The sequence below is a fragment of the Oncorhynchus masou genome, chromosome 33 (genome assembly GCF_036934945.1).
Source record: "Oncorhynchus masou masou isolate Uvic2021 chromosome 33, UVic_Omas_1.1, whole genome shotgun sequence".
NCBI classification, from domain to species: domain Eukaryota; kingdom Metazoa; phylum Chordata; class Actinopteri; order Salmoniformes; family Salmonidae; genus Oncorhynchus; species Oncorhynchus masou.
In genome coordinates, this window is record NC_088244.1 from 25,836,769 (window position 1) to 25,965,131 (window position 128,363).

Sequence of the window (128,363 nt, forward strand, 5' to 3'; positions counted from 1 at the left end):
CAGCAAGGGGGCCTCTGAGATCCTGCTCAAGAAGTGAGTCTGACTTTCAGGCTGGAGATGGCCTGCCTTGTCTGCCTGCCTTGTCTGCCTGCCTTGTCTGCCTGCCTTGTCTGCCTGCCTGCCTTGTCATGACAAGTAGGAAAATTAGTTTCCCTGTGAATCACGCATACAAATAAAGGGCTCTATTCAATCCCCATTGCTGAAGCTTGATAGAATTGTAAAGGTAGATTCCGATTGAGCCCAACATATGCAGCATTTACCGTGAATGCAGTCTCTAACGTGAGAACATTGCCTTTAAATTTAAATCACGCTGTAATGCGGAAACTCCGCAATACGGATTGAATAAAGCCCAAAGTTGGATTTGATAGAGGCTACAGCTTTGATAGAGAAAGGGGTGGAAGGGGCCTCAAGATCAAGTGGGCCTTGAATGAGAATTGATGATCAAAACAAAATGACAAACATTAATATTGTGTCCTAACATACAGAGCATCTGTGTCCTGACTCTCTGTCTGTCAGATGCTCCTCTATCATGGCTGGTGGTGGCGATCCAAGGGGTTTCCGCCCGCGGGACAGGGACGAGATGGTGAAGAAGGTGATCGAGCCCATGGCCTGCGACGGCCTGCGCACCATCTGCGTGGCCTACAAGGACCTGCCGGCCAGCCCTGAGCCCGACTGGGAGAACGAGGCTGGCATCGTCAGTGACCTCATCTGTATCACAGTGGTGGGCATCGAGGACCCTGTCCGCCCAGAGGTAACCAAGTACTTACGCAGAGGGATTCTCTATTGGGGTGCATTTGTTTTCACAGATGTAGGTAGATTTGGAGTGGAGTTTTTCCACAGGGATTACAATTGCCTGTTAATTGCTCTTCATTTCAAGTGGATAATTCTGTTGAAAAATGTCTAAATAAGAACTTGTAAAAACCTAGGATTAGAGTGAGGAGAAGCTTGCCCTTATGGAAGGGTTGGCACAGTAGGATGACACAACAGGTTTTGTTATACTGTAGGTATATAGTTATAGGTATTGTAATCTCTCATGGACAGATGCACATAACATAATTGGCACCGTAGCGTCTGTCAACAGACTGGAATGCGACAACTAACAAGGAACGTTGTTCCAGTACCTTGATTTTTTGTCACTGATCATTTTGACAAATCATAATGTTGCAAGATTTTAATTCTGGGTTTCCAAATGATAGGTTTTGTTATAGTTGTAGGTTTAGTAAATATTCAATCATTTCTCTGTAGTATCATGTACATCAGCAAGTAAGAGGGTGTGCCAAGGCTTTAGCAAAACTCTGGTGTCTTTTCTAACCAGGTCCCAGATGCTATCAAGAAATGCCAGCGGGCAGGTATCACCGTGCGTATGGTGACAGGTGACAACATCAACACAGCACGCGCCATCGCTGCCAAGTGTGGCATCATCCAGCCTGGGGATGACTTCCTGTGTATAGACGGGAAGGAATTCAACCGACGAATCAGAAATGAGAAAGGAGAGGTAGAATTCATCATTCATGTGTTGTTTGATACTCTTTTACTGACAAAAAATGCAAGTGCCCTGACTCAATTCATTAGCTTCAATAACTCAGTGTTACAAGACTCAACAGTTTCTGTGGAGACCCCTATAATACAATCTTTATTTCTTACAGGTTGAGCAGGAGCGCATTGATAAGGTTTGGCCCAAACTAAGAGTTCTGGCTAGGTCTTCACCTACAGACAAACATACACTGGTCAAAGGTGGGTCAGACACACTCCACTCAAAGCTACAGTACGATTTTTGTAAACAGATGGTAAACCATGCAGCTGTATAATTTCCAATGATAACTTTCTCTTCCTACAGGCATCATAGACAGCACTGTACTGGAGCAGAGGCAGGTAGTGGCAGTGACAGGGGACGGGACAAACGACGGACCTGCCCTGAAGAAGGCCGATGTTGGCTTTGCCATGGTGAGTCATGTAAATGATGATGATGATGATGATGATGATGACACACATCTTTAGTAATTTTAGTACATTTGGGGAGATATTAAATCCCATACTTAACGTTACATTTCACTAAATGTACCCTATGTATTTACAATATAGTTACATAGGCATGGTATGTACTTTAGTATTGTTACATTAGTACTTACAGTACATTACTACTATGTAACTATCATACACATAAGTAGGTATTACTGACATGTATTGTTGTCTTAATGTGAGACCTGTGAATACTTTTCAAAGCAGTGTACATTTAAAGTGGCTCTTTTTTGTGGCTCTGTGTAGGGCATCGCTGGTACGGACGTAGCCAAGGAAGCCTCTGACATCATCCTGACTGATGACAACTTCTCTAGCATTGTGAAGGCGGTCATGTGGGGCCGCAACGTCTATGACAGCATCTCCAAGTTCCTCCAGTTCCAGCTCACTGTCAACGTGGTGGCTGTCATCGTGGCCTTCACCGGCGCCTGTATCACACAGGTACTCACTCCATCTCTGACTCTCGCACTCCACACCACACCACAATTCACTGTTGTGTAAATTCCAAATGGACCACTTACTGTAAGTAACTCACTAGGAAATGGTCAAAGATATACACTACTGTTCAAAAGTTTGGGGTCACTTATACATTTCCTTGTTTTTGAAAGAAAAGCTAATTTTTTTGTCCATTAAAATAACATCAAATTGATCCAAAATACAGTGTAATGTTGTAAATTACTATTGTAGCTGGAAACGGCAGATTTTTTGATCATTAGAAAACCCTTTTGCAATTATGTTAGCACAGCTGAAAACTGTTGTTCTGATTAAATATGCAATACAACTGGCCTTTTTTAAACTAGTTGAGTATCTGGAGCATCCGCATTTGTGGGTTTGATTACAGGCTCAAAATGAAGAGAAACAAAGACCTTTCTTCTGAAACTCGTCAGTCTATTCTTGTTCTGAGAAAAGAAGGCTATTCCAATGCGAGAAATTGCCAAGGAACTGAAGATCTCGTACAACACTGTGTACTACTTCTTTCAAAGGATAGCGCAAACTGGCGCTAACTAGAATAGAAAGAGGAGTGGGAGGCCCCGGTGCACAACTGAGCAAGAGGAAAAGTATATTAGAGTGTCTAATTTAAGAAACAGATGCCTCCCAAGTGCTCAACTGGCAGCTTCAATAAATAGTACCCGCAAAACACCAGTCTCAACGTCAACAGTGAAGAGGCGACTCCAGGATGCTGGCCTTCTAGGCAGAGTTGCAACGAAAAATCCATATCTCAGGCTGGCCAATAAAAATAAAATATTAAGATGGGCAAAATAACACAGACACTGGACAGAGGAACTCTGCCTAGAAGGCCAGCATCCTCTTCACTGTTGACGTTGAGAGTGGTGTTTTGCGATGACCCCAAACTTTTGAACGGTAGTGTAGGTAACGGTCTACAGACATCCCAAACAAGCTTTAAAGCTAAATGATCTCTCCCTACCTCTCTCCATCTTTACCTCTCTGCCTCTCTCCTTGTTACCTCCCTCTCTCTGCCTGCCTCCTCCCTCTCTCTGCCTCTTTCTCTCCCTCTACCTCCCTCTCTTCTCCATACCCCCTCCCTCTCTCTCCCCCCTCCAGGACTCTCCCTTGAAGGCTGTCCAGATGTTATGGGTGAACCTGATCATGGACACCTTTGCATCCCTGGCCCTAGCCACTGAACCACCCACTGAGTCCCTGCTCCTGAGGAAGCCTTACGGCCGCAACAACCCCCTCATCTCCCGGACCATGATGAAGAACATCCTTGGCCACGCCATCTACCAGCTCACCATCATCTTCACCCTGCTGTTCGCAGGTACGCACAGGGGAAGAGGAGGTGGGAGACTGGAAACTAGGGGGAGGGTAGGTGGAGATGGGAGGAGGGATGGAGACTGGAGATGGGAGAAGGGATGAGACTGGAGATGGGAGGAGGGATGGAGGATGAAGATGGGAGGAGGTATGGAGACTGGAGATGGGAGGAGGGATGAGATGGGAGGAGGGATGGAGACTGGAGATGGGAGGAGGGATGGAGGCTGGAGATGGGAGGAGGGATGAGACTGGAGATGGGAGAATGGGTGAGACTAGAGATGGGAGGAGAGACAGAGGCTGGAGATGGGAGGAGGGACGGAGACTGGACATGGGAGGAGGGATGAGGGATGAGACTGGAGATGGGAGGAGAGACAGAGGCTGGAGATGGGAGGAAGGACGGAGACTGGAGGAGGAACGGAGACTGGAGATGAGAGGAGGGACGGAGACTGGAGATGGGAGGAGGGATGGAGACTGGAGATGGGAGGAGGGACAGAGACTGGAGATGGGAGGAGGGACAGAGACTGGAGATGGGAGGGACGGAGACTGGAGATGGGAGGAGGGACAGAGACTTGAGATGGGAGGAGGGATGGAGACTGGACATGGGAGGAGGGATGAGGGATGAGACTGGAGATGGGAGGAGAGACAGAGGCTGGAGATGGGAGGAGGGACAGAGACTGGAGGAGGAACGGAGACTGGAGATGAGAGGAGGGACGGAGACTGGAGATGGGAGGAGGGATGGAGACTGGAGATGGGAGGAGGGACAGAGACTGGAGATGGGAGGAGGGACAGAGACTGGAGATGGGAGGGACGGAGACTGGAGATGGGAGGAGGGACAGAGGTTGGAGATGGGAGAAGGGACGGAGACTGGAGATGGGAGGAGGGATGGAGACTGGAGATGGGAGGAGGGATGGAGACTGGAGATGGGAGGAGGGACAGAGACTGGAGATGGGAGGAGGGACAAAGACCTGGAGATGGGAGGGACGGAGACTGGAGATGGGAGGAGGGACAGAGGCTGGAGATGGGAGAAGGGACGGAGACTGGAGATGGGAGGAGGAATGGAGACTGGAGATGGGAGGAGGGACAGAGACTGGAGATGGGAGGAGGGACAGAGACTGGAGATGGGAGGGACGGAGACTGGAGATGGGAGGAGGGACAGAGGCTGGAGATGGGAGAAGGGACGGAGACTGGAGATGGGAGGAGGGACGGAGACTGGAGATGGGACGGGGACTGGAGATGGGAGGAGGGACAGAGACTGGAGATGGGTGGAGGGATGGTGACTGGAGATGGGAGGAGGGATAGAGGCTGGAGATGGGAGGGGGGATGGAGACTGGAAATGGGAGGAGGGATGGAGGCAGGAAATGGGAGGAGAGACGGAGACTGGAGATGGGAGGAGGGATGGAGACTGGAGATGGGAGGAGAGACGGAGACTGGAGATGGGAGGAAGGACTGAGACTGGAGATGGGAGATGGGAGGAGGGATGGAGACTGGAGATGGGAGGAGGGATGGAGACTGGAGATGGGAGGAGGGATGGAGACTGGAGATGGGAGGAGAGACGGAGACTGGAGATGGGAGGAGGGACGGAGACTGGAGATGGGAGATGGGAGGAGGGATGGAGTCTGGAGATGGGAGGAGGGATGGAGACTGGAGATGGGAGGAGGGATGGAGACTGGAGATGGGAGGAGAGACGGAGACTGGAGATGGGAGGAGGGATGGAGGCTGGAGATGGGAGGGACAGAGGCTGGAGATGGGAGTAGGGACGGAGACTGGAGATGGGAGGAGGGACGGAGGCTGGAGATGGGAGGAGGGACGGAGGCTGGAGATGGGAGGAGGGACGGAGGCTGGAGATGGGAGGAGGGACGGAGGCTGGAGATGGGAGGAGGGACGGAGGCTGGAGATGGGAGGAGGGACGGAGGCTGGAGGTGGGAGGAGGGACGGAGGCTGGAGGTGGGGGAAGAGGAAGGGAGGGTGTAAGAAAAGGCAATACTGAGGGACAAAAAGGTTGAGGAAAAGCAGTCATGGAACTGTAGTGCTCTATTTAGCTTGTAGCATTTTACATGATCATTTAGTATACCTTTGCTTGGAAGTAGGAAGTATATCTTTAACTACATGTGACTCTATTGTCCACTTATCTTTTTTGTGTTCCTCTCCATCTCAGGAGAGAAGATCTTCAACATTGATAGTGGACGCAACGCCCCTCTGCACTCTCCCCCCTCCGAGCACTACACGATCATCTTCAACACCTTTGTGCTCATGCAACTGTTCAACGAGATCAATGCCCGTAAGATCCACGGTGAAAGGAACGTTTTTGACGGCATATTCCACAACCCTATTTTCTGCAGTATTGTGCTGGGGACTTTTTTAATGCAGGTAAGATGACCATAAGCGTTTCCTTCTTATACGTTCAGGGATGGGCAACTTTGATGGGGGTGAGGACCACAAAAAATCTGAACTCATCATGAGGGGCTGTAGTTGCTCACAGGTCTACGTGCCCACATCCATACCCCTCTGCTATTCTAACTCGCAACAGTAAATTCAGACCACGCATGAGTTCCGAGGGCTTTCAAAAGGGGAGCATACGGCCCACTAGTTGCCCATCCTTGCTTTACATTATAGCAATGCTAGTAATGTTATTCAACCATGTCATATACTGTACCTAATAATCATTACTACTTAATTATTGTCGCACAGGATATGTTGTGCTAACCAATGGCAACCACTTTTTGGGATCAAATCTTTCTCATCCTGTGTCTTGTTCTGTACAGTTTGTGATTGTGCAGTTTGGGGGGAAACCTTTCAGCTGCACACCGCTCAATGTGGAGCAGTGGCTGTGGTGTCTGCTCGTGGGAGTAGGAGAGCTGCTGTGGGGACAGGTACTTATGCTGGAGTTCATGTGTAAATGTGTTTCCCAAACTGTGGTTCTACAGTGGTTTTGTGTCAAGAACTAATTAAGGTCTTTGACACAGACAAACCCACATATCCATAACCTAGTCTTTAGTTGGCTTTTACACAAGAAGGACTGCCTAACATGCTGACCAGACTGCACGCATGTCGATTTTGTCCACCCACACCAGACGCGATCAGGACACGCAAGTCCTGCCTCTCCCGTCTCCTAATTGGTTTTTAGGAGCCTATACCCATGTGGGTGATTGAAAGACGAACTGAGGTTCCCACTCCAGTCCAGTTGGTGTGGGTAATGCACCTTACATTTGGTTGCCAACCGCCATATAAAGTCCAAAGAATAAGAAGAAGCCTGAAGGAGGAGAGATTCCTAGAAATGAACTCGGTTTACCCTTTCATCTTTAGATTAATTTTTGGAGTAGAGGACCTTGTGCATTTCAGGTAAAATAACAACCCAATGTTTATATCCCAGGACAAATTAGCTAGCAAAAGCAAGCTAGCTAGCTAAATTGCCATAAATGTTTAATGCTTTTCAACCTGTCTCCAAATTAATATAGTTTGTTCAGAGTTCGTTTTGACATTTCAACCTGCGTGTCCTGATCATGTCTGGTGTGGGTGGACAAAATCAACATGCGCACGATGGTGTACGCAGACGTTTGGTCAGCATGTAAGACCCACCAGACCGAAACCCTTTGTTTTACAAGTTGTGTTCTTCTCCTTGTCAACTAACACTGACCCTGGCCCAAACAGCTCATCACCACGGTACCCACCAGCCGCCTGCCCTGTCTGAAGGAGGCTGGTCATGCGCTCGGTAAGGAGGAGATGATTGATGATGACATGGCAGATGATGAGCAAGAGATTGACCATGCCGAGAGGGAGCTGCGTCGAGGGCAGATCCTCTGGTTCAGGGGCCTCAATCGCATTCAAACTCAGGTACAGTGCATTGGGCTCCACAATTCCCTGTCCCTTGTCTTTCTCCAACAAGGGCTGTACTGTAGTATGTACTGTACTGTCCTATGAAGAGGAGGCTTTTTTGCTTGCTCGACTCATCTCTGTTGATTTGTGTCTCTCTTTATTCACCTTTTGATGCCTTAATTCATTTCACCACAATTAATTCCTTGTTTTTTTATATGATATGAACACAGTGATGTGAACAGAGTAAAACATGCACGTAATATTCTCATTCAAAAAAGTTGTATTTTATGAAATCTTATTTAAAATACAATGGGTTTGGATCATTCTGCCAGATACCAAAGACGTTTTCCTATACAGAGCCTTCAGAAAATATTCACACCCCTTTACTTTTTCCACGTTTTGCTGTGTTACAGCTTGAATTTTGTGTATCTGCCCTACACACATAAAGTCAAAGGGGAATTTTTGTTTTATATACATTTTTGTATTAATTAAAAATGAAAAGCTGAAATATCTTGAGTCAATAAGTATTCAACCCCTTTATTGTGGAAGCCTAAATAAATTCAACAGTAACATTGTACTTAACAAATCACATAAGTTGCATGGACTCAATTATGTTCAATAATAGTGGTTAACATGATTTTTTATGACTACCCCCAGCTGTACAATTATCTGTAAGGTCCCTCAAATCAAGTAATGATTTTTCAAGAACAGATTCAACCACAAAGACTAGGGAGGTTTTCCAATGCCTTGCAAAGAAGGGCACCCAGTCACTACAAAGATACAGGCATCCTTCCTAACCTTCCTTCCAGTTGCAGGAGAGGAAGAAAACCGCTCAGGAATTTCACCATAAGGCCAGTGGTGATTTAAAAACACGTACAGAGTTTAATGGTTGTGATATGAGAAAACTGAGGATGGATCAACAACATTGTAGTTACACCACAATATTAACCTAATTGACAGAGGGAAAACGAGGAAGAAATAAACTTTTAGTTCTGAAACTAAAAATAGCTAACAGCTAAGCACAGGCAAAATCCTATAGGAAAACCTGGTTCAGTCTGCTTTCCAATGGACACGATGGACACTGGGAGACAAATTCACCTTTCAACAGGACAATAACCTAAATCACAAGGCCAAATCTAACCAAGAGACTTGCTAACCAAGATGGCATTGAATGTTGAGTGGCCAAGTTACTGTTTTGACTTAAATCGGCTTGAAAATCTATGGCAAGACTTAAAATGTCTGTCTAGCAATTATCAACAGCCAACTTAAGATAGCTTGAAGAATTTGGAAAAGAATAATGGGCAAATATTGTACAATCCCGGTGTGCAATGCTCTTTGAAGACTTACCCAAAAAGACTCACAGCTGTAGTTGCTGCCAAAGTTGTTTCTAACATGTCTTGACTCAGTGTTTTATTTAGTATAAATGTTCACATTTTTCTTCCTCTTTTAACATTACAGAGTATTTTGTGTAGATTGAAGACAAAACATTACAATCAAATTCATTTTAATCCCACTTTGTAACACGACAGAATGTGTTGTGTTACAAAGTTTCAAGGGGTGTGAATACTTACTGAAGGCACTGTATTTATCGATAGGAAAAACATAATTATGTATATTGTTGTAACCTATGAGTCATTTTGATTCCATTGCATGTTCAGATTTCTCACTAAAATACTTTTTCTCCTTCCTCATGTCATTGCTATTATTACAGATTCTGTCATTATTTTTTATGTACCCTTTGTTCATTGTTAATCAATCCTAAAAACAAGTATATGAAATATTTTACAAGTGTTGTAATTGTTGTCTTTCTTGTACACACACCAACATCTGAATGAGACATAGAAAACAATTACCGGTCCATATTTTGAGGGCAACATCATTGATTAAAAACAGAGGTCTAAATTGGATTAGGTTTGTCTATTAAAATGCATTTTTGTATCTAATACATGCTTTTAATACCTCCATGATGGAACATGACCTCTACAAAACTACAAGTTCCACTATACCATCCCTTTAAACGTGATTCATTATGTGTGCTGGTTCCCTCCGATATGCATCACAGGGCCCCCTACCAACTGACATGAGTTACTGCACGACTGTCATGTCCTCTCTTTAATATCCTCTCTCTCTTCTCCAACAGATGGAGGTAGTGAGTACCTTCAAGAGAAGTGGTTCCTTTCAGGGTGCTGCGCGACGTCGCTCCTCAGTTCTCAGCCAACTCCATGACGTAACCAATATTTCTACTCCCACTCACGTAGTTCTCTCCACTGCCAATGCAACTGGTGCGCCTGGGAGTGAGTTTCTGCCATCCATTAACGGCACACAACAAAAAACAGTCCACTCACCATCATCAAAATGAGCATGTTGAAATGCACCTTTGCCTGCCCAGAAATACAATTAAGCATCAAAGATACTTGTGTTTGTCTATGTGCGTATTTGTGTGTTGGGGAGTGGGGGGGCCAACACTGAGGCGCCTGACCCACTGACCTTTTCATTTGACTTTTTGTTGTTGTATTAGTTGTTAATTTAATATTTCTTTACATCCTTTTCACTACTACCTCATGATCTTAGTCCAGGATTCAATCAGAACTGTGCTAGCCGACAACCGCATGACTCTTGTTCTAGTGTCAGGCTGCATACTCGTTTGTCTTCGTAATTCAGTATAGACTACTTCACTTCTTCAAACATGATCATTAGCTGGCCAGCAGTATTTAATGAATGCATAAAGAATATAATTGTTTTTTGTTATATTTTTTATGTGTGAAGATTTTATAGTCCTGAATGTTTTCTAATTTATGCTTTTCTAATACACAAATAAGGAGAATGTAGGCTATGAATTTCTTTGAATGATTTTACATTTGAGTGTCATTCTTTTTATCATTGATATAGTCGACACATGAAATCACCATTTTGAACTACTAATGTGGTAGGGAAAGAAGGGGTGGTTTTTGATAATGACCATCCCTAACTTGACAGCTCATACCCCCGTTATACCTCCAACACCGCCTGAACAAGAGCCATGCGTTTGTCGGCTAACACGGGTTACCCTTAATCTGATTTAATCCTGGCCGTAATCTATTTCTTTATCTTGCTGCTTTGTTTGGCTTGACACAGTCTGTGATCAATTGTGTTTCAAACTGCCCAGAGAAGACTGTCTGTCTGCTCCTTATTTTCAATGAGATCGACATTTTATTCAGAGCATTACAATGACGCAGCCAATTTCTGAGATGACAAATCAAGGTCAAAAGGGACACACAAAAGAAAAATAGTTACATTTATTTTCCAGTGTGTGCGCTTCTGGAAAGTTGTAAACCTTCGAGTATAACCTGCAACAGTGACATTTCTGAGATATCCGTTTTTAGTCACCTTACCAATAAAACAATTTCTCTGTCCCTAGGTTCGATCAGACTGCCAAATAAGGATCTGCAGTGTTGCATTGTACAAATAACTACCCTCATTTTACTTGGTGTCTTTTGTTCTCTCTTGTTGTAGGTTCTGCATCTCATGAAGGGAGACGTTTTTATTTCCTTTCTATTTCCTAACATATGCCTACTTTTTTGTGTGTTTTTTTGTCAGGTGCAGATGATTAAAAGACTAATTGTGATTTGATTGTGATTAGATCTCCCTGACCACCTCCGGTGGTTGTCAAGGTCCCATTGTATCTGGATATCAATCAAGTGTAAACAGATCTGGATGGTCAAATCATTTAAATCATCATTATATTGGCCACTAAAATCATTGACCGCTAGCACCATTGACTTATAGCATCAGTAATCATCTTAAAAAATACATTAATTCATATTATTGTGAAAGAATGTTTGTCAAATAATTAGCATACAGGGAGGCACCAGGAAATCTGGTCAAATTGTGGACACAGTTGATGGATAAGAGACACATTTTTCACCATGTATAGACACGACAAACATTGATCAGATAGTGATTGGATCCTATTGATCAGGTCACAAAACCCACATGTTAGTGCAGGGTGTAAACCATGCAAGAGACAGGATTACACATCAGACTAGATTGTATTTGGGTGTAAAAGGTGTGATCTGGATGTTTTTCTTTCCTTTGATCTGTTGACTTTGAAGGAGGTTAATTTGGATGTTTGTGGTGTAATTGGTATAATGCAATATCCATGCATTCATCCAACCAACCCACATAAAAAAACAGTCCCTCAAGTGTTGTGCATTTTGCCTAATTTCCATTAAGGACTTCTTTATTTATTCGTCTAATTTATAAACAGCTCCAGATTACCTTGTCTATAAGGAAGATTAGTAGACATCTGAATGTAGGAACTCTAACTTCTAACTCTTAACTATAGAAGGAATTTGCGTTGATCCAAGCAAGGTCTTTTACTTATTATTTTGCTCTTCAGCTTTATAGGTACTTATCGTTTCCCCTTAATGCTCTTTACTTTCTAGAGAGTGTGGTTGTCAGTTCAGTGATCATAGGTAGCTCTCTATGGGCTGAATCCTAACTTGAGATCCATACGTGTGCAACACTCCAAACACACTTCCCAAATTAGGAGTCTGACCTATATGTTTATTACCACAATGTCTGTTTTCCTTGTCCTATGTTTCTGTTTCTATGTTTTTACCCCTGTCCTAAGTTTCTCATGGTTTTATGAAAACTATGAATCACACTCACCTGTCCTAAGTTTCTCATGGCTTTATGAAGACTATGAATCACACTCACCTGTCCTAAGTTTCTCATGGCTTTATGAAGACTATGAATCACACTCACCTGTCCTAAGTTTCTCATGGCTTTATGAAGACTATGAATCACACTCACCTGTCCTAAGTTTCTCATGGCTTTATGAAGACTATGAATCACATTCACCTGTCCTATGTTTCTCATGGCTTTATGAAGACTATGAATCACACTCACCTGTCCTATGTTTCTCATGGCTTTATGAAGACTATGAATCACACTCAAATTAATCTGATCACTAGCGAAGTGTCTTGGTTTAGAAAAAGGACTCGTGAAGAAATTCCTAGATTTTGTGTCAGGGTTGGGAGCATTTCAACTGAATTCAATTCAGGAATGGAATGTACATTGATGTACATTGATGGATGGTCCATTATCTTCACTGAGAATTGTTTTACCAATTCATGAATTTAATTTCCTCTTTGTTCCCTGAATTGACCGAGTGGAAATTAATTGAGCACAACCTTGACTATCATTAATACCCGTCTGTCCTCCCCTCCAACATCCTCTCTTCCTTTGTCTAGTGTCATTCAATACGTCTGGAGCGTCCATGAGATTCAACCTCCACCGCAAAAAAAACAGGCATTTTCATTTTCTTCTCAAAGTTAGGTGGCCCATTTCAAAGAAACCAAGTGAATACATTGACTTGAATAATATTTAATTTTCAACAGCTGTTTGCTATTGACCATTGTGGGACCTATACTCGAAAGTTTACAACTTCCGCAAGGGGACATTCATTCAGAGGGTACCTAAGAATTATGTATTTTTCTAAATAATTTACTTAATGGAAACAAACAGCTCTTAGGAGAGAAAAAGAATTAGCACAAGTCAACCTTAACATTGTCTCTGTGTTGCCTCACTCCCTCTTCACAACATGGTTATTGGGTCATGTCGCTTCTTGTCCAAGATCTTTGTGGTCATTTTCAGAGGTAGAATGGGTATTTTTTTGGTTGTGCTTGCTACAAAAGTTGGCCTTTTTGGATGTGCTTGCTGAAGAAATGTTTTTTTTATGGGTATGCTTGCTGGGGGAATAAACAAACAAATCTTATTGTTTGTGCATGCTGAAGTACAGTACACTGAGCACACAGAATTCCTAATGCTCATCCATAACTCTGACTTCCGCGCGAATCCCTCTTTTTAAATCAGCGTATGATTTAAACAAGGGTACTTGCATGTACACTATATATACAAAAATATGTGGACACCCCTTCAAATTAGTGGATTTGGCTATTTCAGCCACACCCGTTGCTGACATGTGTATAACAGCAAGCACACAGCCATGCAATCTCCATAGACAAACATTGGCAGTAGAATGGCCTTACTGAAGAGCTTAGTGACTTTCAAAGTAGCACCGTCATAGGATGCCACTTTTCCAGCAAGTCAGTTCGTCCCATTTCTGCCCTGCTGGAGCTGCCCCGGTCACCTGTAAGTGCTGTTATTGTGAAGTGGAAATGTCTAGGAGCAACAACGGCTCAGCGAAATTGTAGGCCACGCAAACTCACAGAACGTCACTTCCAAGTGCTGAATCGCGTAGCGCATAAAAATTGTCTGTCCTTGGTTGAAATAGTCAGTACCGAGTTCCAAACTTCCTCTGGAAGCAAATTCAACACAAGAACTGTTCATCGGGAGCTTCATAAAATGGGTTTCCATGGCCGACCAGCCGCATGCAAGCCTAAGATCATCATGCGCAATGCCAAGCGTCGGCTGGAGTGGTATAAAGTTTGCCGCCATTGGACTCTGGAGCACTAGAAACACATTCTCTGGAGTGATGAATCACACCTTCACCATCTGTCAGTCCGATGGACTAATTTGTGTTTGGCATATGCCAGGAGAATGCTACCCAACCCAATGCATAGTACCAGCTGTAAAGTTTGGAACAATGGTCTGGGCTGTTTTTCATGGTTCAGGCCCCTTAGTTCTAGTGAAGGGAAATCTTTACACTACAGCATACAATGACATTCTAGATGATTCTGTGGTTTCAACTTTGTGGCAACAGTTTGAGGAAGGCTCTTTCCTGTTTCAGCATGACAATGCCCCCATGCCCAAAGCAAGGTCCATACAGAAATAGTTTGTTGAGATCGGTGTGGAAGAACTTGACTGGCCTGCACAGAGCCTTAACCTCAACCCCATCGAACACCTTTGGAATGAATTGGACTGCAAGCCAGACTTAATCGCTCAACATCAGTGCCCGACCTCACTGATGCTCTTCTGGCTGAATGGAAGCAAGTCACTGCAGCAATGTTCCAACATCTAATGGAAAGCTTTTCCAGAAGAGTGGAGGCTGTTATAGTAGCAAAGGGGTGTCAACTCCATATTAATGCCCATGATTTTGGAATGAGATGTTCGACGAGCAGGTGTCCACATACTTTTGGTTATGTAGTGTATCAAGTTAGGATTCAGCCCGAAGTATCCATCGCAACATAATATGATCACATTCATGTTCACATACTTATTTGCTCTACATCAAATTCTCAGTGGGAATGAATGTATTATTATGATTTGATTATACTTCACAATATGCACATCTCTTTACAATTTAGGACCAGTCATAGCAATTGCAGGAACACCTTATTTATGTTTTCCTCATTAACAATATTAAAGCCAACTTCACCATAATGCCTTTAAGACCTATGTTGAGTTCTGTGTCAATGGGTCCTGACTTTGAGTGGATGATTAACCCGTCATTTGTTATTATTTTTGTACAGGGACAGGGGTACACTCTTAGAAACAAGGGTTCCAAACGAGTTCTTTGGCTGTCCCCATAGGAGAACCCTTTTTGGTTCCAGTTCAAACTCTTTTGGGTTCCTTGTAGAGCCCTCCGTGGAAAGGGTTCTACTTGGAACTAAAAGGGTTCTACCTGGAACCAAAATGGGTTATTCAAAGGGTTCTCCTATGAGGACAGCCAAAGAACCCTTTCAGGTTCTAGATAGCAATTTGTTAAGTTGTGGCTGGACACAGAAAAACTGGTGGTATATCATATATGTTTCACATGCTTATTATGTGACTATAAGGAAAAGTGTTGATACATTTGTTCTGACATTGGAGGTCATGGTTTGTTGTACAACACTTGCAATTCCAGTGTGGTGACTATTGTGCCTTATGAAATACAACCATTGTCTACTATATTGACATGTTTGTACTGATCTGGTTGACTGTATTAATGTCCTTAAATCTAAAACACACGACTTGAGATATACCCAAAACAACTTACAAAGTACATGTCCAAGATATTCAATAGAAAGGTACAATTCACTTACAATAATTATTTAAAAAAAGTTGAACTGATTAATTCACATACACTGTTATTACTGTGGCTGGTCTGTATTGTGGATGATTTTCCCTTTGATTTACTGGTAGCAAGCAGCATTATGGCTCATTGGACATTGCAACAGTCAGTAGATACAGTAGCTCATCCAACTGCGCCCATAAGCATTTCCTTCTGCATCAAGACAATCTCATGCACGACCACATTGAATGTGTTTTTTTTACAGCATGGCAGTAAATGAGGCTCTCACATGATCAGCCTGTCAGCATGTCAGTGGTTGTTCGGTTTGCAAACTGATCTCAATCCCATGCTCTGTGTTCTAGTTGTTTCACCTGTCCCGTATGTACGTTTTATAGCTCTGTACAAAAAAGTTTCTATATGTGTGTGCGCGTGTGTGTGTGTGTGTGCGTGCGTCAGATAATGTTGTACATCCATCAATGAGTATTTGATACATTTAAAATGTCTTATATTGAACTGACAACAGCAACTTTGATCTTTCATTATTTAAGTTACCTTTTCATTTGTTTTACTTCCCCTAAATTGCTTTAAAGTTACAGAGTATTCCCAGACGGACATGTACATATTGTACAAGTACAGTAGGCTTAATCCGGTCAGTGAGGCATTTCAATTCATTGTTAATTGATTGTCTTTAAAGAGACTGTACAGAAATGTTGCCTCTGGGCATGCTCCTGAACAAAAGGGGTTCCATAAATCAGGGTTTCCCAAACTCGGTCCTGGGGGGAGGGTCCTGGGGAGAGGGACAGAGTTTTGCCCTAAATGGACAAAAATAATATCTAGGAATTACCTCAATGGACAGAAAGAAGCACACCTGCCCACACCCAGGCAAACCTACAACAACAAAACTTTTGACTAAGAATTTAACTAACATTAAGTGGAATTTTCAGAAGAATCAAAAAGTTGTATCTTTTCATAACAACTTTTTCAGGTAAGTTTAGTCAGATAAATCTGCCACTGTGACGCTTTTTAAATACTAAATCTCTCTCCACTTGTTTGTCCCATCTATTCCCTTTTCCGTTCCGCATTTTCCCCCTTGTATGACCATTATTATACCAAACTCAACATAGATCCAAGTGGTGAAAGCATTCCGTAGTCCACTTTATGATGGCATTGAGAAGCCGGAATCCAAGAACTCCATCCACGACTTCATGGCACACCCGGAATTTCTCATCAATGACTCGGTCCACAACATCCCCTTGATTGACGAGACAGACATTGAAACCGAAGAATCAGAGCGCTCAGACTGCAACAACGTTCGCCTGGCTCTTCGCCAAGCTCCTCCCCTTGCCAAGCCCCCTCAGCCACCCTCTCGCCACCGCTCTGCCTCCCGCCCTGCCCCCTACCGCCAGCAGAGCCTCCCTGTTACACTCAACTGCAACAACAACGCCACTGCTGCTGCTGAGAATGGAGATCATCTGACCCCAAAAAATGCAAAACTACCAGCTGCTTCTCTCCGCTGCCCCGCCAGCCCATTGCACAACGTGGAGACCTGTTTATAACTACGATCTGGGGACATGGTTGATAAGAAGGGAGAGGAAACACCAATGACTTTGATGGACATGGATGTAACCCAACAAAGAGGGAATGAAGATGAACTGGACACGGAGAGAGAAAGTATGACCTGGAAATGACATTGTATAGACCAATGGTTTTATGGATTGTTTCATTGCCCGACCTTTCCCCCCACAGCCACTGCTTTTAGCCTCACTCTCAAGCCCTCTCAAAAAGCTCCACAGTCCAACGATGCTAACCCCACCAGACTCTGATAAAGACACTTTTGAAATGTATATCTAGGCACGCAATAGAGGAGTGATTGGTGTAGTAGAGACAAGAATGAACTGGAATTGATTATTTTCCTTTTGGTTGAAATGATGAAAGACTCAATGGAAAGTGGAATGGGGTTAATTCATTCGGCTTTTTAAAAATATTACTGTCCAAATTATTACTGTTGTTATTACTACTGCAATTACTACTACAATTATTATATTCCAGTTAATGACGCTTCATTGATTAGCTTTATCTATCCATGTATGTATGTATGATGTATGTTTGTATGTATTGTTTGTTTGCTTAACTGCTGTATTTGTTTCCTTGTATTTCTGTTTTTATATACTCCTTCTGGTCATGTCCTTCTTTTCCTTTTCTGTGTTTACATGTGTTGTGTATGTCTTGAAAAAGAAAAAAAGAAATATAACTATAGAAATAAATTTATAAACACATACAACAACTTCAAAACACAAAAAGGTAACAATATAGTACATCTGCTATTAAAACAAAGTCACAAATTAAAAGTAGTACTCATGGTTTTGGTTCTTCTCTTCATGTAGATATGTCTGGAATTAAGTTATTCATTTGGACACTACCATGAACAGAGGGCACAACTTAACTGAGTATTCAAAATATTAAGTTGCGCATAAAGATTAAAGGAATTTATTTAAGTGATTATTTTATTAATCCCTGTTCATTCTCTTTATTTTTGTTTTTCATAACACAAAATGAAAAGGAAATGATGACTTTATGTACTTTAGAATCTATCAAACAATATCCGTGTGTATGTTTTGTGTATTTCTACTCGACTATGCTTTACTGCTGTCAACTGTGATCAATAGTGGCAGCTTTTTCACAGGGCACAGATAGATATCAGAACAAAATCCATTGAATACATCTTTACTTTTACGCTCCACTTACGTTTCTACACTACATCGTTTTAAGAACATTTTAGTTTTTGGAATGTTGCAAATAGGATGTCTCCCAGCTTTGTGGAGTACTTATTAAAGCCGTCTGAATGTTTATATTTCAGCAACCATGAGAAATAATTCCTTATATCACAGTGTATGTTCGTAGGGAGTGATGTGGTTACAATAGAAGTTGGACAACTGAGGTATCTGTAAGGTGTATTAACATTTTTTCTGATGTGAGCCACAATTGATACCAATGCTGTTTTGCACTAGTCTGACAAGCTACTTCTGTCAACCCAAAACATCCCAGGTAAGTGTAAAATCATGAACATTTATATTTGAACAAACTTCCTCTTTAAACTCCAAGAGAACACTGTGGAACAGACCTACCAGAGCACTGTGTGGCAGTATAATGACCAGGTGGTTGATCCCGCTTCACCATGAAAACAACACAAATAGGATGACTGCCAAGGTATGATAAAATACTTTTTTAATACCTTAATCTGTGTTCTCCATATAACAAAACTCACTTTGGTTTAACACCGGTCGGTGATTCAAACTTTACAGTAGAAACCAATCACTTAGAAGAATGGTATTGGTATTTTTCATTATAAACATAATAATTAAAAATGGCCAATAGTGTTACCTTATATTGTTTGGTACAAACTTGATAAATCATTGAACATTAAGCAAAATGTAGATTATTTAAACCATTTGTTTGTGTCTCTGTCTCTCTGTTCTATCTCTGTTCTTTGTACTCAGTGTCTGTCTCAAGGCTGACTGTCCCAGAGCTGCTGTCGGAGCAGGGTGAGGTGGTTGTGTCGTAGCGTGCGCAGCTCTGTGAGTCTCCCCAGCAGGCGAGCGAAGCGCTGGGCTCCCTGAGGGCCCTGGGCTCCATACCGGGCTCCGCACACCCTGGACAGCAGCTCCATGGTCAGCTCCTGTAAGCTCTCCACACACACCACCGCCCGCAGCGATGCTTCGTCTGCTAACAGAGCCAGATGACAGAACGACATAGAGTTGGTCGTCACTATCTGGCCAAGCTCGAGGAGATATTCAGAAACGCTTGGAGGAAAATGATAAGTCAATAAAGAGTGTGTCTTTATCAACTAAACATCATGTGTTATAGTATTTAAAATAAATTAACAAATACATTTAGCCTTTCATACAGTAGTGTGTCAGGCATAGAGAGCCAGTCACCTGAGCATAGCAGTGCTGTGGCAGTGAGCAGGGCATATTCAGCCTCCGTCACCCCCAATGCAGCCATGCTGTGGAAGAAGTTGAGCACCGGTCCTAGCAAGTCCTCATTGACTCCTGCACACAGACAGACTACCTAAGACTCAACATGGAAGGAAACAGTACAAAACCCAATTTCCCTTATTTTTCACTGTACGCTTGCTTCATTTTAATATCTTTAAAGGGATAGTTCACTATTTTTAAGTTTTACCATATTTTCGACACACCTGGGGTCTGTTTTGCCTGTTATTTATCAAAGTCCAGATTCTCGGACTAGGATTTTTAAAGCCTTTAACAATACTAGTGGAAAATAAGATAAAATGTCAAATAAACAATCCCTTTAACTTGAACCTCTCTTCAAATAGTACTGTAAATAAAGCTCATAAGATGGGATACTATAGTGGTGAGTACACTATTTAGATAGGACAGTGTGCCTTACCTGAGTTTACAGGGCCGGTCCCACTATGAATGTTTTCCTTGGACTCTAAGGTTTTCAGCCAATGATGAGTTGAGATGTTGAAAGGTTGTAGTGCTTGTAAAATAAAATAAAACAATGAGCTCTCTGGCATAATTGGCCCGGTTCCATTTCCATCCCTAGCTCCTACCTTTTCAGTACACAGTAAATCAAGGAGAGTTGGAATCATAGTGTTCACTGGAGTTATCTTAACCCTCAACAGAGTGATTTGGCTCCCTGGAGTGATAACTGGTGTTCATTGGGATGTGTACTTTTAACTCCCTGTACTTTGATTGTTATTGATCTTATGCTACACAAAGATATATAACTTACATTTTTCTAAACAAATCTAATCCGTAAGAGGTTACTGAGATGGTTATTCCAGTTTAGGTGATCTAGGTGTTCTCAATATACTCAGTCTTTACTCTGATAATCATTCTGAATGCAGGTTGCGGGTGATGAAAAGATCAAATTGTTGGATAGCCTCGCTAGAGATCACTAGACATCACTTAGCAAGCCAGCATAACGTAATCATTTACTCAAAAGGCACACTGGGAAATATGCAAATAAAGCTTTACACCCTACAGTAAAAAGTAATGAACTGCTAGAGTAATGTACTCTGATGGAGTTGATTGTTATTTTAAAACACATAAAAGTGTGAAATGGCATGTCGTTACATTTAATCAACTCTGAGAGTTTAATGTGATTGGATATGTACTCTATTTAGTGGATATGTACAAAACAAATTGTTGGTTTTGTTTTAACAAAAAATATGGTTGGAACCATTAACCCCCAAATGGTGTTGAATGTGACCCCATGGGAGTTAAATGAACTCTTGTAATTGTACTGTGTAGCATGCTGAAATGGAGCCAGGACAAATGAGTCAGTCACCCACAAGCCTCATGTTGGTGTGGTGGTGTCAATACCTGGGCTAGAGGCTGCTGGGTTCTGGGTGAACTGCTGAGCTGATAGCAGAAACATGACTTCCACAGATGAACTAGAGAGGAGGGTGGTCTGGTCCGAGCAGTCCAGGAGCTCAAAGCCTACATGGACACCAGACACTAGATTAGTTTACACTACAGGAGGTATCAGACACAGAGTGGCCTCAGAGAGAGAAACAGGGCGGTTTTTATTTTTTATTTATTTAACTAGGCCAGTCAGTTATGAACAAATTCTTATTTACAATGACGGCCTACCTCGGCCAAACCCTAACCCGGACAATGCTGGGCAAATTGTGCACCGCCCTATGGGACTCCCAATCACTGCCGGTTGTGACACAGCCTGGAATTGAACCAGGGTCTGTAGTGACGACTCTAGCACTGAGCTGCAGTGCCTTAGACCGCCACGCCACTCGGGAGCCCTTTTGATTTTGGTTTTGATATGAAAACATATGGTAGGTGAAAGCAACATGGTGTAAGCTTAGCAGGTATATGCTTTCCATATCACTGCAGAAACAAGAAAGAAGAGAAAGCTTATGTATGAGGTGTGGCCCAACTCACCAGGTACACTCTTGGCAAACTGCAGCAGCCTCTGAGAGGGAGGGCATGCCATGTCTGTTAGTCTGTCTCCACCAACCTCCGTACAAGTCCACTCAAACACCTGCAGAAAAAAACTGCCTGAATAAGCTCTCAATGAGATTAGTCGAAAAATTACAACATATCTTTAAAATCTCAATCCACAGACAACAGAATTACTATTCTTATCAGCGACCCACCCTACTGTGTGTAGTGTCCTGCGCACTGTACTGCCGATGAGCCTCCACCATTCTGTCCAGCACATGCTTCTGTTCTACTGACAAATTTGCAGACACTACCTGTTACAGGAAAACATTTATTACAAACAGATCATTTGATGGCGGAGTGAAATTACCCCACAGGGCACAGACATCAGTTCAACGTCTAGTTTTGATTTACATTTGGATGAGTTGTAAAAAATAATATGTCACCATGTCATTGGATTTAGGAAATTCCCTTACGCTGAGGAACTTTGGCAAATCCAATCTGGGGTGTATACATTATGCCGAGTCTGTTGCAAAACGTTTCTTAAACAGAAGCAAAAGGAACGAAACGGGGAGGGACCTACCTGAACTGTCTAATATAAACTATTGTTTTGCTCTATTGGCTTCCGTTGGGTTCTTAAACAGTAAACTGTTTCCGTAATAAATATACCCCAGCTTTCCACACTGATTTATCGTCATCACATTTAATGTTTTGGTTGAATTTAAGTGAAAACAACGTTGATTCAACCATTGTTTGTCCAGTGGGACCATTCTGACACAGACTTGGAGTATAAGCAGGGTCGTATTACAGGGCACCCCAATTAGAAATCAGTCAAAAGTGTTACAGGTTTCTGGTCCATCCTACTATTAAGAGGCCATTCCAAAGACCTATGCAATGTTAAAATAAATTGATCTGCGACATCCCCCTGACGGTCCCAGAACTTAAACAGGAAATCCAAGAAAGTGATCTGGGAGAGGGCCACCTCTCAAAAAAGTAAGGAAGAGATCTGTGGTTCTCCATTGAAACAATCCATCTTACAAGATGATCATCCAAGGGTCTGTAATTATCTAGACCCTTCGATATTTGATCTTGGGGTATCTTTCAAAAAGCGTCAAGCTACAATGTCCTTGCCATTCAGAATATCCAAGAAATGTAACACAATGGCGAAAGGTCAGAAAACTAGATGAGAAGATTTGAATGTAGGAGGAAAAGAGAAAGTGATGTACCTGTCCTGATAGCCTGCTGGTGGAGCTGACTCTTCTGCTCCCCATGTTCTCCTCCTCCTCAGGCCCTCCTCCTCTGTGTTTGGTCCCCTTCCTCAGCCTCTTGGACTGGCACTGCACCTCCGTCAGCAGACCTGGCAACACAATTGCCTCTGTCAGACTCACATAGGCAAATATATTTTATTTACTTATTGTTTATTTACACAAGGGTATTGAGATCATATACATTTTTCCAATCGATCCCTGTACAAGGTATTTTAGTTGTCTTCACAATTAAATTGTGTCCTCCTGGCTATAAATTGGAGATATGAAGATTCAAGATTCAAGATCTTATTGTTAGCTTACTCTGCCTCTCTTCAAATGATTGACATTGCTTTTAGCTAAATACAGTTTAAAATATCCCTACAGCCTTTTTGATATGGTATGTTCCCCTCACATTCAGCCAGCATGCCCACAGCACGACATTTCTGCAGGCGGCAGTCCTGGCACTTCCTCCGCATGTACATGTCCATCTCACAGCCTCCGCCACTTTTACACCGGTACACTGCTTTCTTCGTCACACTCCTTCGGAAGAATCCTGAAACACAGGAGTATCACCACCTCTAGTTGGGGTCCATTTCAATTCAAGTCAATCCAGATAAAGATGTTTTATTACATTTAAATTCAAACACCATATTCAGACAGATACCGGAAGTGACGGGCTCTGTGATAAACTTTCAGGTTGACCACCCAAATGTTGTTGTAAACACTGCCTCCCCTACCTTTGCAGCCTTCACAGGTGAGGGCGTTGTAGTGGTAGCCAGAGGCTTTGTCCCCACACACCACACACAGCTCATCCTGGCCCCTCACCCTTCCTCCTGGACCCAGCCTGGTCCTCTTGACCAGGGACAAACCTCCCCCACCTCGCCCCTTCCCCAGGCTTCCACACTGGGGTTCCGGGCTGGGCTCGCAGGGAGTGTCCAGGCAGTGGGGGCTGTAGGGGTGGGTGGAAGGTGGGTGGAAGGGCTGGGAGGACGGCGGTCCGTAGACAGAGAACTGCACATTGATGGGGCTGTACTGCTGCTGGCTGAAGGCTAGGCCCTGTAGGTCTGGCTCCTGAAAAGGGTAGCCCAAAGGGTCCCCCAGCACATCTGTGTGATGAGGAAATGACACAAAATAAATTGATTTGGTGCTTTGATCCTGAACCCACCGGTTAAGTTTCAGTGCCCCACAGGGGTGGACCTAGGAATGTCTAGTGGCTAGCCAGGAGGGTCCACCAGAGCCGTTATCCCAGTAACACTGGTTTCAAGTCAAAGTGCATCACAAGAATGTGATCGTTGTCCACCATCTTACGGGATTCATGCATGACTTAATGTATTTTATTGGTCATATGGGACTTAATAAAACAACGTCAGAGCGAGACCTTGTGAACCAGTTTGGACTGTGGAAACAGGATGCAGCTGAGAGGTTACAGGGGCATTTTACCATTTACATATTTGTATAGATTTTTATTCAGTATTTTATTGCCGCGTAGATTGGTGTCTGATGATGTCTTATGAGCGTAGCGGGGGGAGGGGCGGTGGAGCTGTGAAGCATTTAGCAAATTCAAGTCCCATCTCCACAGAGGGAACATGTGTCACCACTGGTCACAGATCAGCCCTAAATCAGTCACTCTGATTAGAAGGATCCACTTCCATAAGTTGAGTCTCTTAGCGTTTTATTAGTTCAGATAAGAACTGAAATAATGAGAGGTTATTTCTTTTAAGCACAAAAAATGGAAAGATTAATGTCCATCCTTTCTCAAAATGCATCAATACTACTGGATGTATAAGTTACATTGTACTCAGGTGCCCATCAGGTGTCTTCATACCATATCAGCCTGGATATTCATCCATAGCTATGAGCTCTTATAAGATGTCCTGACATGTACTGAACACCACAGTGACCTCTAGAATCCAACCTATGACCCTTCCTTTCTGAACAACAACACTCACCCTATCCTCAGCCACAACCCGCCTCACCCCTTCTCTTTTAGAACCATGACTCTCTCTATATTTCCTCTATCCTTCTCTCTCTCTCTTTCTCTCCATCACCACTTTCCTCACGCATCCCGTCTTTCCTCTACGTCTCACAGATGTTTCCTGTCCTGGCGAGGATGGAGGCCAGTACTGAGTTTGTGCTTGCGTGACAACGCTGTGGTGAGCTCTGTTTGTAAACCGTTTCAGCACTATGTAAACACCCAGGCCTCCCTCCCTCTGTCCCACGCACACTAACGCTGCCCCCCATTATGTAGCCATATTATATTACATTTAAGTCATTTAGCAGACGCTCTTATCCAGAGCGACTTACAAATCCACCCCTCAGCCAGGAGAGGAGAGGACCACAATGTGAAGAAGCCACATAATTAGGGTTAGGTCACAACACTCCACTGCAACCATTATAAATAGGCCCTAGCTCCAATGCAAATTCTTTGTTAGCTAACATCCTGTGTACTGGAAATGTGGGAGGCTATCCTGTAAGTATTTTTCCATTCAGATGTATTTAATAAAAACAGTTGTTTCTAAATGTATAAGGTTACGCCCAGACGTTATGTATTCTTGCAAGTCTCCCCCTCTAATCTACAGGCCAATGGCACTACAAATGATAACAGAAAAGCAAAACACAAACTAAAGCAGAACAAAGGAAGCATAAACATATAATATAAATGAAATATACATGTATAATCATGACTTTTTGATTTGAGTAGGTCATCACCACACAATTACAGAATATGTATCAGGATACATTGTGTTTGGATAAGCACACCATCAAATCAGACTAGATTGCTTTAGTATAATTGCAGAGTCCAGATAAAAAGAGTCCCTCACCGTAGTACTGCAGAGGCTCGGTGATGCCATATCCATCAGAGGCAGAGAGGTAACCACCGGCAGACATGGTCATCTCCGACTCACTCCACTCTCTCATCTGGACAGCTGATCCACAGTCAGTCTCTGGGAACACCCGCTTAATCTATCAACACACATACGGGGAACCACACACCTGAGGAATCTGCAACTCTCCAAACATTTCTTTATATCAATGCTTGATGACAGGTCTCCTCAGTCTCCGAGCTGTGATATCATTGCCTATTTTAAGCTGCGCTCTGAGATGCAAACCTAAAGGTTACTGTTGTCCACAGTGAAGGCGTGCAGCTGAAGTCTGTGGCAGTGCGATAGATCTCTGCTCCTTTGGGAGGCATCAGGGGGAGACGAGGGACAGAGAGGAGAGTGTGAGAAGAAGAGAGAGATTGAACTCAAGTCCAAACAGCTGTCCTGGCTTGGAGTTCAGAGAAAAGAGAGAGGTCCTGTCATATGGGGGCCTGTCCCTGGTGGGGAGCTTAGGTTTGGCATGGGTGGATGGATCCCACCCCACCACGGACCAGGAGTTCACAGAGTGGGATCAATGAGTTAGCTGGAGCTGGCAACTCACCCCAATCTTTTCTCTGTACCAACATAACTGGACATGACTGGTGGTCAATCTTTATAATATTTATTATTTTTTCCATAAACATCTTGATACCTTTAATAGTCTTCCCCATCTACACTATATACTATTAGTATGCTGTAGTTACTCTTCCTGGGTAAGTAGTGTGTGTGTGGGTGTGCATGCACGGCCGTTTGCATGCTTGTTGTACGAGTGTGCATGTGAACACAATAGTGTGTATGTGTTCATGTGAATGACTGAGTGTGTTGTGTATGTGTCTGAGAGTAAATGTACGTGGATATATGTGTACATGTGTATGTGTGTGTGTTGTAAGAGTGTGTGTTGTAAGAGTGTATGTGAAAGCTCATCTTTGCGGCCCCCAGGGAGTGTTTACTCGGATTCTGTTTGCTCTGTTTGTGTTGCAGTTAATATTTGACACCCCCCTCCAAAGTTGACTGGGTCATGTCGAGCCCTGACGAAAGAGAGAAGACCCTAGATTTGCCCTAACCTCTCCCTGATGGGGTTTGACATGTAGCATGATTCTAGCAAACTAATGGTGTCCTTCCCACCCTGACCCCATTCCTCAACTGTCAAATTACACTGGCCTGTCTGTGAACCAAGCCGACCAACGAGCAGCATTTCATTCAATTATCTACAACACGTGCTGAGCGTCTGTGCTGAGCAAGCAGTGCAAAGGAGAAGGTACACCGTAGGTAGGATGCATTTACAGTATGCACACATGCATAACATTGAGTATTAACAGTGATAATAGTTATGGTGACTATTTAGTTATGTTTCACTAATTCATGATCGGGCATGCAGTCCTCTGTTCATCTTTAATGGGCGATTCCAAGCCAGGAAGGCCCAAAAATATTTAAAACCCTTTTAAGACCAATGCATGCCTCTTGTAAGACAGTATGATCCCTGAACCGCAGATGATACAGACAACATCTTGGTGTCATTATCCTCTTTATAGTGTGCTCTAAAATATGGAGTATGTCTAGATTCTGAAATAAAATCACATTGATTTATTCATCATAAAAAAATATTAATATGAATATCTCAAAGCACCCTTTTCGATTTAGCCATTTTTTTTGGACATATTGTTTGGAACAACATAGTCTTCAAACACTTCACATTTACAGAGTGGTGCTCTGCTACCTTTGAAGCAAACAAAGCAATCTCAAATTAACATTGTGTCGTCTTTGGATCCAACTAATCTCACTCCATCTGGTACCTAGGCACAACTGACTAGCTATGGTCCCCGATTGAAAGAAATCCCAAATACAGCAATGTCATTATTACATTTGTTTGAATTTCTTTGTCATTGTACAATTACCTTAACAAATCCCAGGAGAGGCTTCTGTTGTCATATTCCCCTGTCACGTGTACTGTTGCATTAGTCATGTCTTCACAAAGCTTGCTACCCCTTATACTGTACTCTACCTCCAAGAGAGTGAGAGAGCATGATAACGGAGGGAACACTTACACTACAGTGGATGTGGCTGCGCATTCATTCATTTCCCTCATCATAATGAGTGATGGGGACAATTTCTTGGAGTGTATACATGTGGCCATGGATCTTCTAGTGTAGCCCAGTTGTCACTGTCGGACAAGGGCCTGAGCATGTACATCCCCAAGGGAAGCGTACTGGAGGAGGAGGGTAAGGGTGGGATAAACACATGACCCTTGATTCACTCAACGTTTGGACTGAAGGCTGTAAGCACACAATAAATATCTCTCTTTCTCTAAACCTCTAGTACGTCTTCCCAGCTTGGCTCTTTATCACTGCACACTGTTTGCTGGTAGCCTGACTCAGATAGCACAGTGTTTACTGATTTAAACAGGAAACTGACGCTTAGATTAGAGTGGCCTTGCAGGGAGGGCCAGGGGATGGATTTGTGGTTAAAGTCCAGTGCTAAAATAGATCACATGATTTATAAATACTTGTAAATACTCTAAATGTTACTACAGTTAATGCGAATTGACTAGACTGTTGTTGTGAAATGTGAAAAGGAACATAAATGCTTGCTTAGTACATCACATTTTCACTTCTTGAAGTTATCGCTCTAACTTGATCCAAACAGTTTATGATCTGTTTTAGAAATACATTCTAGGAACGCGAAGCGAGGCGGCCATCTATGTCGGCACCGGAACTCTGAACATACTGAACATACAAACATAATATACACAATGAAAGTCTTTGATTTCAGCTTATCTGTTGTTGCTTTAGAGCGCTTGAGCCATTTTCACTATAGTACAAATGCAGTTTTCAGAAAATGTTTATCTCTCAAATGGATTCCATAGAATCAAGATGTTTGTTTTTCCCCCTACTGTACTGTAGATGCAAGCCTACCAACTTAATTTTCCTTATCCATTACTTGTTTGTAACAGCAGGTCTTAAAAACGTTTACAAACGAGTTAGGATACTGTTGTCATGACTAAACGGACACAAAACACTGGCTCGACATTGTGGCAAAAATATTTGTAAAAGTCCAAGTGTAAAACCACCAAACCTCTCGAACCTACCCAATGTCAGTTCCTTAATGCGTGCATCAATAATGTGTCTTTTTATTATTATTAAGACTCAGTTGGAGTAAATTACCCTTCCAAAGCACACTGTTAAAACTTCTTAAATCTCTCTGTAAGTCTGTAAGATAAGATGCACTATGGCACCTTGACACTTCATCTATCAGGTAGCAGGTTACTCAGGAGAAGTAGGACAGCTAAGCCTCTTCACATCAACAAGACAACTTCACAGCAACAATCAACAAGGAACATGATAGTAAAACTAAGTTTTTCAAATACACAGTCCATAGTAGAGTTTGAATAATGGATCAAATTGAAATAAAATTATAAATATACTCTTCATCGAGTAAAATGTATTAAAAAGAGTGATATGAGCTCACCAGTGGTGGTCTTCTCCTCGTGTGCTGACTTCTGATAGCCTCCTGATTTTTCCTCCCCTTACATTTGTAATGTTGACTGCAGTTTAGCCTCTGGCATTCTACACTTGCCAAACACGCACTCGTACACAATCACGATCTCACACACACACACACACACACACACACACACACACACACACACACACACACACACACACACACACACACACACACACACACACACACACACACACACACACACACACACACACACACACACACACACACACACACACACACACAAACTTCCTCTCTCAATCAAGAGACAGTTACTCACTCATGCACATTACCTTGCTTAGGACCCAATATCAGAAACATTGTATGAGGTGGATAAAGATATTAGATACCATGGATGTCTTTCAAGAAGACAATGGGCACTCAAAGTAGATTTTGCACAGGTATCTATGCAATATGTTATTATAATGGTCCTTTGTAGCTCAGTTGGTAGAGCATGGCACTTGTAACAGCAGGGTAGCGGGTTTGATTCCCGGGACCATTCATATGTAAAATTTCGCTTTGGATAAAATAGTCTGCTAAATGGCAAAAGGTTATTATTAAACTGTGTAATTTATGCAATTATTTATAGAAAGGAGTAATGCATGAAAAAATATATACGCAACTACCACTATGCACTTCTACAAAGGTCACAGTAGGCAAACCTTACAATTTAGCTCAAGTGAAAGCATCACTTTCCTGAGAAAATGCACACCTTGCTTTGGCCTACTCCATAAGGTGAAATCTTAAACAATAGTTGATACACCCCTCAATGAATTGCATTATGTTAAACTAGAGAGCATAGAGGGATATATAGGAAGTATGCGGAGCGGAGGGGAATGTGTGTGTGATGGTATGGGCTCTGGCCCTGCAGTGAGAGAGAGCAGGCTCATTAAGACATTCCCAGTATTGTGTGTTTATAAACAGCCTCTTGTTCGTCCCAGTGATGGATGATGGCCCACTATCACTGGCTCTTCCTGCTGCCCTCTGTAAGAAGCCCTGGGACTGCCTAGGAACACAACCTCTTTGCCACTGTTTCACAACCGACTACAACTACATGCACGCATACACTCCTACTCCCTCACTGTCACTGCATGAGATCAGCCCCCCACACAGTTCATCTCCCTTTAGAACCCATCGTGATAGTTTTGTTCTGACCTTTCCTCCCTCGCTGGGTGGGCCCTCAATGTCACTTATGTGTGTACGTGTGTGAGGGAGAACGTGTATGTGTGCTTGTGTGAAAGGAGGGTTTCTCAGGGTCAGAATTCCATAACTATTTTTTTTCAATAACAGGACAGTAATAACAATAACTGCACTAATAAAGAGAAACAACATGGCTGTGTCTTCCAGGAACATTAGAGTCAGTGACAGGTCTACCAGGGTCCCCCAGGGTCTACCAGAGTGTGGGGTGGAAAGGTCAGAGGTCAGCTTGACCTCCACATGACATAATAAATTAAGGTTGAGTGTACACGGGGTAAAGTCAAGGTTACAGTTGGGTAAAATGGTGAAATACATGTTACTATTGAAATACAAGATAGTATTTAAAGGGTGCTGCATTGCATCTATTTCTAGATGTTTGATTATGAATGTCTTAAAAATATACTCTATTTTTTACAATGAACAGTAAAATCTACAACGTACATTTTTTGGGTTGTCATAAAAGGACAAGTAAAATCCACACACACACACTGTAAGGGATTTCTTCCATTGACGGAGAGGCGGGCCAAAGCGCAGCGTGGTTACTTTGATTCATGTTTTAATAAATCACTTAACATGAACAAACTTACAAAAACAAGAAATGCGAAAACCTCAAACCATCCTATCTGGTGCAGACACAGAGACAGGAACAATCACCCACAAACACACAGTGAAACCCAGGCTACCTAAGTATGATTCTCAATCAGAGACAACTAATGACACCTGCCTCTGATTGAGAACCATACTAGGCCGAAACATAGAAATACCCAAAATATAGAACAAACAAACATAGACTGCCCACCCAACTCACGCCCTGACCATACTACAGTGCCTTGCGAAAGTATTCGACCCCTTGAACTTTGCGACCTTTTGCCACATTTCAGGCTTCAAACATAAAGATATAAAACTGTATTGTTTTGTGAAGAATCAACAACAAGTGGGACACAATCATGAAGTGGAACGACATTTATTGGATATTTCAAACTTTTTAACAAATCAAAAACTGAAAAATTGGGCGTGCAAAATTATTCAGCCCCCTTAAGTTAATACTTTGTAGCGCCACCTTTTGCTGCGATTACAGCTGTAAGTCGCTTATGGTATGTCTCTATCAGTTTTGCACATCGAGAGACTGAAATTTTTTCCCATTCCTCCTTGCAAAACAGCTCGAGCTCAGTGAGGTTGGATAGAGAGCATTTGTGAACAGCAGTTTTCAGTTCTTTCCACAGATTCTCGATTGGATTCAGGTCTGGACTTTGACTTGGCCATTCTAACACCTGGATATGTTTATTTTTCAACCATTCCATTGTAGATTTTGCTTTATGTTTTGGATCATTGTCTTGTTGGAAGACAAATCTCCGTCCCAGTCTCAGGTCTTTTGCAGACTCCATCAGGTTTTCTTCCAGAATGGTCCTGTATTTGGCTCCATCCATCTTCCCATCAATTTTAACCATCTTCCCTGTCCCTGCTGAAGAAAAGCAGGCCCAAACCATGATGCTGCCACCACCATGTTTGACAGTGGGTATGGTGTGTTCAGGGTGATGAGCTGTGTTGCTTTTACCCCAAACATAACGTTTTGCATTGTTGCCAAAAAGTTCAATTTTGGTTTCATCTGACCAGAGCACCTTCTTCCACATGTTTGGTGTGTCTCCCAGGTGGCTTGTGGCAAACTTTAAATGACACTTTTTATGGATATCTTTAAGAAATGGCTTTCTTCTTGCCACTCTTCCGTAAAGGCCAGATTGGTGCAATATACGACTGATTGTTGTCCTATGGACAGAGTCTCCCACCTCAGCTGTAGATCTCTGCAGTTCATCCAGAGTGATCATGGGCCTCTTGGCTGCATCTCTGATCAGTCTTCTCCTTGTATGAGCTGAAAGTTTAGAGGGACGGCCAGGTCTTGGTAGATTTGCAGTGGTCTGATACTCCTTCCATTTCAATATTATCGCTTGCACAGTGCTCCTTGGGATGTTTAAAGCTTGGGAAATCTTTTTGTATCCAAATCCGGCTTTAAACTTCTTCACAACAGTATCTCGGACCTGCCTGGTGTGTTCCTTGTTCTTCATGATGCTCTCTGTGCTTTTAACGGACCTCTGAGACTATCACAGTGCAGGTGCATTTATACAGAGACTTGATTACACACAGGTGGATTGTATTTATCATCATTAGTCATTTAGGTCAACATTGGATCATTCAGAGATCCTCACTGAACTTCTGGAGAGAGTTTGCTGCGCTGAAAGTAAAGGGGCTGAATAATTTTGCACGCCCAATTTTTCCGTTTTTGATTTGTTAAAAAAGTTTGAAATATCCAATAAATGTCGTTCCACTTCATGATTGTGTCCCACTTGTTGTTGATTCTTCACAAAAAAATACAGTTTTATATCTTTATGTTTTCACAATGCTTGTGGAAGTCCTATTCGTAATAGAAATATGGTTTTAGATCTCTTGGAGGCTATGATGCTGCCCTCTGCTTTGGCTATTGTGAAGGTTGCTGCTCACACTGGGGTGAAAGATTTTGTGAGTATGGGTAACGCCATGGCAGATGAGGCTGCTAAATTGGCTGCCTCAAAGTATCATAGCCACTCCATGTTCTTCTCTGTTACTGTTGGGAAAGACACTGATGATTTGGCATCTAAACAGGCTTTGGATGTTGGTTCTCATTTGGTATGGCAACAGCGGGGTTGTAAACTTGACCCCATTTCTAGAATTTAGAGACAGACTGTCCGGCAGACTGTGTCTGCCAGCTTGTCTTATCGCCTTTATTTGCCAAGTGGCACACGGTATGGCCCATTTGTCAAGGGGGATATGATAGAGGCAATTTCTTTAGATTGGTTTTGTCCAAATTTGACTCAGCATGTGAAACAGTTTGTTTCGATGTGCTACGTGCATGCAATTTAACACTGCCAAAGGAGCATCTCTAAAACCAGGTCATTTCCCTATGCCAAGAGGACCATTTGTCCATCTTGCCATGGATTTCATAGATCTTGCAGAAAGAAAAGAAAGGAAAACGTAAAAAAGGATTCACTAGGTGGGTGGAGGCATTTCTCACCACGCACTGTGATGCTAAGACAGTGGTAAAGCTTCTAGTAAGGGAGAAAATACCTAGATTTGGTGTTCCTGAGGTTTTATCTGCAGACAATGGTACCAGATAGTAGAGTGAGAAACCACAGTCTAGACATGTTTTTCTCATCTTAGATACTTTGTATCTAATCCAATGCAACAATGTTAAGATATGATTGACGGTAGGTTGTATAAAGAGTGCTGTTTTCTGTTTTGCCACATAGATATTTACTATAGACTACTGAGGTACTCTGTATGTGAATCTCTGTCTGCAATTGCATTTTATTACTGATAAGTTTTATACCAAGGTTCTTGTTTCTGTGTCATCTATCTGGAAGACTGATTACTGAAGGAAACTTACATCACCCCATGCAAAGGACCACCCAACACACCCTTGCCTTGATGACAGCTTTGCACATGCTTGGAATTCTCTCAACCAGCTTCATGAGGTAGTCACCTGGAATGCATTTCAATTAACAAGTGTGCCTTCTTTCCTTCTTAATGCGTTTGAGCCAATCAGTTGTGTTGTGACAAGGTAGGGGTGGTATACAGAAGATAGCCCTATTTGTTAAAAGACCAAGTCCATATTATGGCAAGAACTGCTCAAATAAGCAAAGAGAAGCGACAGTCCATCATTACCTTAAGACATGAAGGTCAGTCAATCCGGAAAGTGCAGTCACAAAAACCATCAAGCACTATGATGAAACTGGCTCTCATGAGGACCACCACAGGAAAGGAAGACCCAGAGTTACCTCTGCTGCAGAGGATAAGTTCATTAGAGTTACCAGCCTCAGAAATTGCAGCCCAAATAAATGTTTCACATGGTTCAAGTAACAGACACAGCTCACCATTAACTGTTCAGAGGAGACTGTGTGAATCTGGCCTTCAGGGTCAAATTGCTGCAAAGAAACCACTACTAAAGGAAACCAATAATAAGAAGAGACTTGCTTGGGCCAAGAAACACAAGCAATGGACATTAGATCAGTGGAAATCTGTCCTTTTGTTTGATGAGTCCAAATGTGAGATTTTTGGTTCCAACCACCATGGCTTTCTGAGATGCAGATTAGGTGATGTCCACGTGTGTGGTTCCCACCGTGAAGCAGGAAATGTGATGGTCCCACTAACTGTGATTTATTTAGATTTCAATGCACACTTAACCATCATGGCTACCACAGCAATACACCATCCCATCCGGTTTGCACATATATTACCAGGTAAGTTGACTGAGAACACATTCTCATTTATAGTAACAACCTGGGGAATAGATACAGGGGAGAGGACAAATGAGCCAATTGTAAGCTGGGGATAATTAGGTGGCCATGATGGTACAGTATGAAGACCAGATTTGGAATTTAGCCAGGACACCTAGGCTCCTACAATAAATGCCATGGGATCTATAGTGACCAAAGAGAGTCAGGACTCCTGTTTAACATCCCATCCGAAGGAAGGCACCCTACACAGGGCAATGTCCCCAATCACTGCCCTGGGGAATCAGGACATCTTTTTCAGACCAGAGGAAAGGGTGCCTCCTACTGGCTCTCCAATACCACTACCAACAGCACCTGGTCTCCCATCCAGGAACTGACCAGGACCAAACCTGCTTGGCTTTAGAAGCAATCCAGCAGTGGGATGCAGGGTAGTATGCTGCTGGCTTAGTGAGACTATAATTTGTTTTTCAACAGGAGAGTGACCTAACACACCTCCAGGCTGTGTAAGGGCTATTTGACCAAGAAGGAGAGTGATAGAGTGCTGCATCGGATGACCTGGCCTCGACAATCACCTGACCTCAACCCAATTTAGATGGTTTGGGATGAGTTGGACTACAGAAAACACAGCCAACAAGTGCTCAGCATATGTTGGAACTCCTTCAAGACTGTTGGAAAAGCATTCCAGATTTAGCTGGTTGAGAGAATGCCAAGAGTGTGCAAAGCTGTCATCAAGGCAAAGGGTGGCTATTTTGAAGAATCTAAAATCTATTTTGATTTGTTTAACACTTTTTTGGTTGCTACATGATTCCATGTGTTATTTCGTCGTTTTGATGGCGTCACTATTACTATACAATATAGAAAACAGTAAAAATAAAGAAAAACCATTGAATGAGTAGGTGTGTCCAAACTTTTGACTGGCACTGACCCCTTGACTTTTTCCACATTTTGTTACATTACAGACTTATTTTCAAATTGATTAAATAAAAAAAATGTTCACCAATCTCCACACAATACCCCATAATGACTAACCAAAAACAGGTTTTTAGAAATGCTTGCAAATGTATAAAAGATTTAAAACAGAAATATCTTATTTACATAAGCATTCAGACCCATTGCTTTGAGACTCGAAATTGATCTCAGGTGCACCCTGTTTTCATTGATCATCCTTGAGATGTTTCTACAACTTGATTGGAGTCCACCTGTGATAAATTCAATAGATTAGACATGATTTTGAAAGGCACACAACTGTCGATATAACATCCCACAGTTGACAGTGGATGTCAGAGCAAAAACCAAGCCATGAGGTCGAAGGAATTGTTGGTAGAGCTCCGAGACAGGATTGTGTTGAGGCACAGATCTGGGGAAGGGTACCAAAACATTTCTGCATCATTGAAGGTCGCCAAGAACACAGTGTGTCCTCCATCATTCTTAAATGGAAGAAGTTTGGAAACACCAATCAGGGGAGAAGGGCCTTGGTCAGAGAAGTGACCAAGAACCTGATGGTCACTCTGACAGAGCTCTAGAGTTCCTCTGTGGGGATGGGAAAACCTTACAGAAGGACAACCATCTTTGCAGCACTCCACCAATCAGGCCTTTATGGTAGAGTTGCCAGACAAAGCCACTCCTCAGCAAAAGCCACATGACAGCCCTCTTGGAGTTTGCCAAAAGGAACCTAAAGACTCTCAGACCATGAGTAAGAAGAAGATTATTTGGTCTGATGAAACCAAGATTGAACTCTTTGGCCTGAATGCCAAGCGTCACATCTGGAGGAAACATGGCACCATCCATACGGTGAAGCATGGAGGTGGCAGAATCATGCTGTGGGGATGTTTTTCAGTGGCAGGGACTGGGAGACTAGTCAGAATCGAGGCAAAGATGAACAGAACAAAGTACAGAGAGATCCTTGATAAAAACCTGCTCCAGAGCTATCAGGACCTCAGACTGAGGCGAAGGTTCACCTTCCAACAGGACAGCAGGATTCTTCAAAAACAGGGATGTGACACTAATACGTAAGCATTGTGTGGAATGCTAAACCAAACAATGGACGGATCTAAAAGAAAAAGTAAACAAAAGGACGATACCACAACTTCAGGTAAGATACTGTATTTATTGTTAGCCCACTATTACGAATCTGACTCACTTTGAAATGTTAGTTTTCTTGTGTAATAACACAGTGGGCCTATATTTATTTGTGACAGAAATGTAAAACAAACTATCACACATAATTACTAATATAATTTTCTATATTGTCTTGGCTTTAAGGACCTTAAAGACGACAAAATCAACTTAAAGACGACAAAATGTTGTTACTCGTAGGGAGTGTTTCAAGACTGGAGGCGGACACCCACTAAGACCAGAGACAAATGAGCTGGGGGACTTTTTCGCTGTGGATCATTGATAGCCAGCAACCCCTGGAACTCCTGATGATGACAATCTGGACAGTTCAGGTGGAAGACCATTCTAATCCTCATTTCGTTGGACACACTCATTTAACATGTGCCATCCCTGTAATGTTGTCAGTCATCTCTTGCACTCCCATAATACAAATTATTTAATGCACTCAACTCTTGAAGAAATATGTCTGTAATGCAGTAATATAATCATTTTCTAGAGGCAGATCACCATAGCTTGGAGGGAATAAGCGCAACCTAATGTATTTAAAAGAAGAGCATGATACACTATACATAGAAAGTATGTGATGATGGTAAAGTAGCGGTATTGCTTTAAAACACCGAGGTGCATCGTGGGTAACGTAGTAAGGTAACTTTTGATGCAATTGTGTGTGTGACGGGGATGTAGCCGAACTGTGAGCCAGGCTCTTTTTCTCCGTTAGCCCACTATTTTATTTTGTCATTCGGACTACCTCAAATTAAGTTTTAAAAGTGAACTTCTTCTGTGGAATTCTAGACTAACTCTTCATTAGCAGCGGATAAGATCCCCAAATGTGGGAATTACCCCAGAACATCCGTAAATTGATCAGGCTCTGGAGCTAGCAAGTAAACGCTCCCCTGAGCCGTCCCGAATAGGGTCTGGAGGCGAGGCAGGAAAGATAACGGTGTTCCCTCTAAACTGCGCTCGGGTGCGCAGTTGCCCGATACGGCCACGCAGCTCATCTGGGACTACTGCGCAGAATAAACTGAATATCAGCCATAAAGAGAAGCACGATATTGAATTTCACTCAACTTTCCAGAGCAGTGGTCACCAACCGGTCGATCTCCAAGTCATTCCTATTCAATCGCCAACCATTAATGTAAAAATGTGTTCTTATTTTTTTTTATTCGTCTTGGGCTGTTGACGGTAGGTGCACCCAATTCAGCTGTCTTCTGCGCTAGGTGGGGGAACTGTTGCCATTTTAACCATTGCACGTGTCTGAAGTTACAACCTCTGCATTCCCGGCGAGCCTTGAGAGCAAATCAAGTGCACTATATGGTTACCCACCGCTAGCCAATCGGATGGCCCAGATTACGGTGTCTGCAGTAACCTAGTAGGCTTTAAAGAAAGCTACAGCAAAGTTGAAACTGTGAGATTTCAAAACGTTTAAAACGATGACAAGAGAGAGGCCGTCAACGAATACAGCAAAGAGCGTCTGTTTTTTTCAGTGAGTTCGTGTTTTAGTTCTTACTCAGCATTATTCAACACTTTTATAAACCACTTCCTATTTCCACTCAGCGATACAAAAAGCACTGCGTTAGTAAAGAATGAACAGGAAAGTGAATATATAGGTTTGCGTTGTAGTTATTATTAGCAGCTTGAGGATTTTTTAATATAAAGGAATATTTCACTTTCTCTGTTCATAGGAGTAACAACGTGAATTTGTGCATGAGGCACAAATTATGGGGTGCGACTCATCATCCAGTTGGTGTCCCTTTTTGGTCAGTGTCAGTGGAGGAAAGGGAGAGCGGAGGGATGTTGCAAGGCGGATCCTCAGTCTGCTGCTCTCCCTCTGCCGAGACTGACCATCAGATGCAGGCACCATCAGTCCAGTAAAATACATTTAAATGTATGCTTCCTCAGCTGTGCATCACAAGTAATACAACAAGGGATCGATTACCAGTGTGATCATATTGCCTACCTCAAATTTTGAAATATATTTTGTGAAATGGCCCCAACAACAGCGCATTGGCAGGGCAATTCAAGCAAAGCCAATATGCGGTGATAATGTATTGAGCCTATAGCTTACTACATAAACCTCATTGCTACAGTACCATTTTTAAGTAGTTAATGTTGCATAGGCTTACATTTGTTTACATTTTTACTCAAAGTGATCTTGACTCAGAAAAGGTTGGTGACCCCTGTTCTAGAGTTTTCCCTGTTAACACTATCAATGTTTCACTTTTCCTTGCAATTGTGATTGATTCAACGCAATATTAGCCACTTTCAATGCAACTTACAGAAACAAAAATAACTGCAAGAGATTTTGTTATAGGCAGAATGCATTGGAGTAGGATTCTATTGTATTGACACGCACGACTCGGCCAATAAGAGATGCATATATGGATCTGTGCCATTAACTTTGAACTGGACTGTGTTTACAGCATAAGCGGTCTTGAGTAGATGCGCTGGTTTTGAGATCAAAGCAAGAGCTGCATGTCAAGTGTGTACATTTTGTTCATATCCTTTGGTAGTTAGTGAGTTATTAGTCAAGTTATACAGTGCATTCGGAAAGTAATAAGACCGCTTGACATTTGCCACATTTTGTTACAGCCTTATTCTAAAATGTATTCAATTTTTCCCCTCATCAACACACAATACCCCATATTGACAAAGCAAAAACATATTAGGCATTTTTGCAAATGCAACTAAAAAAACAAAAAAATTACATTTACATAAGTATTCAGACCTTTTACTCAGTACTTTGTTGAAGCACCTTTGACAGCGACTACAGCCTCGTGTCATATTGGGTATGACGCTACAAGCTTGGCGCACCTATATTTCAGTAGTTTCCCCTATTCTTCTCTACAGATCCTCTCAAGCTATGTCAGATTGGAGCGTTGCTGCACAGCTATTTTCAGGTCTCTCCAGAGATGTTTGACCAGGTTCAGCCACTCCTGCGTTGTCTTGGCTGTGTGCTTAGGGTCGTTGTCCTGTTGGAAGGTGAACCTTTGCCCCAGTCTGAGGTCCTGAGCAGGTTTGCATCAAGGATCTCTCTGTACTTAGCTTTGTTAATCTTTCCTGTCAATCCTGACTAGACTCCAAGTCTCTGCTGCTGAAAAACATCCTCACAGCATGATGCTGCCACCACCATGCTTCAACATAGAGATGGTATTGGCCAGGTGATGAGCGGTGCCTGGAATTCCTCCAGATGTGACTCATGGTATTCAGACCAAATAGTTCAATCTTGGTTTCATCAGAACAGAGAATCTTGTTTCTCATGGTCTAAGAGTTCTTTAGGTGCCTTTTGGCAAACTCCAAGTGGACTGTCATGTGCCTTTTAATGAGGAGTGGCTTCCGTCTGGCCACTACCATAAAGACCTGATTGTTGGAGTGTTGCAGAGATGGTTGTCCTTCTGGAAAGTTCTTCCATCTCCACAGAGGAACTCTGGAGCCCTGTCAAAATGACCATCGGCTTCTTGGCCACCTCCCTGACCAAGGCCAATCTGTCCCGATTGTTCAGTTTGGCCAGCTCCAGGAAGAGTCTTGGTGGTTCCAAACATCTTCCATTTAAGAATGGAGGCCACACTGTTCTTAGGGACCTTCAATATTGCAGAAATGTGAGACAGGTGTGCGTCTTTCCAAATCGTGTCCAATCAATAGAATTTACCACAGGTGGACTCCAATCAAATTGTAGAAACATCTCAAGGATGATCAATGGAAACAGGCTGCACCTGAGATCAATTTCAAGTCTCATAGCAAAGGGTTTGAATACTTAATAAATAAGGTGTTATTTGTAATACATTTTCTTAAAATATCAAAAAAACTTGTTTCTGCTTTGTCTTTATGGGGGTACTGTGTTGCTTGAGTCAAAAAAAAATACATTTTAGAATAAGTAACAAAATGTGGAAAAGTGAAGGGGTCTGAATACTTTCCAAATGCACTGTATATGAAATTCTCATGTTTTATGAATTGGATTATATAATCTTTAAATCCAGTCAAAAACAGTATAGGATATGGAAGGCAGCAAATGACATCACTTTCTCAGCATATCTAGCAAACTATTGATCAGAGTTCCATAACCATTTTCACAGTTTCATTTAAAAACTTGATTTATTATGCAACCCATTGAGCGTATGGGTGAGAAATAAACAAACATTTATGAACATGAAATAAAACACATCCCAGCAAATAATTTCTTCTAAATTGTAGCAGTATATTGGGAATGAGGCACTATCAATGTGATAAAATCTTAAAAATCACCCAAATCCTTGCTATGCATATCAGTCAATGGTGATGCATCACCATGTGTTTAGGGAACAGATCAAGAAAAAGAAACACAGGACCATTCCATCACCAAAAATCTTTAGTGAGCATCATGATATGCTTACACTGAACAAACAGGTCAAGTCTCCAGATCTGAAACCATACCAAAAAAAAAAAAAAAAAAGGGCACATGGAAAATGTAATCCAGATCCCTTTTCACCTCATTTAGCACACGGTAATCTTACCAAAAGACACATCTCAATAGGTAGTCTAAGTAACTCATTACTTATCCCATGTACAAATACTTATGCAATCACTTACATTTTTTAATCACTGGAATACACCTAAGGCAATTGATGTAAATGATCAAATATTATTAAAAAGTACAGTACTTCAGACATTAACACTTTAGTTACAATAAATCCACATGAACATATTAAAACACTAAGATTTCCATGTCTTTGTGTACTCAGAAGACAGGTGAAGTGATCTGCAAAAAATATTTCTAGTTAAATCATCACTTCTGAAATACAAGACTTTTCCAATACAACCAGAAGAGGGTTCCATGCAGTGACAAGTAGCATCATGATTGTCAGAACAGGTTTGAAGTAAACTACAAGTGTTTATTGAGTAACGGTGGAATGGTCTGTCACTAAAAGATTAAGAGCCATTAAGAACAGTAAACTACAGCTGCACCCCAATGAACAATGTGGAGTCTCTCAAAACATTAAAAATAACAAAAAAACACAGATCGTATAAATAACAAATACAACTATAAAATCTAAAAGAAAGGGATATCCTGTGTTTGCCAAAACTGTCAAGGAATGTGAATTGAGAGTCCATTTGGTGGGGATAAGTGTCTGTACTGCTAGATCCAGCACCCAGGGAGTAGTTTCATTTGTCCAGCAGAGCAGCTCTCTCGCCGTGCTGCGATTCCAACTCTAGAGGGGCATTATTGCGGTATATCAAGAACTGTATGGAGATCTGATGCTGCGAGTCAAGGGAATTCAAGAAGTTTATGAAATTAAATACAAATTATATTCTTAAAAAGGCACTGGAAAGGAAATGCATCCCAGACTACAGGCTTAGATATAGGATAATGTACAGGTAAATACTTACAGCATACCAGTCACAAACCAACCTGAACCAATTGCCTTTAGATAAGTTCATTACGGTCATTGTAATACAAGGACCGAGCCAAAAGCACAAGCTAAGTGTTAAGTCAAAGCAGACTAAAAGTTACAAGTACACATGTGATTGAAGAGACCAGAGGCCCAGCAGGCATTGTAATGAGAAGGATACCAGCAGGTCTAGAGAGAGGGTGCCCATGCTGCCGACGAGCCAGGGCAGGTGGTGGATGATGTAGCTTCCCTCTCCCTGGCCCTGCTCAGGGTTCTTCAGTAGCACACTCAGGCCGTACATGGTGTTACCCAGGATGACCAGGGCAAACAGAAAGTAGGACACACCCTCCGTCGACTTTCTTGTATACTACAGAGAGATAGAAAGAAAATATCCATGCAGGACTTTCAGGTAGGAAGCCTACCCAGTACTCATTCACTCAACAACCCTTCCCAAACTATCCTTCTTCCGACTCACATTAATGTGCATCTGTGGAAGTCTGGAGCAGAGGTAGAGCACTGAGGATATGGAGCCAATGATATACCCAATGATCTCCTTGGTGCTGAAAGCCTGGACACACAAAAAAAAAAGTTTGCATGTCACGCATAACATTTAGCCAGGGGCCAGTGTCATATCAACACAAATTACATTAGCATCCACTGATTGCTTAAAGACCACTTTTCACCTTAATACCGTCCACAGTGGTTGACAGCAAGGCCCGCCCTTTAAACCCAGAGAGGACCACATCCTGTTGGGACGCAGGTAAGGCCACGAGGCCGGCAGAGAAGCCCAAGACATAGACCACACCCACCACATTTAAGACCAACCTGCCTGGGTTGAGAAAAAAAGGGGCTTAGTCTTAATTTTTGGAAGACGCTGCCTCAGCAAACTCCTGCAACAATGAGTCACTGCGTCATCAGCTGCCACAAAAATAAGGAAACAAAAACAGAATGTTGTGGTGTTGCATGGTATTGCTGACATCAGTATTGGGTCTTTTTTTACATTGGACAATGAGTGGAAAAAAATGCAACACTAATGTAGAAAAATGTGGATCTGTTAAGTGTACTAAAAAAAAAGCAAAGTTGGGGACTTTTACCATCACAAGGTCTAGTATCGAGCAGTGTTTCTCAACACCAGCCTAATCCTAGGGAGCCTCTATGTAGATGAGAACAGTCCAATCTGAAGCTATTCCCATGCTAAAATACACACCTGTTAGGTTCACTGAACCGTTAAATAACTAAGCCTATATTCAATTTAAACAACCTTGCAATGTTTTTTGGCATAATGAGACATTTTTACAAAGGTGTCTTGGAAAGAACATTTGTTGATTCGGCAGAACATGGACAAGCCATACCCTGTCATTTGTGTGTGTGTTAAACTGCAGTGTTTCCCAACTCCAGTCCTCAAGTACCCCCAACAGTACACCTTTGTTGTAGCCCAGGACAAGCACACCTGATTCCACTTGTCAACTAATCATCAAGTCCTCAATGAGTTGAATCAGGTGAGTTTGTCCGGGGCTACAACAATATGTACTGTTTGTAGAGTACTCAAGGACTGGATTTTGGAAAGACTTATACACACACAAAGGCCCCTCAATTAATAGTCAATGGGTGGAATGTACAATGACCAGTGGCCTTGATTTAGTACTGACAAATGTCACAGCAGATAATTTGACAAATACAAACTCACTGTTATTCATCCTGTTCTTAGCCACATAGTAAAAGTACATTCCCAGCATCAATAAGTCAGCCAGGACATAATACACTGCTGTGTACGTCTGTATGAGAGAAGGGGGAGAGAGAGACATGTCAGTGGGGTGGACAAGGGGAATACTTATATGCCGAACATTAAAACGTCATTATCTTTACATCAGTATCTTGATGAGCTGACAATTTCAGTTTATCCTTATTCTCATTTTTAGACTGACACCAAAACAGTTAATTTTTAAACCATTTCAGCAATATTGACTGACCCAGACAGCCATCACTTACCTGTAGCGGCAGTTGGTCAGCTAAGAATGAGCCTACAAGATTGCAGGAGTCACCCCCCAGCCACAGCAGCAGAAACCAAATGGACAAGGCACTGTCCATATTCCCACTCTTACAAGAGTTGTAGTACTGCCTGCATTCATGAACATAACAATAGGAAACATAACAGTGCTGTCCTTAAGTCAGAAATGGGCTGAAATAATGTAAACCCAATCCAGACTTACGGCAGAGAAGAGACCATGAAGCACATTATTGACAGCAGACCCAGGATTACACTGGCCATGTCCCTGGCGTCCTGGGCACATTCCCGCAGCCCTTCCCAAACCCATATTGACCCATTTGGGCACACAGCGCTGAAGTTTCCATCAGTATTCCATCCAATGGACACCAGCGTGAGGACACCATCAGCCGACCCCAAATTCAGACTCATTCTATGCACAGAGGAAAGGGTTAAACGCACAAGTTAGACAAAATAGCTAAATAAGCAATAAATTAAAAGGTAGGTATGTGCTTATTATTTCTGTAGGTAAAACTGGTTTATACCTCAGTCTCAAATGTTACTATCTGCTATGGAAATCAGAGTCGAGTGACCTCGGTTTGAACCAAGAATGGACTGACTGTTTCCAGCTGGGCAACAAAACAAGTTGCTAGTTTACGTTTCCTTGCTTGTTAGCCGGCTGCCTCCTCAAGGTTGTGGCTGATTCAAACGCCTAAAATAAGGTAACGCCGGTCGAACATTCAAAATACTGATCTTACCTGATTCTCGGACAGTTATTGTAGTGTGTCCAGGAATCAACATCTGTTTGCCGACTGGCTTGCAAAGATAAAGAAAACAGGCATAGATGTAAAAACAATTGTGTTCGGAGTGACCTAGCTAGTTATGATTGGAAGATGATCTCTTCAAAAGGCGGAGCTCGACGGCAGATTGAGGGAGTTCTATTAACCTGAGCCGCCGAGCACCGTGAACGAGCAAAAGCGGTCCGGGAGGAGGGAGCGCCTCTCTCAAATCGAACCGTAATATGAGCTGCTCGAACTTGTTAACGAGGCAGCATAGTGCATAATTTAGAAACATATATTTTCAAACTAGTTTTCATTGGGGGGGCAGATAAAGCGATTTTATCAAAAGCAATCTCTGTTGCATCTGAAAACACAGAATCCTACTCTTTACCCCAAGTGCTTAAATGGATACTTGGCAATGAGGCCATTTATCTATTTCCGCAGTCAGATGAACTCGTGGATACCATTTTATGTCTGTGCGTCCAGTATGAAGGAATTTATAGTTTCACGAGCAAATGTTAACTAGCGTTAGCGCAATGACTGGAAGTCTACCTTAAAGCTAGTTAGCAACTTCCGCACGCAGACATAAAAATGGTATCCATGAGTTCATCTGACTCTGGGTAAGTAAATAAATGACCTTATTACCAAAATCCCTAAGTATCCCTTTAACTAGCTCTCAGCAGTAACATTCGCCCAGTGTTGCCTCCATTGAACTACAATTCCGACCTTGTGTTAATGTGCGAGCAAGCATCGGGGTTCTTAACCTACAGTGCTTCACTTCTGTTTTGAGCCGACAGTTGGCCAGAGATGGACACCTTGCTGGCTCATGCACGGAAGGTAAACCGGATCCAAAACCAATACAATCCCTTTTCACAGAGGCATGACGAATCCCCCCCCCCCCCCCCCCCCCCCCCAATTATGTTTGTAATAAGGGACCTCGGTTAAATAACAAATCAACTAAATTTTAAGTTTCCAAGCTATATCACAAAATAACCATCACAAACTATTTAACTTCGAAGTTCTACACGCTTTGTATTTTTTCAAAACACTGAAAATTAAGACCATAATGGTGTCTTAAGGTTGCGTATTGCTGCCACTCAGATTTGTTTTGTATAAAATATATTACGAGATACTGTAAAATCATGTTATGAAATAATTCATTATCTCGTTATTGTGAGAAAGATCACGTTATAACGAGAAAGATTACATTATTACAAAAATAATCAGGTTGCACATTATTACGAGAAATAGCCTTTGTTATGCTGAAACGATAGCATAGGCTACATGGCATGCACATGTTGCCATTATAATTTTTTATTTTTATTAATTGAACATTCATTTAACTAGGCAAGTTAGTTAAGAACAAATTCTTATTTACAATGACGGCTAACCCCGGCCAAACCTGGATTCGAACCAGGGACTGTACGCATTTTGCACAGAGATGCAGTGCCTTAGACCGCTGTGCCACTCGGGAGCCCTTAATGGAGAGCCCATTATGTCCGGTTTGCTTGAGTTGATCAACTTTTATTTTTCTCTTCAATTTGAGGTATTGGGAGATATTAGTGTTATTGAGCAATATAGATGGTGTTGTCATTAGTTTACCTACATTGTGTTGAGTTATCGACGGCTCTACAGCACACGGAAAAAACACAGTAGCTAGCTTTTCCTTAATTATTAACTGGGCAGACATGGGACAATTAATGGATACAAACTAATGCATCTTAAATACATCCAAACAGGTGAGGTGGTGACCCAAAACACAGTCAGGCGTTTACTTCACATTCTAGACCCCCATGGACTGCGCATTTGGGCGGAAATCTCTGGTAATGAGATTAACTAGCTACTTTACCTTCACAACCAAGAGGACATAAAGGAACAGTTTAGGTAATTGTAATTTTTGTCTTGTACTTTCACATTTGGAAGGTGCTTTGAAACAATTAGCTAGCATGATTATATATTTTCAAGCACAACCAACCCATTAGCTAGCATGCTATATCTGAATGATGCACTGAAATTAGGTACTCTCAAGGGGATCACAATAGTAGCAAGCTATGGCTATTCTCAAAAATAAGCACTGTGCTAGGGCAACAAGTGAGTAAGAATCCCGGATGTCTCAACTCCTCCCTTTCCTCTACGCGAAACATAAATTTTTTTATGTACATACGTGTAGCCTAAGCCGGCATTGTGGGAGACAAACCATCTGTCGAGACTAGTCTAGAGAGACTACTATCTTATGTATTATTGATTGATGACTGTTGGAACTTGCTCACAAACAGAAAGTGCCAGTGGCTTTAATCTTGTAATTGAAAGAGAAACTTGTAATAAAATTATATATTTTTGATATAGTGTTGTTTGGTCCATTGTAATGCTCAGAAGTCATGATCCAACTCAATAGGTGGCCTGTCACGATCCAGTCTTCCTATGGTTGAGGTGTTCCCCCTCAGTAAAAAGGAACTGCCGTAGTCTGGTAGTGGTGTCATTTTTGGTAACCCTATAGGCGGCAGGTGTTACGTAGTCATATGGCTAATACTGTATTCTGTAAATATAATTACAATATAGACTTGTACTTGCTCTTTAGAGAAGTTCTGTGCATCTTATGTTGGAAACCATATTCACGGAAACCTAGTTGCAGACTACTTATAAAATTGTAACCTGTTTCATGAACACCAGTGCTCTTTTAGGACAAGAATGACTGCGTAACCTTAAGGACAATGTCTCCATCACAGGTCCCCAAGGGTAATGTTATAGTAAGGGTATATATCGTTAACATAACTTGTGATGGTTTAAATATTCAGATTGGGCATGTCAAATCAATGAACTATATCAACATTTTTATTTACATTTTACCTCACAACCTTTTGATAGGAAAAATTTGATCTGCATTGAATGTAGGACTTTTACCCTTGTGAAGTAAGATGTATCTTTAAAAGTATTGACTCAGGCAACAACTTTATTGTTCAAGCAAATATGGTGTAAATGTAACAGTATAGATTTTACGTCCGTCCCCTCACCCTGACCTGGGCACGAATCAGGGACGCTCTGCACACGTCAACAGTCACCCTCGAAGCATCGTTACCCATCGCTCCACAAAAGCCGTGGCCCTTGCAGAACAAGGAGAATTTCTACTTCCAAGATCTCAGAGCAAGTGACATCACCGATTGAAACACCACTAGCGTTAACTAGCTAGCCATTTCACTTCGGCTACATAAGCAGTACTGGAGGGGCAGAGCAAGCAGGCGGGCTTCCTTCAACTTTGGGGATACATTGAGGGTGGAGTTTCAGTCCCCATCTGTGCAAGGGGTGAAGCCAAAGATAGTTCACTCAGGCTGTTTACCATTGTCTACTTAAGGGGGTGGCTCGCCCATTGACACCCAATGCGATAGCAGCTGGGTCAGGTCTACTTAGTTCATTGACTTCAATTGAAACAGAAAAAAATAGGGAGTGGGATGTCTCGCTTCCTCTTCAATCTCTGGTGAAGCTCTACATTCACCTGGCTACCCAGAGGTTATGCGGTAGGGTGCAGTTGAGGCCACTATAAAGTAGATGGGAGACAATGTGGTACCTAAGGTGGAGAAAGGGAGCTTAATGGGATGGGAAGGGAGAGGCGGGTACCTGTGAGTCGAGTGTTGTCAATATAAGGTCAAGTCAAATGTGAGTGTGCGTGTCTCTGCCTCACTGCCTGTCAGTCAGTTGCTATTCAAAGCATAGTCTACCTCGTCAGTAGAGCGTTGCATGGTGATGAACATGGCTCCTACTTCGGCTGGCGGACTTCATCCTGGCATTAACGATGGTCAGCAGACTGCATCGAGGGGTGAAGGACAGCAGGAGGATCTGATAGGTGCTCATCTCTCCTGTAATAGAAGTGTTGAATGCAGAATAAAGTTTCTCTCATGGTTATTGGATGTCAAATAAATTCTTGCCAGTAGTTGAGAAGAGCTGCTGCTGCTAGGCTAGTCCCAGATCTGTATGTCCACTCACCCACATCTACTAATCATTGTCCAGGGGTAAATCTGAAGTTATAGAAGGAATGTCCTGTTCTGTTCCGGCGCCGACAGAGATGGCCGCCTCGCTTCGCGTTCCTAGGAAACTATGCAGTTTTTTGTTTTTTTTTACGTGTTATTTCTTACATTAATACCCCAGGTCATCTTAGGTTTCATTACATACAGTCGAGAAGAACTACTGTATATAAGATCAGCGTCAACTCACCATCAGTACGACCAAGAATATGTTTTTCGCGACGCGGATCCTGTGTTCTGCCTTACAAACAGGACAACGGAATGGATCGCATGCAGCGACCCAAAAAAACGACTCCGAAAAAGAGGGAAACGTGGCGGTCTTCTGGTCAGACTACGGAGACGGGCACATCGTGCCCCACTTCCTAGCATTCTTCTTGCCAATGTCCAGCCAGTCTCTTGACAACAAGGTTGATGAAATCCGAGCAAGGGTAGCATTCCAGAGGGACATCAGAGACTGTAACGTTCTGTGCTTCACGGAAACATGGCTCACTGGAGAGACGCTATCCGAAGCGGTGCAGCCAACGGGTTTCTCCACGCATCGCGCCGACAGAAACAAACACCTTTCTGGTAAGAAGAGGGGTGGGGGTGTATGCCTTATGGCTAACGAGGCATGGTGCGATGAAAGAAACATACAGGAACATACAAATCCTTCTGTTCACCTGATTTAGAATTCCTCACAATCAAATGTAGACCGCATTATCTACCAAGAGAATTCTCTTCGATTATAATCACAGCCGTATATATCCCCCCCCAAGCAGACACATCGATGGCTCTGAACGAACTTTATTTAACTCTTTGCAAACTGGAAACCATTTATCCGGAGGCTGCATTCATTGCTGTTGGAGATTTTAACAAGGCTAATCTGAAAACAAGACTCCCTAAATTTTATCAGCATATCGATTGCGCAACCAGGGGTGGAAAAACCTTGGATCACTGTTACTCTAACTTCCGCGACGCATATAAGGCCCTGCCTCGCCCCCCTTTCGAAAAGCTGACCACGACTCCATTTTGTTGATACCTGCCTACAGACAAAAGCTAAAAAAAGAAGCTCCCACGCTGAGGTCTGTCCAACGCTGGTCCGACCAAGCTGACTCCACACTCCAAGACTGCTTCCATCACGTGGACTGGGACATGTTTCGTATTGCGTCAAATAACATTATATAAGGTAGCATTGTTTAAAGTGGCTAGTGATATATTTACAACATCTCCAATCAATTCCCATTATTAAAGTGGCTGGAGTTGAGTCAGTGTCAGTGTGTAGGCAGCAGCCACTCAATGTTAGTGGTGGCTGTTTAACAGTCTGATGGCCTCTAGATAGAAGCTGTTTTTCAGTCTCTCGGTCCCAGCTTTGATGCACCTGTACTGACCTCGCCTTCTGGATGATAGCGGGATGAACAGGCAGTGGCTCGGGTGGTAGATGTCCTTGATGATCTTTATGGCCTTCCTGTAACATCGGGTGGTGTAGGTGTCCTGGAGGGCAGGTAGTTTGCCCCCGATGATGCGTTGTGCAGACCTCACTACCCTCTGGAGAGCCTTACGATTGAGGGCGGAGCAGTTGCCGTACCAGGCTTGCTAAAACTTGCTACTCTCTCCACTACTGTTCCATCGATGTGGATAGGGGGGTGTTCCCTCTGCTGTTTCCTGAAGTCCACAATCATCTCCTTAGTTTTGTTGACGTTGAGTGTGAGGTTATTGTCCTGACACCACACTCCCAGGGCCCTCACCTCCTCCCTGTAGGCCGTCTCGTCGTTGTTGGTAATCAAGCCTACCACTGTTGTGTCGTCCGCAAACTTGATGATTGAGTTGGAGGCGTGCGTGGCCACGCAGTCGTGGGTGAACAGGGAGTACAGGAGAGGGCTCAGAACGCACCCTTGTGGGGCCCCAGTGTTGAGGATCAGCGGGGAGGAGATGTTGTTACCTACCCTCACCACCTGGGGGCGGCCCGTCAGGAAGTCCAGTACCCAGTTGCACAGGGCGGTGGTCGAGACCCAGGGTCTCGAGCTTGATGACGAGCTTGGAGGGTACTATGGTGTTGAATGCCGAGCTGTAGTCGATGAACAGCTTTCTCACATAGGTATTCCTCTTGTCCAGATGGGTTAGGGCAGTGTGCAGTGTGGTTGAGATTGCATCGTCTGTGGACCTATTTGAGCGGTAAGCAAATTGGAGTGGGTCTAGGGAGTCAGGTAGGGTGGAGGTGATATGGTCCTTGACTAGTCTCTCAAAGCACTTCATGATGACGGAAGTGAGTGCTACGGGGCGGTAGTCGTTTAGCTCAGTTACCTTAGCTTTCTTGGGAACAGGAACGATGGTGGCCCTCTTGAAGCATGTGGAAACAGCAGACTGGTATAGGGATTGATTGAATATGTCCGTAAACACACCAGCCAGCTGGTCTGCGCATGCTCTGAGGGCGTGGCTGGGGATGCCGTCTGGGCCTGCAGCCTTGCGAGGGTTAACACGTTTAAATGTTTTACTCACCTCGGCTGCAGTGAAGGAGAGACCGCATTTTTCCGTTGCAGGCAGTGTCAGTGGCACTGTATTGTCCTCAAAGCGGGCAAAAAAGTTATTTAGTCTGCCTGGGAGCAAGACATCCTGGTCCGTGACTGGGCTGGATTTCTTCCTGTAGTCCGTGATTGACTGTAGACCCTGCCACATGCCTCTTGTGTCTGAGCCGTTGAATTGGGATTCTACTTTGTCTCTGTACTGATGCTTAGCTTGTTTGATAGCCTTACGGAGGGAATAGCTGCATTGATTGTATTCAGTCATGTTACCAGACACCTTGCCCTGATTGAAAGCAGTGGTTCGTGCTTTCAGTTTCACACGAATGCTGCCATGAATCCAAGGTTTCTGGTTAGGGAATGTTTTAATCGTTGCTTATGGGAACGACATCTTCAACGCACATTCTAATGAACTCGCACACCGAATCAGCGTATTCGTCAATGTTGTTATTTGACGCAATACGAAACATGTCCCAATCCACATGATGGAAGCAGTCTTGGAGTGTGGAGTCACACTGGATTATTCATCTCATATGCATACGTATATACTGTACTCTATATCATCTATATCATCGACTGCATCCTTATGTAATACATGTATCACTAGCCACTTTAACTATGCCACTTTGTTTACATACTCATCTCATATGTATATACTGTACTCGATACCATCTACTGTATCTTGCCTATGCTGCTCTGTACCATCACTCATTCATATATCCTTATGTACATATTCTTTATCCCCTTACACTGTGTATAAGACAGTAGTTTAGGAATTGTTAGATTACTTGTTGGTTATTACTGCATTGTCTGACCTAGAAGCACAAGCATTTCGCTACACTCGCATTAACGTCTGCTAACCATGTGTATGTGACAAATAAAATTTGATTTGAATGAGGGAGAGAGAATTCGCCATCAGAGAAGGAGTACTGATCTAGGATCAGGTCCACTCGGCACATATATTTATTATGATATTACATTTAGCAAATGTCACGGGTTCGCGTCATGCCATTTGTGGAGGTGGTTTTAGATAGTCAAATATGGTAGTGAGAGGAAGCCCAGTGGCCGGCAGTGGGAGAGGATGGAACGAGATGGATTTTGGCCGGCATTCTGCACATTTTCTCATCGATGAAACATTTGATCTCAATACAGTTTTCTGTTCCCAAACATAGTGGACTACTTTTGTAGACTTTAACCCAACAGCATCAATGTAACAGTATAACTCTAGACCGTCCCCTCGCCCATACACGGGCTCGAACCAGGGACCCTCTGCACACAACAACAGTCACCCACGAAGCATCGTTACCCTTCCAGAGCAAGGGGAACTACTACTTCAAGGTCTCAGAGCAAGTGACGTCACCGATTGAAACGCTATTTAGGGCGAACACTGCTAACTAGCTAGCCATTTCACATCCGTTACAATAGTTGTGCCCAAAAGTTGTGATAGATGGAGGCTCAGAACTGTTTCGTGTAATTAACATCATAGTGTCCTGGGAATATGACATTGCTAAAGTAGACAAATGTTTATTAGAAAACAACTTTGCCATCATTATCATGTCGTCAAATGAATGGCAATGTCGTTAGCTAACAAAGTTTGTCAACAATAGCCAGCAATGCTAACGGTAGCTAGCTCAAATCTGAGTTGGTCTCCCCTCAATTTTAGCTAGCTAACGTTATACATCTAAAGTCATTGACGACATCCAAATGACTAAAGGTTTTCCTAATAATCATTTTACTCCTTTTGAAATGTCATATTTCCAAACCACTGTAGTGCACTTTTGATTAAATTAGCGCTCATTGAGTACGCTTGATCAGTCGGAAATTGTTCTCTGATAGGGACTTGCTTGTTCTTGAGAATAGCCATATCTACCATAGTGATCCTCTCGAGTGGCGAATTTCAGTGCATAATTCAGTTTACTAGATGGTTGTGCTAGAAATGCTAATCATGCTACCCAATAGCTTCAATGCACCTTCCAAATGTGAAATTTCAGGTAGCTACTAATCCCCTTTCCAGAGATTTAGGTCCAAATGTACAGTCCATGGGGATCTAGAATATGAAGTAAACGTCTGACTATTTTGGGTCACCACCTGTTTGGAACCATTTAAGATGCATTAGTTTGTATCCATGAAGCTTTCCAAATCCGCCCAGTTAATCTGCTGTACAGCCATAGAGAACTCCGATTTCCCTACAATGCACGACACCATTTATTTTGCTCAATGACACTAATATCTCCTAATGCCTCAAACCGAGGAGAAAATACAAGTTAATCAACACAAGCAAACTGGACATAATGTCAACCTGTGCAAGAGAGGAAGACAAGCGTGCCAAGTAGCCTAATGCTAACGTTTCAGCACAATAAAGGCCATTTCTCATAAAATACAACAGAGTTATTTTGCAATAAATACATCTTTCTCGTTATAACATGACTTTTCTCATACCGAGTTATTTAATAATTACCTAATGTCATCTAATTTCGTAAGTCATATAAAAAAATATTGCTGAGTGGCAGCAATATGCCACTGTAGTATTTTATACAGCTGAAGTTCACTGCAGCCACATTTTTGCCTGAAACACGTGCCATTTTCCAGCTATTCCACAGGTTGCATGTCACTGAAGGCTCCAGTGTAAATAATGCAGCTCAGCCTGTGCACCCATATGTAGACTTGATAACAAATGTCCACTTGATAACAAGTGTCGACATGGTAGTTGGGGGCGGGCCACAACCTGCTGTATCTTGGGCTATTGGCCATAATTGGCTAAAGTGGGCATGCAAGTAATCCATACCCAACCCTGCAGTAAATCGTGACATACCCACAAAACACAGTTTGGGACAAGATCGACTTCATTAACAAATGTACTCATATAGATGCCACATAGGCCATTTGAAACCAGAGAAGTTGGTTCTTAGGGGCAGTTGACCTTTAAACAAAATTCTCAGCCTGAAATGAAGTCTTGTCTTGCAACATTGATATCAATACTATTTACAGGAAATATTTGAACATATTTTATTTATTGATGAAATACCAAACAAATCACTGGTTTTTCCTCATTTGTTTTCTCTTATTTACAGCAGGTCAAATATTTCAACAAACATACAACAAATACTTGGTAGGTAATTCATGTCAAACTTTATAGTACATCAAGATTAGGGGAAATATGAGTTTCAGATACTTTATAAAGCAAGTTTCACAGATTTACAAACATTAGAAATGATAATAGAAAAAAAGACGTATTATTCATTTAACTACTGCAAACAAAATTATACTTTAAAACAAATCATACTTTAAAATCTGTACAAGCACTTTCTTAAACATCCATAAATTGCCACAGAAGAGGAAATGGAGGTCTTTAAAAAGTCCAGTTTGCCGGAAACACAGATTGATTTAATTTCTATTTTACAATAACTCTTTAAAAAGAGGAAAAGGATGAAATAAACCTGTACATTTGTACAATAGGTCCTGCTTTTACGTATGTGGTCTTAAAGGGGAAAAAAAGCAAAAAAACATGAGATGAGGAAGACAAAATCCTTTCACTTCTCTTGACCTTCTCTTTTCCTCTTTTAACACAATGATTCTTACTTGATGTGCATCGGCTTTTCATCCGTTTTTAACCGCTTGCGTTTAGGCTGCACAAACTCATCCTCTGAGTCTTCTGTGAGATCCGCCTCCTCTCCCTCTCCAGCTGGGGCCTGGGGCTCCTCGGGAACCTCTGGTACCTCGGGCTCCTCTGGTACCTCAGGGAAACTCTCATCTGGATAGAGCTCCAGCAGCCTCTCCTCAAAGTACAAACTCACAGCTTTCCCTGCCTCCGCCACCTCGGAGTCCGCCTGCCGGGAGGGAGGGAAGGAAAGAGGGGGAGAGTATGAGGAAGTGCGAGGTGGGGTGTGCGGGTACCATTGAACAGGAGGGATGAATGGGTAAGGAATGGAAGGAGTACATTAGTGGGTTAACATTCCTAGTGGCAGAGTGGGCAGCCGAACCTTTACCCTCCATGTGTATTAGAAACAGCTTACCTGCACATTACTCTGTTTCTCCTCATCATATACCTGGATTATTCGAGACATCTAAAAAAGGGGCGATAACAGTACAATAAAATACAAAAAAGCAGAAGGGGAGGGGGGAATTTCACAGTACAGACAGGTTATAGGTAACAACCATGTGTACCGTCACTACCCTAGGTCTTTGGGCCTAAGGAAAATACACTCCTTAGTGAACTTGTGTCCAAATATGTTTTGTGTCTGTCATCCCTCCATAAACTTGTTTCACTTACTGAGGTTGCAGCTTACAGTCATTGGGTATATCTTGTCTTTACATTTCCAAGCTAGTCTAGTCTACGGTCTGTCTTTACCTGGCTGCTTCTGCCTGCTGAGAGAATTCTGAACAGCATCCATAACCTTGCTCTGGGTCCTGGCATATTCCTGGGAGTGACAGCTTTCACTTTCTCTCCCTGCTAAATTGTTTAGCTTGATATACCATCCTTGACACTGACACCTAGTAAGTGTCCTTGGAAATCGTAACTTATGCATAAGTAGCATATATGGCACATTGAGCTGAACTGCTGACTATGTCAACTGCAGCCAATAGGAAATCTTTTAACGTCACTATCACAACTCAGTTCCTCATTGATTTTCTCAAGGTATCATATTGTTTCCCTCTGTTCCATTTCAAATCAATGTTGAATACCAACCACTTTGTAAATTACCTTTCCCCCTAAACACATCACTTGAAAACATGTTCAACACTATATCAAAAGGTCCAATTCAGATACACATGTTGACTTACAAAGCCAAAGATGAAAATCCCACACACATGGGACAAGTCTTTTGCATTCAAAAAGTTAAGTATTTGGATTAGTATCAGATTTAAACTATTCATTATTACACTAAAAAGGAGAATGTAGCTTTTTTTTTTTTTTTTTTTTTTTTTTTTTTTTTTTTACAAACAAATCTAATTTTGATGTAAACAGCATCTTAAAAAAGGTACCAGACCCTTTTTTGTGCAATTTCACTTACCACTAACCAGCGTTTCATTTCCTTATCCTTTTTGTTCATATTTGTCAGAGCCCACATACTGCACAAAGGCTCCAAAATCACCCAAATTAGTCATTTTAGAAACAGAAAAGCTATTAGTATAATGTTGCAGGTCTTTACATCTTGTACACATGAAATTGTGGCATTCTGAACTTAATCCACAACGTTATATTTCATTTTGTTGAAAGTCGACTGCCTACGTCCATTCTACAGGTAACTGCCAAAGTAAAAGGAAACACTTGCGTAAATGAGGGGTATAAAGTATATTGAAAGAAGGTGCTTCCACACAGGAAGTTCCAGACACTTATAGAATTTATGCCAAGGTGCATTGAAGTTGCTCTGTTGGCTCAACACCCTATTAAGACAATGTTGGTGTTTCCTTTATTTTGTCAGTTACCTATAGCAGCAGGCTACACTGAGAATGGAACAGCTGAATAGGGGAAACAGCTCGAGTCGCACAAAATGGAATATAATGTTGCAGATAAAGTTCGGAACGACAATTTCATGTGTTCAACATCCCGAAGACCTACATCACTATACTGAGAGCGTTTCTGTTACTAAAATTACGCATGTGGGTGTTTTTAGAGCATTTGTTCATGTTTTTTCAGAGCCCCCATACCACACAACGAGGATGAGGAAACATATTTTTTTAAATCACTAGTTGCAGTACATTTCTCAAAAGCAAGTGAAATCGCAAAATGTATTATTTTTTTAAAGGGTCTGGACCATTCTATAACATTTGGTTGTAAAAAAGCTAAATTCTGCTTTAAGATTCAGGACTTGTGTGGCACAGTCAATGACAACTACACTGAACAAAAATATAAACGCAACATGTCAAGTGTTAGTCCCATGTTTCAAGAGCAAAAATAATTAATTCCAGAAATTTTCCATATACACAAAAAAACGTATTTCTATTAAATTTTATGCACAAGTTTGTTTATATCCATGTCAGTGAGCACTTCTCCTTTGCCAAGATATACCAAACCTGTCAGGTGAATGGATTATCATGATCATTACACAGGGGCACCTTGTGCTGGGGACAATAGCATCTGACAAGGGGCACTGAGGAGTATTTCTGTTTGTGATTAAAGCCCTTTTGTGGGGAAAAACTAGATCTGATTGGGTAGGTGTGCAGCCATGGGTGCCAGTCATGTGAAATCCATAGATTAGGGCTTAATGAATTTATTTAAATTGACATTTCCTTTTGTGAACTGTAACTCAGTCAAATCTTGTTGCATGTTGTGTTTATATTTTTGTTGATTGAAACAGTTAGCTGTAATGAATACAGACAAAAAGCAACCCATTAGCTGTAAAGAAAGTTATTTAGAATGACAAATCTCTGAACTAATACATTGTGGCAATAATGGCAATTATAGTCAATGCTTTATAGGTTTGCTTGTTTTGTTAACTTCTCAGTAAACAAATCAAGAAGTCTTATGACAGCAGACTATCCCACTACGTACAAAATAACTGACCAGAAAGACATTACATTAGTGGCCATGAAAATATTCAGGTTAGAAAAACAGCAAATTAGTTTGGCAACACCACATTCACAACAAACAGTAGTGTGAGTACACAGTAACTGCATTCAGTCATCCAGTGTTAATCCCTGTGGGTGCACAAGTCCATGCCAAACGGTGTGATAAAGATCAACCTTCTGAATAATGTATTCCCACTGTCAGCATACAGTATTAGTGTGCATGTGGCCTCCTGCATCCATTCAACTATCAATCAGCCCCCTCCCCTAGTTAAATAAAGGTTAAAAATAAAAAATAAAACCATATTTTTTATTTTTATCTCCTCATGCCTGGAAGTCATGCCCACTCACCTCATTGTACTTGGCACAGTTGCTGAAGACCAGGCGCACATCCGAGACAAACTCCTTCGGGCTCTGGTAGTGTTGGACATGCTTCAACTGTAGCTTCTGTTTCACCAGGGTCAAGTCCATGGGCTTCTTGATGATCTTGTAGTAATTAGGGATCTGGTGAGAGGGGAACACTGTGGTTTGAGAGCCATATTGGTTCATTCATTTAACATACAGAACATTATGGTTATAGCCACAATGATTAAGTAATGTGGTGCTGGGGTATAGGGCAGGGTCAATAAACCAATCAAATGTATTTATAAAGCCCTTTTTACATAAGCAGTTGACACAGTGCTTTTACAGAAACCCGGGCCAAGACCCCAAAGAAACCAATGGTAAAATAAAGAACACAGTGGCCAGGAAAAAGTCCCAAGAAGGAAGAAAACCAGGGGAGGCTGTACTCAGTAAAGGGGAAGAGTATATTTGGCCATCAAGGTCATATAGAATAACGGTGGCATTGCCTTTTACATGCTTGAGATACTTACAGAGGGAGGGACAGGCTCCTGGAACCCCTCACTGAGATCATGGCAGAAAACATACAGCAGGAGGCGCTCACACCTCTGCAGGGAGTGAGAGATAGGGGTGGTGGTTATGCAGGAGAACATTACACAAGTCCTTATCATTCCTCAGCTTGAGAGAGAGACTGAGGCATGTGTCCCAATGTCTGAACGCAGCAAATAAAAATGGAAGGAGTAGCACGTCTGGCTTCATGACTACAAACATACTCAATACAAGTTGCCAGGAACTTACATACTCCATTTTAGTCATTTAACAGACGCTCTTATCCAGAATGACTTACAGGAGCAATTAGGGTTAAGTGCTTTGCTCAAGGGTACGTCGACCGATTCTTTTTACTTAGTCGGCTAGGGGATTCGAACCAGCAACCTTTTGTTTACTGGCCAAACGCTCTTTACCCCTATGCTACCTTAGAGAGCTGTACTGCCTTCATTCACACTGATTCACTCCTCAAATATGAGGGCATCTAAAGTAGGGCTCTACAACTTTGTTCCCAGAGAGCTACCTTCCTGTAGGTGTTCGCTCCAACCCCAGTTGTAACTAACCTGATTCATCTTATTAAACAGCTAATTATTATTACCATCAGGTGCGCTAAATTAACGTTGGAGCGAAAACATTCAGGGCGATATCTCTCTAGGAACAGGGTCAATGAAAATTCACTGATGTACGTAGTGAGGAAATGTATTGAATTGGCAGTGGCAGTAGAAACTACTAATCCCATGGAAAGTCCTTCCAACTGTAAGCAGGGAAAGACCTAGGTGTGGGGTGTCAAACTTATTCCATGGAAGGCCTAGTGTCTGCTGGTTTTTCCTTTCAATTAAGACCTAGACAATCAGGTGAGGGGAGTTCCTTACTAATCAGTGACCTTCATTCATCAATCAAGTACAAGGGAGGAGTGAAAACCTGCAAACTCAGCCCTCTGTGGAAAGAGTTTGACATGTTCTAGGTATTACAGGTGGATGGCTCCACTGACCCTCTGGTCCTCAGGACTCAGGCCCTGCTCACTGTTGTCCTTCTCGTCACGAGGCTCGTCGTCAGGCTGGTACTCCATCTCCGGGCTTGCCAGGCTCCGGCAGAACGTGCACATCCACTCACCACTGAGAGGGGAGAAACAGAAAGAAAATGTGAAGCAATAATCCAGATATATAGACAGACATGGGAAAATGATAGCTGATGTATAGCAAGATATCAGCATCCAATGTAAAAGGCTTTGAGTTAAAGGTGCTATATGAATGAAATTCATTCTCATTCTGACATCTAATGTAGTCAACGCCGGCCGCGCATCCAGGGCTCACCTCGGGGAGCACTTCAAGGTGGGGATGTGACAGGTGATGTGGAAGACTTTGGGGCAGCGGTCGCAGCAAAGCAGCTCTCCCCCGTTGTTGCACACAGCACACCAGTCCTCATTGGGGTCGTCCTCCTTCCCTCCTGCCCCGCTCTGGGTGGTCCCCTGTGCAGTGCGTGGAGAGCGCAGGGCAGCGGATGCGGCTCCCTTACCATTGGTCAGCAGTGCGGCAGAGGCCAAGGTGGATGTGCTGCTGGTGGTGATAGGGGCATTGCCAGGCCTGTTGGACCCACTGCAGGCCTCCTGGTCCTGGGGCTCAGTTTTGACATGCTCCCCCACCTTCTTGAGGATGTCCTGGATAGAGGAGCCAGAAGTCACAGAGCCCAACAGGGGCAGAGGGGGAGTACGTCTGCCCTCTGAACTACTCATCTGTGGGACAAGACACACACAAGAACAATATCTTACAGCAAGAACTGGCAAATCTGGTGCAGTCCATGAGGAGATGCACTGCAGTACTTAATTCAGCTGTTGACCACACCAGATACTGACTGTTACTTCTGATGTTGACCCCCCCCCCCCTCTATATTTACACATGTTAAGTTACCTGAAAATAAGCACAGTTGACAGTGAGAGGATGTTTATTTTTTCGCTGAGTTTAGATCTTGGTCTAGCAAGCTAAAAGGAGCTGAAAGAGCTGGGCAGTTAGGTGTGTTACCATGCACGCGCTCCTCCCTCCATCCTTCCCTTGTTCAGTTTTGACGTTGGAGGTGGTGGTTCCCGAGAAACCACACTCCTTCTCAGCTCCGGGCTCCTGCTTGACTTTGACCTGCTGTTCCATTGGGCCACTTGCTGGCCCTGGCCTACCCGCAGATCCACAGCTTATGAGACACACACAAAATACCTCCCTTACATAAATATATGTATAACTATGTATGCCAGTGAGATTAATTGTTCAGGTGTGACTAGCTTACTCAAATGGTTCAGTATCTGCAATGCTACCTTCTACCCATCCTATGGATGTTTCACAGTTTTATGTAATAGTGTAATTTTCTCATCATTGTCTCACAGTAATGCGAGAGCCCTTGTGTTTGAGCAGAGGTCTAGTGCTTGGCCTGTGTGTCATTACCTGCCCCTGCTTCCTGTGCTGGACGTACTGGATGGCCGCACAGGCGTGTGGGAGTTTGATAAGCCTACGGGTGGGAGATAGACAGTAAGCAAAGATGAGGCAGTAATATAGAAGTCATGTAAGAAAAACAATTTCTTCGTTAAATGTGATAGCCATGACAGTGATTTGAGCAAATGATTTAAAATCATAGATTGGATTGAAGCTGTGTGTGAAGAAAGTGTTTGTGCTCATTGTAGTAGAGTCGTCCTCCAGTACCTGAGGAGCCAGGGGAGTGTGTGGAGGGTCCGTGGGAGAGGTTCATGTTCCCGGGGGGCCCCAGGCCCAGCTGAGGGTATGTGCTGGCTAAGATGTAGCGACTCAGTAGGGCATCCAGGCTGCTGGAGCCCGCGTCTTCCAGCTGATGGCGCCACAAACATCCAGCCACAGGATAACACTGAATTAGTGGTCATTTTTAGTTCACCTTGTGAACATTTCTGATGAAGTATCGCCATGTATATGTATGAGCACCACATTTGATTTTATCTAAGTTGAGCCAGGTTCCGTTCCGCTTCCTACCCCCTTCAATGAGCACAGATAGGTATAAAGCAGTATGGCAGAAACTATACTGAACAAAAATATAAAAACACAACACGTGAAGTGTTTCGTGAGCTGAAATTTAAAAAAAAATCTCATTTTGCTCACAAATGGGTTAACATCCCGGTTAATGAGCATTTCTCCTTTGCCAAGATAATCCATCCACCTGGCAGGTGTGGCATATCAAGAAGCTGATTATACAGCAGGATCTTTACACAAGTGCATCTTGTGCTGGGGACAATAAAAGGTCACTAAAATGTGCAGTTCTGTCACAAAACACAATGCCACAGATGTCTCAAATTTTGAGTGAGTGTGCAATTGGCATGTTGACTGCAGGAATGTCTACCAGAGCTGTTGGCAGAGAAATTACTGTTAATTTCTCTACCATAAGCCGCCTCCAACATCGTTTAAGAAAATTTGGCAGCACGTCCACCCGGCCTCACAACCACAGACCACGTTGTAACCACGCCAGCCCAGGACCTCCACATTTCTAACTGTAATAAAGCCCTTTTGTGGGGAAAAACTCATTGATTGGCTGGGCCCTGCTCCCAAGTGGGTGGGCCCAGTCATGGCTGCACCCCTGCCCAGTCATGTGAAATCCACAGATTAGGGCCGAATGAATTTATTTCAATTGACTGATTTCCTTATATGAACTGTAACTCAGTAAAATCTTTGAAAATTGTTGCATTTATATTTTGTGCAGTATACATTGAATATTCATCATATTACTCATACTTATCCATTCCCCTCAGATCTACAAAAAGCAAAGGGGTGGGGCCAGGAGAAAGGATGAGAATGGAAGCAGGCATGGTGAGATTTGGAAGTGCGTGACATGTGCCTGGTCCCAGAGGGCTGTGTGCACCTGAATGGGGGGGATGTTTGGTAGGCATGGCAGGTTCTCTGGGTTGGTGACGGAGGGGATGAGGTCGATGGCGCCCACTATGGGGCTGGCGGGGCCACGGTGGGCATGGGCGCTGGCCATGCTGGCACTGGTGGGACTGGTGGGGTTGGCAGCGCTCACGTTGTGGAGAGATGCCACTGGGAAGGGTCCAGCATGACCTGGGTTTGAATGCTACAGGGACAGAGAAGGAGGAAGTCAAAAACTAGAGATTTTCGGCAGGATTGAATATTTATTAAATTGTTTAATTCTACCAGGTCTACAACGTGCTGAAAGGTCATTTTTGGAAGCATAATCACGAATCATGCCCATGCAACAAGAAACACGACTAATAGGACTGTGACGATACCAATATCGCAATATTCTTTCCATGGCAAAAACACAAAGCAGACCGTACTATTTGGTCCTTTAAAAACCTGCTGTATGTAAAATAGTGTGCTATAGCGAGGACAATAAATAAATGTGACTCGAGACAACATCATGATGTTTGCTTCCAACATTAGGCATGTTTTCCTTAAAACGTTAAATCGGCTTTGCGTTTTGTTTCCTTGCCACGATACCAACGAGTATCGCGATACTGGTATAGTCCCGGCCGTAACGACTACCATTCACGTATAAGTAGAAAAAGTGCCAAACCCCAGTGAGATGTAACAAACGAAACCTGTGGTCGCTCATCTCAGAATCTACAGTCATCTAAACACAAAAAGGTACCCATACATACACAGTGAAAATCCTACTACCAAATGGCAACAGTTGTGCCAATCAGTAATACCGGTTTCTGCATAAAACATATTACATTTTAGTCATTTAGCAGGCGCTCTTATCTAGAGCGGCTTACAGGAGCAATTAGGGTTCAGTGCCTTGCTCAAATGCACATCAACGATTTTTCACTTAGTTGGTTCAGTGATTCGAACATGGGACATTTCGTTTACTGGCCCAACGCTCTTAACCGCTAGGCTACCCGCCGCCCTATTGTTTACTGTATATGTGATTGTGATTGTTTATTATTTTATGGATATCATCTTTGGATGTGTTGACTGATCAATTTCCCTTTTGTGGAGTAATGTATCTATACCTCAACTCAATTCATTAAATCTTTTTATCCCCTCAGAGACATAATGCAAGTGGTGTAGTCTGACCTGTCTCTGCAGCTGGGGCTGCATCATGGGGGAGTACTGCTGGCCGTTGGGCATGCGCGGCTGGGCGCTGGAGCTGGGCATGCGGCCCTGTCCCGGGGGCAAGCGCAGGTGGTGTGGGGGGTACATGTTGGGCCCGCCGTTCATGGGGCCCCTCTGCTGGGCCTGCATACTGATGAGGCGCGGGGGCTAGTGAGAGACACAGCAGAGGACAGGCAGTTGTATTTTCGGGTAAAAGTATAACTCATGAACAAAATCATTATAGCAACAGATTATAATATTCAGTACGATTATAGGTCCAAAAAAACATTTAACCTGGGTTGACTAAAGCACTTCCGAACAGTGATGTAGTGGGTGGGTGGGTAAATGCTGATCACTATTCACAGTGAATAAATTAACACTTTCTATATTTTCAATGCCCTTTTCCACAATAAGTGGATAAATGCTTGTGCAAAATAAACTAATTGAGTAAGCGGTGTTAAAATGCATTTACCCTCCACTACACCACTGCTATCGATGAGAACAATGGTACCCTAAAAACATAAAGACATTCAGTACTCCTCAGTCTACCTGCTGCTGTACCATCTGAGGTACAGCCTGCCTGGGGTGCTGCTGGGACATTTGGGAGGCAATACGCATCTGTTCCTGGATCCTCTGTTGGTGTTGCTGCTGTTGCTGGTGCTGCTGCTGTTGGTGCTGCTGCTGCTGCTGTTGTTGTTGTTGGTGCTGCTGTTGTTGTTGTTGTTGTTGCTGCTGTTGTTGTTGTTGCTGCTGTTGTTGTTGTTGGTGCTGCTGCTGTTGGTGCTGCTGCTGCTGTTTCTGCTGGGCGAAGGCTTGCTGCTGCATGTGCTGCTGCCGGAGCTGGGCCAGATTGATCTGCCCAGGGCTTTTGCCGTGGCCTGGGTGGCCGTGGCCCGGGGAGATGGGCCCCACCATAATGTTGGGAGGGTGCTGAGCCTGGGGCATCTTCTCGATCACCAGGTTCCCTACAGTTGGGGGGTGAGAGAGGAGAAGCTAAAGTAAGTGACTGAGTATGTCTATGCCAAACCAATCCATCAGCTATAGGTAGTCAATGCCAAACCAATCCATCAGCTATAGGTAGTCAATGCCAAACCAATCCATCAGCTATAGGTAGTCAATGCCAAACCAGTCCATCAGCTATAGGTAGTCAATGCCAAACCAGTCCATCAGCTATAGGTAGTCAATGCCAAACCAGTCCATCAGCTATAGGTAGTCAATGCCAAACCAGTCCATCAGCTATAGGTAGTCAATGCCAAAACAGTCCATCAGCTATAGGTAGTCAATGCCAAACCAATCCATCAGCTATAGGTAGTCAATGCCAAACCAGTCCATCAGCTATAGGTCGTCTATACCAAACCAATCCATCAGCTGTAGGTAGTCAATGCCATACCAATCAAATTAGCTATAGGTAGTCAATGCCAAACCAATCCATCAGCTATAGGTAGTCAATGCCAAACCAATCCATCAGCTATAGGTAGTCAATGCCAATCCAGTTCATCAGCTATAGGTAGTCAATGCCAAACTAGTTCATCAGCTATAGGTAGTCTATATCAAACCATCAGCTATAGGTAGTCAATGCCAAACCAATCCATCAGCTATAGGTAGTCTATACCAAACCAATCCATCAGCTATAGGTAGTCTATACCAAACCAATCCATCAGCTATAGGTAGTCAATGCCAAACCAGTTCATCAGCTATAGGTAGTCAATGCCAAACCAGTTCATCAGCTATAGGTAGTCTATACCAAACCAATCCATCAGCTATAGGTAGTCAATGCCAATCCAGTTCATCAGCTATAGGTAGTCAATGCCAAACCAGTTCATCAGCTATAGGTAGTCTATACCAAACCAATCCATCAGCTATAGGTAGTCTATACCAAACGAATCCATCAGCTGTAGGTAGTCTTTACCAGTCCCCTAGACATTACCGTGTCAAATTATCTGCCATCCTACCACGATGCAAAGGATACAAGCGTAAAAAGAAAAAGGCACAGACATTTAATGCACCGAGTCCAAACTGTGAAACTATGCCAAACAATCTGCCAATCTTGTGGTCACCATTGGGAAGCACTATCATCAGTGTGCAGGTAGAGGCATATCTCCCGTTCTATGCCATGCTTAATACTGTACCATCGGTGGCCAGAAACAGATTTCCCTGCATACTTCCCTGCATGTAGAGTAGTAAATCCTCTCACCTAGGTTGACCACGTTCTTGGCCCAGAATGTGGGGTCACAGAAAAAACGAACAGCTCCGTTAGCCTGAGGCACTGGTTCCAGTCCAGCCTTCAGGACCTTGCGCAGCTGGTAGATGATCTGCAGACACATATGAAGATATTGGGATGTTATTGGTTTGCAGATACTTTATAGACTATAGTTTATAGAGAGGATCAATTTAGGATAGGGCAACTTCTGCATATTATAGTGCACTCTTTGGCCTTTGTGGAGAATAGGTTATGTGCATGTTTATCTGTTCTCCGTACCAGCCTCTTGCTGTAAAGCAGGGCGGTGCTGCTGCCGCTGTTAATGGCAGAGTGGGTGAAGTTGAGCACATGGAGGATCTGCCTGGCCAGGTTGGCGATGTCTGTCTGCTGGGTCAACAGCTTCATGCTCCTCTCCTTAGTCACACTCTGGAGGACCAAGGGACAAACGGTAGGGAAAAACATTACCAACAGGCATCCATCCGCCTATGTAATTAGGGTAAAGGCTGAACCCTTTTTTATTAAATTAAAACAGTATCCAAGTAATGTCACAGAATAAACTTCACATCATGTGGCAATGTAGGAGCCAAATTAAGTTCATAGTGATTCTTTGGTATTCATTCTTCTCAATACATAGGCCTAGACAAAACACTGAGGGACGGTTTACCGAACCCTAGTCTTGGATTAAAAATCTCCATTGAAAGGGTGTTTTAGTCCAGGACTAGGCATAATCTGTCTCTGGGCCTGAAAGCATAATGAGTTGAGTTCAAATGTATTCCTTGCATAGGTACCATGATGGCCTTACCTCAAGCTGCTGCAGTAAATACTTGCCCTTCTTGTTGATTTCGTTGATAAGAGTGAACACGGCTATCTTGATGTCATGTTCCACCTTCTTATGGGTATCAGTAACTTCCTTTATCCTGGATGGAAACGGGGATGGAAACAAGGACACTCAAACTAGAGACACACTAGTAAACAATAAAAGAGCACTTTACTTCTCAACCCATAAACAAGCCCTTATGAAATCTCTATAGGGTGGGGAAGTGGCCCCTAGATGCTGATCTTGGGTCAGTTTAGCCTTTTCCCCACCTATGGTTAAGATTAGGATTGGAGAATGGGAAGATGATTCTAGATCTGTACCTAGGGGAAAGTTCACCCTGCAGCTATGAAGTCGCCAAACAAGCCCCGTTCACAGGAGAGATGGGAATGCTGCTGTACCTGCTTGTCACCTGAGAGTGAGAGTAGTGAACGTAGGTCTTTTTCTCCTGCAGTTTGACCATGTGCGTCTCAATGATGCCTTTCTGGTTCTGGAAGGCCTCCTCCAGAAACTGGTACCTGAGAGAAGAGAAACTCTGTTCAGCAAGGAACACCAAGACTTAGATCACTGGACTAGATTGCTGTTTTTCTCATTGTGCCCGATCCTCACTGGATGTGTGTGAATGTAACACCAAACCAAACGTATTACCATCCACCACCACTACCGACCAGAATTCACTACAGATTTTGATTTCCAATTCTAAAGATCATATGTTGTCTATGCAGTACTGCATGTCCTACCTGTGCTCCTTATGCTCCAGCAGTTGGCAGTCTCGGCAGGTGAGTGTGTCACAGGTTTCACAGAAGAGTTTCAGGGGCTCCTGTTTGTGGATGGGACAGAACACAGGCCTCTGTTCCGACACACCTACAGACTCTACAGAGACCGAGAGAAACAAAAGAAAGAATGAAATAGAGAGAGCAATAACAATACAATTTTTTTATTTGTTTTTAAGAGTGAAAGAACATGTGAGATAAAGAAATACATTAATTAATACAGAGTATAGTACTGCATGTCAGCTATACTGAGAACCAGCAGGGCCAATATACTACTACTGGAGCACTGACTGATTCTGCAGCATGTTACCATGACAACAGCCAGTCAGCTGTGAAGTTATAAGGCCTGGAAAAACTACAGCCATCCTAAGAGTCACCAAATGCCTACACCAGAGCCTTCTACTTGCAAATAGAAACCTCCGATCTACAAGTCCAACTAGGCTATGTCAAATTGTCACTTGATATTCATCACATATTGTGTTTAGGTTTGTTGGACAATTTACCTTCAGAGACATCCTCTTTCTTGCGGATTTTGTGGTCCTTGGTGATTTTGACCCTCTGGTGAGCCTCGATGCAGGTTTTGCACAACCACTCTCCACATTCTGCACAGAACCCAATGGTATCGGCATTGTCCTCACAACTGGTGCACATCTGAATGAGACAAAACACACAACACCACTTAGATACCTAACTTTGGCTAGATGCAGCTGATAATGAGGGAGTTGTATTAAATCAACCATCCACTTGAACTTAACTGGATTAAATTAGAGTTAAATTGTGGTATACCTGTGCAGATTTTTCATCTGAAGTCTTGGAGGCCTCGGTGGTGTCCTTGACAAAGTAGTTGTCAATGATGTCACTTTGTTTACAGTCTTGACAACAAACTACACACCGCATGACATTCACTAGAGTAGACCGAGGAAATAGACAAGATAGAAGCACTGGTTAGGCCTATTTCCTAAGTGGTGAAATTGACAAAGAAATCATCATTTGAAATCAGCAACTACAAAAAACTATTTTCTCACTAATAGTTTGCATACAGATACTACAGAGGTCAGAGGCAATTCAAAAGGCCTATGTAGAAAAGAGATGGATGCAACCATCAAGTTGGACTTTTAAACTTTTGGCAACTTGTCCCAACCACAAAAAAATTGTGGGGATGAAAATTAGTTTTTATTGCATCTACAATCTGAACTGTGGGGGTAGCTTTGTTTAAAAAATGTCTGCCATGTCAGTTCACCTTTTACAATTGGTTGGTGCTTAAATGTATTAATAATAAAGATGCTACAACTGAATTGTTAAGTACCATAATAGCGGACTATGAAATACATTATAGGGCCTAAGTAGGTGGGTGCTACACATTGGTGGAGGATGAGGCAATTCCCCTTTGAGGGTTGGGATTATAAATCCATTCAATTATCATATTCACCCCAATATTTCATATTATTTTCAAGATTTCTGAATAATGACAGATTGATATATTCATATGAGACACACAAATCAGTGAGCTGTATCAAAAGTGGGCAATGATGTGATGAAAATACATATCCTTCAGCTAAATGTTGAATACATAATCCTTAACTGCTCCACCCCCAAACTTAACTCCTCTCAACTCCCTTAAACCCATTAATTACATTTCCGAGTACATTACTGGATGCAGCACAAACCAGCTCAATCCAGTTTGAGCCAGTCTATACCGGCTCATGCTGCACACAGCCGGTTTGGTGTAAGCCCCAGCTGCATGGGGCTGTGAGTGATTGGCTGTGAGTGCAGCTGAAAGGGTTTAGGAGACCACACCACCAAGACTGATCTGCCACTGCAGCTGTGAGACTTTGAACTGAGACAAGTCAGGGCGCATACAAAACACATACATGCAGTGCACTGCATAAAAATTGTATCGAAATAGAATTCCACATTTTTCAAAATCATGGTCTGTTATTGTTACATTATACCATTTATATGACCTAATAGGTGAGGCAGAATGTCATGCATGAATGTTTGAATATAACATAGAAAAGCAGACTAGGGGAAATATGAAAATGGCCAACTTATTAAATAGACATAGCCTAATTCTGTTGCACCTGTCATGTCTGACCTTTCGAATAGCCTACATGTATATGATGCTGACAATCTTGTACCATTAGTTCACATGTTTGTTTATTTAAAATGGTTAGGCTGTACTGCTACATATCTACATGGAATCTAAAAACAGATTCCACATTCAGACAATTGCCTTGAGGGCAAGGCAAATAAACCAAAATATAACATTGTATGATTGGCCTAATACTTAATTTAGGCCTATGATTATCATTTGAATCTTTGCAAATAAACAGTGTGTATCTTCAAAATATGTTTAACACCATGATATCGATCTCATGGACTGCATCCATAGTTCAATCTTTAAATGTGAGTGTTTACATTTCCCCAAAACAAATTCATCAGCTGTATGGAGTCTATACCATCGGCTGTAGGTAGTTTATACCAAACCAAGTGGCAATCCCCCCTAGACTTAGTGCAAATAAGGCAATATGAGCTGGCATTGTAATGAGTTAGGTCTAGGTCTATTGTTCTTATTTAGGAGATTAAGTTTTACATCAAATTAATTGAATCTTAGCCATGTTGATAAGACAAAGTGGGTCATAATAGAAAAAAAGAACAACCCTTGGGTGGTTCTGACCACAGTGGCCAAAATACCATAGGCATCGAATAGAAATATGCTGGTCCCAGATCTTTTCCTGCTCGTCGGCACTCATTGCCTTCTGGAAAATGCCATTATGAAACATCGGCCTACACCTGGTCTGGTCCTCCTAGATCTGTTTGTGCATGTTGCAGCCAACCCCCTATGGTCATTGTCAATGCCAAAAGTTTGGCACATCAACGACCATAAGGGGATGGCTGCAATACGCAAACAGATCTTGGAGGACCAGACTAGATGTAGGCCGATGTGTCATAATGGCATTTGAGAAGGCAGTGAGTGCTGGCAAGCAGAAAGGGCAGTGTTCCTGGGCATTATCAAATGTATCATAATGGTTGGGGATCAGACATGTTCAGCCCATGGCCTAACTACATGGTCTGTCCACATGACCACCCCTAGAAGGTCCCAACTATAATGGAAAACATTTTACCTTGATTTAATGCCAGAAATAAATGCTGGAATTGTGTTCTTGGTTGCCCATTATCTAGACCTAAGCATTTACTTACCCATAAAATGTATGTAAATTAGTTTTGAATGTAAGTAGTTAGCCTAAGGTTAATGTACAAGATCTGGTTTACTAGAATTTAGTATTGATAGAGTCAAAGTAAATAGTAATCCACAATTGTGCCTAGGGAAAAATAGGCATGGACTAAACATTACATAAAACTGCAAAAAGTTGGTTAGTTGACTTTGGACATTACTGTGTAGGTGAATTGAATCTGCAAAATGCCAAATAATTACACCTGGAAAGCCAATAATTTATTCTCAGCAGAAATCAAGAGCACCATGTTTCATCTGTCATTTGATTTGTCAATGGCATTATAGGTCTATGTATAATACATATAAAATAATTAGGTGGATGCCTATATCGTCCTATTACACGTGTACATTATACACATGTATGAATGCAAAATATATTTGTTTGCAAATCTCCATATGATTTGTGCCAAGATTTTTCACCTTGTCGGTTCCAGCATTCGAACTAGCTACCTTTCAGTTACTGGCCCAACGCCTTAACTTCAAGGCTACATACACCTATTCTGGTGTAGTTGTCATGTCATGCAATGATCATGTTGTGCGGATGGCCAAACCTCCCACCTTGAGAAAGGATGGTGAAACTGAATTTTGGGTCCTAGGCCAAGGCGCTTTACTGATAAGAGAAACTGAGAATAATTATATTCTGTATCTGGCTGTGGGGCACATGTGACATTCAATACGAATCTTCTTCTGGCATTAACAAACCATGCAACTCTATGTACATTTACTTGAAGAGCAGTGTAGACGCAAAGTTAGGTAACGTTAACAGAATGACGGCACAAACCATATTCTGTTATCAAATGTTGCATATGGACTGTTCTTTGAGTAAATGTGTTTCTGTAACATTTTCAGTGGAAATTGTTACATAGTCCTTGTGCATAGAGTTGTATGGATTGTTTAACTTTACAATAATTGGTTTTTGTTTGACACACATTTTAAAGCAACAAATTTGAGTCTGGGTGTTACCTTGGAATAGCCCATAGCCGGCCCATCAGGCCCATGGGCTGTTGCCTATTCAGTATGCTGTTGTTTTACCATAACTCGATTACGGCCATTGTGAAACTTGTTATTGTAAGAGTCACAATATGAGTAATATATATATATACTATCTATCTCCAAATCACAGCTAGTAATCAGTGAAAAACAATATTATTATGCTTGCTGACCATTTGGCAGCTGAATGGTACTCAACGTTTATACATAGTACCTACACTACAGTAGCTAGCAATTGTGCTTCCCCTGCCCACTTCAAAGTAGACTACACTCACCTATGTGGGTGTCTGGCTGTCCGTTCGGCCCAGGCACCTGTACCGTAACTTGTCGCTCTGGCAGTGGGATACATTTCAAGCAAAATGAGTGAAGACACGGTAAGAGTTTAGGTTCACAGTCACGGGTCTGGAGACTTTGTTTACACACAGCGCAAGTATCCATAAGGTTTATTGGGATGACGGGGTTGGCTGGTGGAACTGTTGGAGGTGGGGACATATCGGTTGTGAGTGCTGGTGAGGTTCCAGCAGTATCCCCAGCAGCCGAGGACTCGGTTGTCCCCCCATTGGTGTTCCCAACTGGGCTGCTGCTAGTGCTGCCTTCTCCCACTGCGCCCGCGCTGTTGCTGCTAGCGTCCCCTCCTCCGCTAACGTTAGCGGGTGTAGGCACCTGGGAAATATTCTCCTGGGATTGTGAATCCTCTCCTTCTTTCGAGTTCGACTCTATGACAATCACCGCATTCTCACTTTTCAATTCGGTTGTCCCACCATTGGTGTTCTCAACTGGGCTAACATTACTGCTAATGCTGCCTTCTTCCCCTGTGCCCGCGCTGTTGCTGCTAGCGTCCCCTCCTCCGCTAACGACGTCGTTAGCGGGTTTAGGCATCTGGGAAACATTCTCCTGGGATTGTGAATCCTCTCCTTCTTTCAAATATGTCTCTATGGCAATCAGCGGATTCACATCTTTCAATTCTGGGTCTCCGCTATCCTCTCCCTGAGGTTCTGAATCTAATTTGGAAGAGCTCTCCATATCCTCTTCGCCTTTGTTGTCCGCCATCTTCCTTCCTCTTTGAACCGCAACCGGCAGGACGTCCTACGTACCGAGTAAAAAACGTGTTGTCTACGTCATTACGTAATTCACGGTCTTAATCTTTGACTGTGTCAATAACAGAGTATAAACATTCCAAAATAATTCGTAGGACCCAAATATGACAGGACATGTTAATGTTTGGATAATATCAAAGTAATGGTTTACATTTCCAAAACGTTTGAAATATTAAAATAAAAATCTAATCTCAAGCACAAAAATGTTAGCATTTGCTTAGTTTAGTCAGGCAAAAAAAATATTAGGCCTGACTCATTGTCATATGACAGCAGGGAATTCTGCAATAGAGTAACACAGTATGAGTCATAATACCTAGCGGTCAATCAGGGATATGGTTCAAATCATTTTCCCACCATTCATTTTCCCATAGGGGATTTTAGAAACACTAAAAAAAGGGCTGTTTCATATATAGGCTTACCCTGGCGTGACGTTTTGATAACCGTGTAGGTCTCTCCAGGACAAGGAGACTTTTATCAATTTATTTCCCTGTATTTACCCCCCCAAAATGGAACGCTAATTAGCTGCTAATGTGGCCATCATAAAAACTACAAATGCCATGATAATCTGGACAAAACTGCTGAATCGAGGCAAACGTAAGAATCTCTGGATTAACTAAATTGAGTAATGAATACATTGGCTACATTTCTTTAAATTGACAATTCTAATGAACTGTCTTGTGCAAGTTTTAAATTGACACATTACCAGTTAGCAAAGACATGCAGGAGCTTGCTGGGATTTGTAGTTTTGCATTATGTCTACTTCCATGCTAATTAGCATTTTCGAATCGAGAGTAAATAGAGCCGAATATACTGATAATCACCTTGTTTGAGATTTATATGGTTATTAAATAATCACACCAGGGCAATCCTACACGAAACACAGCCCTTATTTTAAGTGTTTCTAAAATCCCTATTGGGAAAAAATAAATGGTGAAATTACAATTGGAACAAATTCCGTTGACCGCCAGGTTTTATTGGTATTATGACACCTCCACTGTGGGGCTCTATAGCTTCTCATTTTCAATTTGGTTAATATTCACTGACAGGCAAGAATCAGGGCCCATCTGTTGGTAGTACTTTCGTCAGTAGACATAACCGATCTATGAACAAACACGCATGTTTCAACATTATTTTATTATAAGTCTATTTAAAAAAAATACAAAATAAAAATATTACATGTACAAAAACTTATTGTATCACAAATGTTCTAAACATGCTAGCATGTTTTTGTGCTTGTCTATTTTTTGAAGAAATCATGTGAATTTGTTAGACAGCATCATTAGTTATGCTTAACTCTACCTCTATTTAGAACTACTTAAATTGACAAACATTAAAAAATTGACCAGAGTTCACTTCTTCAGTGATCTCGAGGTACAATGAAAAAGTTCTTTACACGGCCCATGGTTTTTCAATGGTCACGGTCTGACACTAATGTAAAGAAACTGTGGAGCCAAGGCAAATATGTTCTTCTGAAAGTTTGGAGAGTCCTTTTCTTTTCATGTTGGTTCTCAGCTGCAAGCTTAACATTTTATTTTTTGTAGAAGGGGTCTCGCACAAGGCTTGAGTTCTAGAAGTCCTGTCGAATATTTTCCTTGTTCTCGTCACCCTGTTGCTGTTTGAGCTTTCCAACTTCATTCTCCAACTGGACGATGGCACGTTCAATCTCATAGTTCTTACTTACGAGGGACACCCAACTGTTATGAGAGATAGCAAGGATTTAAAAAAATCATTGACAATCATACCACATTTAGAGAACAGTAACGAAAAATACAACATTTACAGAACTGACTTTGACTCCAGCTCTCTCAGCTTGGCCCCGCCTGCAAGCTGATCATTCTTTCGTTGCCAGTTCAAGTCCTGAATCTGCTTTCTGCAAAAAATAACACACAAACAGAAAAGGCTGTTAAAAAAAACATTACGCAGAAGCTTGTTGACAGTTTATGTCAGACTCTTTCCAAAACTACAACTAAAAAAGCTAACCATGAATGTGATACATGACTTGTAAAGCGTAACAGAATATTTTCACACCATTTACTCACCTACATTTCTGTAGTTCCTTTTGAGCCAATTCAATCATAAAGGCCAGGTTACTGTAGAGTGAAATAATGACCAATATTAAGGCAATGTCAAAAAGTTCCTGTGAACCTATACATTACTCCTCAGGACAAGCATGTGTTAAAAAAAAACAAGAATATTCTTTCCTGTCTGATTTAAATCACTAATCGAGCCCCATTTGTTAAGTCAAATCAGTTTGGTTTTCCTCTGTGACTCTTTCCTGGACTTTAAGATAAATGAAGAGCTCTACTGTGCACAGGCAGAAGCCACTGACTCACTCATTGTAGACCTTCCATGCGTTGGTGCCATAGTGTGCCATGAGTTCCAGGTTCTCAATGCGCACTGCCTGATGCTCCAACTGAGCCATGGAGTTGTTCACACAATCCTGCCATGCAGTGATGTCATTCTTCTGCCCTGACGATGGAGCAGGAAGCTCATATCTGCACAGGTGAAAAATAAAACAGTTGGGTAAACACTCAGGACAACGAGGGTTTAAATGCATCACTTTCAAACTGAATGTGTGATTGAATGTTAGCAATATTTTTTAACAGGACTTTTTTTGCTATGTGCAAAAGAGTAGACTGGGTTGACCTCTTCATGCTGAGAAGTTCCAGAGGCTGCCGGGCTGCTAGCCTCTCAAACTCATTCCTCATGATTTCAGTCTGATGGGTGATATATAAGCATTAGTATTTGCTTCACATAATGTAATTGTAGACCATCACAGTTGACAGTCAAAATCCATAAGCATATTACAGCATGACATTATGTGCATATTCATTTATGGCTTTTTGTTTTAATAGAATGTGGAACGTGTAAGTGATACTTACTTCAAAGGTAGTGAAATCAGGTGTGGGTATATAACTGAGATAGTTCTTTGTAGGTCTGTATCTGCGAGTCTCCTCTTCTACCAAGGCTGCAGCCTGTGTATGGAAATGAATAAATATGAACAGACAGCATAGTACTACAGTAACTAGCTAGACTCGTACCTCTGAGGGGTGACCTGGCTAGCTAGCTAGCTACTGTATGTTATTGTACGTTAGCCGATGATGGCGGTTGGTTGAGGCATGATTCTAACATGACCAGATTAGCAAAATAATATTTTTTTATTGACAGTAGCCTGATAACGTTACTTTGCTTCCATGGCTTACTCATGTCTATCATAGGTTCCTGGGACGTCACCCCATTTTACGTTGAAATTTTAGTCACTTAGTAGACGCTCTTACGCTTTGATCACACCGATAGTGTTATGGTACACCAGCAGTACATTCATTGTTGCCATCCCAATAAAGTTGACATGTGAAATGATTAAGGTTAGGTAAGGGACGTTCTAAGGATCCCTGATTGCACTAACTATGTCAGTTACTTGCCTGCCTGCTAACTATAGCTAGACTAGCGAACGTTAGTCAGCAACTGATAACTATGCCTATAGAGCAGATACTTACCGCCTCTCTGACGCCAGCTGCATCATAACCCTGGTCAAAATACGGCAGGGCGTCTACAAATACTTCACCAGCTACTGATGAAGTTCCAGACATATTCAGTTCAGTTTGTTTGTTTATTAGCTAGCACCGCTAACTAGCTAGTTGTTTTAGCAGCAAAACAACGCGGTCGTCACTAGTTACCACAGCCACAAAGTCATAAACCCCGCGATTTATATAATGTGTCTTATCTTTTCAAACCTAACCCCTCTGCCAACATCAACCCCAACCTTAAATTATGATCAAAAAGCAAATGTTCGTTTTCATGATTTTTTTTACGATACAGCCAATTTTAACTTTGTGGCTGTGCTAATTTGTGGAATCCTAACAACGTGGCCGGCCCGAAGATTTTTATAACTAAATCAAGATAGACCACAGTCAGCCGTTTTCAATGGGAACACATTTGTCATAGAGGGGAGAACAAGCAATGATGTGGGCCGAGCTTAACACGAGCTTGCAAGATCCTATTGGCGCGTTCTAGCCTATATATATGCATATTTCCGTTAGGGAAGGACACCTCTGAAGTGCGCGTGTGCAATAACTAAATTATCCTTTGCACTCCTTTTAAATAACGATTTTTAAAAACTTTTGCAAAGGTAAAGTCTACTAAACTTAGTCCACTCTGTTCATAACATATTCTAGTTTTGGGAACAGAAAACTGTATCGAGATCAAATGTTTCATCGATGAGAAATTTTGCACAATGCCGGCCAAATTCAATCACGTTCTACATTTGGTAATGAGTGGAAACGCCAAAAGTTTGAATCATATTTATATATTCGGTGAAATATCTGTCTCATTGTTCTATCTGTGGCCACTCGCTCCTGCTGTCTTCCGGGAGGCTGAACATATTTTCCATTGGCGTTTGATGGTGGCCTTTGGTTTTACAGCGCTCCCTACGCCCTGGAGTAGTTCTTTATCTAAATTAGTTTTTCATATGCAACATCTAATATCTAATTTACATTCTGAAGTAAGTGTTTATTATGTAATAGTTTATTTAGGTCAGCATTTCCCAAATTCGGTCCTCAGGACCGCAAGAGGTGCACGTTTTGGTTTTTGCCCAAACAGTACAATGCTGATTCAAATGACAAAAAAAAATGATGTTTACTTGAAATCAACTGTGTACTGCTATGCCAAAAACCAAAATGTGCAGAGTTTGGGAAACCCTGGTTCAGGTCATTAGGACTAATTAACACAAAAATAGCATGCCATTAGGAAATAAAATATAAAAATATGTTGTTGGTGACAGTAGTGGAGACCACTACTAAAGGACACCAATGAGGAGAAGAGACTTGCTTAGACCAAGAAACACGAAAAATGGACATTAGACCGGTAGAAATCTGTCCTTTGGTTTGATGAGTCCAAATGTGAGATTTTTGGTTCCAACCTCAGTGTCTTTGTGAGACGCAGAGTAGGTAAACTGATGATCTCTGCATGTGTGGTTCCCACCATGGAGCATGTAGGAGGAGGTGTGATGGTGTGGTGCTGCTTTTCTGGTGACACTGCCAGTGATTTGTTTCGAATTCAAGGCACACTTAACCAGCATGGATACCACAGTATTCAGCAGCGATATGCCATCCCATCTGGTTTGCACTTACTGGGACTATCATTTGTTTTTCAACAGGACAATGACCTAAAACACATTTCCAGGCTGTGTAAGAGCTATTTGACCAAAGAGAGTAATGGAGTGCTGCATCAGATGACCTGGCCTCCACAATCACCCGACGTCAACTCAATTGAGATGGTTTGGGATGAGTTGGACCACAGAGTGAAGGAAAAACAGCCAACAAGTGCTCAACATATGTGGGAACTCTTTCAAGACTGTTGGAAAACCATTCCTCATGAAACTGGTTGAGAGAAAGCCAAAAGTGTGCAAAGCTGTCAGGCAAGGAGGTGGTTACTTTGAAGAATCTCAAATATATTTAGATTTGTTGAACACTTTGGTTACTACATGATTATTCTACAATGTAGAAAATAGCAAAACTAAAGAAAAACCCTTGAATGAGTAGGTGTATCTAAACTTTTGAGTTGTACTGAGATATGTGTGTGTGTGTATATATATATAGCTGAAGTCGGAAGTTTACATACACTTAGGTTCAAGTCATTAAAATTTGCTTTTCAACCACTCCACAAATTTCTTGTTAACAAACTATAGTTTTGGCAAGTCAGTTAGGACATCTATTTTGTGCATGAAAATCATTTTTTCAACAATTGTTTAGATTATTTCACTGAATCACTATTCCAGTGCGTCAGAAGTTTACATACACTAAGTTGACTGTGCCTTCAAACAGCTTTCTGGAAAATTCCAGAAAATGACATGGCTTTAGATGCTTCTGATCGACTCAAATTATGTCAATTAGCCTATTGGAGGTGTACCTGTGGATGTATTTCAAGGCCTACCTTTACACTCAGTGCCTCATTGCTTGACATCATGGGAAAATCAAAAGAAATCAGCCAAGACCTCAGAAAAAAAATGTAGACCTCCACAAGTCTGGTTCATCCTTGGGAGCAATTTCCAAATACCTGAAGGTACCATGTTCATCTGTACAAACAATAGTACGCAAGTAGAAACACTATGGGACCACGCAGGCGTCAAACCACTCAGGAAGGAGATGTGTTCTGTCTCCTAGAGATGAACGTACTTTGGTGCGAAAAGTGCAAATCAATCCCAGAACAACAGCAAAGACCCTTGTGAAGATGCTGGAGGAAACAGGTACAAAAGTATCTATATCCACAGGAAAAGGAGTCCTATATCCACATAACCTGAAAGGCCGCTCAGCAAGGAAGAAGCCACTGCTCCAAAACCGCAATAAAAAAGCCAGGATACGGTTTGCGACTGCACATGGGGACAAAGATGGTACTTTTGGATAAATGTTCTCTGGTCTGATAATACAAAAATAGAACTGTTTGGCCATAATGACCATCGTTATGTTTGGAGGAAAAAGGGGGAGGCCTGCAACCCGAAAAATACCATCCCAAACACGAAACATGGGGTTGGTAGCATCATGTTGTGGGGGTGCTTTGCTGCAGGAGGGACTGTTGCACTTCACAAAATAGATGGCTTCATGAGGTAGGAAAATTAAGGTCAAGGTATTGGAGTGGCCATCACAAAGTCCTGACCTCAATCCTATAGAAAATGTATGGGCAGAAGTGAAAAATCGTGTGCGAGCAAAGTCTACAAACCTGACTCCGTTACACCAGCTCTGTCAGGAGGAACGGGCCAAAATTCACCCAACTTATTGTGGGAAGCTTGTGTAAGGCTACCTGAAACATTTGACCCAAGTTAAACAATTTAAAGGCAATGCCACCAAATACTAATTAAGTGTATGTAAACTTCTGACCCACTGGGAATGTAATGAAATAAATAAAAGCTGAAATAAATCATTCACTCTACTGTTACTCTGACATTTCACATTTTTTAAATAAAGTGGTGATCGTAACTGACCTAAAACAGGGAATTATTACTAGGATTAAATATCAGTAATTGTGAAAAAAAAACGGAGTTTAAATGTATTTGGCTAAGGTGTATGTAAACCTCTGACTTCAACTGTGTGTGTGTGTGTGTGTGTGTGTGTGTGTGTGTATATATATATATATATATATATATATATATATATATACATACACACACACACACACACACACACACACACACACACACACACACACACACACACACACACACACACACACACACACACACACACACACACACACAGTACAATAGTTCAAAAGTACTTCAGTCAATAGGAATGAGGTGTGACTAGTTTCTGGTTCTCTGTTTATGGCTTTCTAAACCCACATGGGAACATGTTTTTATCAAACTTTGTGAAGCACTTTCATCTGTCATATCAAATTGCTAAGGTATTCAAACAGGTTCATACAATGTCACATTAAGTTCACAATGCGAACAATGCATAAGAGTAGCTAAACATTGTAAACAAAATATTTTGTTACAGAATGAGCTATACAGAATTGAGCTATTCAAAATCTGTTAGAAATGTCAATATAATGTATTATCTTAATGATCCAAACATTACTTGGAACAATTGTCAAGGACATCAAAATGTCAGGGAAAACATACATTAACCTCAGTTTAAAAACTGATGTCATATTTAAAGTTACAATCATGCACACAACACAATTATTCTTACATTGTTTTGTAACAGAGAGCTGAAGGGTAAAAAGAGTAGCCTACCTTATTTTTCTCCAACTAGACAAGTTCAAAAATACATGTAAAAATAACTATGTCCATAATACTGAGAGCAAACACTCAAAACACTTGATTAAAACCAAATATTTAAAAAATTAACAGCAAAAACAGAAATAGGCACGGGTTAGTTTTGTAGCTGAAATGTTGTGTAAATTTCACAAGTACAGTGCCTTGCGAAAGTATTCGGCCCCCTTGAACTTTGCGACCTATTGCCACATTTCAGGCTTCAAACATAAAGATATAAAACTGTATTTTTTTGTGAAGAATCAACAACAAGTGGGACACAATCATGAAGTGGAACGACATTTATTGGATATTTCAAACTTTTTTAACAAATCAAAAACGGAAAAATTGGGCGTGCAAAATTATTCAGCCCCTTTACTTTCAGTGCAGCAAACTCTCTCCAGAAGTTCAGTGAGGATCTCTGAATGATCCAATGTTGACCTAAATGACTAATGATGATAAATACAATCCACCTGTGTGTAATCAAGTCTCCGTATAAATGCACCTGCACTGTGATAGTCTCAGAGGTCCGTTAAAAGCGCAGAGAGCATCATGAAGAACAAGGAACACACCAGGCAGGTCCGAGATACTGTTGTGAAGAAGTTTAAAGCCGGATTTGGATACAAAAAGATTTCCCAAGCTTTAAACATCCCAAGGAGCACTGTGCAAGCGATAATATTGAAATGGAAGGAGTATCAGACCACTGCAAATCTACCAAGACCTGGCCGTCCCTCTAAACTTTCAGCTCATACAAGGAGAAGACTGATCAGAGATGCAGCCAAGAGGCCCATGATCACTCTGGATGAACTGCAGAGATCTACAGCTGAGGTGGGAGACTCTGTCCATAGGACAACAATCAGTCGTATATTGCACAAATCTGGCCTTTATGGAAGAGTGGCAAGAAGAAAGCCATTTCTTAAAGATATCCATAAAAAGTGTCGTTTAAAGTTTGCCACAAGCCACCTGGCAGACACACCAAACATGTGGAAGAAGGTGCTCTGGTCAGATGAAACAAATTGAACTTTTTGGCAACAATGCAAAACATTACTGGGACGGAGATTTGTTTTCCAACAAGACAATGATCCAAAACATAAAGCAAAATATACAATCGACTGGTTCAAAAATAAACATATCCAGGTGTTAGAATGGCCAAGTCAAAGTCCAGACCTGAATCCAATCGAATCTGTGTAAAGAACTGAAAACTGCTGTTCACAAATGCTCTCCATCCAACCTCATTGAGCTCGAGCTGTTTTGCAAGGAGGAATGGGAAACAATTTCAGTCTCTCGATGTGCAAAACTGATAGATATACCCCAAGCGACTTACAGCTGTAATCGCAGCAAAAGGTGGCGATACAAAGTATTAACTTAAGGGGGCTGAATAATTTTGCACGCCCAATTTTTCAGTTTTTGATTTGTTAAAAAAGTTTGAAATATCCAATAAATGTCATTCCACTTCATGATTGTGTCCCACTTGTTGTTGATTCTTCACAAAAAAATACAGTTTTATATCTTTATGTTTGAAGCCTGAAATGTGGCAAAAGGTCGCAAAGTTCAAGGGGGCCGAATACTTTTGCAAGGCACTGTACATGGTGTTGCTCCTGCCTTTCTTCTGCCATGTCAAGTCTTCATCGAAATGTGTTTGCACATAAATGCACATTTCCAGTTTTCCTCCAATTACAGTCACACTTCCTTCTGCCATGGAGTGCTTTTAGGGCAATACGAAGAGTATGGTCCTGTCTCAACCCGAACCCTATTTCTAAGACTGTGGGCCTATGTGCCAAACACCGTTATGTTCTGATCGATTCAAGTACATATCTATATCCGTGACATTTGCACACGTCTTGGCCAATCACGCGGAAGATCCTCATCTTCTCCAACAGAAGCATTTTCAACCAGACCACTGACATTGTCACTTCTTCGGTAGGAATTTCATCCCTGAAAATAAAATGGACAAAATTATTTACCTATAGAACTATTGTAAAGTAGACATGTGACTGTAGAATGTGTATAAGATGTATGGATTGAAGGTAGAAGCAGAAGTGTTTATTAGTTTACTTCAATTGGGGGATTGGCGGTAGGGTTTGCTGGGAATAATAATAAAGGTATATTCTTTTTTTAAAGTATGTGTCTATATAGGTATGTGTGTATATATATATATATGCGTGTATGGGATATATATTTACCAAAAAAATATGGGGGATTGGAAATGATGCAGTCAATTACATTGGAAGCAACATTCTCACACACACACACACACACACACACACCTGATAGGTGCAGTGAAATGTGTTGTTTTACTGGGGCAACCATAGTAGTACGGCGCCCCTGGAGCAAATTAAAGTTAAGTGCCTTGCTCAAGAACACGTCTACAGATGTTTCTTCTTGACAGCTTGGGTATTCGAACTAGCCCTTTTGGTTACTGGCCTGCCGCCCTAGGCTACGCTACCTGATGGACAGATAGGGCGGGGGACAGTCACTAATAATGTAGATGGTGTTAAAATGAAGATGCGAGTGAAGAATGCTTCAAGAATTGGCTTTCTATACAATTACCCTATATCCAACACATGGACAGAGAGACAAGGGGACTGAAAGGAGACATTGTTTCTTCAATGTTTTGGCTGCGAGGCCCTTTTCAAGATGAATATGTAGTAATAGGTAGCTGTGCAAACCTCCTGTGCAATCTCCTTCATCTTGCCTCAGTATCTGCTCTCTCTCCTCCAGGATCTCCAGCAGTGCAGCATGAAGCTTACTGGGCAAGATACAGTCCTCATCACCAAGCTTGGAAACAAGAAGTAGTTAACAGGACAGCCCAGGGAAACTCACATCATGCAAGAGATGGCCTACTACTGATGTGAAACAAGGCAACTGGCTACCCGTGTACTGTGATTCACCTATACCAGGGATGCGCAACTGGCGACCTGCAAAATACATTTTGTTGTTAGGGGGGACGGGGGTATTGGTGTCAGTCAGTGTCTCAAATTACTGTTGAGTTAGAATAGTAGAATGTACAAGGTTCAAAATAGAAATTTGGTTGTGCATCAGCTGTTTTTATCTTGTTATGTCAGTCACTGACAGTCACACAATTAACCTATGTCAGCAAAAACATTTTTTTTAGATTGGGTAAGTCAGTCTAACAAGGGCCCCCAAAAGGCTAGGGCCTGTATAATACCATTCACTAAGACTACACTATGTACTTTCACTCTGACTGCATATGTGGGTTTGCAGACCCGCGTGCCACTGCAGCACCTCATGATGAGTTCCAATTTTTTTGTGGCCTCCACCCCCATCAACGTTGAATATTCCTGGCCTATGCAATAAAAATGGTTGTTGTCGAAACTAGCCACCAATATCAGCAGCCCAATAGGATCTCTGAGTAAGAAAGAAGCGAAACTCCATAGCTACTACTATTAAATAGTCTCACTATATGAACTTGGATTACAGCCCAAAAAATAAAGTCAAGCTCTGGTATGTGTGAAATCATCAAGTTGCATTAATATTCAACACTGTCACTTGGAACGCAGACATGCACAGACAAAGTGTTCCTCATACCCTATTCAGTTGTGTTTTGGAACCACACCTATCTTTCATGAGTTGCAATTAAATACACACCTGTTTGACAAATGTCTGTACATAAATCCACAATAAGCACCTAGAATGCAAAACAGAGACAGAACCTTTAAATTATCAATGACAAAATGAACGCAGGTCAAATGTATTGAGCTTTGAATTAGACATCGGAGACTTTCTACCATTAACTGTTGGTAAGTGTTTGCAGATTGATACTGCAGTTTGTAAGTCCTACTGTAAAGACATTCATAGAACTACCATTAGGTGGCAGTAAAATACTTTATTAAAAAGGTACTCAGCGAAATGACATTGCCACGAATAGCACCACAGATATTGAGATGAGCGACATGCAACAATTCGCTCTCACACAGGTCACCCACAGTATCTGCACATGTGCAATGGTTCGCCAACAATCACGCTGAAACAGTGTGGTAGCCACAGGACCAAAACAGCGGAGAAGTTGAACCTTGCGCTTAACCTCTCTTAGTTGTTGTGAAAATTGACCCCCTATGCGGTTTACTTTCTGCATCTACATCATATCGCAGAGTCTACCTTTAAGTCTGGTAAACAACTGTGCGCAACAGAATTCTAAGTAACCCTAACCCTATATCAAAGAACTAGTCAGTCGGGTACTTGATCATCAATTCTGACAAAATAAAAAATGTTTTCCTTTGTAGCATGGCCATCTAGTGACTAGCCACTGGGAATCAGACGGTGACCTTTGTCACTGACCTCCTCTATGGGCAGCTCCAGACGTTTGGGCAGGCAGGGCGCCAGCGCCCCCATGAGGAAGGGAGTGGGAGAGCAGCTGATGTCTAGCATATGCTAGCAGGCAGCACAGGCACAAATGTATGCTGCCAGGTGAACGGGTAGAGCAGCGCCAGCACGGCATGGCCACAACGAGACAACACACTGAAGAGAAGAGAGAGGGATGAAGAGATTATCAACTCCTGAGAAGAGGCACCCACTTTACAGACAACACATGTCAAGGTAGGGTAGCCTAGTGGTTAGAGCGTTGGACTAGTAACCAGAAGGTTGCAAGTTCAAACCCCCAAACTGACAAGGTACAAATCTGTCGTTCTGCCCCAGTTAACCCACTGTTCCTAGGCTGTCATTGAAAATAAGAATTTGTTCTTAACTGACTTGCCTAGTTAAATAAAGGTTAAAAATGTAATATATATATGGAGTCTGTATAATACTATGTACTTTTACACTGAGCAAGGTGAGCAACAATACATTCCACCCTGGACCAGTGCTTTGCTGTTCCTGCCCTCCTACTGTCTCCCGAGACGACAGAGGAAACTCCTTACCGGAGTTTGTCAGCAATGAAGATGACCCTCCTCCCCAGTAGCAGAGAGGCAAATACCTGTAGGAGTCTCCCAACGCTCAGGCACTGCAGCAGGCTCTCAAAGTCCACATGCTCCAGCCTTGAGTCTACCGGCCGGCACAGCATCAGCACCTGATCACACAAGTACACACCCAAACAAACAAACACACAGATTGGCTATTGCTCAGTTATTTGACCAAATACAACTCTTACAACAATAGTTGATTGCTGGGCAGACATTGCACATGATTGCAGATGTTGTTGACATAGTGTCTGCTATAAAGAGGTAGGAACTTAACTAAACGTTGTCACTTCCTCTTGTTACTTCTCCGAACTCCCTGGGAGATTGTTTAATTTGTTTTGCTTGAATCCTTGCCTACTTTTGAAAAAGGTCAAATGTAATCGAGGAGGTGAGGAAACAAATGTGCTTGTATGAAATGGGACTCTCCTCCACTAGCACGTCATCATGCACATTTGGTTTGCAGGGGTTGAATCCCGAAATAAATGTGTAAAGTAGTAAAAATGTTGCTAGTTGTGCAAAACATTTAATATGTAAAAGGACAAGTAGTGTATCGTTTTCAAATGTGTACATGCTTTTCTCCTTCACGAAAACAGCTGATTCAAAGAGGGTGTTGCGGATTTTGAAATATTTACAGGCTAGCCGCCGGGAGAATACACTTGTGCTTCCTCGGCGGGAGGAGGCTATCGAGAAGAGGAAGACACTCCTCTGTTCGCCTATTAATTAATTGACACTCTCCTACATACGGCGACAACTTTGCAGTTTCTGGGTCACGGAGGAGAGGACAGACTTTTCCCCCATCTTCCCCTGTTGTTACTCTTTACATGGAGTCCTAGAGGTTCTCTTAGTGGTGTGATTGTGTTACCTCATTTCCTGAGCCTGGGAGGAAGCTCCTGGGTGTGATGGTGCGTCCAGAGGCGGGAAAAGGAGCCTCCATGACGCTACGCAAGAAGGGAGACACTAGGGCTGGACAGTTCTCCCTGCGCCTCTCTGCCTCCTCCAAGATCTGAAAACACACACACAGTATATTAGTGTTGCATGGTATACCGTTACCACTGTAATATTACGGTACAAAAACGTTATGATACCAACATTTTAGAATACCGTAGTACAGTTTCATATGATACTACTGATTTTTTCTAAAATGTTTGAACTGAAGCAACCACTAGTCTGTTGTATGTGCAGGTCCAATAATATCCACTTAACTTTCATGTGCATATCACGTGTGGCAGCTGTAATCATCCAGCCGCATCCCCTATCAGTTCCTCACCTGCTTCTCTCCGTTCACTCTTCATGCGCGTCTATTCCGCCGTCATTTAAAAAATATATATAATTTAGCACCCAGACGAGTCTTCAGTTGTTACATTTGTAACATTGGAGCAGTGCGCAAAGCGAGCAATGTTGACACATTGTATAATTTTGTCGCCTGTTATAACCAAGAGCACAGACCACTCTAAGTAGACTAGGCAAGGTCACTGTCATGCAGCCTCTCAGTGTCAGAGGGAAAATGGAGCACTGCTTTGTGACATAATTGATTGCCGCTTTACAGTAAAGAAAACAACTTGTCTCGAGCCTTAACCATATATATATATATATATATATATATATATATATATATATATATATATATATTTATTTATTTATTTATTTTATGACCCATATTACCGGACATGCCTTTTTCTTTCTATTGGGATTCACACGCATTTTATATAATTTCACAAACCATGTCACAGGCCGTTTGAAACTAATCCAGGGTCGCTAATTATTGGTTTGATAACAAACAACGTTTTCAGTCATGTTACCTAACAACAGCTAACAACCTGGTAACATGACAGTAGGTTTAGGCTAATTTGATTGGCACAGGAAGAAAGGAAAACTGTACTACTCATGAGATGTGCTTTAAAAGGTAGGATTCATTCAGGCCTAATGTGAGTAAACTATATCCCCCCCAAAAAATGTTATGGTGTTCCTTCAATTCTGTTTGGTGCCTAACGTTTTCAAAATTCACTCGAACATCTGAGCCATCTCCTCTGCAGGTGCACGGTAACAGTTGAACAAGATGAGAAAAAATAAGAAATCCGCACACTGCTCGATAGGATCGCTGCTCTTTAATAAGCTGATGCAGCACTCCATCACTCTCATTCTTGGTCAAATGGCCCTTGCACTGCCTGGAGGTGTGTTTTGGGTCATTGTCCTGTTGAAAAACAAATGATTGTACCACTAAGCGCAAACCAGATGGGATGGCGTATCGCTGAAGAATGCTGTGGTAGCCATGCTGGATAAGTGTGCCTTGAATTCTAAACAAATCACTGACAGTGTCACCAGCAAGGCACCCCCACACCATCACAGCTCCTCCTCCATGCTTCATGGTGGGTACCACACATGCAGAGATCATCAGTTCACCTACTCTGCGTCTCACAGACATGGAGGTTGGAACCAAAAATCTCACATTTGGACTCATCAGACCAAAGGACAGATTTCCACCAGTCTAATGTCCATTGCCCGTGTTTCTTGGCCCAAGCAATTTTCTGCTTCTTATTAGTGTCCTTTAGTAGTGGTTTCTTTGCAACAATTCAACCATGAAGGCCTGATTCACGCGGTCTCCTCTGAACAGTTGATGTTGAGATGTGTCAGTTACTTGAGCTTTATTTGAGCTGCAATCTGGAGGTGCAGTTAGTTGCCGATTTCTGAGTTGCATTTAACTCTAATGAACTTATCCTCTGCAGCAGAGGTAAATCTGGGTCTTCCTTTCCTGTGGCGGTCCTCATGAGACAGTTTCATCATAGTGCTTGATGGTTTTTAACAACAACACTTTAAGAAAAAAAATTCTTCAAAGTTCTTCAAATGTTCTGGATTGACTGACCTTCATGTCTTAAAGTAATGATGGACCGTCATTTCCCTTTGCTAAAAAATAAAGAGAAATGAGTAGGTGTCCAAACTTTTGACTGGAACTGTACACTGAACAGTGTGAAGTTCTATTCAAAACATTGAATATAAGTGTGAATTTAAGTGGGAGGTTTTTGGAGAACGTTTAGAAAGAGCTAGGCCACAGATTATTTTTACACCGTAGTATCGCAATACTACTCGGTACCGTGATACTTGGCCTGGTATCGTATAGTTTGTAAAATGTTGCCTTTCGTGACAAGCCTACAGTATATAACTCCATAACTACAAGTATTCAGACCCTTTACGCAGTACTTTGTTGAAGCACTGTTGGCAGCAATTACAGCCTCGAGTCTTCTTGACACTACAAGCTTGGCACACCTGTATTTAGGGAGTTTCTCCCATTCTTCTCTGCAGATCCTCTCAAGCTATGTCAGGTCTCTCCAGAGATGTTCGATCAGGTTCAAGTCCGGGCTCTGGCTGGGCCACTCAGAGACTTGTCCCGAAGCCACTCCTACATTGTCTTGGCTGTCCTGAAGCCACTCCTGCGTTGTCTTACTGTTGTTGTCCTGTTGGAAGATCTTCACCCCAGTCTGAGGTCCTGAGTGCTCTGGAGCAGGTTTTTGATTTAACTGTCATGTGACATAGGGAGGAGACAGGCAGATATAAGTACAGTGCCTTGCGAAAGTATTTGGCCCCCTTGAACTTTGCGACCTATTGCCACATTTCAGGCTTCAAACGTAAAGATATAAAACTGTATTTTTTTGTGAAGAATCAACAACAAGTGGGACACAATCATGAAGTGGAACGACATTTATTGGATATTTCAAACTTTTTTAACAAATGAAAAAATGAAAAATTGGGCGTGCAAAATTATTCAGCCCCTTTACTTTCAGTGCAGCAAACTCTCTCCAGAAGTTCAGTGAGGATCTCTGAATGATCCAATGTTGACCTAAATGACTAATGATGATAAATACAATCCACCTGTGTGTAATCAAGTCTCTGTATAAATGCACCTGCACTGTGATAGTCTCAGAGGTCCGTTAAAAGTGCAGAGAGCATCATGAAGAACAAGGAACACACCAGGCAGGTCCGAGATACTGTTGTGAAGAAGTTTAAAGCCGGATTTGGATACAAAAAGATTTCCCATGCTTCCCGCTCAGCCCAGTCAAAACTGTTCGCTGCTCTGGCCCCCCAATGGTGGAACAAACTCCCTCACGACGCCAGGACAGCGGAGTCAATCACCACCTTCCGGAGACACCTGAAACCCCACCTCTTCAAGGAATACCTAGGATAGGATAAGTAATCCTTCTCACCCCCCCCCTTAATGATTTAGATGCACTATTGTAAAGTGGCTGTTCCACTGGATGTCAGAAGGTGAATTCACCAATTTGTAAGTCGCTCTGGATAAGAGCGTCTGCTAAATGACTTAAATGTAATGTAAATGTTAAACATCCCAAGGAGCACTGTGCAAGCGATAATATTGAAATGGAAGGAGTATCAGACCACTGCAAATCTACCAAGACCTGGCCGTCCCTCTAAACTTTCAGCTCATACAAGGAGAAGACTGATCAGAGATGCAGCCAAGAGGCCCATGATCACTCTGGATGAACTGCAGAGATCTACAGCTGAGGTGGGAGACTCTGTCCATAGGACAACAATCAGTCGTATATTGCACAAATCTGGCCTTTATGGAAGAGTGGCAAGAAGAAAGCCATTTCTTAAAGATATCCATAAAAAGTGTCATTTAAAGTTTGCCACAAGCCACCTGGGAGACACACCAAACATGTGGAAGAAGGTGCTCTGGTCAGATGAAACCAAAATTGAACTTTTTGGCAACAATGCAAAACGTTATGTTTGGCGTAAAAGCAACACAGCTCATCACCCTGACCACACCATACCCACTGTCAAACATGGTGGTGGCAGCATCATGGTTTGGGCCTGCTTTTCTTCAGCAGGGACAGGGAAGATGGTTAAAATTGATGGGAAGATGGATGGAGCCAAATACAGGACCATTCTGGAAGAAAACCTGATGGAGTCTGCAAAAGACCTGAGACTGGGACGGAGATTTGTCTTCCAACAAGACAATGATCCAAAACATAAAGCAAAATCTACAATGGAATGGTTAAAAAATAAACATATCCAGGTGTTAGAATGGCCAAGTCAAAGTCCAGACCTGAATCCAATCGAGAATCTGTGGAAAGAACTGAAAACTGCTGTTCACAAATGCTCTCCATCCAACCTCACTGAGCTCAAGCTGTTTTGCAAGGAGGAATGGGAAAAAATTTCAGTCTCTCGATGTGCAAAACTGATAGAGACATACCCCAAGCGACTTACAGCTGTAATCGCAGAAAAAGGTGGCGCTACAAAGTATTAACTTAAGGGGGCTGAATAATTTTGCACGCCCAATTTTTCAGTTTTTGATTTGTTAAAAAAGTTTGAAATATCCAATAAATGTCGTTCCACTTCATGATTGTGTCCCACTTGTTGATTCTTCACAAAAAAATACAGTTTTATATCTTTATGTTTGAAGCCTGAAATGTGGCAAAAGGTCGCAAAGTTCAAGGGGGCCGAATACTTTCGCAAGGCACTGTAAATATATTATTATTTTTAATTGATCATAACTCACACATTACAGACAGACACTCATGACAGTTGTGGTTTTCAATTGTACCGTTCTGACTCAGTGTACTTTGCTCTGTTCATCTTTCCCTTGATCCTGACTAGTCTTCCAGTCCCTGCCGCTGAAAAACCTCCCCACAGCACGATGCTACCACCACCATGCTTCACCATAGGGATTGTGCCAGGTTTCCTCCAGACGTGACGCTTGGCATTCAGGCCAAAGAGTTCAATCCTGGTTTCATCAGAACAGAGAATCTTATTTCTCATGTTCCGAGAGTCTTTAGGTGCATTCTGGCAAACTCCAAGAGTGCCGTCATGTGGCTCAGGCAGTCTTTTCCCCTTTCCTGTTGGCTAAAAGGCACAAATAAACACAGAAATCAGCATGAAAAGGCTATAATTTTTATTTTATTTTTTAAAACAATGTTATTGCAACGCTGTATCAACGCTGGCATTACAGGGGTAAACAAACACTCAGTCCAGACCATAAAATAGTAAAAATAAACAACAGCGCAATACATTTAAAACACACAGATCTAACATTAAATGTACAGTCATGGATTTAACACATGGACAAATAGGAAATTATGTTGAGTCTGGGTCACTGATTCAGAGGTTTTACGGCCTATGACTGTAGTTTATCCCTTAGAGATGTTGCGTAAGCACTGTACTGCCTAGTCCTCACGCACAACGTAATGACTCATTCACACACACTCACCAGGATCTTACGACAGTAACAAAAGCACCGGCTGCCATCCTCTCCCGTCAAGACAAAAGAGAAGGTTTCACTACAAAGACGGATAAAAGCATAGACAATAGGACAGGGATGCACAATGTGATAGAGTTAAGCAGTGTCTCGTGCAGTCTCCCTTGGGGGAGAAGCATGGCATATGAACTGCAATCATGTTCCTCTTTGTCTGAATCACTAGATAATCTCCCTTTCATTGGACATGTCTTGGACTTAATTCTTATATCATCATATAATAACTTCATTTTAGCACAGTAATTATTACAAAAACGTAGCTACTTTTGACATGTTTTACCTGTTCCAATGCTCATATTAAGTGGTTGTATGCATATTTATATTGCATGAATACCCTTATACCACTGCTACATACTGTGACCATAATGTGAATGTGACAGAAGCTTACCTGTGCAGGTGTCCAGAAGGCCGCCAGTCCTGAGAGTCTGGGAAGCAGAACATGGAATGGCCTTCAGCCGGTCGTCGGCTTCACGGGAGTGACGGGAAGACTTCTCAAACTATAGCGGTTAAGAAAGGATAAAGATACAGAGCGTCTAATTTTACTCCCCGGCCAGCAAAACAGAAACAATAGTACAATGGTAACTAAAAAAACAAAACATTCTGGGGTTTCCTTTGAGCTGAGCCCATCCATGGTACATCAAGCAGTATTTCCCCTATACAAAAATGTGTAAGTGGGTCTATCCGCCTCGCTCTGTTGCCCCCATCTGAAAGAGGTTGGCTTTAATTGGTTTCAATTGACAATAACCTTGTTGGGAAACTGTTGCGTGATCTCAGGGGTGTAGGTGTTTCCCGGGGAACTCTTCCGGAGTGACACCACCACAAAGAACTGAAAGAGCTGCTGTTGCTGGAGCTGGATCAGGTCCCTCTCCAGGGAGCGGTAGACTGGCCTCCGCTTCAGCGTGGACTGGACATAGACCGAGCGCCTGGACCCTCCTGGTGAAGACAGTGAACATTTTTCAAAATAACTAATAAGTGAATCTGGTTGGGAACTCTCTTTGATTAAATGATAATAGAATGTGATCAAATGTGAATGGAAAATGGATGGATCTATAAGTGTAGATGGCGTGGGACATTGACTGAACTCAACATTCTCAAAATGTCTGCCAAACATTTATTTGGGAGTGAAATTTCACTTTAAATATGAATGACAATTTGACAAGTAGCAGGTCAATGCTATAGTAGTACCTTTAGTGTTGTCCTCTGGGTCACTTTCAGTTCCACTGGTCTCCTCAGTTCTGAGAGCGAGAGAGAGAGAGTGAGTGTGTGCATGCGAGATACATAGACTTAGAGAAAAAGCGAGACAGGAGTGTAATAAAGGGATGAAAGAAAGAGACATCATAGGAGACTGACAGTGTCTTTGTACTGTATTTGTAACAGTGATGTAATGTATCTCAAAACTACGGGTCTTTACAGTGAGTAGTTTAACTACATCTTCTAGACAAGTTGAAGGGTAATAATTGTCATACCACGCGCTGAACCTCCCTGGCTCTTCACTCTCTTCTTCCCTCGCTTGGTGTCGAAGATCACATGAATCTTGTTGACATACTGCATCACGGAAACCACACACACACACACACACACACACACACACACACACACACACACACACACACACACACACACACACACACACACACACACACACACACACACACACACACACACACACACACACACACACACACACACACACACACAGATATATTGATCTGATACAAATAAAAATCATGTCTGGCCACTTAAACTAGTAATGAAATTGTGGCCAATCAAATAAATGTGATTTAAGCGGACTTCCTTGTGGCACTGAAAAACGTTGTTTTCTAATGGGCACTGGTTTGGTTTGGATTGGATAGGGCCATCAGTCAAGTTTCAACTTGAGTAGTAGAATGAGTGACCTAGATCCAGAGCCAAGCACACAGGAAGCTCAGACATCTCCAAATTGACAACGGAGTGTAGGCCTACAACACTAGCTTGGCTTCTTTATGTGTAGTCATGCAAACAGACCAATCCACCTAATAGCATGCTTTTCCCACTCAGAGTCAAAATTACATACAACCGCCATAGTAGTTTGAAGAAATACAATTTCCACTTTGTAGAAAACGCTTATGAAATGCTTGTGTGTGTTTACTTGAGGCAGTCTGTGTGTTTTATGGATGGTTGTGGGTCGCTTGGGTAAGGCAGGTCTAGGGGGGCTTCTGTAGGTGAGGATTATGTTGCTGCCAGTGAGTCCTTCCTCTCCAGCCTCAACGTGAGAGGCTTGGGAGGAAGCTGCGACACAGGAGACAAGGTGTTAATGAAAGATTAAAGCATGTTTAAAAATATATATATATATAGTATACTAATTGTTTCACATTTCCTGTAACAGCTGTCATTACTACCTTTGGGGTGAGAGGGTTCTGTCTCTGTGCCATGGTCCAGGGTCGGGGACACACAATGGGGAGACACATATGTTGTTGTCTCTGGTCAGGTGTTCAGCTGGACATGGTCAAAGGTGAGGGAGATAGATGACTCTGAGGCTCTGCTGAGGTATTTCTTCCCTTCTCCCAGAACAACTCGTCTCATTCCAGCCTCCGCCAGAAGCCCCTTGAGGTATAGAAATTCCCTGGGGGCAGGCTCTCTCCATGGTCATCCACTGACAGAGGTAGGTGTTTGGTCAACTTAACTTTCAACACACCACTCACATTCAGTTCACCATTGTTGAGGATCATCCTATCTAATTGGAAAATGTTTGTAGTGTCTGTTGTAAGAGAGTGCAAAGGTTCTATAAATGGTTTGGACTCTGGTATTGCAGTTGAAGTCTTACTGAAACAGGAGTGATTCTGAAGGGGATCCAACTTTCCGTCCACCTCTCACCTCTCCTCTCCCCTGCTCTCGGCCCAAAGCCAGCATGGAGAGAGGGGGCACACTGCCAGCTCACCCTCACTGCATGGTTGATGTAGGCATGAAGGCCCTTCAGGTGTACAGACAGACACTGTTAAACACAGTGAGTCTGTCCTGCAATTGGTTTAGCCACAGTAGTCTATGGAAGGCAATGAGTTTTACGGGGGTCTGTGTTCTATCCTTTTCTTTTTAAACCACTCTTCCTTTAAACAGTCTGCTCTTTTCCCTCCTTTCCTCTTAAAGAAAGACCTGCAAAGCAAAGGACACAAGTTACTTATCCGTTAACGCTTCAAAACAAGTTAAAACACTCCGAAGAGAAAGCAAAGAGAAACCTGTCAAAGAAAATGTACAATCTAGTGAGAAGGACAACACTATTTCAACAGCACACTCCTGATGTAGTGGAAGGTGTACAGGATGTGTTTGGCTGGAGGAAGCAGGAAAGGATAGGCTCCTGTCAAGGTCAGTATCCAAAAATAAAACCCGGAGGAGAAAAGAAGGCAACGACAGGAACAAGGCGCTGGAGCTTTTAGCAGCCAGAGGGGTGTCAGTCAGTCTTGGAGCCCCCCCCCCCGGGAGGTGGTTGTCACTCAGTAACCACAGCTGTCCCATTAACATTTGATCTACTTTGATTTGATCTAATTTACTCTTAATTTACTCTTAAAAGGGCCCGTGACAAACAATTAAGATAAATTATTGAGGATTCCGGTTAATCCATATCACAACCACAGTAATGTTGTATTACTGTAAAATGTGTTATATATTGCTATTCCTATTTGATAGGAACAGACAATTGAAACATTGACATTTTGAGTCCTTTACAGTGAATTGCTCCATATTGGGTTTAGCTTGTGCTAAAACTACAACTGAACAGTTTGGCATGCAATACTCATATTCATGATCTTGCACAGCCCCCTCGTTGTATTGTGAGGCACAAGTCCCTATGTGAAATCTTCCCTAAATATATTCAGACTCCTGTTCCGGGCAGATTCCTTTCCAATTTAGTTACCGTACTGTTTGCTGGAAGCAAAGTTCTTGGACACGTTGCACATTTAGAAAACACAAAGCATTTAGAAAAGGGAGACATGGTGAAATTCCACAGTGCTGCTCATGATAATAATAATTATGTGCTGCATTCCAGCAGAGCCAGCTAGGAGGAGGCTAGTGAATCAATTTGACCAGATAGAGTCGTCATTCAGGCTCCGCAAATTATGCCTTTTGTTTGGTTTGACATAAATCTAATGTATGTAGTGTACTCTCACAGCCAGGACATCCTACACTGAAAACTGTGTGTTATATACAGGAAGGCCTATCCTGCATTTCCTGAGACTAAGGAAGAAAGCATCAACCGACTGTCCATAATTATGGTTAGGAGACTTGCATCCAGTTAGAAGCTTTGGTTTCAGAATTGTTTACCAGCTATAATTAGAATTTTAACAGTCATGAAGGATGGTCAGGTTGTCATTCCAGGGTACCTTTGAACTTGTAGTGTCACCCCAGTAGAATCCAAACAGGGATCATCAAGACCCAAACCTACCAAGATAAAACCTAATTGCACCTTCAAAACAACCACAGCTAAACCGCCCTCTCCAAGAGTTGCTGCATGACTGAACTTGCCCTAAGTGGGGTACCAGAGAAAGGGTAAGGAGTGGTTTCTCTTAAACAGTAAATGAAGCTTCAATTAGGTTATGTGGAATCTATTTTCCGTCTCACACTGGACAGAGGGGTATACTACAGAGCAGGATCAATGGGTTAGCCAGCTAACTTTGATGAACCACTAGAAACTACTATTGCTTTTCTGGTTCATTAAGAAAGCTAAACTTAGATGTGTTTTTGGTTGTTGAGTCAATGAGACCATGCCCATTTAATGATTATATTTCAACAACAAAAAAGTTGTTTCAGAACACTTAGGCAAGTTAGCTGGCTAACTTAGGGAACAAAAGCCGACAGATGGCAATATTGAGTTGTTTATCTTACCATCCAAATGCATTTTACGCAGCCGGCAATACATTATCCACTCAGGATGCATAGGCTTCGGTTTGAGTCCAGGCTGCATCACATCCGGCTGTGATTGGGAGTCCCATAGGGCTGTGAACAATTGGCCCAGCGTCGTCTGGGTTTGGCCGGGGTAGGCCGTCATTGTAAATAAGAATTAGTTAAATAAAGGTTACATATTAAAATAAAAAATTGTATGGAGGTCAATTAATGGCTTTTTTTCTACATGAGGTTTATTTGATCGAATATAAGTTTTGTACTGCTTTAGTTGTTACAAGTGTTCCTCATAAGTAGGACATGTGACATCCCGGCAAATTTCAGAAAAAACATTTTATATTGGAGTTGCCTCGAGATGGCTATGTTAAAGAGGTGACAACCAATAGACACAGAGAAAAGGCAACTGTGTGTGAGAGCCAAACGCTTGCTGCATGAGTGTACCAAACTGCAGTCAAAGAATGGAATCCTTGACAGAAAGGTTGGTTAGTCATCACAAGAACACAAGAACATCACGTTGAGGAACATTCAAGGCCACTGTGTTGAAACAACTACATAATAACATGGGGCATGTGAGTGCAGATAAGGTTACTCACCTGGCGAGAGAGCAATTTTATTGGCCATTTATTCAACAAGAAGTTGAGGACTATGTCACAATGAAATGTCGTTGCATCAAGCAAAAAATACCAAATGTGCCACGGAAAGCTCCAATGGGCAAGCTCACATCAATTGCTCCCTTTGAGTTGGTCTCAAAATACTGTTCTACGTGTGTGTGTGTGTGTGGGAGGGGAGTGGGGGTATGAATACATCTTAGTATCAGTCGATAATTTCACAAGGTTTACACAGACCTACGCCACCCGCAACAAGTCTGCAAAGACAGCAGCAGAGAAAACCGGATATCCTCAAGAGGCGCCACCACGATCAAGGCTGGGAATTTGAAAACAAACTCTTTGGAAGACTTCAGGAGCTGGCAGGGGCCGGCCACTCCCGCACAACGCTAGATCCTCCTCAGGGAAACCTAGTGGAAAAGATTCATCGTACGCTGCTACAGATGCTTCGCACTCTTCCTGAAGAAAATTAATCACAATGGAAAGACCACTTACCTCATATCGTACATGCAAACAACTGCACTCGTAACGAAGCAACAGGCTTGTCACCACACTTCCTTCTCTTTGGCCAGCCACCTCGACTGCCCATTGACCGGTTGTTTGGCCTCAATCAGACTGATGAACAGGTGTCACACCCAGTCTATGCTCAGAACTGGGCCACCAAAATGTAGGAAGCTTACTGAGTTGCATCTGAAAACAGTCAAAAGTCTTCGGCTAAAAGCACAAGACACTACGACCATGGTGCAAAGGCAGTGGCCCTCCAACCTGGAGACAGAATCTTGGTGAAGAATATGTCAGAGAGAGGAGGACCGGGCAAATTGCAGGCCTACTGGGAGGCAGGGTGGTAGAGAAGATTGGGAAGGACCAGTCTACAAGGTGGAAAAGGAGAATGGTGCCAAGGGCATCAGAGTGCTCCATCGCAATATGTTGACGTTAATGAATGACCTACCTGTGGCACATGAGACCTTGGAAGGGAGGACGTCAAACACAGAATGTGGAGGAGATGGGGATGAAACTTCAGCAGACTGATGAGGAGGAAGCCATCTGGTCCCAAGGAGTTAATCCAGTTGCAAGCACCCAAGACCTCAGACAATGTGTTTCATCCCCGTTTTCAGGATACAGATGGTAGTCAGTATGAGAACATGGAGCAAGAATCAGAGATCCTAGAAGAACCAAACAATGAGGATGGGGTCAATGCCAAAGGGAGAGAAGATCATGTGGAAAGGAGATATGATGCTCCCAAAACTCAAGACAATGAGACAAAAAGACATTCTGCCACGCTGATCCTCAACACTGGAGCTCCACAGGGGTGCATGCTCAGTCCCCTCCTGTACTCCCTGTTCACCCACGACTGCATGGCCAGGCACGACTCCAACACCATCATTAAGTTTGCAGACGACACAACAGTGGTAGGCCTGAGCACCGACAACAACGAGACAGCCTATAGGGAGGACAGAGACCTGGACTGGTGGTGCCAGAATAACAACCTATCCCTCAACATAACCAAGACTAAGGAGATGATTGTGGACTACAGGAAAAGGAGGACGGAGTACGCCCCCATTTTCATTTCATGGGGCTGTAGTGGAGCAGGTTGAGAGCTTCAAGTTACATGGTGTCCACATCAACAACAAACTAGAATGGTCCAAACACACTAAGACAGTCGTGAAGAGGGCACGACAAAGACTATTCCCCCTCAGGAAACGAAATGGCATGGGTCCTGAGATCCTCAAAGGTTCTACAGCTGCAACATCGAGAGCATCCTGAATGGTTGCATCACTGCCTGGTACGGCAATTGCTCGCCTCTGACCACAAGGCACTACAGAGGGTAGTGCGTACGGCCCAGTACATCACTGGGGCTAAGCTGCCTGCCATCCAGGACCTAACAGCCACAGACTGTTCTCTCTACTACCGCATAGCAAGCGGTACCGGAGTGCTAAGTATAGGACAAAAAGGCTTCTCAACAGTTTTTATCCCCAAGCCATAAGACTCCTGAACAGGTAATCAAATGGCTACCCGGACTATTTGCATTGTGTGCCTCCTCCAACCCCACTTTTTACGCTGCTGCTACTCACTGTTTATCATATATGCATAGTCACTTTAACTATACATTCATGTACATACTACCTCAATTGGGCCAACCAACCAGTGCTCCTGCACATTGGCTAACCGGGCTATCTACATTGTGTCCCGCCACCCGCCAACCCCTTTTACACTACTGCTACTCTCTGTTCATCATATATGCATAGTCACTTTAACCATTTCTACATGTAGATACTACCTCAATCAGCATGACTAACCGGTGTCTGTATGTAGCCTCGCTACTTTTATAGCCTCGCTACTGTATATAGCCTGGCTTTTTACTGTTGTTTTATTTCTTTACTTACCTATTGTTCACCTAACACCTTTTTGCCCTATTGGTTAGAGCCTGTAAGTAAGCATTTCACCGTAAGGTTGTAATACTGTAATACCTGTTGTATTCGGCGCACGTGACAAGTAAACTTTGGTTTGATTTGAATGGTTCCACATGTATGAATGACCTCACTGATTCAGATCAGCAGTGCGTATAGGAAGGGATGGATGTCAGAAGATCCCAACAGATCCAAAGACCAAGGGGCATACTAACCTATGGCACACTTGGACAGCCAGCCTACCAGTTGTGGAGACCGAACATCCGAAACCTATACAGAAAACCTATACAGAACCCACTCAGTTACAGACAATGAGTAATGTCAGGAGAAACAATTTAAAGAGGGGAAGAGTGTGACTGGTTGAAAATCTTTGAGTTTGAACTAAAAGTAAAGGGGATACTTTTTTTATTTTTGATGTCAGGCATTTATTATGCAGTAGTAGATGCAATTACAACCAGGACACAAGAGGGTACTCTAATACTCTAACTTTTGTGTTGGTTTAGGAATCAAGGGAGTTCTGAGCTGGCTTCATTATTAAAACAGTGTCACTTTTCCACCGCAGTTCAGATTACTATCCTACTGCTCTCAGGTCCCCATTCTGAGGGTAGTAACATATTTTCACTATCCATTGAATACAGGCGTTGACTTCGACCACATCATCAAATATTCAAAAAAGGATTACAATAATGAGATGTATCCACCAATCCAAAGGATAGGCGGGAGCTCGACAGCACGCCGTGCCGCTTTGTGGACAAAGACTCCCATTTTTGGGGCGGAGAGACAAGTATCTTGTCAGTATATCCATAATCTTTGCTCAAAACGTATTGTAATGATACAGGCAGGGAGCAGGTCTCGAACCCTTGACCTTCTAGCCTGAGGTCCGGCTCGTGCGTCGATTTCCGTGCTTATAAACCCTGGGGTCGTTACAGTATCTAGCTACAACCAGCAGGTGTAAAAGAAAAAGCACCCTTGATCTGATAATTTCAACCAGATTGGCTGAAGGCGATGTATACCATCCGGAATTAACATTTAGCCACTAGCATGGTGCTGGAAATGGTGTTTCATATGGAAAGTATGAATATTTTCCCCCGTTTTATTTTTCTTATCCCCATTAAATAAAGTTTATGAGGAAATTGAAGCCTATGCAGCCTGAACGTTTAATGTTTTAGGTACTAACTGGTCCACTAGGGATAAGAATGTATTGCCGGCTGCATATAATGTGTTTCTACAGTAAAATGAAACGACTCAATATCGCTATCTACCGGCCTTGGGATAGCTAACTCATTGATCTTGCTTTGTAGTATACCTCTCTGATCTCAGGCCTGCCATAATTTATTTGTAAATTCATGAAGAGAGGAGTTGTGCTGTTTACATCCTATTAAAATGATCCTAACCAGGATATTTAATTACATAGATTAATTTAACGAAAATATATCGATCACACCGTGCATGGTTTGTTGGTGAATTAGCGGAAATTAAGATAATTCTAAGGACTTTCTTTCAATAACACCAGCACTATTTTTTTATTAATTGATTGTGACAAAGGATCCGCAATACGTTACTGATCATTAGTAGCAGCTCATCAGCAAATTAAACATGAGACCAGATAATGGGGACACCAAGCAAAACGCCTAATCTCTGACAGTTAATATTTTGCTTGATTTTTAATCCACTGAATCGTAGGAAAATATATTAACGTTACCAGTGTGTTGCTTTCGAGGTCCGCTTGCAGCAAACCCAACTTCTTAAATAGCAAATCAAGTACTGTAAGTAGCAAATTAGACCTGTTCCCTAGGTTTAGTTTTCGACATCAGTATTACCTATATTTTCCGTCTTAGTTGACTCATTACAATTGTTTCTCACAGAAGCAAATCACGATGCCTTCCAAATCGGGTGTTCCATTTCAGTCGCTAGTTCGCGAGCGAGCTGGTTAGCCACACACTAGTCCTAGTTAGCTGATTAGCCACTAAAGCTAGCTATAGCTAACTACTGTATCACCAAAATGTCTTATTTTAGACCAAAAAATTGTTTTCTTCCAACTACCGTCCACCAATCTTGGACAGCAAGGAATAAGCAGGCACCAAAAAATTAGCTAGTGGCACAACTCGAACTAAGTGAGAGTTTTTAGGGGGCTCCGTATTGATCATGGGAGCTAAAACGTCACCAGCTCCTGCTGTCATCGACGACTGGATGGAGGAGGCAGATTGACACAATCACAGGAATATGTCATTTGTATCCCCTCTGAAATAAGCAATTGACGGGGCAAGGGCATCAATTTAAGCAAATCAATTCAGTCATGGTTTGGTTTGACAAAAGAGATTCATACAGAAATCAAATTAAACCATTTGACATTTTATTTATTTGTTTTAAATCCTTATTGTAATTGTGTCATCCTACAATATGGCACATTAAGCATTAAATGTTTTTTTTCACATAAACAAGTAAAAGAACAGTGAAACCAATTAAATGAAAAGATGGAATACATCATACAGGATGATCACTACATATGCAACATTTATGTTACATTTGTGTTAAATTAAACATATGTTAAATTTAACGGAGTTGAACACAGCCACGAGAAAACACTAAAAGCACACGACCCATTCTAATAAATAGACCATGTGGTTTGCCATGGAGAGAACACTAGTACACAATAAGGGGTTGTCTTAAAGAATCGATACATTTAGCAGTGGCTGTCAACATAAAACATCAAATCGAAGATTTATCAGTCAGTCTTCAGACCCTCCTTGATGAGGTTGAGCTCATAGCACAGTGTCTCGTAGCGATAGGCCATACGGATCTGGGCGACATTGGTCTTGCGGATGTCGTTGCCCTCAGGGCCCTCCTTCAGATAGTCGGCACCCAGAAAGTGAGTCTTCTCCTGTAGATAAAAACCCAAGGCAACAAGGTTCAGACGAAATTTAGCCATGGCAGTCTACGACAGTGTTGTGTAATCCAACACATTGCTTTATTGTGTATTGTAACGTAACAAAATGCTTGAAAAGCCTGAAATTAACCATGAATCATGGCATGTCTTGGTAAAAATATTTACAGTTGAAGTCGGAAGTTTACATACACCTGAGCCAAATACATTTAAACTCAGTTTTTCACAATTCCTGACATTTAATCCTAGTAAAAAAAATCCCTGTTTTAGGTCAGTTAGGATCACCACTTTATTCTAAGAATGTGAAATGTCAGAATAATAGTAGAGATAATTATTTATTTCAGCTTTTATTTATTTTATCACATTCCCAGTGGATCAGAAGTTTACATACACTCAATTAGTATTTGGTAGCATTGCCTTTAAATAATTTAACTTGGGTCAAACGTTTCGGGCAGCCTTCCACAAGCTTCCCACAATAATGAGTGAATTTTTGCCCATTCCTCCTGACAGAGCTGGTGTAACTGAGTCAGGTTTGTAGGCCTCCTTGCTCGCACACACTTTTTCAGTTCTGCCCACAGATTTTCTACGGGATTGAGGTCAGGGCTTTGTGATGGCCACTCCAATACCTTTACTTTGTTGTACTTAAGCCATTTTGCCACAACTTTGGAAGACCCATTTGAGACCAAGCTTTAACTTCCTGGCTGGTGTCTTGAGATGTTGCTCCAAATATATCCACATACTTTTCCCACCTCATGATGCCATCTATTTTGTGAAAGGCACCAGTCCCTCCTGCAGCAAAGCACCCCCAAAACATGATGCTGCCACCCCCGTGCTTCACGGTTGGGATGGTGTCTTCGGCTTGCAAGCCTCCCCCTTTTTCCTCCAAACATAACGATGGTCATTATGGCCAAACAGTTCTATTTTGTATCATCAGACCAGAGGACATTTCTCCAAAAAGTACGATCTTTGTCCCCATGTGCAGTTGCATACCGTAGTCTGTCTTTTTTATGGCGGTTTTGGAGTAGTGGTTTCTACCTTGCTGAGCGGCCTTTCGGGTTATGTCAAATCAAACTTTATTTTTCACATACACATAGTTAGCAGATGCTTATGCGAGTGTAGCGAAATGCTTGTGCATCTAGTTCTGACAATTCAGTAATTTCCAACTAGTATTTCACAACAATTACATTAACAACAATTACATTAAACACATAAGTGTAAAGGAATGAATAAGAATATGTACATAAAAAAAATATATGAATGGTGTGATGGTATAGAACGGCATAGGCAAGATGCAGTGGATGGTATAGAGTACAGTATATACATATGAGATGAGTAATGTAGGGTATGTAAACATTATATAAAATGGCATTGTTTAAAGTGGCTAGTGATACATTTATTACATCCATTTTTCCAGTGGCTGTAGTGGAGTCAGTATGTTGGCAGCAGCCACTCAATGGTAGTGATGGCTGTATAACAGTCTGATGGCCTTGAGATAGAAGCTGTTTTTCAGTCTCTCGGTCCCAGCTTTGATGCACCTGTACTGACCTCGCCTTCTGGATGATAGCGAGGTGAACAGACAGTGGCTCGGGTGGTTGTTGTCCTTGATGATCTTTTTGGCCTTCCTGTGACATTGGGTGGTGTAGGTGTCCTGGAGGGCAGGTAGTTTGCCCCTGGTGATGCGTTGTGCAGACCTCACTACCCTCTGGAGAGCCTTACGGTTATGGGCGGAGCAGTTGCCGTACCAGGCGGTGATACAGCCCGACAGGATGCTTTCGATTGTGCATCTGTAAAAGTTTGTGAGTGTTTTTGGTGATGTCGATATAGGACTCGTTTTACTGTGGATATAGATACATTTGTACCTGTTTCCTCCAGCATCTTCACAAGGTCCTTTGCTGTTGTTCTGGGATTGATTTGCACTTTTCACACCAAAGTACGTTCATCTCTAGGAGAAAGAACGCATCTCCTTCCTGAGCAGTATGACGGTTGTGTGGTCCCATGGTGTTTATACTTGCATACTATTGTTTGTACAGATGAACGTGGTACCTTCAGGCATTTGGAAACAGACTTGTGGAGGTCTACAATTGTTATTCTGAGGTCTTGGCTGATTTCTTTTGATTTTCCCATGATGTCAAGCAAAGAGGCACTGAGTTTGAAGGTAAGCCTTGAAATACATTCACAAGTACACCTCCAATTGACTCAAATTATGTCAATTAGCCTATCAGAAGCTTCTAAAGCCTTGACATAATTTTATAGAATTTTCCAAGCTGTTTAAAGGCACAGTCAACTTAGTGTATGTAAACTTCTGACCCACTGGAATTGTGATACAGGGAATTATAAGTGAAATAATCAGTCTGTAAACAATTGTTGGAAAAATGACTTGTGTCATACACAAAGTAGATGTCCTAACAGACTTGCCAAAACTATAGTTTGTTAGTGGTTGTGGTTGAAAAACAAGTTTTAATGACTCCAACCTAAGTGTATGTAAACTTCCGACTTCAACTGTATATATATATATACTGACAATTCAGGCCACAGTGTGGATAAATTGTGGGTCTCTGAGGCAGTGTATTGTTTATCCTGTTTGTCGTCTGTTGGGTTTGTTACCTCATTAGACAGGCCACTCTGCAGCACACTATTCCTGGAGATCTCACACATGTCACAGGTGCTGAGCTTGAACACCTGGGCTGCAATGGCGTACTCCTCCATCAGGGGCTCCTGAGGACACAGTCAGAGCAGAGTGAGCTGGGCATCTTGCTTACTGTCTATCAACCATTGCCATTTTGAACTTAAAGGTTAAACCAATGAACGGCACCCTAGGTCAGTTGATTGGCACATAATGCATCAACATGAACCAAGAGAGCCCCAAACATAAATATCATCCTACACAACACAGACAGTACCGGACGGGAACCCAGTTTGGCCCCACCTTGGTGTAGTGGAACTGCATAGGGTCATCAGTGGACAGTGAGACGATCAGGCCCTTCTTGAGGAACTCCAGAACAGGATTCTTGGCATACTCCAGGAAGAGACTGTTGTTGCTGAGTGGAGACATGGCAATGGGAATCTGGGCCAGGAAGTAGAGGTACTGCAACACGGGGCTCTGTTGGGTGGGAGTGTTAAATACAAACATCAACATTAAGACCGTAGGAGTTAGTTGTGTCATGTGTTGATGGTGCCAAAGAGAGAAGGCTATTTTGTTTGGAGAGGTTACTGACCTTCTTGAGATTGAGGCCGTGAGAGATGTTGTCAGCGGTCATGAAGGAGGCCAGCAGATGGGTGACGGCTCCAGCCTCTCCACAGTGGGGCCTGAACTGGAAGGTGTTCATTCCCCTAGCTCTAGGAAGCAAACATAAACACAGACTCAGAGACAGAATGATGGCCATGCACTCTAAGACACTGATAATGACACGGGTGTATCATGTTTGATTTTTACTTTTTCTGAAACAATTTCTTGAAGGACATGTGGATTGTGATTTGACATGTGATACTCACTTGCGTAGCTGGTTGATCATAGTGATGTTGGCATACATGTAGTAGATGTAGTAGCTGTAGGAGGGGTTCTTGACAATGTCCCACTCCTCTGGCTTGGGGCTCTTGGTGCAGAACATGTGACCACTGTGCTTGGACTCGTCATCCACACTGTCAAAACCTGTCACCTACAGAACAGAGAAAGATGGAGAATTAAGAGATTGCCTTGATATTCAATGCATTTTCGACATACCAATCTTTCTTTTTATAAAGTGATTGAAAATGTCAAATTTTAAAAATCTAATTTCTCCCTTCTGAATACATTTCCATCAAGGCTGGAGAGCAATCATGAATTAGGACATTCGAGTGAAATACCCCTTGAAATTATAAATAAAAAATGTAAACCTCCTTTATCCCTGGTCTCTCATGCCAGTCTCACTCACATGCTTGAGGAAGATGCTGAGCTCAGGGTTGGCTTGGGGTTCGATGGTGGCCTGGAAAATAGGCATGAAGATGTTCTCCAGCATCTTTCCAAAGTGGGGCACAAAGTTCCTGCCTCTAAAGATGTCACTGAGGTGGAAGTACAGTGAATGAGCAGTTAGAAGTTAGTCAGACATTATTCTAAATGCACGAATATCATTATTTAGAGAGCCGTTGAAAAATATATTCTGTTCAGGTGTTGTTTTTTACTTTGAGTGTCAACATGATGCTCATAAAATAGTATAATTTTTTACTGTGTTTGCCAAACAAGTATTTCTAACACTTCCTGAAGAATCTAATCGTAAAAAGGGTACAGAAAGAGGGAAGTACATTCACTGATGAACAGAGGGATAGAACTTACTAGATCCTGGGCACTTGAATCATCCACTTGAGTTGAGGGGAGAAGACTCTATGCTTGTTGAACCAGCCGGAGAGCTTGGTCCACTCGTTAGGATTACAGCCATAGATGGAAAGACGGGGCTCAGCATATTGGTACCTGGCATCCTCCAGGTCAGATGCCACTTCCTGGGTGCGAAAAAAATGGAGAATTAGCTGATTGTAATTAAGCAGTGTTTACAAAAGGGATACTAACTCAGCCATAGCAGTCTAACCTTAATGATCCTGGCAAAGTACTCTCCGTCGATGTGGTTCTCTGTTTTCATGTACAGGTCACGCAGCTCACTGGCTCCCACAGGGTTGTACTTGGCATTGAACTTGTCAAAACGCTGAAAGGTTTGTCTGCCCTTGAGAGAAGAGGGTGCGAGAAGCATGTAAGACCAGGGAATGTACACACTGGCAATGGAAAAATAATACAAATATCAAAGCTGCATATTGTTTCACTATATGCATTTGACTATATAAGCAATCTACAGCTTCTGCCAAGAGGTCTGGAACTTTATTACACAGGAGGTCGTATCACACTTTCACTTTGGCCACAGGACTGCATTTCCCCTTTGAACACTACACTAGCTAGAGGTAGGACTCACAGCGTGCACATCCAGGGAATCGACAGTGAGATCGTAGGGGTGTAGGTTGAGGTTGGCAAACAGTTCCTTCATGGTCACATCTTTGCCCTTAATATTTTGCACTACACGGTCAGCGTCCACCCTGTATGACTTCTTGATGAAGCGCAGGAGGTGCTTCTGGTTCATGCAGGCAGCTGCATGGATGTGGGTGTCTACCTACAACAGCACATACAGGAGTTACGAGAAAAAATAGTTATGAGTTACTTACAAGTTATTATGAGGCGGCAGGGTAGCCTAGTGGTTAGAGCGTTGGACTAGTAACCGAAAGGTTGCAAGTTCAAACCCCTGAGCTGACAAGGTACAAATCTGTCATTCTGCCCCTGAACAGGCAGTTGACCCACTGTTCCTAGGCTGTCATTGAAAATAAGAATTTGTTCTTAACTGAGTTGCCTAGTAAAATAAAGGTCAAATTAAAAAATGAGTTCTCTTTGAACAACAGGGGGAGCAGAGCCCACAACATTTGCTATTTGCGAGCAGAAGCGGAAGTCGAACCCAGGTTGTAGGAAGTTAAAGTAGCCTACTCTAAAGCCCATAGACGTCTTATGCATTCACAAATATAAGATATCTGTTGAAAGGTCTTTTTTGTAATTTTGTTATTGCTGTCATTTTTATCAATGAAATGAAACTGGTGTAACAGGGTGAATATTTCCCTGTTACAGGCAGTTCTTTTCAGTGTTGAATGTGCTCTGTGATTGACCATGTCTAGGGCCCTACTTTTAGGTGCAGAAATGGAGGCATTGTGCTTTTACGTTCATGAATAGAGAGGATACAGCTTATGTCAAATTGATGCCAAAAATGTGATTTTCCTAACTTTAATCTAATTCTCCTAACCGGCTACAAAAAGTACACTCTGACAAACTGTATATTACCTAGCCAAAACCTGCTTTTACCGGTATTTTCAGCATTATCCATTATCCACTATTGTTGCTCCAGGCAGAAAATCCTAATAATTGTTCTGTAATTTCCGATCAATAAATCAATGTCTGGTTATGCATGTGTGTTAAGCCAGCACCTTAACCATTACACCAAGAGGTCTTAGATTTAATAAGCTAGGCCAATACTAATATGCTTTGTAAGGTGGCAGCTGTCTACCTTCCTGCAGTTGTAGAAGTCCCGATGGGGGTTCAGCTTCAGCTCCTTCATCTCCTCCATCTCGTTCAGCATCTCATGCACGTTGAACTTGGACATGAGGAACTTCAGACGACGGTGACTGTATGTCTTACTGCCACCCAGGAAAGACAGACAAAAATGTAATGTGGATCTTGTAAAGTTGTTAGGCATTTCATGGTGTGATTTGTAGTCCATATGTTGGATTATTTGTTCCAGACCAGCCTTAAGGCTGCATTTATACAGGTAGCCCAATTCTAATCTTTTGCCTACACTCCTTAAGAGTACATTCTTGGACTAAGTGCAGATAAGCATAGGACATAGTCCCGTGAGCTCCGTTGGTAGAGCATGGCACTTGCAACGCCAGGGTTGGGGTTTGACTCCCATGGGGGACTCGTATGAACAAATAGGAAAATGTATGCACTCAAAGTCGCTCTGGAGGTCATTCATTCACTAGGTCCCCCGTGTGGTTCTGGGATTTTTGCTCACCGTTCTTGTGATCATTTTGACCCCACAGGGTGAGATCTTGCGTGGAGCCCCAGATCGAGGGAGATTATCAGTGGTCTTGTATGTCTTCCATTTCCGAATAATTGCTCCCACACTTGATTTCTTCAAACCAAGCTGCTTACCTATTGCAGATTCAGTCTTCCCAGCCTGGTGCAGGTCTACAATTTTGTTTCTGGTGTCCTTTGACAACTCTTTGGTCTTGGCCATAGTGAAGTTTGGAGTGTGACTGTTTGAGGTTGTGGACAGGTGTCTTTTATACTGATAACAAGTTCAAACAGGTGCCATTAATACAGGTAACGAGTGGAGGACAGAGGAGCCTCTTAAAGAAGAAGTTACAGGTCTGTGAGAGCCAGAAATCTTGCTTGTTTGTAGGTGACCAAATACTTATTTTCCACCATAATTTGCAAATAAATTCATAATAAATCTTACAATGTGATTTTCTGGATTTTTTTTCTCATTTTGTCTGTCATAGTTGAAGTGTACCTATGATGACAATTACAGGCCTCTCTCATCTTTTTAAGTGGGAGAACTTGCACAATTGGTGGCTGACTAAATACATTTTTGCCCCACTGTATAAGTTATCCTGTACGAACCTTTGTGCTGAATACATTACGTTGTTACACGTGTCAAGCTTATGGGCATGTGGCAACAGTGTGTAGGAGGGAGGTTCCGAGGTGTGAGAAGTGTGCAGAAGGGCATGAAACAAAGGAATGTATAGCATTGGGGAAAGTAGTGGTATGTGTTAATTGTAGGGGTGCCCATGGGGGTCAGAAATGTCCCGTGCGAGAGAGGCAGGTTGAGATTTCCAGGGTTAGAGTAATGCAGAAGTTGTCATATGCTGAGGCAGTGAAGAAAGCAGAGGAAGATGGGTCAAAGAGGAGGGATCCTGGGAGGAGTGGTGTGAGTAGTAGATCTGTACCCGTACAGAAGGATAGGACAACAAGTGATATATATTATTCCGTGAAATTGGATTTTTTGCATTTACAGCAATGGTTATCAACTATCCTGCAGGGATGGAACGTAAGTCACAGAAAGTTAAGGTTGTGGTGGCAGCTGCAGAGAGGGATTTGGGTGTGTAAGACTAGACATCAGAAGAGTTACAGGGTGTGTTAAGTGGTGGTGTCCCATCCTTTCAGGTTGTTGGCCTGAGGTAGGACTTAATAGATTTAAATAGTGGAGAAGTGTGGTGTCCTTTTGTATTATTTGTATTTTTTTGTGAGTGTAGTGTTAGATGCCATTAAACCTTATCGAATAAGTTCTGTTTTGGCTAACCAAGGCCAAGTTTTCCGCTTTGGTCCACCAGACTCTTCGCATTTGGCCGGAAGTGTCTTGTAATGAGATTAAGTTGGAGTTGACCTCTCATTGTGCAGTAAAACTCACGTTGGGCCCTGTGCAATCAGAGCAATGAGGAAGTTCATGTCGTCGATGAAGGTTTCGTAGTGGGGGGCGGGCATGTTCTCGATGGGTTTGTGTTGATCGGCCTCTGCTGCGTCTTTGTACACGTAGATGACACCGTCCTTCATACGCGCTACCCAGCTCAGGTTTTCGGGCAGGCACTTGGTGTTGAAGGGGTCCTCGCCCTCCTTGGGTGGGGATGTGAAGACTGGCAAACAAAATGGTAGCTGTTAGATACTTTCTTGGCAGTAATCATCTGTCACGAGAAACTACTGCATGCATACCCCAGACATTTACATTCACACTTGCCAGCCTATTCACTTACCTGGTTGCACGGAGTGTTCAGGCTTAAAGGGCTCTCCCTCAATGTCCCTCAGGTACTGGGATGTGGTGAGGGGGAAGCGCTGGTAGGCCAGCCTCATGTACTTCTCTCTGATAGTCAGAGCACGGTACACTCCCTTACAGGAAAGCTCAAAGTCATCCATGGTCACCTATGAGTAGCGAGGGGAATGATGGAATAAGTGCCCTGCTCCAAATAATGCACCCTTCCATCCCTTGAAGTAATCACTGATCTAACACAAATGGATAATTGTCAGCAAGTTGTCAGTTTACAATGGGACCAAATCATTTGATAATATTTATAAGTGGGTTATGTAGTAATGCTTAAGTTGGCAGAGGGGAAAGTGAACAGTTTGATAAGCAGGCCCCACGTCCTCCTTATGATTTCTCTCTGTAAATGTCAGACATTTTTTAAACTTAAACCCAGGCATCTGCTGTGGGCTCCTAGTCTCCAGTGTAGAGGGATCTATTCCTTAAGGAGGCTCCCCTACAAGAGGTTAATGACCCAGAGACACATTCTAGCCATAGTGGTCAAGTTCACACCCGAGCCACAAGACATTTGCTGCTATTTGAGGAGGAGAGGGAGGAGGCAGCATAGATAGTGTGTTATTTATGCGTTTATGAGAGGGTCCATCCTTTTGGACCAGGTCTCTCTTGCAAAGGGGATTTGATCTCAATAAGTCTAACCTGGATAAGAGAGAAACAAAGGCTACATAGCTAAGATATAATACCCCAGAGGCGTAGTCTCCGATGATGGCCACTCTCTGGAAGTCAGGCACTTCTAGGTAGGTTGGGGTGTCCATCAACACCTCCGCCACAGGTGCCAGCACCTTCCTGGCCTGATCACTCATGGATGGAGGCAAAGTCATGGTGCGACACTTATGTAGTCTCTTCTTACTGCCGAGCGACAGGGGAGGTGCGACAGACAAAGAGTGGATTTAGTGATAAGGTAAAGGGCGAGACTATATGGACATGCCTGGTACACCCAAATTGATGACATATGTCACCCAGCTGAGACGAATGGATTCGGTTCAGTCAGTCATACCGTCGTCCTGATGAGCCCATCCCAGCTAGTTAGTTTATGCTGGTTAGCTGGCTTGGCAACAACAGCAGCATGGCGCTAGATAAAACTGCTAATATAAAGTGATATTTAGTTCAATCGGCGAGGGAGAAATAACTTGTATTGGTCACCATCTGGATATCACCGTGACATGCCAATTAAAAATTCTACAGCTGCACCATCAAGAGCATCGTGACCGGTTGCATCACTGCCTGGTATGGCAACTGCTCGGGATCTGACCGTAAGGTGCTACAGAGGGTAGTGCATACGGCCCGGTACATCACAGGGGCCAAGCTTCCTGCCATCCAGGACCTATATAATAGGCAGTGTCAGAGGAAAGCCAATAAAATTGTCAGAGACTCCAGTCACCAAAGTCGTAGACTGTTCTCTGCTACCGCATTGCAAGCGGTACTGGAGCGCCAAGTCCAGGACCAAAAGGCTCCTTAACAGCTTCTACCCCCAAGCCATGAGTCTGCTGAACAATTAATAAAATGGCCATGACTATTTAATTTGACACCCCCTCTCCATTTGTTTTGTACACTGCTGCTACATTGACACTCCAACCTACATGTACAAATTACCTCAACTAACCTGTACCCCAGCACACTGACTCGGTACCCCTGTAAATAGCCTCGTTATTGTGTTACTTTTTACTTTAGTTTATTTGGTAAATATTTTCTTAACTCTTCTTGGACTGCACTGTTGGTTAAGGGCTTGTAAGTAAGCATTTCACAGTAAGGTCTACACTTGCTGTACTCGGCACATGTGACAAATACAGTTTGATTTGATTAGCTAACGTAACGACAAGCTGGTGCGAATGACCAGTGCAAAGGTCTGTTTTCGAAGTGCTTCCCACTGGGCATTTGTATCACGTCGCTGGCGGTAGCTAATGTCATTAGAACGACTGACTGAATTGAATTTGTTCATCACCATTCAAGCGTGACATAGAGCTTTTGTCATCCTAAAAAAACGAAAACGAGTTACCTCTGGTTCTTTCAGCGATTCCTATGGTTTTTGACATAAACGCCGAGGTTAACACAGGCTTAGGAAATCTTATAAGTTTTGTCCTTTAATATAAGTCAGTTACCATGACCTTTATGAATTATGAAGCCTTTGTGCTTTAAGTGCTTTTCACAATTACGTACATGCTTCAAAATCCACAAAAAGTTACGTTATCTGATGAAGATGATCATAGAACAAAATGTATAAGATCTAAGCCTGTGTTTACCACAGAAATGAAGGCTATTCCATGAGAGAAATTTACAAGAAACTGATGATCCCGTACAACACTGTGTACTACTCCCTTCACAGAACAGCGCTTTATCAAACTAGACATTCGAATGTACTTGTGCTCTTGCTCAGTTATGCACAGGGGCCTCCCACTCCTCTTTCTATTCTGGTTAGAGCCAGTTTGCGCAGTTCTGAGAAGGGAGTAGTACACAGCATTGTATGAGATCTTCACTTGGCAATTTCTCACATCGAATAGCCTTCATTTCTCAGTTCAAGAAAAGACTGACGAGTTTCAGAAGAATGTTCTTTGTTTCTGGCCATTTCAAGCCAATAATTGAACCAACAAATGATGAGGCTCCAGATGCTCAACTAGTCTAAAGAAGGCCAGTTTTATTGCTTCTTTAATCAGAACAACAGTTTTCAGTTGTGCTAACATAATTGCAAAATGGTTTTCTAATGATCAATTAGCCTTTTAAAATGGTAAACTTGGATTAGTTAACACAACGTTAACACAACAATTAGTTAACACAACAGGAGTGATGGTTGCTGATAACGGGCCTCTGTATGCCTATGTAGATATTCCATAAAAAAATCTGTCGTTTCCAGCTACAACAGTCATTTACAACATTAACAATGTCTAAACTGTTATTTTAATGGACAAAAAATGTGATTTTCTTTCTATAACAAGGACAAACTTTTGAATGGTAGCGTATATAAGTTGATGAAATGCCATGTGCGTCCACTTATATCAGGAGTAAACCCTCTATTTCACATCTTCCTCTCTGCTAATACCCACCGTTTCTCAGTATCTTCTTCAGTCTGCAGGTGGTAGGCCATTTCCTGTTTAAGGATGGGACAGTCATCTTGCTCTTCAAACAAGGAAATCTCATCGCGGACGCCCTCACCTTTGGTCTCAGATGCAAAGACTTCCTCTGCAAAGGCACGCATGTGCTCATCGGTCTCTGGCAGAAACATTTACAAACGTGTTACCCACCCTGTTTTGCTGTAAGGTAATAGCAAGTTACTAAGTGTGCACTTTTCTTATGTCATATGCCACATCACATTTTGTTTCCCAAAAGCTTTTAAGTGCACTACACAGGACATGATGCAATGAAATGGACAACATGGAGCGCTGACCTGAAACAAGCACTGAACATCAACAGCATAAACAAGCTATCAACAGCATAGATACAACAGGTGTGAATGATCAAGAAAGCTAGGATGGTCAAATCCATCATGATTTAAATTATTGGTTGAAATGATCTTGTAAACAACAAGGTAGTACCACAGAGGGAAACATTAGACATACCTTACTGCAGTTGATAACACCCTCCAGCAGCACATGCTTTGTGTGTGTGTAAGACCAAGCAGAACTTGGTCCAACGTCAACTCCCACAGCTCTGATCACTAGCTTGGACTGGTAACACAGGGTTCCATGCACACAGAGCTACAGTAATCCAGCACAAACAATAGGGCCCGACGACTCACATAAACACTCAAAGGCTTGCTCTACTGATACATCCAATATCTACAGTACAAACAAAACAGCCTTCTAGAGCCAAACAAGACAAAAGAGGCTGTGATACTACACAACTGCAGAAACTCTTGGCCTATCTTGTTCATGGAGTCAGAGTTTCTCTGGACTCAACAAGGCCCAGAAACCTCATGCGCCATCAGACTGATACATTTATTGACTTATTAATTTGTGTAGCATTCACTGCAAACTCTATTCTATGACAAATAAGTGAGTGAATGAATGTTGGCAGTCACACATTTCAATGGTGGGACATAGACGCAGGGTCAGGCTACTCTAGGATTGCTGTCTTCTTCTCACCCTTCATACTTACTTTGACCTGATACTGCATTCCACAGGAGCAGAGAAGAGGATAAACCAAAAGGCAACCAATGAAACAAAATAAAAGTCAGGTTACGGATTCAATTAATGAGTTAGATAATGTTAATACACATTAAAATGAATGAGACACCGTTCCCTGGTCTGTTTTATTTGATCAAACGACTGGAAAACCCTTTTCCCATTTAGAGATGCAACATGTAACCATCCAAGGATTCAGCATGAGATAATGAACATGATAGTCAATTGAGTTAACTCATGAATGTGTTGATGAAATACTAACAATGAATCACAACATGACTGAAAAGACACAACAAAATCAACTAAAGTGGCAATGGATGTTTATCGAGGTTAAACATTAATTAACAAGCATGAAATTACTTACAGAAGTAAGGCAACCGGTCATTGTTTTTGGTAGAATATGAATCACGATATTTAGGGAACATGTTACGTTTAAATTAAGGTTATTGCAAAACAGTATGTCATGGTTCTAAAATTGTGGTCAGTCAGACACTGGTTAATTTCTAAGGTTTAGATGGTTCCTCCCCCTGACAGTAGCATATGGGCCAAGATTAACTGTAATCTATGGTTTGTTTGTTTGTTTTTTACCAGCTATTAAAAACTTAAGTTAAATTTAGCCAATGCTAGATAAAATCAAAATGATTTTCTAAAATCCATGGCCAAATTATTTCAAATCAACTTGGTTTGACGTGGTGATTTGGCCTTTTCTTCTTATTTTTATTTATTTATTTTTTTACATTGCATGAATGTACCCCTATGAATGTACCCCTATGAATGTACCCTATGAATGTACCCCTATGAATGTACCCCTATGAATGTACCCCTATGAATGTACCCCTATGAATGTACCCTATGAATGTACCCTATGAATGTACCCTATGAATGTACCCCTATGGAATGTACCCCTATGAATGTACCCCTATGGAATGTACCCCTATGGAATGTACCCCTATCACTTCCATGGAGTTTTAGCTAGCGTTGGCTAAAGTTAGCTGAAGTTTGTAGTGGCTGTTTAATGAAAACCGAACCATGGATTACAGTATCTCCTAGCCCATAGACTACTTTCAGGGTGAGGAACCATCCAACGTTGAGTTGTAAAATACTGAACTTCTCCTTTAAACCCAACTTTTAATATAGGTTCTCTATTGAGCATGCATTTTAGTCCAGTCGTAGGCTTAATGGAATTATTAATGTTGTATCTCTAAGATCCATGCAAAGAGTAGAATCATCCATGAGATTCCCAACATTCAGGGGACGGGGGAAAGAAAACATTTACTCATCCCTTCACAGCACAAACAAGTCTGGAGAACCAAGAGCATCGTGTCTGTTGAGTTTCCTGTCATGCATTCCCATGTACAGTGACTCACTGAGACAGGCCACCTTTGATTAATTTATTCTCTATACCCCCCTATACTCAACTGGCGGACCGGATCCGGACCCAGAACAGGGTCAATAGGCCGGTAAATAAAACAATTAAAAATCATATAAACACACATTAGACATGGAAGAATGCATAGAATTGCAGAAAATGAGCTTTAAAACAATAACATTTTCTCTCCAACAAGAGGGGTGTGAAGAGTTTGGGGTTGCATGGGTTGGCGAGGTGGGGGTCTGTTACTACGCCGATAATTGACATTATCCATCCAGACGTTTGCCACCTGGGAAATGTGTGTGACCGGAACTTCTCAAATAGGACTTGAGTACTCCTGCTCTTTACGTTATCCTTGGATGAAGAAAAAAAAATCTAATCTGTTTCACCTCTCTTGTGCTTGTCTCCACCCCCCTCCAGGTGTCACCCATTTTCCCCATTATCCCCTGTGCATTTATATCGGTGTTTTTTGTTGGTCTGTTGCTAGTTTGTCTTGTCTCGTCAAGTCTACCAGCGTGTTTTATCCCGTGCGCCTTTTCTCTCTAGTCCCTGTTTTCTAAACTCAAAAAAAATAAACGTCCTCTCACTGTCAACTGCATTTATTTTCAGCAAACTTAACCTGGCCACCAGCTGCATTAAGTACTGCAGTGCATCTCCTCCTCATGGACTGCACCAGATGTGCCAGTTCTTGCCGTGAGATGTTAACCCACTCTTCCACCAAGGCACCTGCAAGTTCCTGGACATTTCTGGGGGGGAATGGCCCTAGCCCTCACCCTCCAATCCAGCAGGTCCCAAACGTGCTCAATGGGATTGAGATCCTGGCTCTTCGCTGGCCATGGCAGAACACTGACATTCCTGTCTTGCAGGAAATCATGCACAGAACGAGCAGTATGGCTGGTGGCATTACCATGCTGGAGGGTCATGTCAGGATGAGCCTGCAGGAAGGGTACCACATTAGGGAAGAGGATGTCTTCCCTGTAATGCACAGCATTGAGATTGCCTGCAATGACAACGAGCTCAGTCCGATGATGCTGTGACACACCACCCCAGACCATGACGGACCCTCCACCTCCAAATCAATCCTGCTCCAGAGTACAGGCCTCAGTGTAACGCTCATTCCTGCGACAATAAACGCGAATCCGACCATCACCCCTGGTGAGACAAAACCATGACTCGTCAGTGAAGAGCACTTTTTTCCTGTCCTGTCTGGTTCAGCGATGATGGGTTTGTGCCCATAGGCGACATTGCTGCCAGTGATGTCTGGTGAGGACCTGCCATACAACAGGCCGACAAGCCCTCAGTCCAGCATCTCTCAGACAATTGCAGACAGTCTGAGCACTGATGGAGGAGTTGTGCATTCCTGGTGTTGTTACACGTGTTGTTACACGTGGTCTGCCACTGCAAGGACAATCAGCTGTCTGTCCTGTCTCCCTGTAGCGCTGTCTTAGGCATCTCACAGTATGGATATTGCAATGTATTGCCCTGACCACATCTGCAGTCCTCATTCCTCCTTGCAGCATGCCTAAGGCATGTTCACACAGATGAGCAGGGTGTTTTTCAGAGTCAGTAGAAAGGCCTCTTTAGTTTTCATAACTGCGACCTTAATTGACTACCGTCTGTAAGCTATTAGTGTCTTAATGACCGTTCCACAGGTGCATGTTCATGAATTGTTTATGGTTCATTGAACAAGCATGGGAAACAATGTTTAAACCCTTTACAATGAAGATCTGTGAAGTTATTTGGAATTTTATGAATTATCTTTGAAAGACAGGGACGTTTATTTTTTGCTGAGTTTAGTTCTTCCAGTTTTTACCTCTCTACCTGAGCCTGCCTGCCGTTCTGTACATTTCTGACACTGCCGTAGATTACTGACCTCTGCCTGCCCCGACCCCGAGCCTGCCTGCCGTTCTGTACATTTCTGACACTGCCGTAGATTACTGACCTCTGCCTGCCCCGACCCCGAGCCTGCCTGCCGTTCTGTACATTTCTGACACTGCCGTAGATTACTGACCTCTGCCTGCCCCGACCCCGAGCCTGCCTGCTGTTCTGTACCTTACTGACTCTGCCCTGGATTACTGACCTCTGCCTGCCCCGACCCCGAGCCTGCCTGCTGTTCTGTACCTTACTGACTCTGCCCTGGATTACTGACCTCTGCCTGCCCCGACCCCGAGCCTGCCTGCTGTTCTGTACCTTACTGACTCTGCCCTGGATTACTGACCTCTGCCTGCCCCGACCCCGAGCCTGCTTGCTGTTCTGTACCTTACTGACTCTGCCCTGGATTACTGACCTCTGCCTGCCCTTGACCTGTCATTTGCCTGACCCCTATTTTGTTAATAAACATCTGTGAATCGAACTGTCTGCATCTGGGTCTTATCCTGAGCCTTGATAGTACGAACTGGCCATGACTGACCCAGCAGACTCGGACCAGCTCCGCAACGCCAACTCCTATCTAGGAGCCACCACTGGGAGACACAAGGAGTTACTTCGAGATCTTATGGAAGGATTCCAGACCTTGGCGGAATGCCATGACCATGACTTGAATACATTGCTGGAGCAATTAGGCAGATTTTCTGTTAGGCAGCAATGCCCTCCTATGATTAGAATGACACTCAGTAACTTGTTAGTCTTACAGGGTGCTGATGATGATGATACAGTTCCATTCACTACCGGTATTCCAAGGAAGACATCACATGACCCAGCTGTTTAACATAATGTTTGGATAACAATAGCCTAAGAACAAAAAAGATCAGAAATGGGCCACTTGTCTAAACACAACTTAAAAGGCATCCCACACATACAGTTGAGTCGGACGTTTACATACACTTAGATTGGAATCATTAAAACTATTTTTTTCAACCACTCCACAAATTTCTTGTTAACAAACTATAGTTTTGGCAAGTCAGTGAGGACATCTACTTTGTGCATGACACAAGTCATTTTTCCAACAATTGTTTACAGACAGATTATTTCAATTATCATTCACTGTATCACAATTCCAGTGGGTCAGAAGTTTACATACACTAAGTTGACTGTGCCTTTAACCCGCTTGGAAAATTCCCAGAAACTTATGTCAGAGCCAAACATTTATACTAGTGTCAAAATGTAGTACAAAGTGTAAATAGGATCATTTTGGTCATAAAGTCAGTCTAGTCCAAAACGGAGTATGGTTAGTCACTGCTTCATGACTTACTTGAGGATTTGGTTTGGATTACAATTATGTCAACAATTAATTCCCCCTTTTGCCTATTAACATGTGTGGTGGTTTTCTGTTAAAAGACAACTCAGGTTCGCTTTGCATCGCCCGGTGCCCGGGTGGGCAGAGACCTCTCCTTAGGATGACCAATGGAATGGTCAAAAATAAGCAAACCCAGCCCACCCAGGTCACGCAAAATGAACTTGCTAGCATTTCTTAATGATCATTGTAGAAACACTAGGTTAAATCAGGAAGTGCAGTCACCCTTTAATAACAAGATATTAAATAAATATAAACCCTGGAAGATTATGATTAGAGCGAGAAATCATTGTACTTGAATAAAGGCTATTTACGAAAGAACTACGTTTTCATATATAAAATACTGCACTCTGGAAACCTGTGTTCTACTGGCTACAATGCTGCATGACAGGACTACCAACAATCTCAGGCCTGGGCATGGCTTGGAAGTGGGGCAGCAGCCTGTGGCAGCAGTGGCACCCACCAGACGACTCACCTGGCATATTGACTTTAGGCATGGTTCCCTTCCACAAACTCGATCCCTGAGGCCTGGCAAAGCTGGTCAGCTACTGGACTGGTGTAGCGGGAAGTGTGGAGCCCTCTGCCTCTCCAATGCAATATGAAACTGTGCTTGCGCTGTGTAACCAGAGCTTGCTGTGCCCACACTGGATGCATTTCAGAGGATTCCGCGTCACCACTCTATTTTAAGTTTTTACATGCCAAGTCTCACTGACAAGTACACATAGCAGGAGAGAGGGTGAGGGTCTGGTGTTACAAGTTCAAAAGCACACACTCATTTGCGTCACTTGAGTGGGTTGAGTCACTGGTGTGATCTTCCTGTCCGGGTTGGAGCCCCCCATTTGGTTGTGCCGTGGCGGAGATCTTTGTGGGCTATACTCGGCCTTGTTTCAGGATGGTAAGTTGGTGGTTGAAGTATCCCTCTAGTTGTGTGGGGGCTATGCTTTGGCAAAGTGGGTGGGGTTATATCCTGCCTGTTTGGCAATATCCGGGGGTATCGTCAGATAGGGCCACAGTGTCTCCCGACCCCTCCTGTCTCAGCCTCCAGTATTTATGCTGCAGTAGTTTGTGTTGGGGGGCTAGGGTCAGTCTGTTATATCTGGAGTATTTCTCCTGACTTATACGGTGTCCTGTGTGAATTTAAGTATGCTCTCTCTAATTCTCTCTCTCGTTCGTTCTTTCTTTCTTTCTCTCTTTCTTTCTCTCTCTCGGAGGACCTGAGCCCTAGGACCATGCCTCAGGACTACCTGGCCTGATGACTCCTTGCTGTCCCCAGTCCACCTGGCTGTGCTGCTGCTCCAGTTTCAACTGTTCTGCCTGCGGCTATGGAACCCTGACCTGTTTACTGGATGTGCTACCTGTCCCAGACCTGCTGTTTTCAACTCTCTAGAGACAGCAGGAGCGGTAGAGATACTCTGAATGATCGGCGATGAAAAGCCAACTGACATTTACTCTTGAGATGCTGACCTGTTGCACCCTCGACAACCACTGTGATTATTATTATTTGACCCTGCTGGTCATCTATGAACATTTGAACATCTTGGCCATGTTCTGTTATAATCTCCAACGGGCACAGCCAGAAGAGGACTGGCCACCCCTCATAGCCTGGTTCCTCTCTCAATTTCTTCCTAGGTTCTGGCCTTTCTAGGGAGTTTTTCCTCTCCACTGTGCTTCTACACCTGCATTGCTTGCTGTATGGGGTTTTAGGCTGGGTTTCTGTACAGCACTTTGAGACATCAGCTGATGTAAGGGCTTTATAAATACATTTGATTTGATTTGAGATCGCATGATTTTATGGGTGTGTGGATCCATTTCCATCATGCAATGGTCCTGCTTGTCTTGCACTGCAGAATTGACATCCTCCACACCCTGACAGAGTAAGGGTTAAAACATGTAAGAAAATGTTCACTGAGGAAAAGATAATGTAATCTGAAGTATAAAATATTCTCCTTTCGCCCACTGTCACGCTCTGAAAGGGTGCCAAAACTCAACAATTGAGCTAATAGGACTTAAACTTGCTCAGCAAAGTAAACCAATCTGACAAGATACTTTTACAACATAATGGACGTAATGAGAATAAACAAAACGTTCTGAAATGTATTTTGAGTAACCTTGAAAAGACAAGTTAACACATATCTCCCAGTTTGGAAATTTGTTTGGAGTGGCAGCTCATGGAAGCTTTTTGAGGACATCAGGTTTTTTTGTACACTTTTGAGATGGTACTGGGATAGAGGCCAAGAACACACTGAACAACTGAGCCCCTGCCCCAACCTCATGCCCGAATCTCCAATGCCACCCCCTCCCCTCCCCCAAAGACACAACCAATCTATTTAGAGAATGCAATCCCAAATGTCAAAGGTTATTTCCGTGTGCAGCCAGTTAAAGACATCAAGTCAGAGAGATGAGGAGGGAGGTGTGTAGTGGGGGGCACTGGGTAAAGAGAGGAGGGAGGTGGGCAGTGGGGGGCACTGGGTAAAGAGAGGAGGGAGGTGGGCAGTGGGGGGCACTGGGTAAAGAGAGGAGGGAGGTGGGCAGTGGGGGGCACTGGGTAAAGAGGAGGGAGGTGGGCAGTGGGGGGCACTGGGTAAAGAGAGGAGGGAGGTGGGCAGTGGGGGGCACTGGGTAAAGAGGAGGGAGGTGGGCAGTGGGGGGCACTGGGTAAAGAGAGGAGGGAGGTGGGCAGTGGGGGGCACAGGGTAAAGAGAGGAGGGAGGTGTGCAGTGGGGGGCACAGGGTAAAGAGAGGAGGGAGGTGGGCAGTGGGGGGCACTGGGTAAAGAGAGGAGGGAGGTGGGCAGTGGGGGGCACTGGGTAAAGAGAGGAGGGAGGTGTGCAGTGGGGGGCACAGGGTAAAGAGAGGAGGGAGGTGGGCAGTGGGGGGCACTGGGTAAAGAGAGGAGGGAGGTGTGCAGTGGGGGGCACAGGGTAAAGAGAGGAGGGAGGTGGGCAGTGGGGGGCACTGGGTAAAGAGAGGAGGGAGGTGGGCAGTGGGGGGCACTGGGTAAAGAGGAGGGAGGTGGGCAGTGGGGGGCACTGGGTAAAGAGAGGAGGGAGGTGTGCAGTGGGGGGCACTGGGTAAAGAGAGGAGGGAGGTGGGCAGTGGGGGGCACTGGGTAAAGAGAGGAGGGAGGTGGGCAGTGGGGGGCACTGGGTAAAGAGAGGAAGGAGGTGGGCAGTGGGGGGCACTGGGTAAAGAGAGGAGGGAGGTGGGCAGTGGGGGGCACTGGGTAAAGAGAGGAGGGAGGTGGGCATTGGGGGGCACTGGGTAAAGAGAGGAGGGAGGTGGGCAGTGAGAGGCACTGGGTAAAGAGGAGGGAGGTGGGCAGTGGGGGGCACTGGGTAAAGAGGAGGGAGGTGGGCAGTGGGGGGCACTGGGTAAAGAGGAGGGAGGTGGGCAGTGGGGGGCACTGGGTAAAGAAAGGAGGGAGGTGGGCAGTGGGGGGCACTGGGTAAAGAGGAGGGAGGTGGGCAGTGGGGGGCACTGGGTAAAGAGGAGGGAGGTGTGCAGTGGGGGGCACTGGGTAAAGAGGAGGGAGGTGGGCAGTGGGAGGCATTGGGTAGAGAGGAGGGAGGTGGGCAGTGGGAGGCATTGGGTAGAGAGGAGGGAGGTGGGCAGTGGGAGGCATTGGGTAGAGAGGAGGGAGGTGGGCAGTGTGAGGCATTGGGTAGAGAGGAGGGAGGTGGGCAGTGGGGGACATTGGGTAGAGAGGAGGGAGGTGGACAGTGCGAGCACTGGCACAGCAGTTTCCCCTATACTCTAAAAAGGAATATCAGATCATATAAAGGACTGATCCCTGGCCCCAACTGGTCATTTAGAAGCAGATTACCAATAACGATAAACATGAGTTCTGTCCCCATTATTGGCAAAGTGATATTAAACTGCACTCTAAACAGGACGTCTTGCACATCACAAGTAGAAAGTTGTTGAAGTGAAAACAAAGATTCAGTAGAAGTTGACAGAGATTACATCCTGCCAAATAGAGGCAGTGGAAGGCGTTGGGTAGAGAGGAGGGAAGTGGGCAGTGGGGGACATTGGGTAGAGAGGAGGGAAGTGGGCAGTGGGGGACATTGGGTAGAGAGGAGGGAAGTGGGCAGTGGGGGACATTGGGTAGAGAGGAGGGAAGTGGGCAGTGGGGGACATTGGGTAGAGAGGAGGGAAGTGGGCAGTGGGGGACATTGGGTAGAGAGGAGGGAAGTGGGCAGTGGGGGACATTGGGTAGAGAGGAGGGAAGTGGGCAGTGGGGGACATTGGGTAGAGAGGAGGGAAGTGGGCAGTGGGGGACATTGGGTAGAGAGGAGGGAAGTGGGCAGTGGGGGACATTGGGTAGAGAGGAGGGAAGTGGGCAGTGGGGGACATTGGGTAGAGAGGAGGGAAGTGGGCAGTGGGGGACATTGGGTAGAGAGGAGGGAAGTGGGCAGTGGGGGACATTGGGTAGAGAGGAGGGAGGTGGGCAGTGGGGGACATTGGGTAGAGAGGAGGGAGGTGGGCAGTGGGCAGTGGGGGACATTGGGTAGAGAGGAGGGAGGTGGGCAGTGGGGGACATTGGGTAGAGATGAGGGAGGTGGGCAGTGGGGGACATTGGGTAGAGAGGAGGGAGGTGGGCAGTGGGGGACATTGGGTAGAGATGAGGGAGGTGGGCAGTGGGGGACATTGGGTAGAGAGGAGGGAGGTGGGCAGTGGGGGACATTGGGTAGAGAGGAGGGAAGTGGGCAGTGGGGGACATTGGGTAGAGAGGAGGGAGGTGGGCAGTGGGGGACATTGGGTAGAGAGGAGGGGGGTGAGCAGTGGGCAGTGGGGGACATTGGGTAGAGAGGAGGGAGGTGGGCAGTGGGGGACATTGGGTAGAGATGAGGGAGGTGGGCAGTGGGGGACATTGGGTAGAGAGGAGGGAGGTGGGCAGTGGGGGACATTGGGTAGAGAGGAGGGGGGTGAGCAGTGGGCAGTGGGGGACATTGGGTAGAGAGGAGGGAGGTGGGCAGTGGGGGGACATTGGGTAGAGAGGAGGGAGGTGGGCAGTGGGCAGTGGGGGACATTGGGTAGAGAGGAGGGAGGTGGGCAGTGGGGGACATTGGGTAGAGAGGAGGGAGGTGGGCAGTGGGAGGCATTGGGTAGAGAGGAGGGAGGTGGGCAGTGGGGGACATTGGGTAGAGAGGAGGGAGGTGGGCAGTGGGGGACATTGGGTAGAGAGGAGGGAGGTGGGCAGTGGGGGACATTGGGTAGAGAGGAGGGAGGTGGGCAGTGGGGGACATTGGGTAGAGAGGAGGGAGGTGGGCAGTGGGGGACATTGGGTAGAGAGGAGGGGGGTGAGCAGTGGGCAGTGGGGGACATTGGGTAGAGAGGAGGGAGGTGGGCAGTGGGGGGACATTGGGTAGAGAGGAGGGAGGTGGGCAGTGGGCAGTGGGGGACATTGGGTAGAGAGGAGGGAGGTGGGCAGTGGGGGACATTGGGTAGAAAGGAGGGAGGTGGGCAGTGGGGGACATTGGGTAGAGAGGAGGGGGGTGAGCAGTGGGCAGTGGGGGACATTGGGTAGAGAGGAGGGAGGTGGGCAGTGGGGGGACATTGGGTAGAGAGGAGGGAGGTGGGCAGTGGGCAGTGGGGGACATTGGGTAGAGAGGAGGGAGGTGGGCAGTGGGAGGCATTGGGTAGAGAGGAGGGAGGTGGGCAGTGGGGGACATTGGGTAGAGAGGAGGGAGGTGGGCAGTGGGGGACATTGGGTAGAGAGGAGGGAGGTGGGCAGTGGGAGGCATTGGGTAGAGAGGAGGGAGGTGGGCAGTGGGGGACATTGGGTAGAGAGGAGGGAGGTGGGCAGTGGGGGACATTGGGTAGAGAGGAGGGAGGTGGGCAGTGGGGGACATTGGGTAGAAAGGAGGGAGGTGGGCAGTGGGGGACATTGGGTAGAGAGGAGGGGGGTGAGCAGTGGGCAGTGGGGGACATTGGGTAGAGAGGAGGGAGGTGGGCAGTGGGGGGACATTGGGTAGAGAGGAGGGAGGTGGGCAGTGGGCAGTGGGGGACATTGGGTAGAGAGGAGGGAGGTGGGCAGTGGGAGGCATTGGGTAGAGAGGAGGGAGGTGGGCAGAGGGGGACATTGGGTAGAGAGGAGGGAGGTGGGCAGTGGGGGACATTGGGGAGAGAGGAGGGAGGTGGGCAGTGGGAGGCATTGGGTAGAGAGGAGGGAGGTGGGCAGTGGGGGACATTGGGTAGAGAGGAGGGAGGTGGGCAGTGGGGGACATTGGGTAGAGAGGAGGGAGGTGGGCAGTGGGGGGAATTGGGTAGAGAGGAGGGAGGTGGGCAGTGGGGGGGAATTGGGTATAGAGGAGGGAGGTGGGCAGTGGGGGGACATTGGGTAGAGAGGAGGGAGGTGGGCAGTGGGGGGAATTAGGTAGAGAGGAGGGAGGTGGGCAGTAGGGGGAATTGGGTAGAGAGGAGGGAGGTGGGCAGTGGGAGGCATTGGGTAGAGAGGAGGGAGGTGGGCAGTGGGAGGCATTGGGTAGAGAGGAGGGAGGTGGGCAGTGGGGGGAATTGGGTAGAGAGGAGGGAGGTGGGCAGTGGGAGGCATTGGGTAGAGAGGAGGGAGGTGGGCAGTGGGGGGACATTGGGTAGAGAGGAGGGAGGTGGGCAGTGGGGGGGAATTGGGTAGAGAGGAGGGAGGTGGGCAGTGGGGGGAATTGGGTAGAGAGGAGGGAGGTGGGCAGTGGGAGGCATTGGGTAGAGAGGAGGGAGGTGGGCAGTGGGAGGCATTGGGTAGAGAGGAGGGAGGTGGGCAGTGGGGGGAATTGGGTAGAGAGGAGGGAGGTGGGCAGTGGGGGGAATTGGGTAGAGAGGAGGGAGGTGGGCAGTGGGAGGCATTGGGTAGAGAGGAGGGAGGTGGGCATTGGGAGGCATTGGGTAGAGAGGAGGGAGGTGGGCAGTGGGGGAATTGGGTAGAGAGGAGGGAGGTGGGCAGTGGGAGGCATTGGGTAGAGAGGAGGGAGGTGGGCAGTGGGGGGACATTGGGTAGAGAGGAGGGAGGTGGGCAGTGGGGGGAATTGGGTAGAGAGGAGGGAGGTGGGCAGTGGGGGGAATTGGGTAGAGAGGAGGGAGGTGGGCAGTGGGAGGCATTGGGTAGAGAGGAGGGAGGTGGGCAGTGGGAGGCATTGGGTAGAGAGGAGGGAGGTGGGCAGTGGGGGGAATTGGGTAGAGAGGAGGGAGGTGGGCAGTGGGAGGCATTGGGTAGAGAGGAGGGAGGTGGGCAGTGGGGGGAATTGGGTAGAGAGGAGGGAGGTGGGCAGTGGGGGGACATTGGGTAGAGAGGAGGGAGGTGGACAGTGCGAGCACTGGCACAGTGGGGGGAATTGGCACAGCAGTTTCCCTTAGGACTGATTCCTGGCCCCAACTGGTCATCTTAAGCAGATTAGAAATAACGATACACGTGATCTTTTTCCGCATTATTGGCAAAGTGATATTGATTCATTTTTTATTTAACTAGGCAAGTCAGCTAAAAACAAATTCTTATTTACAATGACGGCCTACATATAAAACTGTACTGTACATTGTATTGTCATTATCATGAATCATGGATGATATACTCAAATGAATTTCTAATTATCAAAGGAATATGGCATGACATTGTAAAAATAAGCACATACAACAGAGCACAGCCTTATGAACAACGGTTTCCTGGAAATATTATGTCCAAAATGAGACAAGTCCTGAAAAAATGTATTTCACAATTTCCCATAAAATGTTTAAGCTATAGCACTAAAGAGCCACACTAGCCCAACATACATCATTATGCGAGAATAGTACCAATTAGCCTATTGCATATCTTGTATAGAGGGCCCATATTTTTGCACCTCAACATTCTGGAGTTAAGTTTACCATCTCACTTCTAAGCAACGAATCACAACTGTCAGAATTTGTTATGAACAATGCAACTGAACAACCAACTTCCCAAAAAACTGAACAATTGATATCAAGAAGTAGTCTTTTAATTTGGGTTAGATTTAATTCTATTACATGAAATACAGTCCTCTAATCTTCTACTTAACACTACTGATTACAGCTCAGACACCACTTAGATTCAAGCAACCAAGTGCAAACAAACACACATGAACAAACATGACCTCTTTCAACTATCTGTCCTCCTTGTCTGTCCTGGTCTGTAGCTCACCATAAAGCTATGAGGCTGGGAGCAGCTGGACATGTGGTTTGCGTTGCAGAATGGGAAGGGTTCTAATTTTCAACTCTCACATTTCTCCTAACATGAACCCATCTCGGGAGGAGGGCCTGGCAGGCTGAAGAAAAGTTCGACAACAGGTGTTCCACTTCTTTTACCCCAGCAGGTTACATTATGTATTTAGTCTAGTGCACATTCTAGCCTAATTCACTCCTGTCCCAAAACAAAAGCACATGTAGCCTACTTAAAATAATATACAACCTCAGTCCCAATAGTTTTGGCACAGGAGTGAATTAGAATGTGCGCTAAACACAATGTAAACTACCCATTTTTATTTGGTATACAAACGACTTACCTGTTGACTAATGAGACTAAGAATTTGAGTGGAAAAATTACAAAACCTTTGCTCCCCCTTGTGGGGTGACCGAGCTTAGATATCCAACAGCATATTTTCAGTTCAAGCTTCATTTGTACAGTGCGAGCCATAGAAATAGAATGGTTAGAGTGAGTGTCTCCATTCAAGTCAAATATGACATAATAGGTGGATTGGCGGCCATTGGGAGTGTACACATAGGAGCAAAGCAGAAAGTAAAAGCAG

General features: G+C 43.3%; 6 protein-coding genes and 1 pseudogene across 22 annotated transcripts in view; 1 reads left to right on the forward strand and 6 right to left on the reverse strand.

The window, feature by feature from the left end:
* The window catches only part of LOC135528129 (plasma membrane calcium-transporting ATPase 3-like), a 33,975-nt gene extending 15,929 nt beyond the window's left edge, over positions 1–18,046 (forward strand). For 2 of the 7 annotated variants that reach the window (XM_064956969.1, XM_064956970.1), the window contains 12 exons: positions 1–33; positions 517–751; positions 1,316–1,495; positions 1,647–1,734; positions 1,838–1,944; positions 2,266–2,457; positions 3,580–3,793; positions 5,942–6,153; positions 6,549–6,656; positions 7,435–7,617; positions 9,740–9,826; positions 16,660–18,046. The exon at positions 1–33 is cut by the window's left edge and continues 209 nt beyond it. In XM_064956969.1, coding sequence (XP_064813041.1) covers positions 1–33; positions 517–751; positions 1,316–1,495; positions 1,647–1,734; positions 1,838–1,944; positions 2,266–2,457; positions 3,580–3,793; positions 5,942–6,153; positions 6,549–6,656; positions 7,435–7,617; positions 9,740–9,826; positions 16,660–17,091 — 2,071 coding nt within the window. In that variant the 3' untranslated portion in view covers positions 17,092–18,046. Of the gene's footprint in view, positions 34–516; positions 752–1,315; positions 1,496–1,646; positions 1,735–1,837; positions 1,945–2,265; positions 2,458–3,579; positions 3,794–5,941; positions 6,154–6,548; positions 6,657–7,434; positions 7,618–9,739; positions 9,894–16,659 lie in introns of all 7 variants that reach the window. The other 5 variants (XM_064956973.1, XM_064956975.1, XM_064956971.1 and 2 more) reach the window with 3 other exon arrangements.
* A 697-nt stretch (positions 18,047–18,743) lies between these two features.
* LOC135528131 (bile acid receptor-like) lies at positions 18,744–29,125 on the reverse strand. 4 transcript variants are annotated; one of them, XM_064956979.1, is made up of 11 exons: positions 29,033–29,125; positions 25,529–25,670; positions 23,444–23,812; positions 23,119–23,259; positions 22,686–22,816; positions 21,675–21,773; positions 21,460–21,559; positions 20,887–21,003; positions 19,946–20,038; positions 19,471–19,584; positions 18,744–19,255 (listed from the first exon to the last, which is right to left on the reverse strand). In XM_064956979.1, exons 2-11 carry the CDS (start codon positions 25,623–25,625, stop codon positions 19,041–19,043), a joined length of 1,476 nt encoding a protein of 491 aa, XP_064813051.1. In that variant the 5' UTR covers positions 25,626–25,670; positions 29,033–29,125; the 3' UTR covers positions 18,744–19,040. The 4 variants fall into 4 exon arrangements, with proteins under 4 accessions (XP_064813051.1, XP_064813048.1, XP_064813050.1 ...); XM_064956976.1 differs by having other exon boundaries at positions 18,744–19,258; positions 29,033–29,124; XM_064956978.1 differs by lacking the exon at positions 29,033–29,125 and adding an exon at positions 27,463–28,987 and having other exon boundaries at positions 18,744–19,258.
* An 11,575-nt stretch (positions 29,126–40,700) lies between these two features.
* Positions 40,701–44,921, reverse strand: LOC135528132 (lysosomal amino acid transporter 1 homolog). 2 transcript variants are annotated; one of them, XM_064956980.1, is made up of 8 exons: positions 44,748–44,921; positions 44,216–44,422; positions 43,995–44,124; positions 43,693–43,780; positions 42,689–42,834; positions 42,481–42,573; positions 42,187–42,372; positions 40,701–41,868 (listed from the first exon to the last, which is right to left on the reverse strand). In XM_064956980.1, the coding sequence occupies exons 2-8, from the start codon at positions 44,419–44,421 to the stop codon at positions 41,779–41,781; spliced, it is 939 nt and encodes a 312-aa protein (XP_064813052.1). In that variant the 5' UTR covers position 44,422; positions 44,748–44,921; the 3' UTR covers positions 40,701–41,778. The 2 variants fall into 2 exon arrangements, with proteins under 2 accessions (XP_064813052.1, XP_064813053.1); XM_064956981.1 differs by lacking the exon at positions 44,748–44,921 and adding an exon at positions 44,535–44,741.
* Positions 44,922–54,271: 9,350 nt separating this feature from the next.
* Positions 54,272–72,812, reverse strand: LOC135528133 (E3 ubiquitin-protein ligase TRIM33-like). 6 transcript variants are annotated; one of them, XM_064956983.1, is made up of 21 exons: positions 72,016–72,812; positions 68,302–68,420; positions 68,019–68,166; positions 67,483–67,615; positions 67,144–67,260; positions 66,731–66,845; positions 66,208–66,354; positions 65,923–66,040; positions 64,278–64,693; positions 63,711–63,896; positions 63,208–63,264; positions 62,536–62,745; positions 61,356–61,497; positions 61,101–61,164; positions 60,690–60,834; positions 59,985–60,403; positions 59,663–59,786; positions 58,659–58,733; positions 58,138–58,290; positions 55,293–55,343; positions 54,272–55,106 (listed from the first exon to the last, which is right to left on the reverse strand). In XM_064956983.1, the coding sequence occupies exons 1-21, from the start codon at positions 72,788–72,790 to the stop codon at positions 54,855–54,857; spliced, it is 3,966 nt and encodes a 1,321-aa protein (XP_064813055.1). In that variant the 5' UTR covers positions 72,791–72,812; the 3' UTR covers positions 54,272–54,854. The 6 variants fall into 6 exon arrangements, with proteins under 6 accessions (XP_064813055.1, XP_064813054.1, XP_064813057.1 ...); XM_064956982.1 differs by having other exon boundaries at positions 60,690–60,852; XM_064956985.1 differs by lacking the exon at positions 63,208–63,264 and having other exon boundaries at positions 60,690–60,852.
* Positions 72,813–73,952: 1,140 nt separating this feature from the next.
* LOC135528135 (pre-mRNA-splicing factor SPF27) lies at positions 73,953–76,713 on the reverse strand. Its single transcript, XM_064956988.1, has 7 exons — positions 76,335–76,713; positions 75,720–75,812; positions 75,484–75,554; positions 75,171–75,332; positions 74,877–74,927; positions 74,627–74,707; positions 73,953–74,531 (listed from the first exon to the last, which is right to left on the reverse strand). Exons 1-7 carry the CDS (start codon positions 76,425–76,427, stop codon positions 74,405–74,407), a joined length of 678 nt encoding a protein of 225 aa, XP_064813060.1. The 5' UTR covers positions 76,428–76,713; the 3' UTR covers positions 73,953–74,404.
* Positions 76,714–81,279: 4,566 nt separating this feature from the next.
* Positions 81,280–101,568, reverse strand: LOC135527449 (DENN domain-containing protein 2C-like; annotated as a pseudogene).
* A 427-nt stretch (positions 101,569–101,995) lies between these two features.
* Positions 101,996–120,192, reverse strand: LOC135527552 (AMP deaminase 1-like). 2 transcript variants are annotated; one of them, XM_064956048.1, is made up of 16 exons: positions 120,089–120,192; positions 114,987–114,998; positions 113,936–114,101; positions 111,581–111,746; positions 110,836–111,001; positions 110,496–110,718; positions 108,594–108,723; positions 107,463–107,657; positions 107,088–107,219; positions 106,838–107,001; positions 106,440–106,566; positions 106,021–106,184; positions 105,744–105,864; positions 105,455–105,628; positions 105,133–105,243; positions 101,996–102,525 (listed from the first exon to the last, which is right to left on the reverse strand). In XM_064956048.1, the coding sequence occupies exons 1-16, from the start codon at positions 120,108–120,110 to the stop codon at positions 102,370–102,372; spliced, it is 2,229 nt and encodes a 742-aa protein (XP_064812120.1). In that variant the 5' UTR covers positions 120,111–120,192; the 3' UTR covers positions 101,996–102,369. The 2 variants fall into 2 exon arrangements, with proteins under 2 accessions (XP_064812120.1, XP_064812121.1); XM_064956049.1 differs by lacking the exon at positions 114,987–114,998.
* Positions 120,193–128,363: the final 8,171 nt, after the last annotated feature.

Coding starts and splice junctions, on each gene's coding strand:
- LOC135528131 (XM_064956976.1), bottom strand. CDS start 25,625: ATGAGAGAGTGGAGTGAGTCGGAGATGACCATGTCTGCCGGTGGTTAC. Junction 23,813..25,528: donor CGAGCCTCTGCAGTACTACG/GTGAGGGACTCT, acceptor CTCATCACACAG/ATGTGCTGGGGGACCCTTTG. Junction 20,039..20,886: donor CCCAGCAGCCTCTAGCCCAG/GTATTGACACCA, acceptor TTATTTTACAAG/CACTACAACCTTTCAACATC.
- LOC135528132 (XM_064956980.1), bottom strand. CDS start 44,421: ATGAGTCTGAATTTGGGGTCGGCTGATGGTGTCCTCACGCTGGTGTCC. Junction 42,574..42,688: donor CCACTGTGGACGGTATTAAG/GTGAAAAGTGGT, acceptor TTGTGTGTCCAG/GCTTTCAGCACCAAGGAGAT. Junction 42,373..42,480: donor TTCCACAGATGCACATTAAT/GTGAGTCGGAAG, acceptor ATCTCTCTGTAG/TATACAAGAAAGTCGACGGA.
- LOC135528133 (XM_064956982.1), bottom strand. CDS start 72,790: ATGGCGGACAACAAAGGCGAAGAGGATATGGAGAGCTCTTCCAAATTA. Junction 63,265..63,710: donor AGCCCCAGCTGCAGAGACAG/GTCAGACTACAC, acceptor TTTTGTGTTTAG/ATGACTGTAGATTCTGAGAT. Junction 62,746..63,207: donor GTTTGTTACATCTCACTGGG/GTTTGGCACTTT, acceptor CTGTCCCTGTAG/CATTCAAACCCAGGTCATGC.
- LOC135528135 (XM_064956988.1), bottom strand. CDS start 76,427: ATGTCTGGAACTTCATCAGTAGCTGGTGAAGTATTTGTAGACGCCCTG. Junction 75,555..75,719: donor CTGATTTCACTACCTTTGAA/GTAAGTATCACT, acceptor ATCACCCATCAG/ACTGAAATCATGAGGAATGA. Junction 75,333..75,483: donor GAACTTCTCAGCATGAAGAG/GTCAACCCAGTC, acceptor TCACCTGTGCAG/ATATGAGCTTCCTGCTCCAT.
- LOC135527552 (XM_064956048.1), bottom strand. CDS start 120,110: ATGCCTAAAGTCAATATGCCAG. Junction 111,002..111,580: donor TCGGAGACTACGCCTCTGGG/GTATTATATCTT, acceptor CGCTACTCATAG/GTGACCATGGATGACTTTGA. Junction 110,719..110,835: donor TGAACACTCCGTGCAACCAG/GTAAGTGAATAG, acceptor TTTGTTTGCCAG/TCTTCACATCCCCACCCAAG.